At 35.7% G+C, this 109,914-nt stretch overlaps 6 protein-coding genes and 2 long non-coding RNA genes across 13 annotated transcripts; 4 read left to right on the forward strand and 4 right to left on the reverse strand.

Annotated features, from left to right (window-relative positions):
• Positions 1 to 4,635: 4,635 nt before the first annotated feature.
• LOC119073971 lies at positions 4,636 to 13,149 on the forward strand. The gene is made up of 3 exons (XM_037179878.1): positions 4,636 to 5,430; positions 12,798 to 12,843; positions 12,911 to 13,149. Exons 1-2 carry the CDS (start codon positions 4,762 to 4,764, stop codon positions 12,840 to 12,842), a joined length of 714 nt encoding a protein of 237 aa, XP_037035773.1. The 5' UTR covers positions 4,636 to 4,761; the 3' UTR covers position 12,843; positions 12,911 to 13,149.
• LOC119073968 (glutamyl-tRNA(Gln) amidotransferase subunit B, mitochondrial) lies at positions 7,001 to 9,171 on the reverse strand. Its single transcript, XM_037179874.1, has 7 exons — positions 8,967 to 9,171; positions 8,762 to 8,909; positions 8,418 to 8,704; positions 7,795 to 8,362; positions 7,595 to 7,731; positions 7,361 to 7,484; positions 7,001 to 7,291 (listed from the first exon to the last, which is right to left on the reverse strand). Exons 1-7 carry the CDS (start codon positions 9,038 to 9,040, stop codon positions 7,073 to 7,075), a joined length of 1,557 nt encoding a protein of 518 aa, XP_037035769.1. The 5' UTR covers positions 9,041 to 9,171; the 3' UTR covers positions 7,001 to 7,072.
• On the reverse strand, positions 10,040 to 20,307 carry LOC119073973. Its single transcript, XR_005087126.1, has 3 exons — positions 20,137 to 20,307; positions 10,779 to 10,784; positions 10,040 to 10,050 (listed from the first exon to the last, which is right to left on the reverse strand). It is a non-coding gene; the product is annotated as an uncharacterized LOC119073973 (long non-coding RNA).
• On the forward strand, positions 15,025 to 18,864 carry LOC119073969. 3 transcript variants are annotated; one of them, XM_037179875.1, is made up of 2 exons: positions 15,025 to 15,201; positions 17,579 to 18,864. In XM_037179875.1, the coding sequence occupies exon 2, from the start codon at positions 17,624 to 17,626 to the stop codon at positions 18,335 to 18,337; it is 714 nt and encodes a 237-aa protein (XP_037035770.1). In that variant the 5' UTR covers positions 15,025 to 15,201; positions 17,579 to 17,623; the 3' UTR covers positions 18,338 to 18,864. The 3 variants fall into 3 exon arrangements, with proteins under 3 accessions (XP_037035770.1, XP_037035772.1, XP_037035771.1); XM_037179877.1 differs by having other exon boundaries at positions 15,034 to 15,907; positions 18,285 to 18,859; XM_037179876.1 differs by lacking the exon at positions 15,025 to 15,201 and adding an exon at positions 17,153 to 17,545 and having other exon boundaries at positions 17,602 to 18,864.
• Positions 20,308 to 26,443: 6,136 nt separating the features above from the next.
• LOC119073976 (protein Wnt-1-like) lies at positions 26,444 to 51,778 on the forward strand. 2 transcript variants are annotated; one of them, XM_037179885.1, is made up of 9 exons: positions 26,444 to 26,856; positions 28,273 to 28,502; positions 47,876 to 48,020; positions 48,089 to 48,203; positions 48,275 to 48,429; positions 48,490 to 48,597; positions 48,671 to 48,817; positions 48,877 to 48,998; positions 49,388 to 51,778. In XM_037179885.1, the coding sequence occupies exons 2-9, from the start codon at positions 28,417 to 28,419 to the stop codon at positions 49,587 to 49,589; spliced, it is 1,080 nt and encodes a 359-aa protein (XP_037035780.1). In that variant the 5' UTR covers positions 26,444 to 26,856; positions 28,273 to 28,416; the 3' UTR covers positions 49,590 to 51,778. The 2 variants fall into 2 exon arrangements, with proteins under 2 accessions (XP_037035780.1, XP_037035779.1); XM_037179884.1 differs by having other exon boundaries at positions 26,444 to 26,636.
• Positions 51,779 to 52,610: 832 nt separating this feature from the next.
• LOC119073974 (mediator of RNA polymerase II transcription subunit 23) lies at positions 52,611 to 61,809 on the reverse strand. Its single transcript, XM_037179879.1, has 20 exons — positions 61,695 to 61,809; positions 61,535 to 61,628; positions 61,319 to 61,469; positions 60,698 to 61,257; positions 60,386 to 60,630; positions 60,119 to 60,323; positions 56,806 to 56,893; positions 56,648 to 56,744; positions 56,403 to 56,554; positions 56,072 to 56,211; positions 55,647 to 56,009; positions 55,366 to 55,580; positions 55,194 to 55,297; positions 54,769 to 55,092; positions 54,486 to 54,712; positions 54,176 to 54,415; positions 54,000 to 54,102; positions 53,599 to 53,940; positions 53,278 to 53,490; positions 52,611 to 53,219 (listed from the first exon to the last, which is right to left on the reverse strand). The coding sequence occupies exons 1-20, from the start codon at positions 61,752 to 61,754 to the stop codon at positions 52,661 to 52,663; spliced, it is 4,482 nt and encodes a 1,493-aa protein (XP_037035774.1). The 5' UTR covers positions 61,755 to 61,809; the 3' UTR covers positions 52,611 to 52,660.
• A 2,890-nt stretch (positions 61,810 to 64,699) lies between these two features.
• LOC119073975 (arfGAP with SH3 domain, ANK repeat and PH domain-containing protein) lies at positions 64,700 to 74,030 on the forward strand. 3 transcript variants are annotated; one of them, XM_037179881.1, is made up of 17 exons: positions 64,700 to 65,367; positions 68,439 to 68,511; positions 68,572 to 68,717; positions 68,783 to 69,037; positions 69,096 to 69,181; positions 69,245 to 69,407; positions 69,479 to 69,746; positions 69,821 to 69,856; positions 69,938 to 70,061; positions 70,115 to 70,170; positions 70,230 to 71,050; positions 71,105 to 71,392; positions 71,450 to 71,924; positions 71,990 to 72,066; positions 72,165 to 72,212; positions 73,441 to 73,629; positions 73,695 to 74,030. In XM_037179881.1, the coding sequence occupies exons 1-17, from the start codon at positions 65,242 to 65,244 to the stop codon at positions 73,896 to 73,898; spliced, it is 3,435 nt and encodes a 1,144-aa protein (XP_037035776.1). In that variant the 5' UTR covers positions 64,700 to 65,241; the 3' UTR covers positions 73,899 to 74,030. The 3 variants fall into 3 exon arrangements, with proteins under 3 accessions (XP_037035776.1, XP_037035777.1, XP_037035778.1); XM_037179882.1 differs by having other exon boundaries at positions 71,453 to 71,924; XM_037179883.1 differs by lacking the exon at positions 72,165 to 72,212 and having other exon boundaries at positions 64,701 to 65,367.
• Positions 74,031 to 92,447: 18,417 nt separating this feature from the next.
• Positions 92,448 to 93,047, reverse strand: LOC119073977. Its single transcript, XR_005087127.1, has 2 exons — positions 92,850 to 93,047; positions 92,448 to 92,701 (listed from the first exon to the last, which is right to left on the reverse strand). It is a non-coding gene; the product is annotated as an uncharacterized LOC119073977 (long non-coding RNA).
• Between the last annotated feature and the right edge of the window lie 16,867 nt (positions 93,048 to 109,914).

Raw genomic sequence — 109,914 nt, forward strand, 5'->3', positions numbered from 1 at the left:
TTCGAAAATTTGACGAAATTCGAAAATTTGACGAAAATCGAAAATTTGACGAAATTTCAAAATCTGATGAAATTCAGAAAATTTGACGAAAATCGAAAATTTGACGAAAGTAACTCTCTATCTGCCACCATTCAAGAAATACCTCTAAAAACATAATTGACCCACCCATTTCCAACTTTCGACATTTTTCACATATGCCCCTCTGTTCTACTCGTAAAACTCTGAGACTTTGCCGAAGAAAGTAATTCTCTATCTCTCATAACCCAAAAAAATATTAGTCCTTTCATCCTACGCTCGAGTAGCTCAAAATTTGGTCACTCTAATCACTCTAGCTCAAACGAATCTGCCCCGATTTTTTAAATTATTTTTTTGTTCGAATCGTGTTACGAATACCTTTCATTTGATGGGTCACACGCCTCTGTAGGTTTCAATACAGCTAAGCTACAACCGAAAACGCGTTCCCGACCCTCGAAAACCTCACTCAGAAACCACTTCGAGGCCAATAAAACAAAATTCTGGTTTTTCCTGGGGTAATGGCGTATCACATTTTCATTTTTATGCCCACCCTGAGGTTCCTGCAAAATTTCATGGAGATTGGCTGACTAGTTTCCGAGATCGACCGTCGATAGATAGACAGATAGACAGATAGACAGATAGAAACATACAGAGTAAGTTGAAAGATTTTGATTGTTTGGAAAACGTTAATTTGGTGCATTTTCTATCAAAATGACCAACTTCAAAACGATGTATCTCCGGCAATTTTAAAGTTACATAGTCGAGTGATAGCTCGTTTTGCTCGTATTTGAAGCGCGAATAAGATAGAGTAGGATTTGTGGTGATACAGGTCAAAGGAAAGAAACTTAAATTCTCGCCTATATATAGTTGCCGCGTCTCAAAAAATTTTCTTCGTTCTTTTTTTGGAAGTTAGACTGCGTCAAGTCCTCCGCTATCGCTCCGGACATGATTTATATACGTCAAGTACATATTGTATCGCTCTACTACCTACGTTGGTGATATCATCCCTCCCATCCCTCTCACCCACTCATTGTCTTCCACTGATTTCTTTTTGATGACAAACATCATAAACGTTGTAGTTTAACCTATTACTTCTATTCGCAATTCTATTTCTATCGCGATAAGGGTCGTTTTAAGAAAATCGTCTTAATTCAAAGACAAAATTTAGTGTCCAAGGTGACCAAGCATTTATAATGTCGGACGAATACGGAACACTCCAGCCCGCATTTAATGAAGGCATTCAAGTATGCACCATCTCCTTAAATATGAGCGACCGAATTCGGCTGATTGGATTGCCAGCTGATGTGATCTACGCGATAAGGACGGCAATAACTAGCAGCTGGGGTTCGATTCAAAAAGAAGAAGATTACCACGGCGCATACGAGTTCAAATTGAAAGGGAATCCTTGGTATGGCCAGGGTGATGATGCGGTTTATTGTCGAAGATTGTTGGCCGCACTATTGAAAACAATGGCACAATTCGGATGGAATTTGCTACAGGCCGCAGATGTTAGTAAAAAGCCAAATGACAAGGACACGATGTTTTTTGAAAAAGGAATTCCTGACCCCGATGCAGACTTATTTGCTATGTCGTTTAACATGACCGATAGAATTCGCATTATTGACACTCCAACGTTTGCTGATTGTGTTGAAGATGCGTTACAAAGTCAATGGCCGAAGAGGATTCAACACAAGGAAAATTACTACGGTTCGATTGAGTATAAGCTTGCGGGTACGCCATGGTGGGCTGACGGTTCTGAAACCGTTTATTGCCGTATGCTTTTGTGTCAGATAATTGCTAATGTTCGATCAAGGGGCTACAAATTGTACGGGTCCATTGATATTACATGGGGTCAAGAAGGAGCGGATCTGGAAAGCTGGATATTCCGACGGGTTGGAGAAGCTTGGCAATGAGCAAGAAAAATTACATTCCGACCAGCTTTATACCAAAATGCGTTCATGTGTTTCAACTGGAAGTGCCTACGAAAATATTTCATCGCAATGTTTTGTGCTCTTATCACGGAATTCGATCCATGACAATTTCGAATTCTATGTGTCTTTTGTGCCACTAATTTTATTACCGGCGGACAGGCTTATTGGATATAATATTTGTGAAGACGAAGGAATCTTTGCAGCGCTTTTAAACAAACATTTCGGCTCACATTTGCTAAATGTTTGTGCTTCTGTTCTATCAATGCACTTCAAGCAAAAGTGATCATAGTCGACAGCTGCCAAATAGAGTACTATTTTGTATGAAACTGTTTTTTACAGTGTTTCACAGTTGTATGACACACTGTACAGTTTCAGTACCCTATTTAGAGTACCGCTCATGCTTGAAGTGCGTTGGTTCTGTCTGTAATCGGTGTTTGTTCAACAGTTACTGTAGTTGTCGTTTTCTTTATTAAAAAATGGTTGACATCGAACTTATTGAAATCTAATTTTCATTTTGCAACTCTCCGCTCCTGAAGGCAATACAAGTGGTAATTATCAATCCTGTAATGCTCTAGTCCAAGCTATCGACAATTAAGCACCTCGATGATCTTGCTTTATCTATTCAACAATCTAATGAACTTTTGATTCTATTTTTGAAATGTTGACTGTATTGCGTTCTAGTGGCGTCGTTCCCTTATGAAGGAAGTTGATCCATTTAACGGAGAAAATTTTTACATTGAGCCGAAAGGGTTCTTTAAAACTGTTTTACAAAGACAAGCCACCAGTTGCATTTCAAGTTAAGAAGACTAGTCAAGTCATGATACCAAGATGTCCCGCAAAACATCTTGTTTCTGGTTCTGTCTACCTTGCTACCTTTCGATGTGCAGTACACGTTTCCGAGAAGTATAAAATTGACATGAGAGCCTCTGTTTAATGGCACTGCCATACCGATCATTGCCATAAAAACAAGGCAAGTATTTTCACAACTTTATTATTATACCGGTACAATCACTAACAGAAAGTATTGGTACAATTTGGCATTTTTAATTGGAGAAGACAAACACGGAATTCTCCGGTATTCTAATGCCATCTTTCACAAACTTTCGAGGATTGAACTTCGAGGCAAGTAATTAAATCTTGAGAATATTGAGGAATCAAAAGATTTTCGTTAGGTCAAGTTTGCAAAGTTCATCGAGATTCGTCAACACCAATAATTTAGATTCAGATTCAGATTAGAATTGAACTAAGTTTGTTGTAACGAATAAGTATGAGACTAGGATGAATCAGGGATGGCTCGAAAAGAAGTTTCGATACTTACCTCATTCCTTCAACCATTCTGCGGCTTGTTGACGATTATGAACTTAAACGCCTTGTGTCGATTTCTTCTTCGTCTTTAATTTAGCACCACCACTCTGAATGTCACGTAAACATCTAAGCATAAAAATGTCATTTCGCCAGCAATTCCTTTAGCCACTTCATCAATCAAGCAACCCAAAATCTTTTCCTTTCCCTGTTTGTATTTTTGCACAGATTGCACTGATTCTTGCCGATAATGTCGAGACAAATTTTTTCGATTTCTGCTGGTGGATCTGTGGCCTGTTTCTGATTTTTGGCAGTTGCAATCTTATCTAAACATAAGCACAACGAAGCGTGAACCGATTGCTCGGTAAAATTGTACTTAAGAGTCATATCGCCAAGACTTCACTTTTCACAGAAAACAATTTTTTTTAGAAAAAGTGAAAGATACGTGTTTCCTAGAATTGAAAGACGAATCCAACGAGCTATCACTCATTAAAATCGGAGTCGGCTTGTTCCCCAATCACCTGAAGTCTTGGCGATATGACTCTAAGGCAAAATAACTTACCTCGATTGACCTTTGATTCGGGTTTCCCTGCATCTCTTGCAGTATTATCCGAGAATGTGCTCCATTTATGGTTCTGTTGTGCATCATTGTTGGAAGTTCCGTTAAATTAGCGACTGAAATTTGACTGTTCAATGGAATCGATTAATTTCTTCTCTCTCAACCATAAACAATCTCAGTAAAGGGTTGTCAACACATGACGTATCAGTGAGGCTTTGTTTAAGTTAAGCAAAGTAAACTTATCAGTCGTCTACGGATTCCGTAGTACGGGACTATTTTTGCAGCGTCCGATGAAGTCAGATTGGAGCGAGGCTCTTGATTATTGTTTCATGTTTTGTAAACACATCTAGGTAACGGATGTATCGTACAAAATGTTGAATCGGTTAGGAATTCCTCTGGGCGAAATGTGTAGAAAGTATTTATAGATAGAAAGTTCGCCATTGTGCAATGTATACAATTTGCGAAAGAACGCACAATCCTTCGAGATTAATTAAATAAACTAAAATTTGATTCCACACAAAGTTAATCAAATGAATGACACACCAGAAAACGTCATCGAATCACCTGTTTACCCTGTGTACTAGAGTTCTGATTGTTAAGCTACAGTGTTGACCATCAAGACATTATTTTAAAGAAAATTCAAAAAGAAAATTTCTGATACAATTTCACTGATAAGACCATAGAGTCATGCAGCAGGTGCTAAAAATTCTTGAACTTAGAAAGTAGGATGCAATGACACAATAAGCATTATGTAGAATTAAATTGCATTTGTGTAACATCAACAGCATTTTGTATCATCTCTCTACTATACATAACGTTGGTGATCTCATCCACCCATCATCGTCAGTGTTTTTTTTTGTTGACAAACATAAACGTCGTAGTTTAACCCGCTTCTATTCATAATTCTTATTCTATCGACAAGGGTAGTTCAAGTTTTTATCTCCCAAGCGTATAATGTCGTACGAAAAACTCCAGCCCGCCTTTAATGAAGGCATTCAAGTGTGCTGCATCTCCTTAAACAGGAACGACCGAATTCGGCTGATTGGTTTGCCGGTTGATGTGATCAACGCGATAAGAACGGCAATAACTAGTAGCTGGGGTCCACTTCAAAACGAAGAGGATTATCACGGCGCATACGAATTCAAATTGAAGGGCTATCCCTGGTGCGGACAGTCTGACGATTCGGTTAATTGTCGAAGATTGTTGACCGCAGTTTTAAAGACCATGGCACAATTCGGATGGAATTTGTTACAGGCTGCAGATGTTAGTAAAAAGCCAGACGACAAGGACACGATGTTTTTTGAAAAGGGAAATCCTGACCCCGATGCAGAGTTATTTGCTGTGTCGTTTAACATGTACGATAGAATTCGCATTATTGACGCCCCAACATTTGCTGATTGTGTTGAAAATGCTTTACAAAGTCAATGGCCCAACGGAATTCAACATAAGGAGGATTATTATGGCGCGATTGAGTATAAGCTGTCGGGAAATCCATGGTTCGCTGATGGTTCTGAAACCGTGCATTGCCGTATGCTTTTGTGTCAGATAATTGCCAATATCAGAGCAAAGGGTTACAAATTGTACGGGTCCATTGATATTACTGTGGGTGTTAAGGGAGCGGATCTTGAGAGCTGGATATTCAGACGGGTCGGTGAAGCGTGGCAGTGAGCAAGGCAAATAATATTCCAACCAGCTTAATAACTGGAATATTAACTGGAAGTGCATACGAAAATATTTCATCTCAATGTTCTGTGCTCTTAACGCGGTCTTTTATCTATGATACTTTAGGAGTTAATTCGCCAATTTCTCAGCCACTTGGAAAACAAGCTCGCGCCGATATTATTGAGTTATAGCTCATTCGATTCGTCGTTATAATCTAGCGAGGGGGTGTCTGCCATTTTTTCTAAAAAAATTCCAATTTGGGTGTAATGTGTCTACATGTGATGTGATGTCAGAGGGTGATCAGAACACCTTTTTAGCAATAACTTGAGGAAGGAGTAACACAAAAACTGTGTAGGATTGTTGGCCTATCCACGGCCGACCGTTTGAGCCCACTCTGACTTCCGCACGCACCACTCGTGGCCAGCCATCAGTCAAAGTATGGTCAATTTTCAAATAGTACTGTACCTCTACAACATCATTGTTATGATGGGTGAACTACATATTATGCTAGCTGGCTTCAGTCTCTATCACATATCAAAAATCTACCACAGAAGTTTTGTGTTGCAGGATTTGCGGACCATTTGAAAAAAAAGTTGACCTTTACGGCTGGAATAAAAGAGTAAATTTGAACCAAATTTATGTCCAAAATGTTTTTTTTATTAGTAACGTGTCTGGGGGACAATTCTAGCCCATAGCCGATCGATTCCGAGTAACTTTTTTTTTTCGAAAAATATCTATTTTCATACATTGGCAGACACCCCCTCGCTAGAATTGAACGACCAATCGATTGAGCTATAACTCAATAATATCGGCGATAGCTTGTTTCAGAAATTGAAAATTTGGCTTACGAATTTGCGAATTGACTCTTAGAACCTTATTTTATTATCGGCGGACAGGCTTATTGGATACAATATTTTTGAAGAAAACGAAATCTTTGCAGCACTTTCAAACAAACATTTCGGCTTACATTTCCTAAATATTTGTGCTTTTATGTGTTTTATGTTCTACTACCTTTAATCGATGTATGTTCAACTGTTACACTAGCTGTCGCCTTGTTCATTAAAAATTCATTGCCATCGAAGTTATTGCAATCTAACTTTACTGAATGAGTTTTCATTGTGCTACTCTCCGCTCCTGAAGGTTACATTTTAAAAGGAAAATTTTAACATTAGAACCAATAGGGATTTTTCTTCGCAATGGAACCAAACATTCTTGAAAAATGGTTTTGCAAAGCCAGTTACTTAACCATTCCAATTTTAGCCGAAGAATTTCTTTTACAAACTTTCAAAGATTGAACTATGAGGCAAGTAATTATATTTTGAGATTACAGAGGGAACCATGGAATCAAAAGATTTTCGCCAGGTCAAGTTTGCAAAGTTAATCGAGATTTCTGACGAAATTCCAGATGTAACAAATAAGTACGACAACTGGGACGAATCAGAGCTGATTTGAACAGTAGTTCCGATACTTACCTAATTTCTTCAACCTTTTTGCGGCTTGTTGATGATTCAATTGGTTAAAACGCCTTGTGTCGACGTTAACAGATTTCTTCTTCGTCTTTAATGCACTACCACTCTGAATGATTACACTATCACGTAAAATGTCATTTATCCAGCAATTCCTTCATTATTTTATCAACCAACACCATATTCGCTTTCTGTTCAGTTTCTTTACCCACTTCACCAATCAAGAAACCCAAACTCCTTTTCTTTCCCTGTTTGTATTTTTGCACCTTGTCCTGATTTTTGCCAATAATGTCCAGACAAATTTTTTCGATTTCTGCTGGATCTGTGATCTGTTTCAGATTTTTGGCAGTCGCAATCTGAACGCAAACACAACGAGACGTGAAACGATTGCTCGGTAAAATTGTGCATTACGCAAAATGAATTACCTCGCTTGGTCTTTGATTCGGATTTTCCAGCATCTCTTGCAGTATAATCCTGGACAGAGCTATATTTATGGTTCCGTTATGCATCATTGCTATGAGTTCCGCTAAATTCTCATCTGAAATTTGACTGTTCAAGGGGCGCGATTAATTTCTTCTCAACCATTTCTCAACCATTTCTCAACATATAAACAAAATCGTTAATGGATGCAGACATGAGACTCGAATCGGTGAACTTACCAGTCGTCTACGGAAATCTTTTTTTTGTTGCAGTGTCCGACGAAGTCATTGATTAGAAAATTTGCAACATTTTTCGGTGGAACTGCTGGCTGAGTCTTCAGTATTTCGGTGTAGTAACGCATTAAACTGCTCTCGTTCTGAATAGAGCGAAACGCAGCGAAATAAAATATTTTGAAAAGGTGAATCAATGAAAAACTTACAATTAAAACGTCGGCAGACTCCTGTCTGAGTTCGTGATGTTCAATTAAATTGTTTCTGGTCTGCGCTGGAAGTTCAGGCAACGATTTCCGAATCCTTTCAACAGAAATTAGTTCCGATGTTTGATCGTCGGTGATATTCAAGCGAAGTGGTGGTAGATTTGGTTCAGGCATAAAACGATAGTCCTGTAAGACTTCCTTGTCCCTCATGACTACCGTTTTCTTCGACAAAGCATCCCACGATCTTGTCTCATTATGCACTCTGCCACCGCTTTCAACCAAGTCAATTTGTCGTTGAATTTCATAGTCGACTGCATGTGCAACACCACGAACTGATCCAATGTTTTTCACTTCGGTTCTGACGCCCAGCGGATCGCCATGTCGATTAATTGAAATATTAGCGTCGACACGTAGAGCTCCTTCATTCATATGACAAGAGCAGACACCAGTAGCTCGGAGAATTAGAACGAGTTCCTTTATCAACGATGCAGCCTCTTCACCGTTGTTTAAATCGGGTTCAAATACAAATTCAATGAGACCAACACCCGCCCGATTCAAGTCGATTAGAGTTCTGTAATGTTCAAATGAATTGCAATTTTCAGTGACAGTATGTAGCTCAATAGTACCTGTTTTCATATGCATCATGAAGTGATTTACCACTGTCTTGTTCGAGCTGAAGCTGATGCAGTCTTGACACTTTCTGATAAGATTTCATCGAAACCCCTGGCACTGAAACGCAAAATTTGAGCATTCCATTTTTGGCCAGTGGTGCACGTTGCTGAGTGATTTGATAGCCGGCCGGTAGATCAGCATAAAAATAATGCTTTCGATCAAACATTGAAACGGGGTTGATTGTGCAGTCGAGCGCTAGCGCTGCTTGAATTCCGGCAACCACACATCTTTCGTTGAGAACCTACGATCGATTTGAAACATCAGATGGGTGAGGTTTGTGAATGACTTTGATACGAACCGGTAGTGTTCCCGGTATGGCTGCATCAAATGCCGATACGCGTGTATTGGGCGGAGCTCCAAATTCAACTCCAGCACCAGAAAATAGTTTTGTTTTTGAAGAGATCTGAGCATGAACTTCGAGGCCAACAACTGAGTTCCATTTGGATCTGGATATTTATTTGGATTTGAATTTCTTGTCTACGTTCATTGAATAAAGGTCATACTTTTTTGGTTTGGCTATGGCAGTGGCGAAACTTCGGTAAAATCTAATGTTGATCGATTGTTGCATCAATTTCATTTTACGTTCACAGCAGTCACTTCAATTTTGAATGATTTTTTGCTTGTTTTTGTGGCTGAATCCAACTTTATCCATCAGCCAAATTGAAATTCTTCGTACACCATTTGTTTATGTCACAATTGTGTCAATTTCGAAATTCAAATGTCATTGGGTGCCGGTCTCTCACTTTCGAAAAATACTCCGATTTCGAACATGATCTAGGCGGTGGTTCTTGATTTCTTTCGTTTAAAAAAAAATTGTTTTTAATCAAATTTAACTTTTGCATTCGATCGCGAAAATCGATAGGTTCCACATTAATATTTTATCCATCAAAGATTTGTTGTTTCTTTCTATTGGATCTTTGCAAATAGGGAAAATCGACTAAGTTGACAACTATTTTGAGCATAGAGTTACACTCGAGAGGTGGCATGGAGAGGTGACATGGTGGCGCTGATGCTAATCGGCACTCAAAAACCACATACATAGGCACCCGCACATATTTAAAAGCGACAGAGCTACCATACCATCTCTCGAGTGTAACTCTATGATTTTGAGCATTAATATTATCAGGATTGTATGGCCGTATCCACTATCCAACTGTATGTATCTGAGCAACGCACTTCAAGCAAAAGTGGTACTCCAAATAGGGTACTGAAACTTGACAGTGCTCCATCCAAAATTTTCCACTGTAAAAAGGGTGGGGATAAAATTTCATACAAAATAGTACTCTATTTGACAGCTGTCATTAATAGGACTTTTGATTGAAGTGCGTTGACCTTTAAAAAAATCTGAAATGACTTGATGTTTTCATCAAAAATAAGGTAAAAGCAATATAAAATGATCGGGTCTGGTTCTTGACAATTGAAATTCAAGTGTCAAAAACCAGAATCGATCATTTTATTTTGCTTTCATTTTAAATTTTTAGATATTTAGAAATTTTCGATACAGCCATAACATGTTCACTGGCAGGAAATGCTTTAGAGCGATATTCGTTAATATTCGTTACCCTCTTGACTTTACATTTTGAAAATCTAGCAATTTTATAAACTACTATTAAATGAAGATGCCGGACAGAATTTACAGAAACAATATTTCCCATTTTTGGACGTAATAAATTAGAAAGTAATAAATTAGTTTTTCGACAAACAGAACAAAGTGTCGTCGATCAAAACACCTTAAAAAATTCGTGTCAAATTACTCACCATTAGTCCACTATACGACATTTTCATTCTACAATCTTCGAGTAGCAGAGTAAAATACACCAGGCCGGAACGCTTGATTTGACCTGGATTGTCTAGCAGCCTTATTTTTCGCAAATAAAATTAATTCAATTTATTGCTTGCCCCAAGCGAAAATTGATTCTTACATATCAATTTGGCCCCTGCGAAAATGGTCGATTACATGAGGGATATTTGTGTGACACTATCGTCAAGGAATCTCTATTTTCGCGGGGTGCACAGTCATTCACGTAAAACGAGTTTTCGCGGGGTGCAGCCAGATGAAGGAGAATACATCATCTGAAATATTTAATGCCTTCCAACAGAAAAAAAGAAAATAATTATTGATATTTTGTGTTTTTGAACACAAATTTTCCAGTGGCGTGAGTTGAATGTCACAAAAGCATTTGAATTATTTCGAAAAGAAAATCACAAAACTGAAAGTGTCAGCCATTTTTTGCTCCAGCCATAAATTCAATGTTTGTAATGAACACATGGCAAACACTTTAAGTTGTGTATTTTTCACTTATATTCGAGAACACTAAACACTTTGCTTATGTTAGACATTATTCACTTCACTTCACTGCAAAATTTTTATTCTAAATAACGAAAACAACAAAATTAATGCATTATCCTGAAACGGAAAAACAATTCAGTGACAAGCCGACTGTTGTGACCGTTGTGACGTGTATTGAGATTACTGCTGTAACAATACCAACATAACATTAGTGTTGTTTTCGGGATTTTTTTCTTCGTAGACGTGTGAGCCAATTTCGGAGGGTTCGGCGGTATACTAGATTCGTTGTTACTGCGTTAAGGAATTGATATGTAAGAATCAATTTTCGCTTGGACAAGCAATAAAATAGAATACAGTGCAAGCTGCTGCCATGATTCATTACTTGGGGAAACAATTTTGAAACTCGCAACTCACGCGTGTGTGTTTAAGCGCCTCGGTTTGAAAACTGTTATTTTGACGCGGGTAGTTACATACCTCGCCTTCGGCTCGGATATGCAAACTCTACCCTTGTCAAAATAACAGTTTTCAAACCTTGGCGCTTAAACACACACTTGTGAGTTGCTCGTATCTCAAAATTGTTCCCCCATGTAATGAATCATTTTCGCAGCATGCACTGTAACCTACTATTATTTATGTCAGGGTTTATTTGAATTCATAAGTTTATTAGGAATTTATTTGACTTTTCATAAATGTCATGTCTGGTTTATTTTACTATGTCGTGTTTGTAAAGTGAAGTTCGATATGTTTTCTAATTTGATAGTTGCTTTGGTTTGTAATTGATTCTGCAAGAATTTCGTTGAACCAATGAAAATCTGGATAGATCTGGTGCTCGCAACAAGAATCAAATATTTAAATATAAAATCTAGATTTTCATTTGTTAAACAAATCTTGTGTGGCATCATTTACAAGCCACAACAACTAGCAAAACAGAAAACATTTCACTTTTCTCGTCCTGTATATCATTAAAAATAAGTTCGATTTCAACTTAAAAACACCATCTACACTTAACGACTTAACCAAATAATCCAAGCTTATATTTCTAGATTTTTTGTTTGCTTTTGTTATATTACCCCTCACCCACCGAAAACTTTCATCGGGTAATCAGTATAGGTGACCAGCTGTTGAATAATTTCGATAACAATAAAATAATTATCAGTAGGTGCATACCTATACACTTAATGAAGTCATCAGTCTGTCCGTATATATAGAACTAACATTGGAATCGGACGATTAACCAAATATTTTCTTTTAGGAAAATCGATAAGTCTGTGTTTTAGTGTTTTACTATCATTAAAAGGGACAAAAAGTGCTATCCAAATAATTCACCTCTAAACGAAGATTTACGAATATTGCTAAAGCGATAAACCTATCTACCATGTCATATGAAAAGCTCCAAGCTGCTTTTTACGATAACATCGAAGTATGCAGCATTTCATTGAACAGAACCGATCGGATCCGATTGATTGGATTACCAGCTGACGTGATCAATGAGTTAAAAACTGCAATAACTAGTAGCTGGGGTCCAATTCAAAAAGAAAACGACTATCACGGCACATTCGAATTCAAATTGAAGGGGAATCCTTGGTATGGCCAGGGTGATGATGCGGTTCATTGTCGAAGATTGTTGGCCGCAGTATTGAAAACGATGGCACACTTCGGATGGAATTTGTTACAGGCTGCAGATGTAAGTAAAAAACCAGACGACAAGGACACGATGTTTTTTGAAAAGGGAGTTCCTGACCCCGATGCAGAGTTATTCGCTATGTCGTTTAACATGACCGATAGAATTCGCATTATTGACGCTCCAACATTTGCTGATTCTGTTGAGCATGCTTTGCAAACCCAATGGCCCAATTGGACTCGAAGTAAGGAAGATTATTATGGCGCGATTGAGTATAAACTTAGAGGGAATCCATGGTTCGCTGATGGTGATGAAACGGTTCGTAGCCGTATGCTTTTGTGTCAGATAATTGCCAATATCAGAGCAAAGGGTTACAAATTGTACGGGTCCATTGATATTACGATTGGAAATAAAGGAGTTGATCTGGAGAGCTGGATATTCAGACGTGTTGGAGACGCATGGAAATAGGTAATTTACTCTACATTCCGACTTTTAGTGAAGGCGCTAAGTAGTGGTGGGACTTGTCAGTATTCCACATTCCACACCCATAAATGAGTAAGGTTTTCGAAATGAGTGTGGCACCAGCCTTTTGTGATGTTTCTTAAAATACAATATTTTGTGCAACTAAATTAATATGGGCTGTAGGCACCAAGTTTGCTGTTTTGATAAATACAATTTATATTCACAGTTCCTTGAGATACACTATATGTAATATAATATGTAATCTACAATTTTTTGAATGAATTTTATTAAAAAGTTTTAAAAAAATCCGCAATGACAGTTTTTTGATTTCCTCTAGTATATACGAAATTTCGTTGAAAAAGGAACGATTTTTGAACTACAAGTTGAGAACCAACCGTCTATATTTCAAGGCATTCGCACTATACTAGTTAGATATGTATCTACGTGAACAACAACTCGTCTTTGTGAAATCACTTGAATATGAAAATGATCGTGAAGGCGATTCAATGTAAAGTAGGAAACGTAGAATTACTAACAATACTGATTTGAAAGCTAACAGAAATCTCACGAACTTTACAAAGTAGATTGTGGACTTAAGCACTACTTCTATCCACAGGACCCATGTGAGTGAGAAGACCAATTTATTATATCTTGCCTTGGGGTACTTGTCAACACATTTCTTTCACTTTCATCATAATACTCTAGTGACGAGAACAATTTCCACAATCTGTTAACTTGACGAAACTCAGCTAACGGAACCTTGTATTTCTTAACACACTGACGACTTACCAAACAAATTATTTTTTGTTTTTAATTCTTCTTGATCAATGAGGTGGAAAATCATGAACCTTCATCATTGACAAAACATATGACAACAAGCCCATATTTCGTACAAAGTGGCTCTAAAGTGTATAAAGTTGAATCTATTGTCGTTTCACTTCACTGTTCTATTCAAGGTTCTATTGCCGCAAGGCTGTGTAATTTGGGGAGGTCACGCAGATCGATCGCCATTTTATCAAGGCTGTATACTTTGGGGAGGTCACGCAGACCGCCATTTTATTAGATACGCGGGAACACACCACTTCTGATGATTTTACATGTAAAAAATTTCACCACATCATCAAGACGACGAGAATCATCAGAGTAGGTGAATTTTTGTATGAAATCGGCCATTTTATCATCAACTGTGGTGTGTAACCCGCGTATCTGTATCTGCGTGACCTCCCCAAAGTATACAGCCTTGCATTTTATTAGATACGCGGGAACACACCTTTTCCATACAAACAAACTCACCAAAATTGAATTTGTATGGCGTGGTGAATTTTTTGTATGAAACGTGGTGTATAACCCGCGTATCTGCATCTGCGTGACCTCCCCAAAGTATACAGCCTTGCTATTGCCGTTCTTCGGCCAATTTTTCACCACAAGAAATTTACAGCGCTGCACGCTTCGCAAAACCCCCAAATATAAATGATAGTTGTAAGTGCAGTGCTGTAAATTTCGTTCTGTTTAGAAATTGGCGGGGTGTTTATTGTTTTATGATTCGTCTGTCGAACCAAAGCACCTAGCAGGGTAATAGAGGTTTTTACACGTCAAATAGAGTAGTATTTTGATACCAATAATACCATTAGCAGCCTTAATGGTAATTTTGCAATGACATTAAGAGAAAAAAACGTATGGAAATATTCGCATACTTCGATTAAAGTACTACTCTATTTTTTTTCTATTACCCTGCTAGGTGCTTTGGTCGAACTTACATCTCTTTAAGTGAGTTTTATATGCATTAAAAACAAAAATGACGATGATAATATCATATACTTATGTTAGGGGCCACTGCAGTAAGATGACTTAAACTGTGATGTCTAACTGTGATGTGACCCCAGTCACAATGCTTCTTTCTTTTTAGTTTTTGTTAAACTTAATTAATCCTATATGACCTGTGATATCATCATCAAATGATCATCAAATATTTTGTACTTCACACTAGTGTAAAAAGAAGTGATAATAAAGAACTATTTATAAAAAAAGAGAAATTTTTAAAGAAACGAAACCAATAATAGCATTTGAACCTGTTCTATACTGCTTGGTTCAGATGCTATGAACCAATCCATTACGAAGTAACATGCATGTGGTAACACTGCGCAACAGTTTGTCCAGCTGATTCTGTTTTAATTGTTTATCAAATTCCGCGAAACAATTTCTTGACATTCTACTTGTCAATAGATATGGTAGTTAGTTATTCGCAACGATTAGTCATCAGTTTATTAGAAGTGGTTGCACCCATAACTAGAATACTTACAGGCATAAAAGTTTACGTTTTGTTGGTTTGTTGTGCTGATTTGCAACTTGAATACATTAACCGTTCCTTATTGTTTACAGTACACAATCACACTCAAAACGAAAAAACGTCATGTCCTATCCAAAACTTCCGCCAGCACAACTGGAAGGCATTCAGGTATGCAGCATTTCTTTCAACAGGACCGATCGTATTAGATTAATCGGATTGCCGGTTGATGTAATTGAGTCAATGAAAGATGCAATAACACGCAGTTGGGGTCAGATTCAAAATCAGTCCGATTATTACGGTGCATTCGAATTTAAATTGTCTGGCAATCCATGGCGTGGACAAGGCGAAGACGCGGTTCATTCTCGACGTTTGTTGGCAGCAATATTGACGACAATGGCACGGTTCGGTTGGAATTTGTTACAATCAGCTGATGTTAGCAAGAAGGAGTTTGACAAGGACACTTTATTCTTCGAAAAGGGAATGCCAGATCCCGACGTTTCATTGTTTGCTATGTCATTTAATATGAGAGACAGAATTCGGATTATTGACGCCCCTTCGTTTGCTGTATGTGTTCAAGATGCTATCCAAAGTCAATGGCGTAATGGAATCCAAGATAAAAGGGACTACTATGGATCGATTGAATTCAAGCTGTCCGGTAATCCATGGTTTCCAAATGGCTCGGACACTGTTTACGGTCGCATGCTTCTTTGTCAAATAATTGCCAACATCAGAGCAAAAAGTTACAAATTGTACGGCTCCATTGATATTAGTATGGGCCATGAAGGTAGTGATTTAGAAAGCTGGGTATTTAGACGTGTAGGTCCTGCTTGGAATTAGGGTATCAACGGAAATCTCACGATTCGTTAAACTTTACAACGTTATTTTGACGAAACTCAGCTTACGGAACACTATAAATTTCTTAAAAGTAACTAAATTACAGAAAGATAGATTTAAAAAATTCTGCAGAAACAAGATAGTTAATCAGTAATTTTTCCATATCAATTCAATTTAACACTTTTTCGTAATGAATGACGATGGTATAGGGAAATGATGTTTGGAAACTAAAGCTCAATTGTTTTAGATTTTCGTAAATTTCTGATTACATTTCTAGTACATTTCGTAAATGTTAGCGATCTATTTTTTTGTGAAGAAACTTCACGACTATAGGAGAATGGAGTTTAGAAACTAAGGGTAAAATCTAATACAATTTAGTACTTTTCTTCATAAAAAAAACTTGTCGCTGAATTATTTTTTCATGAACAAACTTCACTGCTGTGACATTTCATGGGAATGAATCAAAGTGAAGTTGTTATACAAAAAAAAAGAGTCCAGTAGGTCCAGTATGACTGAAGTACTATAAAAAAATGTGGCGCCTCTACAGGCCAACCGACAAGGCGAATGACCAAGGCAGCTCTCTAGCAACATCACACAGATTGTTTACAACGTTTGGAGGCCTAAGATCACTCAGTATGCCTTGCGAATTTAATTATGTGGAAATTATTTATTACTAATGTATTATAATCAATACATAAAGAAATCGCAAGGCACACTGAGTGTTTTTAGGCCTCTAAACGTTGTAAACAATCTGTGTGATATTGACTTGCTATGACATTTCATCCATTTCATGGATATTTTAAGAGTGAAATTATATCACCTGAAAATAGAGAGCAAGGAATGAAGTACTGAAAAAAGGTGGCGGCTTTACAGGCCAACCAAACTTTCCTTTAGTACTTCATTCTTTGCTTTCTATTTTCAGGTGATTAACTTCACTCTGGTAAAATATCCATGAAATGTCAAAGCTGGGAAGTTGGTTCAAAAAAAAAGAGCGCTGACATCAGTAATTTTATGTTGAGCTTTTCTTGGATCTAGCGGCGTTGTATTGACGACAGAAAACGAGGATTTTCGCAATATTTCGAGGTTTACTCACCTCTCATTCCTCAAATATTGCGAAAATCCTCGTTTTCTTTCGTCAATACAGAGCCGCTAGATCCAAGAAAAGCTCAACATTTACATGAACGGCGAATAAACGAAACCCACAATTAGTAATTTTATGACGAAATGTACTAGAAATGTAATAAAATTAATCTATTGCATTATTAGCTTAAAGTTTCCAAACAGCATTTCGCTGTATGTCAAGGGGCCACTGTAGTGAGATAAATTTTCAAAAAAAAACGAAACAAATCCATTGCGAAGTAATGTGCATGTGGTAACACTGCGCAACAGCTTGTACAGCTGATTGATGTTTACAGTGTTTTGAACGTTTACCGAATTCCGCAAAAAATATTTTGACATTCTTGTTGTCAATAGGCCTCATCATATAGGCAAGGATATACTTATAGCGGTTATTCGCAACGATTAATCATCAAAATTGGCCGCACCCATAACTAGAATACTCACAGGCATAAAGTTTACGATTCGTTGGTTTGTTGTGCCGATTTGCAACTTGAATACATTCCAAATTGTTTACAGTACACAATCACACTCAAAACGAAAAAACGTCATGTCCTATCCAAAACTTCCGCCAGCACAACTGGAAGGCATTCAGGTATGCAGCATTTCTTTCAACATGACCGATCGGATAAGATTAATCGGATTGCCGGCTGATGTAATCGAGTCAATGAGAGGTGCAGTAATACAAAGTTGGGGTGAAATACAAGATGAGTCAGACTATTACGGCACGTACGAATTAAAATTGCGTGGTAATCCATGGCGTGGACAAGGTGAAGATGCGGTCCATTCTCGACGATTATTGGCAGCAATATTGACGACAATGGCACGGTTCGGTTGGAATTTGTTACAATCAGCTGATGTCAGTAAGAAGAAGTTTGACAAGGACACTTTGTTTTTCGAAAAGGGAATGCCAGATCCCGACGTTTCATTGTTTGCTATGTCATTCAATATGAGAGACAGAATTCGAATTATTGACGCCCCTTCGTTTGCTGTATGTGTTCAAGATGCTATCCAAAGTCAATGGCGTAATGGAATCCAAGATAAAAGGGACTACTATGGTTCGATTGAATTCAAGCTGTCCGGTAATCCATGGTTTCCGAATGGATCGGACACTGTTTACGGTCGCATGCTGCTTTGTCAAATAATTGCTAATTTGAGAGCAAAGGGATATAAGTTGTATGGTTCCATTGATATTAGTATTGGCCATGAAGGTCAGGATTTAGAAAGCTGGGTATTTAGACGTGTGGGTTCTGCTTGGAATTAGAGGGTTAATGTTTAGGTCTCTTAAGTGAGACTTATTCGTCACTGACGAGAAACATTTGTTATTATACGTGCACATTTAGCTTTGACGAAGAGTACTCACGTCAGGAAATCAACGGTAAATCATAAGTAATTCAAAAAATCTAAATTGTGTTTGCAATACAATATGCCCTAATTTAGGCCCATCTATTTCGTAGAAAATATTTACCGAATTTGCAGATTTACTAGTGAGTACCCCCTTGAGTTTTGAGGGTCTGCTTTCAGATTCTATGTTTAAACTCTATATTACTCTGCAGTCTTTGCTTCTGGATATGATTGGACACCTACATGTGAACAGATAAATGAAAGGATAAATTTAAGATGTAAAGCTTTCACCATTCAATGGGTTATTAGATATGGAAAATTATTTTTGAAAAGATTTTTATAAAAATTCTCAACCAAGCATGATGTGATGTTTGTAAATGTGATTAGAGTGTCCACTAAAAAATATTTTCGGAAATTTTTACACAAAAAAGTTTATATTTTTACAATTCAATAAAAGAATTATATTTTAAATGTTGTGACGAACATTAAATTTGAATTTCTTTTAAACATTATGGGTGGGTCAGGTCCCTTGACCGACGAACTTACCAAAAGACGTTCAAACATTCTTTTATTTCCATTTCAAAAATTTAATAAGGTAAAAGCAAAATAAAATGGTCGAGTCTGGGTTTTGACAATTGAATTACAATTGTCAAAAACCAGACTCGATCATTTTATTTTGCTTTCATTTTAAGACGCGATAATTCAAAAGACTGAAATGAGTTAAAAACGACTATTAAAATCGAAGGCAAAGATTAGGATATAATACCATAGGAAGTGAGAAAACATCTAAAAGTAATAAGCAATTGTCATTGTAAACTCTTTTGTAAAACAGAAAATTTATGCATTTGGAAAAAGAATTCATGTTGCAGGTAATCATCAACTGGAATATTGCATTCTTCGTCGATTGGAAGAAAATTTTTGAAAATCGGTTCAGAGTTTACTGTAGTTATCTCCCATTAAATATTCAGGAAAAAACTCTTCCGGGAATAAACTGTCAGAGCATTAGACCGATTTCAACAATATTTTAACAAAAATTTTAAAAATCTGTTCAGCATTACCCAAGTTATCGTCCCATCCAGAAAATGGGAAAACTTCTTTAGGAATAACTCCGAGATCATTAGTCTGATATTGTCCAGCAAATATCGATGGGTATCCTTTGTCAAAAGAAATTCCTTTAGATTTTTCGAGAGAAAATCCTCAAATTTATAGAAAATCCTTTAAAAGGCTCAAGAAAATCAAACCGAAAGAAGTAAAACCTTGAAAATTAAGAAAAAAAAACATTTGAAAATCCCTCCAGAATCAGTAGAAAATCCTTGGAAAACTATAGGAAAATCCTCAGGTAATTTTCTTTTTGAAAATCCTTTGTCAACGAAATATCTACCCCTCGCCTCGCTAAAAATGTTATTCATCATCGATTAAAACCAAAAGTTCTAAAACTGGTTCCATATTTCTCCCCTTATCCTGCCATCAAAAAAAATTCTTCGAAGCTTGTGTGGCTAGTGATCAAAAACCGAATACATGCACTTTTCTTACACAAATTTCTCCAGCTACACGAGCCGTACAGGGTCATGTGGAATTGTTAGAAAGGTTATTGCATGTACTTCCGGGGCGACATTGTCTTATTGGGTTTAAAATTCATTCTGAGATATGTGCAGTTAAAGTTTTCAACCGAAAAAGACTGAAAACTTACAATTTTCTTACCGAAATTTTTCGAGGTACACAAAACGTACATATCGAGGGCCTATATTCAAAATGCCTTATCTAAAATCGTGGAGTGTTTTGTATTTCGAGTAGACTTTGAAATCATCGTGTTTTAATCAATCATCATTTCAGTCATTAAAATTGACATTGTCAACACAATAAACTGTTGGCGTTTTTTATTTAAATCTTTCGATTGTTCCACTTTCATAAATTAAAGAAAAGCTGAAAATATTTTGCAAAAATCTATTCCTTAAAATGTTATCTTTGCAAACAAATCCAATACTTCAAACACATACATCAAACGAAGTTTTTTTCGAGCAAGCAGTAAAAGAGAGTGAATAATAAAGCTTTGTCTAAAACAAAAGCTACAACCGGTCTGATGAGAAGAATCAGTGTATCAATTGAATATCGTGTAACTTCGTTCTATAAATACCCATGCATCGATATGTTGGAATTATTTTTGCTGCTCGGCTTGATTCAGCTTACAGTTTTCAAATTGCTAGGATATTTTTGTTAATAAATTTTGGACCAAAACTTATACAACTTAGTTCTAAGCTGTCTTAGGATATTTTTGTTAATAAATTTTACAACAATAAAACGGCTATTCATATTTCAAATTGTCGTAAAAGCTGTGATATTCACTTGGAATAACAGATTTCAATTGCTTAAGATGCTCGTACTTCGATTTCTTGATTTTCAAACGATCTGCATGCAGTCGTTGAGCATCACCATGTACTTGCATATTGAATGAATGGAATAATTTTGGTCGGCAAATCTTGGTATTCTTCATCAAAATCAATTTTATATTTAATGTTACCGGTATGAAGATAAATTTATGATCGTAGTTTTGTGACTGTAGGGTCACCTGGCTTTACCCCCGGTCTTATAGTTTTAAATCTCAATTGTTTTTCATTAGCGAAATTTGAAAAAAAAATTATGTTGAAGGAGTACATCTTCGAAAGGACATTTTCGTCGAATTTTGTTGATCTCAACTGTTTTCCTGGCTGTTTTCGTTACATCGATATAATTTTGTGGCACAAAAATAGCCTGATTTTTTAACCTCTTCTCGATTTTCTCGTGAGAGCTGTCACATTCCATCTGAGTGTGACCCTTTTCAAGCCATTTCTGCTCAACAATTTTATTATTTTTCACAGCGAAATTTGAGAGAGCATTGGAAAGGAAGTAATTGCGATTTTGTCCTCCACAACCATCAGAATACAATATGATTGGTAACGTATCCGACAAACAGTGCGTTTGTAAATGGTGAATAACACAAGAGGCGAATGAGCTTGCTGATAAGTCGCCTTATGTCTCGTCCCACCAGTAATTCGTACAATGATGGCTAGCAAGATTGTAAACTGTGAAGTTATGTACTTGCAGTCGCGTTTTGAAGTATATCGCAGATGCATTAATGTCGGGTGATAATTTAACTGCTTGTTTGTCCATGGTAAATACGTGACGTCGTCCATCCATCGCGGCTTGCTTATCAACTTCTTTTTCAATTTCTTTTTCAATCTTTCAATCTTTTTCAATGTTAGCTCTCTTCTTTCTAGCGATGTGCAGCTCGTACTTTTTAGTTGAAACCTGACCTGCTTTAAATCCGACGCAGGTGTCACACTGGTCTTTTCGCGGCGTAAATAATGCCAATTGCTTTTGATCGAAAGATTGAGAAAACGTAAAATACGAAACTCCTTGTCCATAACCGTTGTCGATTATGTACTTCTTGTAGACATGAAACAATTCAGCCTTGGAACGGAATGTAGCCGCAATATATTGCTTTTGTGTGTCTTTCCTGCAGTAGTGGCTTTCCATCTTATCCAAACCTTCGAAGTACAATAGAAGACGAAGTTTTCTCGCAAATTGTAATATATTTCGTTTGCGAGGCTTCTTCTGCATCAACTGCTGCTTTGACTGATCTATAGCTTCTGGTGTCTTCCTGATCCATGTCTTTACCATGGCTGACTTTAAACCCAGCGTTGATATAAAGAAAGCTTTGCAGACCTATCAATGACCTAAGTCTCAGTTCAATGCTTTAGGAAAAGCATGTAAAAAGTACCTGAAATGTTGTCCCGTTTAAATACAGAAAGTACTTGACGGTTTGTTCTCTTCTGGATTTCGGTTTAGGTGATCCATTCACACCCACAGATTTAACTAAGCCTTGTACAAATGTTTGTTTAGTGCTCCAAGGCGATAATTTCCAAAAGCTTTGAAATATTTTCTGTCTGGCAGACTCATCAAATTTTTCACAGTGACGAACTTTCGACTTCTTACAAAATGGTGAAGAACAGCATGGACCCATCTTTCTCTCGCTTCTCATCTTATCTTGTTTTATTTTCCCATTTTTGGTGGAAAACCCGACGTATTCCACACCGGCCATTCTTTTGGTTTTGTTTGTTTTCCGTGTGTGAGATTCAGAGATATGAAGGCGTTTACGCCGCTTAACGATATTCCGAGGACCTTTGTCATTATTTGCTTTCATTTCTTAATCTTTTTTTTTTTTTAATTTTTTCTTAATCTTATTTATGAGGATATTATTTTTCAATTAATGACCGTCTTGAGCTTGTTACTGACTGTAATGATGATTGTTTGTTTTCCCTGATATACTGATTAAAATCAAAATTATTCGTAACTCCTAGAAATTTAGTTTGGTCATTTTGAATATAGGCCCTCGATATGGTCGTGTGATGTGTCATTACGAAGGTAATTTCATGTTCTTTAGCGGCAAATATGGGGTTCGGAAGCATCTACAATGAAATATGAGCATTTAAACATTTCAGCCTCTGATATTTCATCGTAGATGCTTCCGAACCCCCATAAGACCATAATGTAGAAATTTCTGTAAGAAAAACATGTTTTCTTTTATTGATCACTAGCCACACAAGCTTCTAAAAAAAATTTGAACGTGGTTTCTAGGGTCGAATGCCTTTCTGGGCACATATAAAAAAATTGTACTGGAAAATGCGTCCGATTTTGGTCGACTGTTTTTCAGAAATCCATACAGAAATCTCAAAATATTTAGCAAGAAATTCATGTGTTTGATTCTTTCTCTTTAATTCCAACAGTTCCACTTCTCTCAATACGTTGCACACTTGCATACTGTGCATGCAGCGCTAGTGTAAGCAGTAAATCTGAATATAAATCCGAATTACATTAACATGTATTGATGTGGAACGTGGGGATCTAGGAAAAAGAAGAAGTCGCATAAAAATTGCTCACCATTTTGAGCTTCCTGTATAACATTTTTCTCAAAAAAGGCATTGCAAACTTAACTTTTCACACCGACTTGAAGAGTGAAAGTGGTAAACTGTTGTATGCAACTTGTGCTGTATGCTGGGTTTATCGAATACAATCGGATGTGCCTCGTATTGACAGTCTCACATCTTTTGCGATAAAACCTTCATACAGCTCACATTTATGGTTAAAATTTTTTGTGTACAGCTGAAAAGTCCTTCCTAATGCTCCCAATCTTCATTCTATATGTGTCATTGGCAAGGAAGTGCTATTTTCGTCCACGATTCTTTGTTTATTGGCAAGAATACGAGACATTCAGATTTTTAGGTCTTTTTTCTTCTAGAAAAAATACCCTATTATGGCCGGTTTGTCTGTCTGTCTGTCCGTCTGTCTGTTCCACAAATTTGGTAGTTTTGGTAGCTCTCAGTCGGTAGTTGGTATTTTTGGTGGTTGGTAGTTTCGAGCTGGATTAACATTCAAAATTGCAAAGCCACCATGAGCATATCGACACCAGGCAAATAATAATTATTTGTTATCTGATCACCGATAGCTCACAGTTAACATTGCAATTTGAAAATTTGGTAGTTGGTAGTTGGACTACCAAGGCTATAATTGACTTCCAAACGTAATTTTTGGGGAAGAGATGTTTACTATTCGAGAACTACGCACCGACTGACGAAGTTATTCTAACTGCTCGCCTATTTATAAATCGAAAATTTGGTAGTCGGTAGCTTTGGTAGTTGGTAGTTGCGAGATGGATTGACATTCAAAATTGCAAAGCCACCATGAGCATATCGACACCAGGCAAATAATAATTATTTGTTATCTGATCACCGATAGCTCACAGTTAACATTGCAATTCGAAAATTTGGTAGTTGGTAGTTGGACTACCAAGTCTATAATTGACTACCAAACGTAATTTTTGGGGAAGAGATGTTTACTATTCGAGAACTACGCACCGACTGACGAAATTATTCTACATGCTCGACTATTTATAAATCGGAAATTTGGTAGTCGGTAGCTTTGGTAGTTGGTAGTTGCGAGATGGATTGACATTCAAAATTGCAAAGCCACCATGAGCATATCGACACCAGGCAAATAATAATTATTTGTTATCTGATCACCGATAGCTCACAGTTAACATTGCAATTCGAAAATTTGGTAGTTGGTAGTTGGACTACCAAGGCTATAATTGACTTCCAAACGTAATTTTTGGGGAAGAGATGTTTACTATTCGAGAACTACGCACCGACTGACGAAGTTATTCTAACTGCTCGCCTATTTATAAATCGAAAATTTGGTAGTCGGTAGTTTTGGTAGTTGTGAGCTGGATTGACATTCAAAATTGCAAAGCCACCATGAGCATATCAACACCAGGCAAATAATAATTATCTGTTATCTGATAACCGATAGTTCACAGTTTACATTGCAATTCGAAAATGTGGTAGTTTTGGTAGGTCCAATAGTTGGTAGTTGGTAGTTCCAAACAGAAATTAGAAAAAAGACCTCACCAGGCTTTAGCCGGTCTATTCTTGTTATTATTTAATTCGAATTGCTGGAAATACTCAATGATTACCATAATATGGAATAAAGGAAATCCTGTAAATCGTGTAATCTGATTCAATCAGGCATTTTAAAATGAACTTCCACAAAAACACATTCAATTATAATCGATCTAACATTCCGAGATTATTGCTCTCTGGGAATGCTACTGTGTTTGTGAACGTCTCATATTTATGAAAACGTTTTTCACAACCAGTAATTAACCACTCATTTAAAAATTTAACTACACCTCTTGATGGAATGAAAAAAAAAACTGAGCTTAATACTGATGTATAATTGAAGTATTTGTACTTGTCTCTCCAATCTAAACAATTACCAAAGTAAATAAATTTATTTGGCATGTGTCTATGTCTACCTTATCCATATGTACTAGAGATGAGCGGGCCGCCCGAAATACATCGGCCCGACCCGACCCGACCCGGCCCGATCGGGTTCGGGTCCGGGTTTTGAAAATTCATTCGGGCCGGGTCGGGTCGGGCTTTGAAAACAAAAATTCGGGCCGGCCCGACTTAGAAATACAAATTTAAATTAAGCCAATAAAAGCCTATAAAGCATGAAACACTAACTTATTTTATTATTTTACTTCGCGTATAAGATTATTGCAAAGCCTTTATGCGTAGAAAATGATTTTTCATTAAATTTCTTATAGTTAAAAAAAGTCGGGTCACGTCGGGCCGATGATTTTTTCGGGTCGGGTTGGGTCGGGCAGCGAAGAGAAAAGTCTCGGGTCGGGTCGGGCTCGGGTTCAAAAAATTGGATCGGGCCGGGTCGGGTCGGGTATTGAAAAAACGCCGGCCCGCTCATCTCTAATATGTACGCTTTTATTCAATGAAGACTCTTCATATCTTACCTTCTTGTACCTAATTTCCCTAATGTTTCCACATACGTACAAGTAAATACATACCATACACATCTTCATTTCATTTATTGGATAGAAAAAAAAATATTTTTTTTCCTTTTACTTTGATCTCAACCGATATTTTATACTGTAACGTATTTCAGCATCTCGGATCTTTTATGCGTATGCAACATTCCTGGTCGCATCGCATTTACACAACACAATTTTTCTTATTTGATGCGAAACGCAATAGAGTAAACGAAACAGAACTCGGACGATGTAACTACAATAAATCTATAGTTTCATATTGGCTGAAATGAACTCCTAATTCGACTAAAATATTTCAGAAATGGTCGTAAGGTCAAACAGTGTCAAACAACACGAAATTTCATCAAAAACTGAAGATATTCCACAAAAAACGCATCGACAAATAACGAAAAATTCACATGTTTCAGCGGCACCCTATAAGCTATGCTAATACTACGATTGTGTTGCGGTATCGGAGATGCAAGAGAACACATTTTTTTTTGTACAAATATAAACACGGGACATGAAATGATGCTTATAAATAAGAGGCAGCGATAGTATGTTATATATACAGGTCCTTCTTTCGCTAGTTCGTTCAAAAATCTCAATTTCGGTTAAATTTTTGTCTAGAATCCTACTCATGTGTTTTGTTTTTATTTTGTTTTCTCTGGTTCGTCAGTTGCTTTACTACGGCTACAGTGAGTTGGACGTGTTTGAAGAGACGTTTTTTTCAGTCAGTCTTACACAACGTTCTCGGTGTCGACGGCAACATAATAAATAGTCAGAGCTAAAAAAACGTGCAGTTATTTTTCGATTTAACGTTGAAATTACCAATCGGTCAATAAATAAACAAGAAAAGGTTTTTTTTCTCTGTCGTTAATTTATAATGAAAAGTTAATTATTTTAAATTGACCAAATAACCAAATCACTTGAAAATTACTGTGCAAATTTGTGTCATACTCAACGACTTACTTTATAAAACACTGTATACCATAACAAGTAAACGAAGAATTAAAAAAAAAAAACTTCAAATCCATTCGAAAGTAATTAAAATGTTTTGTTTAAGTACGATGTTGATGGTAATAATCTTCTTTATTGAATTGCTCATCTCTGTGTGGTTGTAATTATTTTCATTAAAGAATCATTTTTTTTCTTCGTTTTTTTTCATAATTTTTTATTTTTTACTTCTTCGGTTAAATAGTTGTTTGTTGACCATTTCATTAATGGGTAATATTTAAACTAGGCAGTTATATTGAAAGAAAGATATACCTGCCAAGTCAAGTTGAGGTATATGTGATTACAATTAGGTATTTACCTACATCAGTGAGGTCCATCTGTGCATTTTATGGTTCACGTTAAATAGTTAATTGAAAAACTCCGTGGCGCTTATAGTTATATGTTTCGTTTAAAGTAAACAACCATTTGAAATAGAAAAATTTCGTTTTTCAAATTCTGTTTAAGAAAAAGATGAAAAAAAAACTGGTAAATTTGATTACAGTTGTGCGGTTGGATATTTAAACGGCTATTTACACTCACTTCTGATAATTTATCATTTATTGATGAATAAAAAATTCCAATTTATTGATAGCATACCGAACGAATGTAATTTATAAGGAACGGTTCCTCAGGCGAAATAAAAATGGTTTTCAACAGACAAATCCCTGGAAACGTTTTTCTATCTATTCACTAGTTTTAAATCTTCAATCCTACGCTCGGTATACATTGATTTAATTCCAAATTCAATAGTTTTTGTAAAAAGGAATGAATTAGTGACGGTTTGAAATACACTCGTGAGTCGGGTAGATCAAGTGATTTTCGTTGTGAAATAGATCTCCTAGTGATCATAGTGCTGCATTCGGACGTAATCCTTTTACCGTTTTCAAATCATAATACAGAGAGGCAAACGAGTTACGAAATAAAAGGAAAAAAACGAATACAAAAAAAGATAATTTGTTTGTTTGGAATTTGGTGTCGGAAGATCTTTCATGATGCATTATGTGGTATACATTTAGGTTCAGTTTACAACGTTAAACTTGGTCAACATTTAAAAAATGAATCTGTTAGGTAACGTTTGCATAGGGAAATAGAACTAGAGGAACATTTTCTTCTTTCTTAGGTAACATCTTATTGGAGCAGATCTCCTAAACAAGTCGTATTTCAAATTAAGGATCAGATTAGTAGAAAATTTAAGATTTTTTAACAAATCTGTAAGACCAGTAATGTATTTCCCCTTCGCTCCAGCAATACCGTACCGTTGACTACACCTAAGCTCTGATCTCTCAACTGCCACTGTTAAGCGCTGATCACCTAATTGCCCCTGTTAAAAATGTTAATTCATCATATCAGGAATTTTTAGTTTTTGCATCCGGACCATCACTTAAAAAAATTTCCGTTTAATTTACGTTATTTTTGACAAATTGATTTAATCTCCGATCTTTTAACTCATTCGTTCCATCAATGAATTGATTAACTTATAATTTTGTCTTGTGTGACAGAATGATGTCGATGGATTTAAATGAGACTAATCAACGTAAAGGACACAAATAATAGCATCGTTGACTACAGTGATCGTTTTGTGATTGATAATTATTGATACAAAATAATAAAATTTTCGTCGGTGCGAAGAATTGGACATCGAAATGGCAAGGAGGAAGTGTGTTAGGTACACATTTACCGTCATCTGCTTCATTTTAATGGTTTTGCATTTATCACATGCTCATTGGTGGTAAGTTTCATTTTTATCACATTCCTTTTAGTTGTGAAGTTTCGGCGTTTTCACAATTTTTTTTTAATGATTTGTCAAGTGAAATTGGTACAGATAGGCTTTATCTTGGTATTAATCATTATTAATCGTATTGCATGCTTAGCTCGCTCGATACGTTTATTGACTCACTGAAATCTAAATCTAAAATTTAAATTTATTGAAAATTTCGTAATTAATTTGATGCTAATTCATCAAATTCAATGTGTCTTTTAGTATCATATGGCGAAGTTGATCTTATTTTTTGATCTGGAGGCTTCTTTTTGCCGATTACCAATGCCGGATATAACACTTAAAAAACTGGAAATTCTCCGAATTCTTGGAAATTATATGTCATTTGTTTCCTAGGTTTGGTAGTAACAGTGCCAGGCGACCTAAAAGTAATATCACAGAGTCATCCAAAGACATACAGTCAAAGGCAGTCAATTTTCAGCATAAATTAGCTTCAGCTGTTTTTGAGCTGATCCATACAAACAATCACAGCCGTTTATACGTCTTTATACGGTTTTACCACTATCATGCGCGTGCGTGTAGCAGCTTCAACCGTATGAACAAGGAAAACCAGTTTTGATTGTATGTGTGGATCAGCTGAAAAACAGCTGAAGCAAATTTATGCTGAAAATTGACTGCCTTTGACTGTACTTGTAGTTTGTCAAGGAAGTAGTTTTGTGTTGTTCAAGTATAGACCAGAAGTGATAAGGGTCGCCAAATTTCGCCTTTTAGGTTAAAATTACTATATTTAAGCCTAATTTAGCAAAAAATCATTTTCTAACTGTTTTTTAGAATCTAGATTTAGACTGAATTTAATGTGGAAACAATTGCAAACCACAAAGCACTTTTCCGCGAGTCCATTTTTATTTAAATCCAGGAATGCGGTTTTTATGGCTTTGACTCCTACACAATAGAATTACACAAAAAGAGGAAAAAATAGCGGAAAATTTCATTAAAACGAAAATGTTTCTGCGAAATGTATTTTTTACGATAATTCGATGTCATATTTTTTACCTGCGCCCAAAGTCTAATAGGAAAATCATCAAGGAAAATGGAAAATTCAGAATTTTTTAGACACTATTTTCACAAACGTTCTTGAAAGTGACCCATGCACTATAATCTACATTTTTGTGGTTAGGTGACGATCTCATTGTTATTTGGTTTTTCCTTTAAATTGTAATTACGAATAAGTATACTGATGACCAATCTGATCTAAAAACTTTTTTTTGTGGAAATAGTTTTAAAAATTAAAGATTGTTTCACAAAAACAGGATTCACTAGATCTTTTTCCATTAAAATTATTTTCACTGTCATCATTCCTTTCCTGACTCATAGCGCCGCTTGAAAACGCTTAGCTAAACTATTTAATAAATCCTTTTAGTCACATCGTCAGACAAGGTTAGATTTAGAATTTTTCCACTTAAGCGCGTAAATGTTAAATGATAATTGTTTCTGTTACAAAAAGCGTCATAACACGTTATCAGCGCACTAGTTAGAAAAATAGCTATTCTCTTGAATAACTGATGCTTCCTGTGTGATCTTTATATCGTATGTGTTGGGACTACAATTTTATGTCCGAAATACTAGTCAAAATGTTTACATGCTTCAGTTTTCACCTTGTTCTGTTATAGCTATTTTCCTAAAACATGATGAAAGGCTTTTTTTAGCGAATGGGAGGTTTCGAGTTCGAATCGAATTCGCTGAAAACAATATTTCAGCATAAGTTAGGAACAATATAATAGGACCGGTAATGTGAAATCTTGCTTCAACATGTAATAGTAGATTACATACTTGTTAGGCCTGTTCATTTTAGAGAAATAGTCTCAAATTCATCTGGCATGGTGTCTATCTGGTCCGGAAAGCAAAAATATTGGACCCGTATTTTTTTTTTAGAATTTTAAAGAATAGTTTTGATCTGGGGAGCGAAGCATTTGTTCATATGTGCGTTGGTTAGAAGAGTAAAAAAGATATACACCATCATTCTCCTCTCTTCTAACCAACGCTTTCGTACATTTGAACAAATGCTTCGCTCCCCAGATCTAAACTATTTTTTAAAATTCTAAAAAAAATACGGGTCCAATATTTTAGCCTTCCGGACCAGATAGACACCATGCCAGATGAATTTGAGACTATTTCTCAAAAATGAACAGGCCTAATACTTGTGCAGAGTGTGGAGTTTGTATGCTGAGCCGATGGCGAAGTATACAACCACACGAGTCAAAAAAACGATTTCCGCACAATTATGTAGTTTAGTTTACCTCTTAAGTGCGGCAAAAGTGAATTTTTCTTCTGCGGCCCCCGCGAAAAATAAATTTTCGCTGCACATAGGAGGTAAAATACTTTACGTAATAATTGCTTCCAAATGTCTGTTTTGATTCGTGGAATTCCGACACTCGGCTTCGGCTCGTCGTGTAAACTCCCTCGAGCCAAAACACGACATTTGGAAGCAGGTACGGAACGTACTATTACTTAGTCATAGATTGGCTTAACTTGGATCAACAAATTTCACAGAAAAGCACCATTTCCACCGTTTTTCTTCAGATACTAGAAATACCGGGCAATAAAAACTGAACGTCTAAAAACAGAAAAAGAAAAAATCGCGCAGTTAAAGTATTTAAACGATTCAGTACCGCATCCCCGACATCATCTAGTCAATCCATTTTTAATCGTACCCCATGACGCTACATTCTTTGTTATTGTAAACTATGTTGAAGACAGGTTAATCAATTTTCCACTGCTGGGGAACGTTTTGTTATTAATACATTTCGTATTTTTATACGGTTCGCTATTGCGAACTACCGATGAAATTCACCGTTCTCCGTAAAATGTGAACAGCGATTGGCAAATTTGCCAATATAGGCTGTGTTATTTATGTGCGGTACACGTGACAAAAGAGTGTTCTTTTACCACGTCGATTTTTAAGCCGTTTGTGGTCTTAGAAATCCATTTTCTAATCATTCGATGATCTAAGGAGCCGGTATTTTCAATCTTAATGTTAGACTCGGCTGTTTTACTTCCAAAGTCACTGTATCACCAAATTGAACGTTTTCCTTCTTTTATCACTGAAATTCTAAGTTTATTTTTTAAACAATGGTCAACGAAAATCAAAACCATAACAATGCTGATGGAAACAATAATCCGCCGCTCTGGCACACTCCACAGCCAGGACCTTCAACTCCACCTCGATTAGAATTATTAGAGCCAATTCACTATCCTCCTTCTCCAGAGATACGTTCTATGGTTGAGGGTATTCTAGCGAAGCTGAAATCCGTACTGAGTATTCAAAATCCAGATCGGACTGAAACTTTAACTCAGTACGATTCAATGAGCGTCCGAGTTGGTCAGAATAATCCGCAATTAGTAGAACAAAGAGCGGCTGTGCAAGTAAATCAAGAAGGTCAAGTCAATGGACAAAATGTACAATCGGCCCAAACATTTAGAATTAGAGTTCGACGCGATTTATTTCCAGATTCATCTTGTTCGAAGGATAATCAGCGTTAATTTGTAGTAAATTTACGTAAAACAATGGACTAAACATATAAATTGAAAGTGAATTCATATAAATACGTCGATCATTTCTCGTTGTTCTGTTTGATTGTTGTCCATAGTGGTATTAGTAAGAAATGCATTTATCAAGATTTGCCATGAAGTGTTCAGACCGATTTTGTGGCCTATGCTCGCTATGGAACCTATTATGCGACTATACATTTCCGTCAAAGCAAAAGAAAGAAATTAAAAGTCTCATGATGCTTGCGAAAGTTAAGTACCTTTAATGCACAATTTTTCTCCTCTCAATGGGAGTACTTACGATAAAAAGTTGCTAAATATCTCGCTAAATATTCCCTTTGAGATATAGGTAAATTCGCTGAAGAAAAACTTGTCCTCTTGCCATGTATATATTAGGGTGGGTCGATTAAAAAAAATAATTTTTATCCAAAAAGCACATAGTGCTACACGACCGTCATAGTGAGGGAAACCACCCGATCAATTTTTACTTCAAATTATGTTCTTGAAACAAAAAAAAAATGAAAATTTTCGGTTGCAGAACGAATTGGAATTTTTCTTGCGAGTAGAATGAGATTGGGCAGCACTTACAGAGAAAAATCAGCCTCAGCTTTTAAACGATACCTCACATGCCAATGCAGTGTTACTATAATAGTGACACTGCATTGGCATGCGAGCTATCGTCTAAAAGCTGAGCTCAACGTCTTCCAGAAAATCCTATTTCAGAAACAAAACCATTATCCTCACTTAGTACGAAAAAAAAACTTTTCAAAGTTCATAAAGATTTTCCAATTTTCTTGACATTTTCCGCCCAATTTTCAAAAAATTGTGATTTAAATAACGATTACTTTGACCTAGGTCATGATGCATCTTCTGTCCGATATTTCACTTCAAAGTTGAGCAATTAGGAACAAAATTTCTACTTTCTACTGAACAGCTCCCGACATTTTGTCGCTTGAAAAATCACTCGTAAATAATGCTCTATTCAAAAAAAAAAAAAATATAGAAAATGATCTGGGGATCTGACGGTCATGGAACACTATGAGCTTTTTGAATAAAAATTAAAATGTTTTAAATCGATCCACCCTAAATATTCATAATTTCAGTCAGTCACTTACAACTAATAATTTATTAATGATTGACGTAAAATCTTGTGTTTTCTCAACTTCTTTTATCATGAGACACAAAGGTAAGGTACTTTACAGAAATAAGTAAAAGATTTCTTAAATCTCATGGGTAGCCTTTCATAATAAAATAAGACTTTTGTTCTTCAATACTCGTTTAATTTTGTGTGTAATTTTCTATAAACATCCCTCCATTCGTCTATGTATTTGTATGGAAATACAGAACCGTCCGACTGGCAGAAAAATATTCCTTGAAATGCTTAATGCTTCCGTATATTATTCATTTTTTTCCCTTTTATTAAAATAAATGTCTTATTATGACGACGAAACATCCACATAACATCTTAGGTACACATTTATGTATTTTATTATAATACAAGTATTTGGTGGATGCCTTATTACGTTTACCTATCATCAGTTTAATATTTAAGAGAAAAAATCTGTTTGCTTTATGATTATGAAATATTTTGTTCCATTCTTATGTCTTACATGTAATTCCTTGTTTTTCTATTATTTTTTCAAGAATTTAAATTGTGTTCAGCAGTATTCAGGAGATTCTTTTTAAATGGCAATATTGATGTACAAAAAATGAAGGATTGGTTGAAAGAAAACGTTGAATAAAAGCATTTCAAGAAAGATGATTTTCTCATTGAATATTGCTTTCAAGTCCAAGTTTTGTGTTAAATATCTCCGTTCAATACTTGTTTTAAAAGGAAATTTGCTTACGTTTAGCTAGACACCCTACCCATCCACTGCGCAGTTAATTTAAATTGTCACCTTACAAAAAAAGGCAACCTCATTCGGAAAAGCTTCAAGCTAAATCTAATGCAACATGACGTCATTTGCTGTTGTCCATTGTCAGTAGTACTGAAAAACTCGATTCATACACAACACATCCTCATTTTCGGTATTTATTTCATTGAAATTTCTATGTCAATAAACAGTTCTTCATAATATGAGCCTTACTCGGCAGGGCCCATCATGACTTTCATCAGCGCACTTCAAGCAAAAGTGCTTCGACTGACAGCTGCCAAATAGAGTACTATTTTGTATGAAAAAGGCTCCAGATTTTTTTACAGTGCCAAGATTTGTTTGATAGACTGTCCCGTTTCAGTACTCTATTTAGAGTACCACTCATGCTTGAAGTTCGTTGCTTTCATGTATTACTACCATTTCTATTTTTTTTTTTTTAAATTGTCTTACTCAATGCACATCCGGAAAATGAGTCACTACTTTATTGATATGAGCGGGATGACTCAAATAAATAACGGAATTGCTTGGAACTCTATATTTAACCTTATGTGATTGCAGCCATTGTCTTCGGCTCGGGTTTGAACCCTCACACTTGGATAAATTGAAAGTTCCAAACAAGGACGTAATCTACTAAACTCCATTCAATTCGTCTAATCGGTAAAATTCGGAAAAACGATATTGTATTGAAATATTTGATGGATTTAAGTGCATTGAAAAACTACAAAAATTCAGTACTACATTTTGCTGACCAAAGCATAACGTAATCCACTAAAAAATTAGACAGTTTTCTTTCACCTCTTCCATTTCGTTATCCATATTGAAGCTAGCGTGTGCAAATAATGTGTATCCGTGGTTTCCAATATACTGGCAATTTTTTTTCCGAAAAACTGGATACCGGGAAATCTAGCCGGTCCAGCGGGAAGAAAAATGAAAAGGAGAAAAGAAGCCGGAAAATGACTAGAAATGGACTGAAATTACTGATGAGGAAATTACTAGAAATTTAGAAATGACCAAAAATCGGAAATGACTAGAAATGGGAAAATGTCTAGAAATATGGGAACGGATTGAGATCGGGAAATGGCCGGAAATGGCCGGAAATCGAAAAATGACTAGAAATCGGGAAATGTCTACAAATGGGGAAATGGTCAAAATTCGGCAATGACAAAATTGGAAACGAACTGAAATCGGCAAATGACCAGAAAACGGAAAATCGGTTCTTGAAAAACAAGGAAATCGTAAAATAACGAAATGACATTGAAACGAAAAGGAATCAGGAATTAAATTATATGATAAAAGGTGAGTATACAACGGGAAGCGAATCGAGACCTTTTGAAGGAAGATAGAAAAAAAGCCTGTAATAGTGTACAAACGAAAATTTTAGCTTGCTTCGCTCGTGATTTTAGGTTTTGAAACATTAGTGATCGATTTTCTTCACTTCGGAAACGTATCAAAAATGTAGCTTTAGTGCATATACTTTTTCCTCTTTAAACGTCTGGACATTTTGTTTTTCGCTCGCTCCGCTCGCGTCATTTTTGTTATAAGTTTGTACAGTAAAAACATTGTTTGTCAGTATAATCGAGAAATTAAGATGGAATGATACAGGGAAATCCTAACATTTTTACCGGGAAAATTTGGTTGAATTTTAGTGCAAACATTATTTGCACTGAAGGTTCCTCCATTATTGAAATTCAGAATCCGGAACTCCAAGGTTTATCGATTTAAAACTAATACTTCTTGGTTAAAAATGAAAGACCCAAAGGTTTGAGGAACGTAGTCTCACGTCTCAAAAGACAAAAGAATAAATTCTAACACTCAAGAAACGTATCTGGTACAATCTCGCTACCAAAAATATAATTAGGTAAAGCGAATCCATACACTCTGTAGTAGCGAGCCTCTACCTGTCTATAAACATAAGTTCTTATCTTATACGTTCCCAACAAATAAAGTTCTATAAATAGACAACGATACCATCCACTCGTACAGCCATTAAACCAAAACTACAAATTCCGAGTATTTAATTTTATGTAATTAAGTTGGGATTGTTATTGTTATGCCATCATTCTAATGGTCGTTAAATGACAAACCGTGTTACAACCAAAATTTTGTTTTTGTGGGATTTTCTTCGCTGCAATTTTGATAAAATGAAAATGAATTCGAGAGTTTCAGACGTCGTTGCTTATACACGTGATTTTAAAAATAATTTTTTTTTTCGATATTGGTGTGTAGTTAGACACGTATATGCCTTTGCCTCATTTTCCATTCGTTAAAATGAAAATCTTAATTAAGTTTTTCGAAATTGTGTAAATGCAAAACGTAAAACTCATTTCGACTAAGCATGAAACAAAACAGTAAATGGAGTTAAAAATTAATGATAATAACATATTATTATTATTATTATGCTCTGTGTGCTTTTGCCTTGCCTTGCCTTTACGTTTTACATGCGGCATAGACTGGTAAACTTTATTTGAGAATGGAAGGAAAAAAAACGCCGAAAAAAAATGTTTATTTTAAAGATTTCTTTTTCTTACTAAAAAGATAATTGGTACATCTCGCTTCATAAATATGTCCTTCATTAATTAATTTAAAAAACAAAATATCCACTCAACGACCGCAATGTACTTTTGGCGATTTTAAAAAACAATTACAATAAAAAGAAACTCTTTAATTATAAACTTTGTTTACAATATCCTTTTAATTGGATCATATATCGAGACGTTTAATATGAAAATTTTCAAACGATTTCAACATACATACATATTGGGTCAATGCAATGAATGCAAATATTTTACTAAACAAATGAATGGAACAAGTTGTTAGTATTATATAAGTTTGTATCCATCACTATTGCATTTGGCTTACATTATTATCTTGAGCAATGTCTGACACATTTGTGTTTCGGCTGATGAGATGCTGACATCGTATGCGAGGAATGTTTAAAGTTTAATTTTAAAATATCAATTAAAATCAATATGAACTTACAGCACAATGAGTATGGATGGCTTTGCCGTTTGTTTTCAAAGAATTTTTTCGGTTTTTTTTCTACGACTTTAATTTTCGAGCGATAGAAGGGCCTAGCCGAAACATCTTGATAGAAATATTCAACTGGAAAATAGCCCAGTAACCGTGGTTTGTCCAGGAGTGCACTCGAATCAAAATCGAGAGGTCTGCCGTATTAGTGCATACAGAAATTCAATGTATTTCGATCTATGTCGTAGTTGAATATTTCTTGTCAAAAAGATAGAATTTTTTACTTGTGGACCTTCAATCAATAGTTATGTACATGACTAGCAATAAAAAGTTTAAAAGTAGAGTTTTCGTGTGAATTTTGTTGATCCGAGGCGAAGCCGAGGTCAATAAACACACTAGAACGAGACTTTTCACTTTTATTCCGGATTGAATTTTGCATGTTACATGCGTGGAAACCGTACTTTTCATGGTTAGTAATCATTGGTTATCACATAATTTGTGCAATGAAGCAACAACAGTGATATAACAGAGATGATGATGACTTGAGACTGAGAATCCTCTTGAAATAAAGCGCACTTTTGAAAAGAAAATAGTTGACAGGTATTAACGCTACCCACTCATGTTTATTGAATAACCGGCAAATAACCAAAACAGACAAATCCCTTAATCAGATTCGACACCAATTTCAATTTTTTTTGTTAGAAACATATCGTTAAATGATGTGGCCCATTACGGCAAGATTAACAAACGAAAATCTAGATTATATATTTTATTGCTTTGTTGCGGGTCGCGAGTGTGTACGTAACATAAAAAGTGAAAATTAAAATCTAGATTTACATTTGTTAAACGAACTTTTGGTGGTAACAGTTTCAAACCAAAATATTCTCAAATCAGGGTTATTTTTGCAAAAGTATCGCTATATAATCATTTAATCTGCTACTACTTTTGTTTAAGCTATAACCTATGGTTTGATACAAAATCTTTTACTTCATTTGTTTTAACATTTATTTTCTTACTAAAACAACTCATTTTCATCGTTGCCGTCGACAACAGATGATTAGGTTAAAAAATATAAAAAAAAAAACAAATTAAAATCTAAGAATCGAAGCTTTATAAAATAAGCCCTGCAATTCAAAACAATTTTTGCAAATCCGTTTTTTTTTTTGCGAAAACGACAAAATTGCAGATTTTTCATAATCATGCAGAAGGCAATTTTAGCATTGCTGTTATTACCAAATTGCAAAGTGAAAAAATCTGAAAAGAATGCCAGCGAATCGAACATTCTAAATTCTGCATTAACATAAATGTTTTGCAAAAAGAAAAAAAGCGAAACGAAAGTCGTGGTCTTTAAAAGCACAATGTTTCCTCAATCTAAATAGATTTATTGTTAAAAATGAAAATGTTTTAGGTCAAATATCGATCATGCATATAAACATTTTCAATCTATTCCACGTCAGACATCGAAATTAACTTGTCACTAACAAGTTTCATATTGAAAACAATATAAAGAAAATTGTTTGAGGCTAAATTGAAATTATATTTTTCTAAGCTCTGCATACAAACTTGTTCCGCTTGAAATAAAATGCAAATACGAGCGCGCTTTGATTTACGATTGTAATCATGATCCTTCTAGTATAAACTTTTCTTTTAAATATTGCATGGCTGAACCATAGAAGAGACGACGCATTTAGTGTAGACTATGTTGTCGACGATAAGTGTCGAAGATTCGAAAAACCCGTTTTTAATTTTAATTACACAAACAAAAATAAGGAAAATAATATCTTAAAGAGTCAATGGCTAAGACGACGGTATACCTTCTTAATACCGTACCGTCTACCAATGTGCAGGCAGCGCAGAGAGAATAATAAGAATGAAAAAACAAAAATAATATTAAAATTATTATAATTTTTGTTCTTGCTTTTGCCATTCGCCATATTCCGAATACTTTTATGCAGTTCTTCGAATAAAACAATACTCTCTCTCTGAAATGTTTATTGACTTTTTTCCATTAGCTAATGAAGCTCAACTGATACTTAGAATGTTAGAGATTGGATAATGCTGGAAAAGAATGAACCGAGAGTATACCCATCAATATAGTTTTTACGTAAACATAACGTTAGATTACATACAATTATGTTTCGTTCGGATATAATATAAACTGAAAGATGGTGGTATGTAAACATATAATAATTTCTTGGCAGTTTGATATTGTTCAAGCGTAAACTGAATACCATTTTAGTGCTCGTAAAATCTTAATAAAATTGAGTGTATTTATTTATGATTCTCTATGTGCAGACTATAAACCAAACTAGGTACACGCTACACACACAGCACAACACACATAGGTAATACAACAATAAACAGAAGTAATATTATTTCTCATATTGATAATAACTATTGAAACTAATTCATTGTGCTTAATGGCTGGAAATTGATTTTTTTTTGCTTCTCTTCTCCCGTCTGAATCAAAGACATTTTTAGTGTTGTACGACATAAAGAACATTCGAAACTATCGACTTATGAAACTATCATTGTTTCGTTTTCCAATTCCTTTTATTCTCCGTTTTTTTTTCTTCTTCTTTGACTACGAGGAACAATAAATTTATTCGCCGCATTAAGTCTAATTCATCAATACAATTTATATTTATTAACTTAATCACAATAGAGCAACGAGAGAAATGTCAATGGAACGTATGAAACATCCAATATTTCCAATAAATATAAATCCGTGGATATCTATCCATATTCATATTTTCCTACGATGAAGCCGAATAGGAATTCTCACCCCTCTTGTTCGACAAGGTCATACATTCCGTTCTGTTTATTTTAGGCTACAAATATATATATATGTTTAACTAACTTATACAAACAAATTAAATTATGTACCGCAAGCATGGCGGGAAACACTGGTACAGCATAAATGTGACTAATTGTTGTTGTATGTAAGGTCGACAAATCCATAAACATATTTAAGTATGTGATTTTGCATATCCGTCACTAACCTTCCGTTAATTACAGACCTGTTCGCTGTAAAATATTTTTTTAGAATCTTACCAAGCAAAAGCGTGTGGTTATTATATGATGCCGGCGTTTGTTTATTTAAAGTTTAGTCGTTGTCGTCAATGACAAACTTTTATATCTTTTTCTACTTGGCATTAGAAATTGCTAACGCCAACAATTTGCTGACTGTAATTATCTTATATTTCAGCATGGTTTAAGTTTACTAAAAAAATGTCTTATCATACCTTCGACAGTTTTGATATTTTTGGACGTTGTATAGTTGAGCATCTGTTATCGATAACAGTGACCAACGTATACTGCCTTCATCTGTCTTTATCTTACATTGTACATGTTAAATAAAAATGAAGTAAAAGACTTGTTAGATCAAAGGAAGTAGTAGACCAGAGAATTAAATTTTTTTTGGCGATATGCCTCCCTTGAGAGATTAATTGGTAGGGAATGGATTTGCTCAACAGGAAATCTTTGTTGGAATCTCTGTGACAGTAATTCGTAGAAAATAGTTATTTACGTATCTGTTGTGGACGGTATATTTTAGGGAATTTCGCGAGTTGTAGCTCGAACGAAGTGAGAGCAACAAGCGAAAGTACCTAAAATCAACCATCCACAACGGATGCGTACACAACTCTTAGGCTGAGGGCCTAAATTACAAGAAAAATTCCGAAATTTATGCCCAAGGCATGAAAAACTTATTTTCATGATTCGTGGCCGAAAGTGATTCAGCTTTAGAATTTTTCGTTCTTTTGCATGAAAAACTCGATACGTATTGAACGGTTGATTTCAGGCGGAGGACACACGAGCAATTTTGTATTGGTGGGATCGACAATTATGCTGCGTTTTCCATTGTAATTCGATATTCACCACAGGCTAAACAATGGAAATCGCAGCATAATTGTCGATCCCATCAACGCAAAATTGCTTGCGTGCTTTCGGCCTCAGTCACTTCGCTAGGCACTCGCAAAATTTTCCAAAATCGCTCGTCCGAGACAGATACTTAAATGAATATTACTATGATGATAAGTTAAAGGAAGCATCAACCAGTGTCTAATTACGTACAACGCGTGTGTATGTCGATTTTATTCATCATCAAGTCAAAATTCATATTATGACGAAGGTAGATGCAACCAGCCACAACCGAAAATACACCCTTAAAAGCAACCACTGTGTGAGAGAATTGTAAACAACCACAAAAACCGAGAGCATCTAACCAGTTTGCTAACAATCCGCGTAATGTGCACATCATTCGCACCCTTCCCATTTTAAATATTTAATCAGTGCCGAGATTAGCCCAAAAGTGACAACATTACCAGCCGCACCATTGCAATTTATGACACAAGAACTTATGATTAATTCAATTCAACGAAGTACAACCTCAACATCGCTGTAATAAATGTTTAATCGTTTATTATACATATTTTTGTTGAATTATTTTGAATATTTTCCATTGTAAAGTAGGTATTCATTAATATATGATACCTTACTTCTGATGTATACTCACATAATATTTTGAATGGTATTTTGAAAACCTCAAATCCGCACCCTTCATATTAACAGTAACAAACGCATTCACGCATCTCCAACCCCCGAAAAATTTATATTATACACTGCCAGGGATTTTTTTATTATTATACAAAACCAAAAGCAGGCAAGAGAAAGAGAGAATTAATATTTATGTTGGTTTAATAAAGCAAATATTACATTCAATTAAATTAATTAAATAAATTTTTACCGCGCCGCATATCGTTCATATTCGTCAAAATATGTATTTGCTGTATAGGGTGATCTCAAAGATCCTAATCATTCATGTTGTTTCTTTAACTTATGCTTTCGTTTGAATTATTTATAGTCAAAAGCGGTGAACGTTTGTGTACATTTCGGTCGTTTGCACAGATTTTTTTCCGTTTAAATATTTTTAGCAATTTTTGTTACTTACCAATGGAGCAAATGATAATAATGGTACTTCTTGTGTGAAATTTACCGACCGAGGCGTAGCCGAGAAATATCATTTGCCCCATTGGTAAGTAATGTAATGGTAAGTAATTTGATCAAATCAATAGAGATCCATGGCAAATTGCTGCAATGGGGAACTAAAGTTTTGACAATTTCGATACGCATCTTGTTTGGTACGATCCCCTGATCACGATCCGGTTAATGAAATAATTAGGGAAATTAATGTTTCCAATTTATGTGCCAATGAAAATCATTTTATTCGGGCAAAACAAAGTTCAATTCAAAATTTTACTTCGAGTCCGAAGTAGGTAAAACGATTCTCTTACAAAGGTTGAAGGTACACTGTAGCATCAATCTGACATGGCCCATCGTGCACAGCAGTGATGTTACTCTGTATGAATGTATCATTTGTTTGGTAATTCGGCGTTGCATCCGTGATGCCAATTGGGGCGGTAAATTCAACCACACTCCATTGTCGATCGCCAGTATCGATATTGAATTCCATAACAGTTTTCGCTTCTTCACTGCAATTGTCGGACTTTTGAGTAAAAGTTTGCCATAGCTCTCCCGGATTGGTGACGTTGAATCCTAACCGCTCTAGTTCCAACCGAAAAATTAGTTCAGACTGTGTAAAACCGACGGCGAACAAGAATGTGGTTACTGTTAACATTAATTTCATTGTTGGAAGATTGATACGAATTTGCTCAGATGTTTTCACTTTAAATGCGCACTCTAAACTGTCGGAAGAACTTGTGGATTTAACGGTTACGTTATACGGAAATCAGTTGTTTATCTCGACCTTTGTGCACTTTTTTAAACGATATCAGTCGCAATTAAGGAAGAGACGAAACTTTTTTTAGAATTGCATAACGCAGTTCCGATAGCTGAAGAAATTAATTTGATAACACAGACATATCGAGAACCACTTTTTTGTGTGCTCAGAATCATATTTAAGGTTGATTTGAAATTACTTGTGTTTCATTAGCCCGTACGATCGCATATCAGTGATTCACAAGTGATAGTGCGTGTGATACATGTCACGAATGGTAATTTTCTGTCATGTGAAATTCTATAACTTGTTCTTTTCAACCAGTTCCTAATTACATACAACGAGATTTGCGATAAAGCCAAAAAAATTGAAGCAAATTGAAAAGTAAAATTTTCAGCTCACTATCGCCTTCACCACTTTCAGGTCTTGATTATGAAAACCGGTGAAAATTCTCTAGAGTTACATCGGAAAGGATTTCCTCAAGTTATGCTCTTAACTGACGGAGAGACAAAATTTTTGTTTGTAGTCTTGTCGGTATCGGTACAATATTAGTGCAAGTGACTATTCATTTGTAATGTCGGCATCGAAAAGAAAACTTGTTCCCTAAACAACTTCTTCGAATAAAAAAGTTAGACTGCCATTGCCATTGGCCAGATTGTGTTTTAAAGGAAATTTGTACTTTTACTGTTATTATCCTGTATGTGTGGCTGTGGCAATAACGGAACAGATTAAATTACCAATATAGTAGATATGCTTCATATCATCCCATTAAAGAGAATCCTACTAAAATTTGTAATTAATTTTTTCTTTATTACATCTGGATGGCCAGTGTGTGTGTGTGTATGTTTCGTTTACAATGTCGTTCTTCCGTCACATAAACTTTCCCCATTACACACAGTTTTAGGATGCAATTTTACGATTGAAACGTTTTTATTCACAATCAAATAACACAATGAAACACTCTTTAGACTGCTTCGCTTTGGTGTCATTTTCCCGAAAACTACATTAGACAAACAATTTTATATGAAAATACCCACAGTCCCAGATGTTTTAATATTAACAAACGTAAGGAACATATATACATGGTACCATTCCTCCCATAATGTGTGCTGTTTTTCAAAGACCATAAAAATGTTCATTACAACCGGAGAGCATATTATAATGGAACTCGTAAAATAGACATAATAAAAAATTACCGAATATCGTAAACAATATCAAAAAAATATAATTTCTCTGTTATTTTATGGTTGTCTCGGAAGTCTTTTAAGTCTAAGCCGCGTTGCATATTACACAGCCAAAAAGGTATTATTATTGTTATTAGTTCCGTAATTTTCGTTTTTCTTTGGTTTTTGTTCTTTTCCGTCGTCGTTGTCTTTGGCTCTTTGGTAGTTTGATGCGCATACAGTGAAATAAATCAAAAAAAAAAGAAAACAGAAAACACACAAGGGTACAAATCATGGATGCGTGTAAAAGCTTGGGAGTTACAAGATTGGTTATTTATGGCACCGTGTTTATTTGTCTGCATAAACTACGTTGACTTTCATCTTATTCAAGCAATATTCAGCTTACATATTGAATTCACAGGCAGTTAATTTTACTATTAGATGCAGAAGCCGTAGATGTTATAAAGAGGGGAGTAGTTGTAAATAATGGTTGACGGTGATAATAACTTTGTCCGAAATTAAACCTGTGGTGGTTTCCCTGTAACATGGAATTTCTTTTGATAATTTTTTTTTACGAACGATTTCATTAAACAAATACCGGATTCGTGGGGACGTATGAGACGTATTATAAATGGAAAAGGATTTCAATGAGTCGCAGAGAATCTATGTAGTAAAATTGTCAGCGCAGCCTGCATAGACAAAAAGATGTGAGGGAAAAACTGTCTGACGCATTTTCCAGAGGACCTTTTTATATGTGCCGAGAAAGGCATTGGTCCCTAGAAGCAAAAATCTCAATTTAAAAAAATTTCCTCAACTAACCCAAAAGTTAGCCAATGATCAAAAACCGAAAACATGCACTTTTCTTATGGAAAGTTCTCCAGGTACATGACACGTAAAGGGTCGTGTGGGGTGTCATCAGAAAGGTAATAGTTTTATTTTGATTGTTTCCGTGGGTTGGATTATGCCGGAGTTGGTAAAATGAAACTGCATTTGTTTAAGCAATGTTTCGAGCACTATTTGGCTCTTCTTCAGGTTCGAAGTTTTATTTTAACAACGCTGCTATAATCCACAAAACCTATCAAACTATTATACTACCAACATTGGAAAGATAAGTGCACGTACTTTCGGGGTAAATAGGGAATTGAATGTCCACTCGAAAAGGGGGTCCGATTTCGGTAGACTGTATTTCAAAAGAATCCCTATGTCCTTATGAATCAATAGGCAATGTATAAATGTATAATTATTGATGGTTGAACTACACGAAAATAGTCTTTACACTCTTGAAAAAAGATTGCACATTCTTGTGTATGAATACTAAAATGTTTTCATTGCAACGAGCATCGCTTAAGTATTCAATATAATTCCGCTAATATGGCACGGCCATGTATACGAGAAACACATGCATCGAAATTCATGTGAATTTATGGAAAATATTCCCCGCGAAACCTACATTCAACAACCCTCATGCCATACTCTATTATAAAAACAAGCAACTTCTTTTCTGTCCAATTAATATTGCCTACCTCCTTCATTCATCAGTTACCATCTTTGTTTTTATGAAATGCATTTATATCATGTATGAATAGAATGTCCTATACGCTATGTATGGTATATATAAGTGCAGAGTATACATAGCGTATGTGTGTACCCGTTTTAGCATTTTATTTAAAGCGAAAGAAGAAAAAAAAACCGTATGCGAATTGTATAATGCAAGATGTTTGATGTTCAACAATAATTACCTCTATAAAAGTTTCCTCATTTTTCCATTTGTGCGTTCTGATTGGTTGGTATGGATTAGCCTATAGAAGAGGCACGTTTGTTTTACTTAATTTAAATTATGTAAAGGAAGCAGAAAAAAAAAATAACATTCCCAACAAGTACTTGTATGGCAGAGAAAAAAATCCCTTTTATGCTTAGCTTATACTCATAATTAGTATTTACTAACAAGTACACTTTTACCCGTTTTCACGTACGCTACTCCACTCCTATCCACCCTTTTTACGTGCATTGTGCATCGCAAAGTGGGTATGTGTTATGTTATTCGAACAATGCAATCCCAAACCATGATTCGGATGAAAAGCCAACTATAAAACAATATATACTATGTGGAGGTTCGTATGTGCGTTCATTGTGAACCACTTCGATAACTTGTAGAATATCATTTTGTTTGCATACATCAAATGATGTCTAAAATGCCCAAAAGGAATAACGTATACACACAGCAGCATGATTACTTTCATGAATGGATTACCGACTGGTTTAAGCTCATCTATTCGATGTTATAATATACGTACGGGTCTTTAGTAGGTTTTCCTTTGTAGAAAATAATATTTTGCACATGAGATATGGTAGTCTTCTCGGAATAGTAAAATGTTAAATGGAATTAAATTGCGGACTGAATGATTTTTGAAAACATTATGCTGGAAGGATACTCCACCCCATTTTGACAAAAAAAAAAAAACGAAAGTGGATCATATCGGTACAATTGGACCAAGTTAGAAAAGTGGAAATCTGTTGCTGATGATCGTGTTTCACTGGTTGACTGGCTGACTGATTGAAATTGGTACAGATCATGATTACAATTCAACAACGACATTTATGGATAGGAGGGCCTACTTTTCGGAAACTAATTTCTTGAATTTCTCAAAATTTCTCGAATTTTCTCGAATTTCTTAAAATTTCTCGAATTCTAGAAATTCGAGAAACTTCAAGAAACTCTAGAAATTAGTTTCTTGAAATTTCTTGCATTTCTCGAAGTTTCTCGAATTTCTTGAATTTTCTGGAATTTCTTGAAATCAAGAAACTTTGAGAAATTCAAGAAATATTTCTCGAAGTTTCTTGAATTTCTCTAAGTTTCTTGATTTTCTCGATTTTCTCTAAAAGTTTCCAAAAAGGAGGCCCTGATGGATACTGTTCCGTTGACTTTATGTTTTCAAATTTTTACAAAAGTTTGTTTTTTCGGGGCAAGGCAAATGATTCGCTCCAAAAATTTTAACTGAGGTAAGCGTACCCGACTGAGGTAGTTGCAAAATTTGCAAAGGGAAAATGTTTTTTGCAACAACTACTTCAAAGGGCTGGTAAACGTAGATTAACCTGTTTCAGACGCCAAACATATGACCAGTATTATTTTCGGGTCTATTACTTCTATGAATGAAAGTATTTTTAATCGGTTGATTTCTAATCTAGTACTTCAATTTTTTTAACATGCATTTTACTATATAAACGACCACATTACCCAAATCTTGTCATTATTTTTATCGTCGTTATCGATAACAGGTGAATAGTCGTATGTGACAGGTTAATGTGTTGAGATACTTAGATGAGAAATACCGCGATAGAGAATTATAGAGCGGTGTTCAATCTAACTTATACTATTGCCTTTACAATTTATTTCACATGAAATATCGACACGTTGCTGTCGACAATGGTTTGAATTGATATCGCATAAAATGCTTGAAATTTTAATTCCTTCCCTGTAAGCTAGACTAGGTGTAGCCACACTGTGGTATTTCAGCGATGTCGCAAGAAAATCTTGAATAATTTTGAAAACTAAGCAGAACGCACATTTGATTTTACTGTATTCGTCACGCTTCATGTACAAGTACGTAACAACAACGGTTCATTTTTTGCAAATATTTGTCTTCGGGTATAAATAGATGGACAAATGTCGGAGAAAACCAACAAAAAATTTACATTTTAAATTATTGTATTCTTTCTATGAATTCGTTTTTAAACAAAACAAAATGTGTGGCGAGGAACATCTTCCATACTATTTGTGACACGTTCTTGTGTGATGCAATTTGTAACAATTTTTTTAAATCATAAAAACCCTCTGTATAATAACCCATCCAGGCATTTTGTCATGGATAAAGATTACACTATTGCAATGGCCAGTAACTCTCCGAGAGTTTTTTTTTAAGTAATAAAATCATCTTCAAGCAATTGTAAAGTGATTGAGTTTTATTGACATACAACTAAAAATGCTACACTGAAATCCTTACCTAAAAATCTTTGAAATTGTGGATATTTTGAACCACAGCAGAAGAAAGAGAATCCATATTTTCACCTATGTTTTACGATCAAATTTTTGATTTTCAGGGAACTGGGAACATATTCATGGCATACTGTTGGCTTATTAGATCCAGCTGGAGCGGTCAAGAGCCATTCCGACATTTGCCAAAGTTTATTAGATATTACAACAGACCAACGTCGGATGTGTATGCGCAGTCACCGTGTACTAACGGTATGTTAAAGTGTTTCGCCCGAAGTTATTAGGAGAGCCATTTCATCATAAAAAAAAACCTTTTTCAGGCAATTTCCCTAGGTGCTAAAATGGGCAAAGAAGAGTGTCAGCATCACTTTCGTAACAATCGATGGAACTGTACATCAAATTCGAATGTGATCTACGGTGATGTGCTGTCAATAAGTAAGTTTTTTTTTCTTGTGGACCATTACCCTCAAGGTCTGAATTAATTCGTTCTGAAAACAATTTATTAGAAAGCAGAGAAACGGCTTACATTCATGCGATCAATTCGGCTGCATTAGCATGGTCCATTACTAGAGCCTGTTCGAAGGGTGATTTGGCTGAATGTTCTTGTGATAACAGCATAAGAAGAAAAACAAGAAAATGGCAGTGGGGTGGATGTTCTGAGGTTGGTTGTTTTATTAGCGATGAGAATTAACCCATTTAACTCACCAGATGTTCGATTTAGGATATTAACTATGGAGTGACGTTTTCGAGAAAATTCATTGACTCACAGGAAAGTAATACGAGTATTGCCGGACTGATGAATTTGCATAACAACGAAGCTGGAAGGAGGGTATGTTCAACATGTTAATGTTCATTAATAAGCTTAGTAGATGTCTAATTTGCAAATTCTGTCATTTTGTTAGGCAATACGATCCAGAATGCAAAGAGTCTGTAAATGTCACGGAATGTCTGGTTCTTGTTCAGTACGAGTATGCTGGAGACGATTACCTTCAATACGATCCGTTGGCGAAGCACTCGGACAACTCTACGACGGTGCTTCATACGTTAAGGTGAACTTAACATCAAACTTTGTTTAACGAGTTCCTAACAAGCCTTCTATTGATTACAGTTAGTGGAACGAGATGGGAAAGCTTCAAAATTGAGACGTCGTGATCCTGAGCTGAAAAAATTGATAAAATCTGATTTAGTGTACCTAGACGAGTCACCGGATTATTGTGAACGACAGGAATCGTAAGTTAAGCTTACACAAACCACAAAAAAGAGTAAAACGCGATGCAAGTCCCTATGCGCACATCCCTGACTTACAACGCATAAGAGCCTTTACATACGAATTCCTTTGTTTAAAATTGTCGCTAAGGTTTCTATGCGTTGTGAGGCAGATTCGGTATAACGGATCTTGTTACGCTTCTTAGCTTTGAGAGGTAGACCGACAATTTTTAAAAGCAGTGGCGCCGAGTATTCAATTGCTCCTCCATCCTCATGAGGAAGTTTTTGGAGTGTTGTGCAAAAAAAAAATGTTTATAATTTGAGACTTGCGTCCGTCACAGTCCATGATCCTTATGGTGATGGAGAATTATGTGATACCAACAACCTAAAAGTCTTTTGTTTTGTTTCAACAGATTTGGCATATTAGGCACAAGGGGACGTCTATGCAATCGAACATCGCACGGTATCGATGGTTGTCGTTTACTCTGCTGCGGACGTGGCTATCAAACGCGAATACGACATGTCGAAGAGAAATGTAAATGTAAATTTGTGTGGTGTTGTCAAGTTAAATGTGAAATGTGTAACTATAAACGTGAAGAACATATTTGCAATTGAGAACGAAATTGATTTCGTAAATGGTGATAAAATTGTTCGTTAACGACAAAATACTTTTAGACTTTTTTGATGGAAAAATGATGGGAGACGTATAACTGTAATGAAAATTCATTTTTTTATTTAATTTTTAGAATATTTTCGTGTGATTTATAAGTAGTTACGTAGGATTAAGATGAAATTTGGAACACTTTCTACTAATCAGATTGCTAATTTATAGTGTTTTTTGATGTAAAATTGAAATTTTCGTTTTTGAAATGCTCAGAAATTTAAGAATTTCAGAAATTAGACCAGACATGTTCGAATTTAGTTTAATTGAATAAAAGTTTGTGTTACATGTGGTCCGTATGCCATAAAATATTATCGTTCTTCCCTCCATTAAAGAGTATGCAGAAAAACACACCTCCGCGAAATAAACCCATTTTGTAAGACTAAGTTTTGTGACCACTAGGCCTAGAAGATTAACGGTGAAGACTTGTTCTATACTTGTGTTGGTTGAGAACGTTTTGTTTTATTCCATTAAATTTTGATCCCTTTTGGAAAGCAATCGTAGTCACTCCGTTTAATTTGCAACGATGGAAAGTGGGAGGAGTTTTCGTTGTTTGATCGTAAACGGATAGCTAAACAGAGCAAGTGGGTGGAGTACTTCAACGGTCGTGATTCCTATGTTCGACTTTATCGGGCATCAGTGTGCTTTTCTCTGCTCAGTACATAACAGACATAAGTTTTAGGAAAACCGTACCTGTCTTACCCTAAAGATCTCTTTCGCATAAAATCAAATTTCTTATTCTGCTCTACAGGTCTTTGGCTAATAGTTTTCCACTTTTTTTTAAATCTGTTTCTTATGGTGCAATTATTACTTCAATTTTAGAGCGAATGCGGCATAAAATTCGTGAAATAATTTCAATTTTTTACAATTTTCATCATTATCTCTATCTCCTCAATCGACCTGCACAACTGAAGTGAGCAAAATTTACATTTTAATGGACCCAAGACAAAGTAAGTCTCTTCCGTCCTGCTCCATCATCACACATGTGTTTATTTTGCCGACCTCTAATAAATTTTAATATTTTTTTTGTGATAAATGACATTCATTTTAAATACTCAAGCACATAAATGAAGTGTTTTTCACCATTGACTCCTTGACTTGAAATACCGGATAACAATCAGAGCTTTTGCAGTGTTTGTCATCTGTTAGCCTATAACATGACCATGAGTACTTAAATTTAAAGAAGAAGCACGAAGAATAGGGTCCTACGATACTCTCATTGCGTATAAGTGCTTCTACTTCCTTATACTCAATTTACATTTCATCGATGTAATACGATAGACTCTAGATCTATTCACCAGTGGCGCCAAGTTTACAGGAGCCGATGGATGATTGTCCCCAATGGAGAAGTGACTGTGACCGAGAAGATGGAACTTCTAACTTTTTCCCGAGATAAACACAACGTTTTTCACAAAAATGATTTCCGGTTTATAAGCGAAGGGGAGCGTCTGCGTTGTGAAAATGGATTTTTCTCCAAGTCCAAGGCTTAGGGAGTGTCCATAAATGATACCCGCTTTTTCAGTGGTGTCAGCAGTTTTAAGTTTTAGTGCGAATAGCACTTTCCCTTGTATAACTTTACCCAATATGAACAGAATCTAAAGCCAACACCTCTGCTACTCACATAACACCTACCCGTTTGTGGAAAGCCTCTCATAGGCGTGAGACTCCGGTCTAAAGTGTACTCACTCGTTCACCTATGTTTAAGTACATTTTAGTATGCGATACGTGTTTGGATTTTGGATAGTGGGTTCGATGAAAGTAATTTATTAAAAAAAGATATGCCAAAAAAACGCTTTTCAGTGGGTAATATTAAATATGTAAGATGTAGAGTAAATTTCTATTGTAAAGTAAGATGACATTTTGGATGATAACAATTTTCCACAAACAAAATATTTATTTGAAAAATTAGGGGGAAAAAATCCAGAAAAGTGAGAAGAATTTTTGTTAACATTAAATTGGAAGTTGAATAAATAAATGAGCATTTTCTTAGCTTATAGCCTAGCGATAAGATATTTTTATTATTGTTTGTAGGGTTGATGTTCTTAGTAATTTTTAATTTATTAAAACGTAGAATTACACACTCAATTCATCCCTAATCTTAATGCTTGTAGTATTTATTCGAATAAAAAAATGTAAAAATTTTTGTGTTGACAATTTCAATCAGACAGCCGATCCTCATTTTCACCTCTAAAAATTGCGGAGAAATAAAACAAAATCCTTAACGTGTCACAAACGACTATTAAAAAGTTTACATCTCGGGTAGAGACGATCTGATACATTTGTAAAAAAATTGAAGTACAAGATTTGAAATCAATCGAATTAAAATGCTTTGGTCGATGGAAGTAATAGACCCGATAATAATAGTTATATGCTCGCCGTATGTAACAGGTTAAAGTTGGTCTTCATACGGAGAAAAACAGAGACTTTTTTCGAAAATCTTCTTAAGTTTCCTCACATTTTACGTTTATTTACCCAAAACAACTGAAAATGTGGAAAAGTTTGAGAAAATGTTTTTTTTTTCGAAAAGAAGTTGCAGTGCGGATGGTACGCTTGTTGTTTTTAAAAGGGTAACTTAATGTTGGTTTGCAAACAAAAATGGCTAATTTTTGGAAGGGTCAATCGGCTGTACCACTGAGAAATGTCTTCGAAAGTAAAGTTTGCCTAGCATGAAAGTATTAGGGATGAGGGAAGCAAATCTGGCCATCCATCGTCCACTTTTTCTCCTATAAAAAGTTAAAGATCTCGCTTACCTTGACTGAATACTGATACAAATGGACACGTACTAGTGTAACCATCGGTCACGTACTTGTGGAACCTTCGGTCTTTGGCGACAATTTCAGCGGAAACGTTTTTTTTTCGTATACGCTCTATTCATTTGTCAAGATCGGTGACTCGGTTTGGATGGGAATATACATGTCCTGTTTGGTACGACATCATGACAATCGGCAACAGAAGATCAATCAAAAATCGAGACGTTAAGTTCAATACATTTAATTGTTCCAATAATATTACAGCACTGTCACCCTTAATTCATTCGATTCGGATGTTGCATCGACTGCATCTGATGTTGCATTTGCTGATTTTGATATTGCTGCTGCATCATCTGCTGCATTTGCTGTTGTTGCATCGGACCTTGTTGCCCTTGATGTAAATGTTGGTTTGTCGGTTGAATATGCTGTAGAGTTGGGTTCGATTGGATTGGCACTTGATTGGCAACTGCTTGTTGCTGTGCTGTTGTTTGCTGATGTGTTGGAGCTTGCTGCTGCTGCTGCTGTTGTTGTTGTTGCTGTTGTTGTAATGACGCTTGGTTTGTTTGAGGTGTTACTTGTTGCTGCTGTTGCTGTTGTTGTTGTGGCTGTGATTGTTGTTGTTGTTGCTGCTGCTGTTGTTGTTGTACCGACGAATTATTTGTTGGTACAGCTGTGGTTTGGTCGCTATTGGCATTATTCTCGGATACAATTTCGTCAACATTTAAGTGAGTTATGAAGCGCAATCGCATCTGAAGTGCTGGTCGCAATTTTCTTATGATCGTTTCCGATTCCACCTTCAACATGTCACCAACAAACATATATTTGATGTGATACCTGAAATCCAAGCTGTCAGTGACCGCAAATTGGCAAAGTATTTTCAGTAAAGACTTACAATAAGTCACATATTGGATCCATGTACTTTAGCGTTGTCGCGCTCTGTTTTTTATCGACTTGTTCCAGTAATTCGTAGAGCAGAGTCGTTAGTTCGTAACCGATTCTCGGACGCTCTTGGTCCAGTCTCAGCATAAATGGAGCAAACAAATGACAAAGATAGATCAGCTGGTACTCATTTTGGACAAAATGTTTCAGCTTGTCCTTGATGTAGCTGCAAAAAAAACGAGAACGAAGTCATTAGAGAAGAACTCACCATGTCGACCAAAGTTCACGTGTCACTCTCATTGAACTTTAGCCGCTGATTGAATGTTGTTCTTACTCAGCAATCGTTGAAATCTGACCGATACTCGAATGATGCAAAACAGATTGACAAATCGCCAGCAACAGAACATAGCTCTTTTCCAGCATTGATTCTTTGACCACTTTGAAGTTGAACATGTCGAACGGCGAATGACGGTACGACCACTCGACCATTTTACTGGATGTTATCAATTCATGTAGTCGATCGTACATTACGCTCCAATAGGCTTCGGGCAACGAAGACATTATCACGCCGATTGCATTGATCCAACTATGGATCTGATCTTGTGGTATAACTGTGTAACCTTTCAGCACAACGTCAATGATATTGTTGGCAACACCTTGCGGTCCCACTGGAAGACTAGACATTTTTGTTTGCATTGTTGTCACATCCGATTATAAAATGTTTAGTTTTGTTACCTCATCAATTCCACACACGTAACATAGAGAGCATGAGCAGCAGCATTCGGAAATTCATTGAAACGCCAGTCAGTGAGGTAGAAAATATTTTTTCCGCTGATTGCTGTAACAGAATTCGTTTATTCTTCTTAATCAGCCGTTGGCCCTCACATGATAAACTGACACGAGCTACTTACTGTCAATGAATCGTCTCATGATTGAAATGTAATAGGACAACTCCGGATTCCACAGCGTCGCATCAGCATCGTTCATCTGAATGTACAATTGATACTGTTCCGTTAAGGCCCAGTTTGGTGGTCTCATGTCAGACAGAGCTCCACAAACTGCTGCAACCAATCGTTTCTTCGACGGCGGACGATTTCTCAATTTTCGTTCGTAGAAGTGCAGCGTGTTGTACAAATAAGTAATTGGTCGGTCTGAAAGGCGTTCCGATTAGTGCATTCGCTTCCATCGCGGTTTCTCAGAGTCAATAATTAGCTCGCTTACCGTGGAATTTGTACAAGCATCCCAGATGTTCCAATATGATTTCCAGTGTTTTGCTGACACTTGGAACACTGACTTCCAAAAATCGATGAATGACAATATCAAGAACGGGAATGAATCGCAAGCAAACGTTGCCGAAATACACGGGCAGTGCTGTTGGATGACTAACTGATTCGTCGGGTGTGAATTTTTCTCGATATTTTTGATGGAATGCCAGATGCTTTTCATGCCTGCGAATGTGAGAATTAGAATCACGAAGTCAATCCCGACGGGCGAAACGTTTTACCAATTCGTCTGTTTCCAATAATCGGGCGAATTTTCCTTGACAAATTCCAGTACACGATTACGGAATTCGTGTGTCTTCAACAGCAACAGTTGAATAATGAAGAAGCAAACCTGTGCTTCATTGCCTTCGTGTGTTCGTAGGGCCAAACACAACACCAGTCTATCAATCGTAACCACATTGTATTTCCAGATCATGTCGTTGATTGTGTCCACACACTTGTTGATGTGCGTGTTCATTCCAGAGTCGGTCACTTCGAACACCAAATAGTCACACAGTTTACGCAAATGGGCCGAAAGTGCTCTAGCTCCCAGGCGTTCCAAAATTCTGGAAATTTGAATTTTTCAATGTTAGGGCTGAAGGTCCACCGCAGAAATTCGTCGATCACTTTGTTAAAAGATTCACGCACCACATCGATTCATACTTACTTGTACGCTACTGCGCTAATGCCGTCTGTTTCCAAAATCATTTTGAACAGCAAACACAGGAACAACGGAGGTGTTCCGGCCACACTAAAGTGAGCAATGATGTCCTGCAGATTAGATTAACAATAGAGCCCACGTTAACAATCGGAAAACCCAAAATCACAGCCGCACTCACGTTTTCGTTGGACATTGATACCCAATTCCGATACTCCTCTTCAACCGACTTTTTCAGCTGCTGTTTGTTTTCCTTCGGCGTGGTGTTCTGCGAGAAAAATGTGTTCAAAATTGTTGGAAAACAGGCCAACGTGTGCGAAGCCCATGAATGCGGAGTATTTTGCATTATTGTGATTAGCAGATCTTTGCACCAAGCTGTAGATTGATCGTCGTTACCTGCTCGACAAATTTTTATTTTTTTAGCAAATAGCACCAAACCGGAACAAATTCTATCGAAATTACCAGATCCGGTTATATGCATCGATCGGGCAATCGTCAGTATTAACGTTCGATTGAACTCTTCGCTCTCCAAACTAACAGCACTGCCAGGTAGTTTTGGCTCCGTAAAGTACCGAGTGAGTTGTAGCGGTACTTCAGCACTTCCCAGTCCGGTTATCAAACGTAATGCCGTTGATTCAACGCATAAATGTAATTGAGTCAGATTTGTGTGTGGCACGGACGCCAACGAATGTAGATGCGAAAGTAATTGCACTCGGTAGAACGGCTGAATGTGATGCATTCGATACGAAAGCATTTCGAGTAGTGTGTGTAATATACCCCATGCTTGAGATTTAAAAACAGCCGGCAACAATTGACTCAAGAATCCTGAAAAAAATCCGGGATGTTTGAATCGTGAACAGTGTTCGTATACCTGAATGTATCCGCACCCTTGATTCCGAGCGATTCAATTTCTGTGTACACCAAAAGTCTCGAATATGTTTCCACCAGTGCTGGATCCATATTGATAACGTTCGGCATCGATCCCTTCGTTTGGGTCTGGGCCTGTTTAATGATGTGGGACACTATGCTGTTAGAATGAAAAGTTTTGTTACAAAATTCCGTTCTCAGTTGGAAGCGACTCGTCAGCTTGTAGCCTTTTAGTGTAGCCTCTCACAGACTAAATGAATTAGATCCATGATCTCGCAACAAATCGAAACCAAACATGATTCCATATCCGTCCTATACAAGACCACTGATGGCATTTGAGATCTCACTTACCTGTGTATCAGCGACATCTTTGCATGTACGGTTAAACTATCGAGCGTGATCATCGGTAATGGAAATGTAGCTGCATTCGTGTTTGCCGTCGACGATTGAACGTTTTTATTTATTGATTCAACTAGGGCAGCCATTGGACGGGTAAAATATTCCTGAAAGGGGAAAAGTTATTTTTTGCTCGAAGACGTGACACAAAGTGTCAGAATCGGGACATTCACGTCAAAGGGACAAATATGCTAACTCACCGGATGAGTGGAATAAGCGTTGCACATCAAAACGATGACGAAATCTGATCCCATGGTCAAAGGTGCGTTGTTTGACATCATCAAATGTTGCAAAAATCTGCGGAAAAAATGCAAAATTATTTCTCGATCTTCCGAAAATGTCGTTGCATTCGCCATACTCGTGATGCTTTTTCAGCGATAGTGGTATGGGCCGATTGATGTTAATGTGTTCGGATTGCGCTTTCTTTTGCAAGTGGAACCAAATGCCTGTGATCAGAAAATGGTTAATGTGGGAATCAGACAGCCAGGGCTCGTACTGAAATTCGATTCGTCCTTATAAGGAAATAAGGACAATTTAAATGCAAAAATGAGGACATTCTAAGGACAATTTTGAACTGAAAATAAGAGCAATTTCGCTTGAAAGAAGTATTTTATTTGCGAAAGAAAGTTGTAAGGTAAGCGAGGTAGTAGCTGACCGTCTAAGCAATTTTTCAACTTTGGTCATCAGTATCTCAGGATGATTTCGATGAAGCTAAGTTTTTCCTTCGTCAGAATTTAATTTGATCTGTTCCCATTCCGTAGAATATCAGAAATATTGACAATTAATTAATTTTTATTGTAAAAAACTGATTTTACTGAAGCACTGTTTTTGATGCAGTAGCTGACCACTAAAAAACGGATCTTTTTATACCTGACCAGTCTTGTTGCAGTAGTTGACCGCTACAAAATTAAGATATTTTTCACATTTATCGCAATAATTTCGCATTATTCGACACACCCCCCCTGAACAAAAATAAAGTTTTACCGAAAATGCACCCAAAAATTGATCGCTGTTCTGAATAGAGGGACCCTAGGGGAGTTCAAAACGATGGTCCGTTAAACTGGACCAGATGCTTCCCCACACCCATACAACTAAGGAAAAAATTGTATGGGCTGGGGAAGCATCTGGTCCAGCTTAACGGACCATCGTTTTGAACTCCCCTAGGGTCCCTCTATTCAGAACAGCGATCAATTTTTGGGTGCATTTTCGGTAAAACTTTATTTTTGTTCAGGGCGGGTGTGTCGACACTTTTTCACTCTTAATTCACTGATATTAACCAATTTCAATGATAAAAACTCATAAAAACACAAAATATCAACGAATTTTAATCACATCATTTTGTACACAACAATGCACATGGAAGGTGAATTTGTCACATGAAAAAAATGTACGGAATTTGGTGCGGTCAACTACACAAACATGGCATATTTTTGATGCAATGTTTTGACCACCATGTAATTAATCAAATATTAACTTTTACCCGCTATTTATGTTAATAATATTAATTGTCGAACTATTTACTACCTAAAAACACCAAAACTTTGTCCATTAATAATTCTTTTGTCAATAAAAACCTTAAATTAGACCACACCGATCTTACGATTTTCTTAAGAAATGTGCAACTTTGTACTGAGATGGTGCACTGGTTTCATTTTATGGTTGTATCAAATAAGTAAACATAATAATCGCATTATTTTCATGAAAAAATTAATCTTTAGGCTCTAAAGATTAATTATAACGTTCATTTGTAATTATTTTCCAAAACTGATAAATAATACCCCCGCTTACCTTATCCGGTTGAAGTTTTCGATGCAGATGTAACTTTGATGAATTTCTGTGTAGCGGGAATCGAAGCTACGCAGGTGATATTGGTCTCAAACGAAAGCTAAGGGCTCAAAGTTTTTTTAGTGCAAAAAAATTTCACGAATTTTCCGATTTTCCCGTAGTTTTTCCGAATTTTCTTAAAAATGATATTTTAAAACTGAGGTGAAACTTAAGTAATTTTTAAAATTGATTCAGAAAAGTTTTTTTTCTTCGCTATTATCGTTGCACATTCAGTTTCCAAACTTTTAACGATGAAAAAGTTTTTGGATGTTCCGCAGCAGTGGTAACTAGTTTCAGTTTTCATCGAAAATTTGATCCCTTTTGCATGGCGAATTTTTTTCGGCGAAATTTTTTTTCGTAAATTTAATGAGAATTAATGAGACAGTTTTTCGATTTTTAAAAAAATATTAAGTTTCCGAAATCTGCTAAAATCTGTAAATTTTCCTCCTTCGGCGAACTTTGACAGACCCTAAAAAATCCAAAAACGTTTCAAACAGCACAAGATTACTTATAATGCTATGCTGGGACCCTCAGCTTTCAAACGATACCAAACCCTCCACAACCGGATCAAAGGTAAGTGGAAAAGGCAAAACAAAAACGATTTTAATTATTTTGGGTGAGTCAGCTTTTGACAACTTCCGTTTTCTAATCAATATCCCTTTAAAAATGATTTTTGCAGCTTTTCCACTTACCTCTCATATATTTCGAAATTTGCTTGAAATTGGGTCCAACCACATATCTCACATCACAAGGCATACATCCTTTGATCCGGAGGTAGAGTGTTTGGTATCGTTTGAAAGCTGAGGGTACCAGCATAGCATTATAAGTAATCTTGTGCTGTGTGAAACGTTTATGGATTTTTTAGGGTCTGTCAAAGTTCGCCGAAGGAGGAAAATTTGCAGATTTCGGAAACTTAATATTTTTTTAAAAATCGAAAAACTGGTTTTATTTTGTTTTTAGATCATGCTTAGCATTCCTAGTACTAGTCTCATTAAATGTACGAATCAAAATTTCGCCGAAAAAAAATCGCGATGCAAAAGGGATCAAATTTTCGATGAAAACTGAAACTAGTTACCACTGCTGCGGAACATCCAAAAACTTTTTCATCGTTAAAAGTTGGAAACTGAATGTGCAACGATAATAGCGAAGAAAAAAAACTTTTCTGAATCAATTTTAAAAATTACTTAAGTTTCACCTCAGTTTTAAAATATCATTTTTAAGAAAATTCGGAAAAACTACGGGAAAATCGGAAAATTCGTGAAATTTTTTTGCACTAAAAAAAACTTTGGACCCTTAGCTTTGAGACCAATATCACCTGCGTAGCTTCGATTCCCGCTACACAGAAATTCATCAAAGTTACCTCTGCATCGAAAACTTCAACCGGGTGTAGATGGCGCTAGAGGTCACTTTTTCAAAGTCTCCTAATCGTTTTGGAATCCCCAAATGCATATTTATCAATGGTAAAAAATTCACGCTTTTATACCAAAATGCACCAAAATGCAGCTAGTGAGCCCTACTATTATGGTGTTTGCGTTTAGCTTGATTTTTTCTTTACAATTTTTTGTTTCAGTTATAGGGTGCCTAAATTTTTTTTTAAATCACATTTTGATTTTTCCATACAGATGTTGCGTTGGAAAATTAAAGAAAATAAAATTATTTAGAGCTACTCATACTTTTATCTATTTTTTGATTCTGTTCTGTGAACAAAAAAAATCATAAAAATTCAAACAGAAAATAAGGACAATTAGTACAGTAAGGACAAAATAAGGACAATTCTCGAAAAGTAGGAAAAATAAGGAAATAAGGACAAGAACGACCCCTGGACAGCGAAAGGCATTTCTACTCACATGTAGGAGCCATTTGTCTGGTGCAGTAAGACGTTTTCGTGCAATCGGGCACCGCTAGTGGTTCTCTTTCCGGATACAGAATATCGTACAGACTTATAACCGACAGGAAATTCGACAACGGATTTCGTTGTATGCTGCCCGATATGAATTGCAGCAGCGCCCACATAAGATAATCTCTGCCTTTGCGCAGATCGCGAACAGCCAACTGAAATTCAACAGTCAGATTTCGAGTCCATTCGTCAGTAACGAGACAACGATCAAATTTACCTTGTCATGCAGTGAAATGACAATGTTCGGGAAGCTGGCGAATTGGAAGAGGACAAAATAAATGAGCTGCGATGAGATGTGTACCCATAACCAATGCGTCGGACTTTGAGCCTCATCGGCATCCGTCGTTTGAACGGGATCCGCTTCGGAACGTTCCATTGCCGACATAATTAGCCAAACGAGTTGTTCTTCGATCGAAACGCAGCGTGTTTTCGATTGCTTCTGTAGATTCAACATCGAGCAGACTGCGAAATTAAACAGTGACATTGAGAGACGTTGCTCGAATGAATAGCAAATTGGTGTCACACATACCCATGTCCTTTGAGTAAGGCTGTTCCAAAACATATCGCAACAAATGTGTCTGCGGTTGGAACAATTCAGCGTCATACGGTAAAATACCTCGGAACGTAAATTTCAATGTGTTCGGATCCAAACGCCACGGATTCAATGTTTCCGTGTAACCAAAATGTTCGACAATCGGTAACATTCTCGAGTGGCCAATGACGGAAACCATTTGCGCAATATTTCGAAAATCTTCAACGAAATTGACCGCCAGCTTGTTGATTTTCAGTGGATGCAACGGTGTTGACTTCTGTATCTCATTTGCTATAAAATAGGCCGGAAGCAAACTGGCATTTCGGTCGAAAATGTGTTCCAAAACCGCTTGAACGGCTTCCATTTGCGGTAAAATACTCAAATCGATGTTATGGGGAAATGTCTGCGTTTTGTCACGACATCCCTTCATTATCTCACGAACACCTTTATAGTCAACACCGCCGATAATCTTTCGAATCAATTGGAACGAGCCGATCCAAAAGTCTTTGTTCTGATAAACTAATTTGTCGCACAGGAGTATTTGCTCACAGACATGTCTGAAATGAGGCACAGAACTGTCATTGTCTAATGTCACCGAGAAACCCAACGGACAATTACCTTGGGGTCAGAACATTCGCATTGACCATCTTCTGGAGTACTTGCATCAAACAATTCAGCTTCCCAGAATTGCCTTGCGATGCGGCAAGCAGCAAGAACTTTCGAACGGCGCTCTCTTTGAACTCGGGTGTGAGTGGTGTGAAGATCGCAACTTTAAACGAAACAGAAAACGTCGAAGAATTTTACATTTTGTAGCGTAAAGTGGAAAGTCATTACCAAAGTCTTGATAGAACTTTTGAAATTTTTCTGCTTCTTCTTCATGATGATGAATGATAGTGAAGTTAAATGCTTCTTCCAAGAACGAAACTTTCTAAAATGATAAAATCAGAATTCAGTCGATTTCAGTTCGCAAATCCAGCGACGAAAGCTTATTTACCAAAACATCATGAGTTAAATTCGATATTTGAGTGTCAGAAGATACTGTTGACGACGCCATCCTAAATGCATCTACTACTGGTATGACATTAATGACATTTCTTTTGCGACAGCTCAACACACACATACAATGCAAACGATGCAAACAAACTGTCAAAACAACGCAGTGCGTTGGTGAAAATCATTCGGAGCGTTCGGAGGGTTCGGAGCGCCGAGACGTATTTTATTATGCGGTAGCAGAGTTTGTGACGCAGTAGGTCTCTTCCATCGTAACTGCCGAAATGTTCTTTGACAAGCGAAAAAAAAACAATGCCAGCCACAGAGCCACAACCTAACCTTCTTTCTCATATTAAAGGAAACCTTCGTACGACCATTATGACATTGACATTGACATTGATGGAAATGGTTGACTAGCCGAGATAAATAAATTAGTAAAACTTCAGTCCAATAACAAAACATTCATCATCTTCATTATCACCATCTTCGTATCATCTTCATCGTCCTCATCTTCGTCATCATCAACTTTGCTCAATCGGCACTGTCGGTACCAAAACTTGAATTGAAGTCTGTTGCAGCCACTGAGTCAAGTCGCTTAACATTTGTGAACAAGTATGAACGTTCGTCTGCTTGAACAGGTTCCAATTATTGTAGCTCAAAGCAGATACTGGTTTCATTAATCCTCTGCAAGGTTCAGGCCGTTTATTTGTTCGGTGTTGCAGTGTGCATTTATAGGATGAGTTTGAAATTTAATGAGGCTGAGGGCCACCTTCAACAAGCACATAAACCATGTGTTGTGCCTCATTTCCCGTCAAGTAAACGTATATGTGACTAGTTGCCGGTGCGACTGCTGGAAAGGGGTGATGAATTGTGATAAGTTGTCGTTTTCTTGGTGATGTTGAGGGCACCACAAATATTGGTACATTTAGACGATGGCCATCTGGTGACGTCTGAACATCTATACTCCTTGACACGGTTGCTTCATCATCGATTGTTTCGTCCAACAAGTCCCTCACGATCTGTGGTCGGCCATCTTTTCATTGTTTTGACAATGCCTGTCTGATGGCACGGATTCGATCAACCACATATAATTAAAGACCTAGTCGTCTGGTGGTTGATAATTCAACAAATGTAGATACATTGCACTCCGTATCTATAGAAGAATCAAAACCCAAGTCGCATAATATGAAGGTTTGAAAAAACTTTCATTTGTCTACGTATACGTATGTGTAAAATCCTACTGTGTTTTGTTCGCATTGTGGTAGCTTTACCATATGACTGGCCACGAGTTAGGAAGTTTAGTGTTGAGTTGAAATTGCATTTCAACTATGATTCGCTAGATTTTCTTGAGAGCAAATCGGTATAGTGTTCGATAGAGCCCTGTATGGAGTACCACTGTCGCCATTACATGGCCTGATGAGAAATAGTTATTTGGATCACAAGGGACGAAAGTAAAGAAATTCAACCGTGTGCGAGAGTTGCTGCCCGCGCCGAAGGCAAGGGCCGCAATCGCACAGGTTGAATTTCTTTACGTCGTCCCGTGTGATCCACATAACTTTTTATCACGAGAACTACGAAAATTGTAATTGAGGCACATAAACTCGAAGAAATGCGTTTGAGAGGGGTCCAGGGGGCGGCAGCCCTCTGGTTTAAGAAAATATTAATATTATCAACCATCACAACAATCAGACGTAAAAACAACAACAATATCCTTTGAATTATTCGTCATCAACTTTGTATGTTAACATTAATCAGAGCACTGGCGCACGGTTTGTTCAATATTGATCAAAGTAAACATCTTGACAAGATTTGAGTTTCGCATTATGTACATCGACTTTCGCATTATGTACATCGACTTTCGCATTATGTACATAGACTTTCGTATTATGTATTAACCGATTTCGATACATAACTTGCATTTTTTTACTTTCGCTTCCCGTTTGGGAACCGAAAATTACAATTTTCGTAGTTCATGTGATGAAACGGTATTTGTATGCTTGCTAAGAGGACCGAAAGTAAAGCTGTCAATTCGCGGGGCGAAAGCTTTCTGCATATTAATGGAAAACGTCGAAAGACGTATCAAATTTTCTCACAGATCGAAACAGTGCTCGTACGTTTTTTCGTTGTATCTACCCAAGATAAACCCAAACTCGCTCTCCAAGCCGATTCATAATGTTAGTCTTACCAATGAACGTCAACACAAGGTATGGTCGAATGTCAAACTATGTATGGAGCGGAGGACATAGCGATTTCATATAAACAAACTCACCTCTCATGGGAAAATCGCCATGTCCTCCGGTTTGTATGAACAGACCATACCTGGTTTATACTTTCATTGAGTCTAACCACACAGAGACATATCTTACTGACATTTAAGGGGAAATCGTTTGACGTATGACTCAGAGATACTAAATATGACAAATATAGAGTTGACTACAGGCTACAAGGGTAGGGTCGATGATAAAACGACAAATCTTGCCACCTCTCGAGTATAGTTATAAGAGAGTCCTTTGTAAATAACTAACCGTAATTGAAAACATGAAGAGCAAAAGTGTTTTTTACTATTATGTTTGCTTGTATCATTTATGTAACCTTTAAAGCAGGTTTGTTAGTAAAGTACAGTCGTCTCCCAACAATGATTTTGTTGTTAAATCACATAGCGAGTTCTGTCAAACGGTTGAAAAGTGCCATTTTGTTTGATGATCTACTTTCCACAAATTTTTCGAGAATTTTGTAACTTTAATTTCAAGTCCAATGTTGTTTTTTACAAATCTCTTCTTACTACTGGACTAACGTGAATTTTTACCTAAAAATTTACTTCGAAACTTCCGATTTTCTTTCTTAAATTTGATCCAAAATTTCTGCGAAAATTCTTAATTTCCAAACATCATTCCCTACAATTAGTAAGAGAAATGATAACAGGTGGCGCGTTACTGTACATTTAAAAAAATCAAACAAAAACATCATTTCAGCGGCGGATCCACATCTCATTTTCAGCGCAACTAAACGCATGTCGTTCATATCACCGTCGATATAAAAATAAAAATTCTTTGTGTCTTCGATTTTAGGCTATCTTTCTCAAATAATTAAAAGGTTTTTGTGCCCTAGGTTCCGTAAATTAATATTAAAATGTGCAACAGTTTTGCAAAACATTGAATTTACATTCAAATAGTACAATGAATTCGAGTTTTCAAGGAACAACAACATCCGTTGATATCTAAAATTGATCCTGCATCTCCTGTGTGTCATTTTTTTTTCTTGTACAAAAATAAACCAAGTGAAAATTTCAACCAAAATCCGAAATTTTGTAAAATAAATTTTATTTCCGTGTACATCGGGTCGGAGTGTGTAAAAGTGTGATGTAAAATGAAATACTTTACGAATAGGTAAACACCAACTGGGCCAATCCATTGAACGAAAATAAATATTTTGTCCAAACGAAAATTCTGTGTTGTGCGAAATCCAATATATAAATAAAGCAAAGTGGTTGTGTGGTGTGCGTTGTGAGCTGCATTAAATATAATCGAAAAAGAAAATTGTGTTAAAGGAAAATGCCTGGGCTAATTGGTGTTATTGAATTCGTGGACGAGACCAGGGAAGATTACTCCAGTCCGACTACATCAAATTTCGTCTATCGAATGCCACAATGTCGTCAAACGATAAGCTCACTGGAGGAGGTACGTAATATATCACAATATAAAAACTTAGAATAATTCGCAGATAATAATGTACTGTGGTGATGGTGTGTATATATAATGAATGGCATTCTCAATCCCATTTTTGGGAAGTCACACATTCAACATTATTGATGTGCATTACCTTATCGCTTCAATTATGCGTAGACACATTGATATATTGACCTTACTATGATTTTAAAATTCAATTTCATATATCGACGCTGATTCGTGTCGTTTGTCTATATTACAATCGATTTGTTTCATTTTTATTGGTGCTGCGACGTCTGATTGAACCTAATTACTGTTTCCAATTTGAAACGTGACCCTTGACTTTTCAACCAAATATGATGTAACCAAAAGGTACCAGATAATAAACATTTAAATTTAATTCAAACACGAGCTTCGAGAGTATAATATATTGTGCATATGAATGTACTGAATATACGTTATACATCATTATATCAAAATATATGATGCACGCTCTCTCATAAATCCATATGCCTTACACCATCCAAACTTCTATGATCTCGTTTAGTGTAAAATTTAATTAAGCCAATTATTCTAATTCGAAAATATTAATTCGTGACTTCGAGTTACTCGGGTTATGACAGCACTGAGATGATATGGCCACATGGTTAACTGGTTATCTTTAATTGGAAGGAAAAATCCGGATTTCCGTAACAAATGAGTGTTTCATAGTTGAGATATAATAATTATTTGATCAGCGATGGAAAGTTTAATTTACTTTACTTCTCTGAAACTCGACCTCACTTATCTTAGTGAAATATCTTATCTTTCTTATGGGACATGAAATTGATATACTGATCTCGCCTTCGGCTCCGATTAACTTTCCGGAAAGCATCATTTGTCTCATAGATACGTAACATACTATTATTTCCGACTTAATCAATGTTAAATAAGGATTTGTCCCCGTTGGTGTTCAAGGTTGTTTGCTCTGTTCATCCTATCGATTCAATTGAGTTATTACAGCATACGTAATGATGTGTGATGTAATTACGAAAATAAAGTTAACGGAAAATGTTTGATTGTTCTGTGTGTCTGAGTGACGAAGTAAAAGCGTCAATTTGTGTCACACAGATTTCCGTGCAGATCTCTTCCGATTGTAACTTTTTGATATTTTGAATATCACATGATGTCACATCTAACTTTCTCTAGAATAAAGAGCGATTCTTTTGAAAAACAGCCTACCGAAATCGGACGCATTTTCCAGTGGACTTTTTTATACGTGCCTAGAAAGGTATTCGACCTTAGAAGCCGAAATCACTTTCAAAAAAATTCTTCGAAGTTTGTGTGGCTGGTGAAAGGTGATCAAAAACCGAAAACTTCACTTTTCTTACAAAAATTTCTCCAGTTACGCGAGGCGTACAGGGTCGTGTGGGGTGTCATTAGAAAGGTAATCACGTGTACTATTGAGCCGAGTAGGGACTTATTGGGTTTAAAATTCATTGACACTGAAATATGTGCAGTTAAAGTTTTCAATCGAAGACTTACACTGTTCTTACTGAAATTTCTCGAGGTACGCAAAACGTACATGGTCGTGTAGGGTGTCATTTGACAGGTAATTTAATGTGCTTTCGTGCCAAATAGGGTCTTATGTGGTTTGGATGCATATGTGATGAAATAGAAGTTGAAATGTTTAAGTGCTCATATTTCATCGCATATGCATTCAAACTCGATAAGTCCCTATTTGGCCGAAAAGCACATAAAATTACCTTTCAAATGATACCCCACACGACCATGTACGTTTTGTGAACCTCGAGAAATTTCAGTAAGAACAGTGTAAGTCTTCGGTTGAAAACTTCAACTGCACATATTTCAGTGTCGATGAATTTTAAACCCAATAAGTCCCTACTCGGCTAAATAGTACACGTGATTACCTTTCTAATGACACCCCACACGACCCTGTACGGCTCGCGTAACTGGAGATATTTTTGTAAGAAAAGTGCAAGTTTTCGGTTTTTGATCACCTTTCACCAGCCACACAAACTTCGAAGAATTTTTTTGAAAGTGGTTTTGGCTTCTAGGGTCGAATACCTTTCTAGGCACGTATAAAAAAGTCCGATTTCGGTAGGCTGTTTTTCAAAAGAATCCCTCAAACGAAAATTGGCTCTATAATAAGTGCCTATCATTGCTAAATTCATTGATCGATTTTACTGAGATTTATCGAAAGTAAATTTTCTCGGTAAATTTCAGAAAATTCGGTTATAGTAGATTATTGAGCTGGTCTACTAAATGTGTTATTAAACGAATGTTTTTTATGTGTTCGCGAATACAAGTCAAACAAAAATTATATTCAGAGGGGAAACCGAGGATTTACAATTATTTGTTTGTATTGTGTTCGCCTATACATAAAAACATGGGTTGTTGCAATTTCCTGCCGTAACTTGTAGGTGGAAGCTTCTTATATATTGATATCTTGTTCGTTAGAAATTATTACAGAACAAGCTAGTACATTTAGAGGCAGTGAAATTTCAGCATGAATTTGCTTCAGCTGTTTTTTCTATGATCCGATCAGAGAACTGATAAGTTGGTACGCCTGTGGATTCTCTGGATCCGATCCACACGAACGATCAAAGCCGTTTATACGTCTTTATACGGTTTTACCATTACCACGCGTGTGTAGCAGTTTTAATCATGTAAACAAGTCTTAACAGTTCTCACTATATGAGTGGATCAGCTGAAAACAGCTGAAGCAAATTCATGCTGAAACCTCACTGCCTCTAACTGTAAGTATTTAATGACCACTCTAGTGTCCTACTATCTTGTTCTGTAATGTCACCATAGCGGCCACCAACGAATTAAATTAATATACTAATAATGGGCCCTGACTGTAACATAGAGAAAGACGACTCACAGCTAGTTGACACAACGAAAATTAAGAACATTAATAGCAATACATATAGACAAGAAAGTGAAAGAGGGTCAAGCGTGATTGCAAGAGGGTCCAAAACGAGGTCCAATGTATAATATTAACTACTCACAAACAATGTCTGCTCTCTGATTGCGTACTTTTCTTTGATATTGTTTTACAACCCGGAATATTTTTACAGACTTTGGAATTCGATCGCGAAGGATTGACAAAATTGAAGAAAGCAGTCAAAGCTATTCACAATTCTGGAAATAGTGAGTTTCAGTACTAGCATACGACCGAACTTGTCTCTACATTTTTTCCATTCTCTCCAGCTCATGTTGATAATGAGATGTGTCTAGTAAGAGCATTGGAGCGGCTCGGAAGTGTGGCTCTTTCCAAAGAAGAGCCAGACATTGGAGCGGCATTTCTCAAATTTTCAGTGGTTACAAAGGAGTTAAGTGCTCTGATGAAAACTTTGGTAAATAAGATATTTTGCTAAATTCATTTCGTTCAGTTGTGTATGTACAACAAATGCGTTCGCAGATGCAAAACATCAGTAACATCGTAATGTTTCCCGTTGATACTTTATTGAAATCGGAATTGCGGGGCGTTAAAGGTGAGATCAAGCGACCATTTGATAAGGCAGCCAAGGACTACGACTCCAAATATTTGAAAATCGAAAAGGAGAAAAAAGCGCAAGCTAAGGAAGTTGGTATGATTCGAACGGAAGTGAATCCAGCTGAAATTGCCGATGAAATGGAAAAGGAGCGTCGGGTATTTCAGCTGCAAATGTGCGAGGTAATAGATTGACCAGATTGTGCTTGACGAGTTGGCTAATCCAAGTTGTCTTTTCCAGTATTTAATTAAATTTAACGAGATCAAAACCAAAAAAGGCATTGAGCTGTTACAACATTTAGTAGAGTATTATCATGCACAAAATAAGTAAGAAACGTTGTTGGAACACGTTCCCATGGATGCATATGACTAACGACTTTTTCTCTTCAGTTATTTTAAGGATGGTCTGAAAACTATCGCCCATTTCGGAACGTATATTGAAGACCTGAGCACTAAATTACAAAACATCAAGCAAAAACAAGATGAGGAGAGGCGGCGCTTGTTAGAATTGAAAACTTTACTTCGAAGTACCCCGGACTTTGATAGGGTTGAGGTATGTGAACCAGCGAAACTGAAATTCGATAAAATGTAGTGATGTCCCCTCTCTTGCCGTCTACGTAACAGAACATCACAACAGAAAAGGGAACTGGATATTCATTGCATCAACTGCAAGGTGATAAAAACCATGGTATTACAAGGACTGGCCATTTGCTGAAAAAGAGCGAGGGCAAAGTGCGACGGGTGTGGCAAAAACGTCGGTGCCGTGTAACCGCCAATGGATTTTTAGACATATGCCATGCCGATGAATCGAAACCACCGACACGGGTAAACCTTCTTACGTGCCAAATAAAACCGGTGCCTGACGATAAACGTGGATTCGATCTAATCAGCTGTTAGTATTACACAAAACAAATTTTTTATCGAAATTTCTTTCCTTTATCTCGATTCTGTTTGCTTTTCTCACAGATAACAGGCCATATCATTTTCAAGCGGAAGACGAAGGTAACTTTTGCTGTTGAATCGAGCAATTCATTTAACGATACTTTACCCATTCTCCTTATGCATTTAATGTGCCATTTTCAGCTGATCAAAAAATATGGTTGTCTGTGCTGATCAACTGCAAGGAAAAAGCTTTGGCCAAAGCTTTCCAGCATGCCAATCCGCAGATGAGTCCCAGTTTGATAGAGCTACAGAAAACTGTTATTAAGTAAGATCATCGTCCTATTTCATGTAAATTCACTCATCTACCTCATTTCTCAGATACGTTCAAAATCTACCTGGAAACGATCAATGCTGCGATTGTGGTTCCAAGAATGGTAAAACATTTTCGAACAAAAATTCGTTCCAACAGATTTCACACTTGAATCTATTGCAGATGTTACCTGGATAAGTCTCAATTTTGGTGTTCTAGTTTGTATCCAATGCTCAGGTGTTCATCGAGATTTAGGCGTCCATCACTCACGTATACAAAGTTTAACATTAGATAATCTAACGACGGCTCAACTACTGATTGGTCGTGCCATGGGAAATACTCAACTGAACGAAGTTATGGAGGCTACACTCGGCAAATTGAAACTGGGACCGGACAGTGGCATGGAAGAGCGATACAATTTCATTCGTGCCAAATACATCGGGAAGCGTTATGTGATGCGAACTTGTGCTGATGATCGAGATCTACGCATCGACCTGGAACAAGCCATTATAAATGCAGACCTGAGCCAATTGCTGCAAGTGTGGGCAGAAGGAGCTGATTTAACCTGTGTACTGCCATCGTCGGAATTCGGCGAGACCGCTCTGCATTTGGCTGTACTGCGGGAAATGGGTTCCAGCTTACATATAGTCGACTTTTTGATACAAAATATGCCAGCCAATGGACTGAATAAACCAACAAATCCACCAGGGCCGATGGATGTGTCCGGGAAAAATACATCGTTACATCTATGTTCGTTGCACGATCGACGAGAATGTATGAAATTGCTGCTTCGATCTGGCGCCGATTATGAACTAAAAAATTCGCAAGGAAAAACGTCGCTTGATATTGCCAAGGAAATGGGTCACGAAGCATGCAAAGAACTTATTGAGTGTGCCGTACGTAGAGAAAAAAGCGCTTTCGATCACATTAACATGGACTGGAATTTCCCGCATGACGATGGATCAACCGATTTTTCGGACGACGATACCGTGATGGAGGAAAGGGTAAGTGCTGCAAAGTTAAATTTTGGCCACATTGTAACATTTAACACATTGTAGCGCCCTCGTTCACGACCATCAAGTTTCGCTGGCGATTCGCCCGGTCCGTTAAGATCCAGATCGTCAACATGTGATTCGATTCAAAGCGGTTCCAGTCCTAGTTCCAGTTGCATGCCATCTAGTCGACCGGGTACTTTTCCTTCATCACATGCGGGCACAAGTCCGAAGCAAATATCACTTTCTCAACAAGGTGGCTCAAGTCCAGGCTCTGCTTCAAGCGTCATGAAAAATCTAGCACAGACGCCAACCAATTCAGGCAGCCGAAAATCTTTGGTTTCGGGGAAAGAGGTCCGTTACACGCAATTTGTAATCAATTTAATTTAATAAATTTTAAATATCTTCCAGAAGCGCAACGCTCCTGCTCCACCACCAACATCACAGTCTATATATGGCACATTACCACATGCACAAAGAAATAGTCAAAATATCGACTCTCTTGAGTTCCGTAGCTCCAGCAAGAACCAAGCCGAAATGTACAGCACATTGCCCCATCTTCGGAATCCGGAGGGGAAAGGTTTCGGCTTTCACATTGACAACAAAGCGTATGAAAGATTCGAACCATTGATAACAGCGTCACAACAAGCCAAATACGATAAGCACAAATACAAGTACGAACAAACCGACCAACAACCAATTCTAACGACATTCGGACATAAACGATCGCCGAGTGGAGATTCGCTGGGTCGAAATATAAATTTGGCTGGAATTGGAGCAAAACTGGTGCTGCCAGCCGGTGAAATTCCAATGCTGAAACCAGTCGACAAAAACTTAATCAGACCAAAGCTACCTCCACCTGGTCCTCCATCAAATAACGGATCAGGTTGGTGTTTGATTTGTCCTTTTGTCTCTTCGCATCGGAACTAACGCCAATCCTCTTTATTCCAGAACGGGGAATATCAAACGGACAATCCAATGAAAGTATTAATTCGATAGATGATGGCCCGGTGGCACCGCCAAGAAAGGTAATTTTGTAATTAATAGTTAACAACTTTGGCCGAATTCCAAGCCCTTTTGTCTGATTCCATCTTTTTATCTCCGTTAATCGAAAACTTTTATTTAGCGTAAAGTTGCAAGAGTCGGAGTGGTCGTCAAATCTTTTGACCAAACGGTATTTATATTCGAAAGCGCGGTGTGGTTTTTTATTGTGGCAAACAAAGAACTAACTGCTTTGGAGCTTATTTTTGTTCGCTGAGTCTGATTAGTGCATAGCAAAGTTGTGTTTTGTTGCAAATGTTTTAGACGTACAAATGTCGATGTATCGGTGTTGAGAGTCAAAATCCCACCATCTTCGTTCATACTAGTTTTTGTTCAGGGAATACGTGAAAAGCGGCTCGCATGCACAAAGTTTTCTATAAAGAATGATGCTTGTTCAGTCTTTAAAGGAAGTTTCTTCGACCATACTCAGATATCAGTTTTCACATATTGTCACAACGAACTGTTCAATCGAGTTCCTGTCTAACCTGCCTGTGTAAGTGAGCAAATTTTACTTCTAATAACCAAAATCGACTTTGTGATTTTGGGAAGATGTTTTCGATTCAATTCAATCCACTCATTCAATCTAGGATATTCATATGCTTCAAGTGGCTGGATTTTTCTCTCGTTAAATGAGCACGTCGTTAACGGTCAACGGTTGCGCGTATCATTCAAAATTTCGAGTATTTCTTTACGAATGAAGTATTGTGAGAGAAATGAAGAAGACTTCAAGCCGGCCAAGATACACTAAACCCAGTTGATGGTTCAGTGCGAGGTGCGGATATTTGTACTTTTCGTTGACAGGATTTTCAAAAAAGAAATTCATCTTTACGATTTTCAGTGATTTTCTATGATCTTAGGAGGATTTTCAAGAATTGTCTCTTTATTTTCTCTTTAAGTCTTGAAGGAAAGGATGCTTTTTTTCGGTTGACAGAGATTTTTTGAGTTTATCCGCCCCTCGGTTTTGTGCTCAATTTATCTAAGTTCAGAATTTGCTTTATGCTAGAAAGTGCAACTTATATCAAACTAACATTTGCAATGATGACCGGAGTTTTTCTTTAACATTTCTGGTAGTGAACAGCCTCCAAAAACAAGTGCCAAACCATATCATCTGGATATCATTACCTTTTCCTGTTTTACCTTTTTTTGTGATTGTTCATTCATTCATTTAATCGACCGAATTACTCTCATTCTCATTGTTCCAAAGACATATTTCCAGCATCGGAACTTGCGTTTATTTTAACATTTCATTTCATTTCATTTCCCAGCCCGTTCACTGTTCCAATCCATCGCTGGATTGGAATTTTTCACACCCCAACCGCAATAGCAAATTCAAAATTTTCCTTTAATTGTCCGATTTGTAGTTACCCGACGACACTCAATACGGCGACTATGGTGATCTGGAGTATACGAGAAGTGATCTGGAAATTTTAGACAGTTCATGTGATTCCATTCAAAATATTGCCCCACCGAAATCCACAAACCGTCGAACGGACGTCACTTCCGATGGAGTCTACGATAAAGTGCGCAGTCCAACCAATTATGCCACCTACGTAAGATTGATTTGATTTTTACCAGAATCGAACCGAATATGAAAATGTTGATCCGTACATTACAGGGTGGTGGTGGAGTACGGCGATGCCGTGCCTTATACGACTGTAATGCAGATAACGACGATGAGCTGGAGTTTAAGGAAGGTGAAATTCTGGTCGTACTAAATGAACGCACTGACGATGAAAATTGGATGGAAGGCGAAATTGAAGGAGACAGTTCGCGGCGTGGAATGTTTCCCGTTAGTTTCGTGCATATGTTACCCGATTAGGTTGTGTGTGATGCGTTCCCTCTTTAGCACGGTTCCTTTATCAAACAAACAGAAAGAGAAAACCTTTTTCGATATAGAGATTAGGCATTTATTTTGAGTAAAAATTGTTTTTTTAATTTAAACAAAAAAAAAGATTAAATTTTAAGTCAAAAAAGAAATCAAAGCGAATGTGTCTATAAATATATTTTGAATTTTGTAATATATTCTGATAAATATGATAAATGAAGATGTATTTGTATAATCCAAAATCACGTACCGGGTAAAAAAAAATATAAAATATTTATTTTAAAGACTAAAACATTAAGTGAATGATCAGACCATGTAAGATGTAGGACATGCGCTATGTGTAAAAAAAAGAGGATTTATTTTAAGTTAATGAATTTGAAAGCCCTACGGGTTGAAAGCCATTTTTTATCGATTTTCATCGATTGAATCCGGTGAACCGTTCACAGACCACGATAAGCAACATGACTCCATGATGATAATACCGGCGAAAATGCGTGTCGTCTGTGAAAGGATTCGGGGAAATTTTTATTCTGTGAACAAGTCAATCAATCAAAACGTATAATTACACATGCACAATGTATGATTTACAAATCGATTCAGTATTAAAGCAAAAAATTGCAAAAACCATTTTTTTTGTTGCATCTCTTTTTTGGTCGTATTATTGTTGCACCCTTTGTGGCATTGTTTTATAATTTTTGGTGTCACATCAAAATTAATTCCTTTTGTAAACAGATTGAAGGAAACTCTTAAAAAAAAGCAACAGATAACTGAGCGGTCGTTCATAAATTATGCAATACCAGAGGGTGGAGGAGGTGTAACGGTTGCTAGGAATCTCGCGCCGCTTCATTCACAATAATTCACATTTTGACATATTTTGTATAAGGAAGATGTCACTTTGTGAATTATTGTGAATGACGCGGCGCGAGATTCCTTAACACCGGTGTAAGGCTTACAGTCCTTACATTTTTTTATTGAAAAGTCATACATTTTGCGTGACAGGTTCTTGAAAATGAAATTTTTAGCGTTACGTAAATTATGAACAGCCCCTGAAGCGAAATTAATTTGTAAACATTTTTCTGTGATTTACTCATATGATTGTCATTATTATTGGCATCATAATTCCAGGCTGAAATATGTAAAAATTATTTTTTAGGTAATATGAACGTTGCGATGGCAGGTATTGGCAGCAAACGCTTTTCCCCATTAACATAAACTGCCACCCCAGAAATAATGCGGTTTTGACTAATTTGATGAAAAAAGTCTTAAAACGGGATACATTTTATGTTACCGTTACTGATGTCTTTTTCATTTTAAACTAAATTCTCTAAATAAAAACGAAGACTTTTGAAATATGAAGACTTTAGCAGTATTATACGACAATACTTTCGAATGAAAGATCTCTATCCTATTGATCAGGAAACTCATCAACATTTCATCAGAGAGGAACAAAATTTAGCCAATCGTCATGACTATAACAATCATCTTCGACGGTGATAATACATGCACCTTTTCTTGTTGACAACCTGACCGAATTTTTGCCTTATACAAAGAAAACTTCGCAAAATAGACAAATTGTTAGAATAACTAAACCCAAGTTTGAGCTCTTATCAGAGACTATTTTTGGGATAATATTTTCCCATATTTACTTGAATTTTCCCAACTTTTCCTTAATTTAAATAAAAAATATTTTTGAGAAAATTTGGAAAAATGTTGAGAACTGTTTTCCCAAAAATAGTCCCTAGTTCTTATGGTTGACTGGGAGCGGCAGACAAATTATTCCAACGCATTACTGTTATCCAGAGTCTGTCTAAAGTAGTTTTCTAGAAATTTTCACTGGTCATAAATTGGTTCACTGGTTATACGAGACGATCACTGTTCATTAGAGCAATGCCGAAACTCAATCTGAACAATTTTGTGCGATGTTTTCGATGTGACAAAAAAAATGAATTGCAAAGGATCCTCTCAACCATTTTATATATTTAGGATTAGATTTTGAGTTGTCATTTTGGAAATTAAGCCAAAAATAAAAATTTAGAACATGACAAACACACTAGTGACACATGACAAAGAACTCTAGCTAGTGTTGTCTTACTGTAGACACTCATAGTAACGCCACGGAGACCTAATTCAATCAATTTTCTATTCTGTTGTGCTGTAATTTGACAGGAGAACAGACTAAAAATTTGAATTGGGTCTCTTTCGTAGATGTTATGATCAAATCAATGAAGCAAAATATTTGGTTACGAAAAACTTGAGAGAAAGTGACCTAATTCGATTTTTCTTTTGTTCTCCTGTCAACTGAAAGCGAAACAAAATACAAATTTGAATTAGGTCTCTTTCGCGTTGCTATGTGTGCCTACAGTAAGACAGATTACGTAGTTATGCAGTAATAGTGACACATCTGTCGTTGTTTATAGCAATTTAACAAAACGAATTAATTTGATTCAACTCTAGCATCGTTCGAAAGCACACGAGCAATTTTGATGGGATCGACAATTATGCTGCGTTTTCCATTGTTACTATTCACGACAGACTATACGATATCAAACGCAGCATAATTGTCAATCTCATCAACGCAAAATTGATCGTGCGCTTTCGGCCTAATCGATGATGTGGAAAACATCTGCGTTTCCGTTAATGAAATAATTCTTTATCGCGCGATTATCTGTTGCTTTAAAAATTGTAAAAGTTGAAGAGAGAACAAAAAAAAAGTATTAAAAAAACGTCGCCACACAAAGTAAGATATTTTCCGTATTGCTGCCATAAAACAAGGAGAGAAAAATTTAAATTAAAACAAAGATTATAGTAGCGTGTATAACAAAAATAAAAAAACAAAAACAAAAAATCAAAGAAAGAAAAAGTGTATTTAAAGTATAAAAAAACAAATAAATTATTATATGAATTGTTGTGTGAATTGTTACAACTGAAACACATGTTATGCCAAAATAGTTAAGAATATTAAATGAAAAATGGAAAAAAAAATAGAAATAAAAAAGAAAAGAAAATAAATTTTACTAAAACAACAAGCAAATCAAACCAATATGAGAATATGTATAATGTGTGTAGTTAAAACAATAATCGAAAAGTATTTAATATAAAATAGATACGACAGGAATGTCAAACCTACTTATTGCTGATAAAATAAGTAAACAAAAAAAAATGTTTCGTACTAACGATTGTCTTATTATCCAGTACAAGAGATGTGAATATTTAGTACCAACCGGAAAGACAAAAAAAAACAAACAATCTATACCACCACCACTCTATCTATTGATCCACCTAAATTTATGACACATTTATTGAACAAACCGTCAAAAGTCCCGATGGATGGGAGATATTAATATTAAATTAGTAGAACACCAACACACTGTCTGATTTCCATTTTTCCGTTCTCACCTTAAAGTTTTTCTCATATCATCTTTATTGGAAGTTTGCAATTATTTAATTTCCCATAAAACCAACGGTACCTGTTATGGATGACTATCTCTTTGTAGTAGGTACTTAATGTTCTGCAAGAAATTTCTATTTTGAACTTGATTTCATTGTCATTTTCCTTTTAGTCGTCAAAAATAGACCTTCCAAATGAAAATTGCAAAATCCATTTCCCTATTTTGCAGTTGTCAGTTCTCTTGCTGTACATTGTGTTCATACCAACCTTCCAAATGTGTATACCGAATCGCCTTCACAATTAAATCACAAAGGAAATTATATAGTCAAAAAGTCATGTATACCATTGCCAGGACATCTATTTTCCCTTTTTAATATTAAAACGCATCGATTACGGACAATCGTCAATCCACTTCAAACATCAATTCAATTATTTTGCTTCTTGAGCTCACATTAGCAATTTTACTGTGAAAATCCAATGTCCACTCCACGCAATTAAGTTCAGAAGTGTACAGTCTCGATATTTTTAACTTATGGTCCATTGTTGTCGCAAAAATCTGAATACCGACAGATTCCTATTTTGTTTTCCTCAATTTTCCTACACGTACTCAACCAGAATCTTGTGCCGAATCAGCAACAGCTGAACATCTCCAGCTGGTCGACAAATAGAATACCTTTGCATTGAAAACAATTCAAAGCCAAGCTACATACATAAGTTGGGGCCATCTATGAGCGCACATAACACGTATGACTGTATAAACTCTTGTTTAGAATGTTTATTATACAAGCCGAATGTATTTGTTGATCAGCTGTTGCTGATTCGGCACAAGTTTCTGGTTTAGTGAGTGTACCAACAATTCCTAATTTTCTTTACCGATCTATCGCCCCTACGTAACCTTGCTCACATTCCTTGTTTTAATTTAAAACTTAGAAAATTGAAAGAGAGATAGAGAGACTAATATGCCTAGCATGTGTAAATGTCAATCTCTTGCAAATACTTAGACCAAAAGAAGCAACCGCCTCGTTAATTGTATGGCAAAAACTGGAACACAAACCTCCCGCTCCCCTCAAAACAACAATACGTAATTATTTTTGGCTCCCTAAACGAATTATTGCTCATCATCTAACGTTTACTCAATATGGCTTTTTAATCCGTCCGTGAAGCCCCCTTTACATAAAAATCATTGACAGCTTTTATTGTGGAAAGTTACTAGATAGGTCGTTGACACGATAATAGAGACGCTTTTTGAATGTCTTTTGATAAAGCACACCACTTCTTTTTTAAGAAAATGAAAATTTAGCTCGCAAAATTAACAACAATGTTAGAAATTGAACTCAGAACAACAAAACTAATAACAACAAAAAATGCTAGAATTTAAACTCTTTAAAAATGTGTGTTTAGTATGTAGTGAAGAGAAGATAAAAATATATTTAACAAAAATCAATTGTGCGTGTTAATTTCACATGAACAAATTTATTTGCAAAAACAAAAAATAATAATTTAGAAACACTTGCGACCATTTATATGCCCAATATGCTCGGATATTGTTCGACATAATTTTTCTTTTATGTTTCCAAACATTTTGTTTTACTTTCTGACATTTTTTTTTATATTCTCTTAGAAATATAAATATTGTAAATAAAATATTGTGTTACCAGAACGAAATGTGGTTTCGATTTGATAAGACTGGGGAGCCTGATTAACATCATCGATATCGATAGCGACGACTCTACTACTCTGGCCAAGTTCTGCTTTGCCCACGTAAGAAATCCGACTTTCATATCTAAGTCTCTGATAGGCATGGGCGATGATAATTACTTTTTTTTATCGAAAATTATCAAAAATATATCGATAATCGATAATTATTGATATTTTGATAATTATAAAGATATCGATAATTCGATATATCGATATTTCGGTTCGAAAATCCGATATTTATCGATATATTCCGATATATCGGTACATTATCATGAATTTTGATTGATTGATATTTTGATAATTATCGATAATTATTAAATTGATATTATCGATAATTTTGAACGTCTTCCATCCCTACTCTCTAATTTCTCCAATTTCAAATGAATTATAGACATGCTGGAGCTACGCGGATCATTTGTTAAAGATTAAATTTTATGAAAATAAATGAAATTCTATTCTCTATTCTATTTCAAATGGCGAATGAGAGAATCATCGGGAAACCAAGAAGAAATGCTTAGATATAAATGTGGGCTTTCTACGTGCACAAAACAGTAGGAAGATAGCGAATGGTTTTTGCTACTGTTTCGATCTGTGAGAAGAATTAAATACGCCCTTCGACGTTTTTCATTAAAATGCGGTTCAAAAATACCACTTCTCATCAGGCCTGGCGAAGGAAATGACAAACCTCTAGGAAGTAGGTCATACCTTTGTACATGTACATCTCCAGCGAATTATAAATGGAAATGTAAGTTCATTTTCGTATGAAAATAAACTTCCAAATCATTTCATCACCAAACATGCTATCACATGCGGGAATGTGGTGGGCTACCACTAAAGCTGGATTTTAACGAACGTAATACAAGTACAAGTAGGAAGATGTTGTACTCTCATGAAAATATTAAGATCAAGTGAAGTAAAAGATTCGACGAATCAAAAATATGGCAACGTTGAGTTGCGCGGCCCTCATTTCCCTTATTCCCTTATTTCAGTTGTAATCTATATTGTTACAATCGTGTTGAATAACGATATTGATTTTATCTGTTTTCAAATTTTAAAGGACGCACTTTGAGCAGATCGAAAAACGCAATCGACAAGATTGATTCTTTAAAAAAAAAACATTCTACCAAAAATGGACCTATGAACCTATGGACCTACACTCTTAGGTAAAACCATTAAATCCTAGAATTGAAAACCTCTTTCCACAATGTTTTTTGGACTATGTGCAGCTAGTGTGGGAGGTGATTGAAACCTGAAAAAGTTCGCTTTTCTTTCAAAAATTTCTCCCATTGACGTGAGACATGGTTTCATTAGAAAGCTGAGGTTATGAGGATACGGGGAAAGCATGGTATTATTGGGTTTGGAACTCATCTACTCTGAGATATAACTAGTTGAAATAATCTTAAAATTTGACTACATCGGTGAACTTCTAAGACAGCGGCAAATGTCAAAATACAGTGTCTCGTCAATACTAGCCTCATTGTAATGATCTATTATATTCCATTCTATTCTTACAGCGATTACAGCTCCTGATTTATTTAATTGCAATCAGCGTTTCATGACCGATCTAAAATCGCTCTTCAAATTTAAGCCTAAAATTGAATTTTCCTTAACTTCTTTTCGGTATTATTATTTCGGACTACTTATGAGAACAGTACTGTTGCTATATATAGAAAGCAACAAAAAAAATCTAAATATTTAATCCCTATAAATCATTGCCGTTCCGAATGTAGAAGTATATGTTCTATGACTTAGATGACTCCATTAATCAATATTTTAATATTTTGTGATCTCTAGCATCTAAGAAGACTGTTGATATTGGAAAGAAATTTGGATTAAATTTTCTCTTCTGCCTACAATTACGATTTCACTTTTTTTGTGCCTTTATCCTTCCTGGGATAAAAAAGAAAATTTTCTTCTGTTTATTGACCACGGCTTCGGCTCAGTTTCACAGTTATCGTCCACATTTTTTTTACTATGGTCATCCTTGTTACTCAAATTTTAACTGTCTTCAGTAATTGGATCATTGATTTATCATCTTTTACCCATTTGACCATTTTCGTTTCCAATAACTGTAAGTACTCCTTGGTGTCTAGAGCCTAAAATATGTGCATAACACATTCGTTCAAGTCGAATGTTTATTTTAGAGAGTGGTAGTTCACAAATGACTAACAAGCCTCTCGTATAAGGATTGTATAACATAGTGTAAATCAATTATTCCTAAATCCTACGTCTGTTTATGGAAGTGTTTTCGAAAAAATAAACACTAAACATCAAACCTAATTTAAACATGCATATAACCATTAATGTCATCATTAACTACCATTTAATATTCGTACCCCATTAACGATAATCATCATTAAATAAACACATGGATGAGATGCTGTACACTTTAAAGTCAATACAACACTCATTCCGTCTGAAGATGTTTATGCTGTTCAGCTCAATCCTTAACAAAATGCACGTCGCTTTTACAACATGGTTCAATCTTTTGATAATTATTTTTGATTACTGCGGGCAGGGTGGTGTTACTAGTCTATATCTTAAAAGTGACTATTTTATAGACAACGCAAACAGTTATAAGTGATGAGATCTTAATTGAAAACGTATATGGTTTGAAAACGTATATGGTAAGGCTAGAGAAGTAAATTAAACACCCAAATAAGCTCATCTTGAAACAAAAGAAGTAACAGGAGTTAATGAAGGAATGAAAAAAGACCATTGGTATGTTAAAATGAGTAAAATCAAAAATTTTATTAAATTAAATTTAAGTCAGGCATCCAGACATAAACCGTTGAGGACTATCTAAATTTTGATTTCGTTTTTTGATATAGAAGCGAAAATGTCCTCACTTAATCAATAATTGTAAAAAATACTTTACTCAGTGAAGTTCAATGTAACAATATGGATGGTAGACTTAACTCAAATAAACTTTTTATGTCTTATACATGGTGTCTTATACTTTTATCAGTAAACGCGTAAAGAGAGACGTTTTATTCACTGTATGGAACGGAAGGAACGTAACGAGAGAAGGTACTTTTATGAACAAATGAAAGAAATCCACAAAAAAATAAAAAACTTATTTGAAAAAAAGGAAATTTTCTTATTTGGAAATCGTTTTAGTTTGTACACCTAGCACAAAAACAGGAAACAAAAAATGTGTATCTTCATGTGCAACCACAACAACTCGAAATCGCGAGTGTAACTAAATTGAAGGCAAATTGACTTAGCCACGAGATAATTTATTGGGTCTTTTCCAACAGCAAATCAATTTTCGTTATTTTTAGAGTCATGATAAACGTTTTATAACTTTCCGTGCAGAGAGCAGTCATTTATATACCTGTTTTAATGGAGTGAAAGAAATGTATTAAAGGCTGTAGTTTATTGGATGACAAGGTGGACAAGGTTGACATTTGAAATGACTTTGATTTTGCTTGAAGTTTACTTTGTACTTGTAAGTAATTAGAACTTGTTGAGGAAATAATAATGGTCGTAAATTATGATGAATATTGATCAATCTTATTTCTAACTGGCGCGGCGCGGCGTTAATAATAAATGTAAATATGTTCCAGAATTATTGAAAATGCCGCCTGAAATTTTGTTTTTCTTGAGTGTCGTCTACATTTACATGCGTGGGCTAAGACAAAATACATTTGTTTTCCTTTACGCCTTAAAATCAATCTTTGTGGACAGTACCTCAGATTTCCGTCAGCTTATAAAGCAAACAAGGAAATTGAAAATAATCTAAAACTTTTCATTGGCGAAACGATAAAAGCTTTTTACGATCATTGTTTTCCTTTCACAATAAATTCTATTAATGTAATTTCAGCCCACACATCGCAAGATAACACCCTCGAAAAAGCACAACGAAAAACATGAAATAAGTCAAAACAGAAATCTGGATAGTTTTATAGGGAGAGTGAAATGTATTTGATATTACGTTTCATATGCCAAAAATATAAATTCAACCCCCGCAAATACATTTGTCAAAGACGATTTTTCCATGAGTTAAAGCCCATTGGATTTATCCAATATAAGAATGAATCGCTTCTCGCAATATATGTATAGTTTGTATATAAGAGAACTATATGTGTATAAATATTGTCGCGCTGCGTGTATACATTGTAAGTAATATCGTACATACTATATACTCAAATCAACGACAAAAAAAAACAGTTTTGTTGTACATCGAACTAATAAATCAAATTTTCGATAACAAATTTATGCTTACACTTATATGATGCGTGTATAAAATCATTGCTTTCTCGTTTCGCATATTTTTTTTATTGCTAGTTAATGTACGTGATTAAACAACATGCACATTAACACTACATATCTATGTAAATATTAAATATTTTCTCTTGTCCAAATGTCAACAGTTTCAAGTATTTAACCCTCTTAAGTAGAGATGAGCGGGCCGCCCGAAATACATCGGCCCGACCCGACCCGACCCGGCCCGATCGGGTTCGGGTCCGGGTTTTGAAAATTCATTCGGGCCGGGTCGGGTCGGGCTTTGAAAACAAAAATTCGGGCCGGCCCGACTTAGAAATACAAATTTAAATTAAGCCAATAAAAGCCTATAAAGCATGAAACACTAACTTATTTTATTATTTTACTTCGCGTATAAGATTATTGCAAAGCCTTTATGCGTAGAAAATGATTTTTCATTAAATTTCTTATAGTTAAAAAAAGTCGGGTCACGTCGGGCCGATGATTTTTTCGGGTCGGGTTGGGTCGGGCAGCGAAGAGAAAAGTCTCGGGTCGGGTCGGGCTCGGGTTCAAAAAATTGGATCGGGCCGGGTCGGGTCGGGTATTGAAAAAACGCCGGCCCGCTCATCTCTACTCTTAAGCACTACATTTTTATGGTCTTGTATTGGAATATTTTTCAGACATGTTTTAGTAGGTACTCAAATCGTGTGTGTATATACACACAGAGAACATGTGACGATGTAATTATTGCTTTCAAGATAATGTCGAGTGTACAGGAGGATTATTCCATTTCTTTACTCTTTTTTTTTTCTTTCGACATGACAATGCAGACCTGCACCGATTTTTTTGGGTAGATTTTTTGAAATTTTCGAATAATTTTTTGTGAGATTTAACAATTAAAGTTGTCATATCAATGTATTTTATCTCCTAACACTTGAGTGTGTGGCAGTACAAATGGAATAAAAAATTGCCACCCTTACGAAAAAAAAGGCCGCAAAGTAGGTTCTTTCCTTCACGGCAAAATTCATTTTCAATTTTAATTCTTCATACTGATGTTTGCAGATCTTCCTCTTACATGTCAGTGCAAACAGTTGTAGCCACAGTAAAATCATTTCATTTATTTCAAAAATATTAATTCCTATAACGATAAACCGTGTAGCTCCAGCATGTAAACAATTCTAAGCAGCTACACTCTTGGACAACGCATGTGTGTTCTCTAGTTTTAATTTCTTCCCCAACTTTCTATTTTGGTTTTGAACCATTTGACTATCCTTAAAATTGGATCCAATTTTTCTATTCCATCGTCAATGACGATATCAAATGCATTGAATCCAAATTCTCCCTCAAACACACTGTTGTGCGAAAACACAAATCTTTCTACTTACTCTACTCTACTCTACTTACGGAATAATTTCCGAGATTAATTTGCTAGCTGCATGAAATAACTTTTACTTCACATGGGGTCAGTCTAGCTAATATTCTTTCAACAAACATCCACCAGATCAGCAATATCTAAAATGTGGGGTTGATTAAATAAACTTTTCTTTGAGTTCATTGCATCGAGACAGTTATGCAATCTGATGGATGGTTACGATTCTCTTTGTATATTCATTCAGAGACGAAATATGTATCTTTAATGGCGGAATTTAGAGTTAAGATGTTGGAAATTGGCAAACAACTGCATATTATGTGTCATTGAAATGTTGTTGCAAATTAAGGACATATTTTATTTCGGAATAATTTATTTGCCATAAATTAATTGCCGCTTGAAAAAGACTAAAATTAATGCAAAAATGTTTCAAATCCGAAAAGTGTTGGAAAAATTGTAAAGTCCAATTTACGAGGAAATAAATCATAGTGACTTGACGTACAATTATGGATCTAATAGTCTGGTCTCATCGATTATGATTTGTATTTTATTGATTATCGCATTCTAAATTTTAGAACCAAAATTAAATCAAAAACAATTGTTGAAACCAATAAAAAACGATCATAAAAAGGAAGAGATGATCTAATTCCTCGTGAGAAACGATTTTTGATGTGAGATTCGACCTTTTGAATTATCGTACATTATGCAGTGTAAGATCCAGACCACATCAGGCAAAGATTAATCATATTTTTCAGCGATATAAGTAACTGATATATATTTGCAGTCTTTTTTACTATCCATTTCTGAATGTAGGCCTCCCGTTAAGGGGAATGTAGCCAAGAAACACCACGCGGGCAAGTGCGGATTGGTGAGTGTGGACCATATGCTTTACGTGAATTCCGAGCTACGCCTACAAGTTAGCAAGTCTTATAGGATTTTTATCTGGTGTTAATTGTATCTCCGCCTTAAGTTAGACTCAGATACTTGTATACAAAATTCATCGTGTATGGGTGACGTCATACATGTCATTCTTCTGTGTACAGTTCGTTGAGGTCACCAAACACCTCAACTACCCAAATTTTGAAGCTAGTGTACCCCTAGGAACGTTACTTTCATGACAAACTTTGAAAAAAAATCGTTTACAGAATTTGCCCTCTTAGGAAATGAACCTGGGTTTTCTCGGTGGAAGGCTTAGTACGTTACCACTAAGCCCAACCGTTACTTAAGCAACTGTAACTGTTTAAAAATAAAAAAACTCGGCGATTTTTGTCAAAATCATCAGAAAGACAATCCTTTCCTAAAAAAGTACTAAAATTCGTTGTAAATTCTCAAAAAATTCCTAAAATTTTAAGAAAATATTTGAAAATCAGAAAATACTAAGTAAATTAAGAAAAAAAATCGGGTAAAATCCTTCAGAACCCCGTTGATATTAACAAAAAATCATCAAAACAATTTGAGGATTTTTTTAAATCACCCTCGGGCGTAAATGGTCTTTTTTGCAACAAGTGACGAAAAGTAGGGCTTTCCATTGCCTTTATTGTGAAAAACGTTGTGTACAACCGAGTCATAAATGTTTTTTTTAGGCCCACGATGTGTATTGTCACACTCGGCCCTCGAATGATCACATCTAGTGCCTAAAAAAGCATTTATCACTCGGTTGTATAAATAACTATTTCATGCTAGAGATGCGAAAATCCTTATTTTGTCCACTATGTGAAGTGTTGTGAAAATGGCGTTTTGCTGTCATTCTGAAAGGGAAGAGGCGCCATTTTAAGTGAGAAAATAATCATTTTGCGGGTTCAGCCTTATTTAGTGAGAAAATGATCATTTTCTCATCTAAAATGGCTGAATACCAAAACACGTTATTTATTTTATTTTCTTCAAAGAAAAGTGGACAAAAATGTGGATTTTCGCAAAACGCAAGCATGAAAAACTGGGAGTAAGTAGGAAGTTTTACCTTGATCGAACTGCGGTCAGATGGAAGCGAAATGTACGATTTTCCACCCTTGGTTAACAAATAACTATTATACAATATACATTGTTTGAGACACATTTGGATAAATTTGAAACGACTTTTTGCACTCATATGCAAATAGTGCATAATTGACTGGGTACAAGTAGTATATTCTTGACGATTTGCACTCTGGTGACTTGAAAAATAAACTTATATCAAATATTACAGACGCGCTCATGACTACTGCTATCAAAATTCACATCTTTCAGATTCTTTTAACATCAGCCTAATCATTGTAAATGTAATAAATAAACTTGAGCTATGCCACACATTTTTTCTCGATATTTGAACCTTCTCCATTTACTTGAATCTTCATGCAATACACGTCGATAATTTTTTACCTTCCGTGTTTTATTCCGCTTTGCATTTATGCTGTCGATTACAGCATAGATCGATAAGCTCGTGCTCGTAAATTATTATATTTAATAAAATGAAAACGAGTAATGCTGGAAATGATCATAATTTTCGTTAGCACTATCAATTACTGAGTACCCGGTTGAAAATTGATCACCGGTATATAACTTTCTCCGTAGATCTTGCAATATAATGTTATCACAAAATGGTACGACGCATTCGAAAATATTTTATATTCAAATTTGTTTATCTTGACGAAATAGTTGAAATTACCTGTGCAATGCCTGTGCATCATGGTTCGTTATTTCCATTATTAATATTATAACAATCGTTGTACTGCGATCAGTACGAACCCATTTCGTCATTCATGCCGTTATATAAAAACTTGTAGATCGTACAATTATTATATCGGATTCTCTTTAATTGTGGCGTGCTGCTTGATGGTAGCAAAACAATGAATGAAATGTCCAAATTAGGAACATCAGATGCATCGGATGAGCTTGGAATATTAAAAAATCAGTGATTTAGATGCCGTTTTTTTGTTTGAAAAACTCAATGATTGATAACCAGTTCTGATTTCTGATACGTGTATTAATCTGTCGGTTTTTTTTTTGTGTTCTTGTACATATCAAATTTGATTGGAGAATATAACGTGTTCTCAGTGAAATATAAACGGCGATTAAAATAACAATAAACACGACCTGATAAAACAAACAAGTCTCGTGCATGTGGCGCATGCCACAGAGTAGAATATGAGATGGACTGAAAAGTGTAATAAACTCATGCATTCATCGGGTGTACTGTATAAGATTCCTGATCCCTGATAATTCGTTGACGACATCGCATATTTTGTGGTAACCGTTTCGATATTCTACTAAAAACTGATCTTCAGAAAGGTAAGAGCGAATATCTCTGACGTCTATATTTACTAAAATTGAAGTTATTGAGAAGGAGAATTGTGCTGGGCATTATGGCATTTAAAGTTGCGCAGGTGTAAAAGAATAGTTTACTGAGGGGAGTGGTGTGTTCCCACAATAAAACATAAACGAATTCGATTTTCATATTTCATTTATTAAATCGAACTTATCTCATTCGCTTTTACGATTTAATTCATTTGACCGCTCGATAACGACTAATTGATATAACGACAGGAAGAAAATAGAAAATTCCTAGAAGACCGAAGTTTTGCGTCCAGAGCGGAGCGAGAGCCGCGAGTCATATGAAGTGGAATTTCCTATTTTCTTGCAGAGGTGAATACAATGTTTTCATATGAGGTGTGATTAACCTGTACATACAAAAGGAAAAAAAAACATATATTTTCTTGCCCAAACTGTCATCAGGCGTTGCGTCAACAATAGTAGAATACTTCCTTGTTTGGAACATTTTATTTCCCCAAACGTAACGGATTCAACAGAACAGAACAAATCTTATATTAATCCGAAAATTATGCTACGTAAAGTTTGTCAGATCCTCTGAACATAATATGCATGACCTTTAGTGTTTATATACTTTGATTGAAAAGAGCCATATCATAGCAGTTATTTTATTACCTGAGATGTACGTACATTTTTAGCGATTTTCGGAATATATTTAAAGAGAAAGTTTACAAAAATCCTTAATCAATTTTTAGATTACACAGGTAGCAACCGTGCTTTTTTGAGTAGATTTAATCGACAAAATGGGATGGTTAATGCCGAAAAGACTTGATTGTACAATCGAAATCGACTAAACCATATAGAGGAACTGGTCAAAGAACTTAAAAAATAATTATCGGTCGATCTAAAACTTGAGATTTACTAACAAATGGTTAGTAACCATTCCTTCAATATTCGACGAAACATTAATTTAAATGCTTAAAACCGGCTTATAGAATAAAGAATAGAGATCAGGAACGGCGCTGAGTGTAAGCGATCCCGCTGAGGCTAATTCTGATCTTTATTATTTTTGGTTCTACTTTAAACAGAATTATCCCTATCGCACTGAGATTAAGGTACATAACACTTAAATAATGCCGTATATGGTTTTCAAGGTTTTCAGCTGACGAGGATAGTCAATGAACTCTGGACAATGTTATGTTATATTGTTGATTATGACAAAATGTTGACGTGACAGATTTTCTATCAAACACTAGAAGATATTTTGCATTTTATTGATTTTGTTGCGACACGCTTGCCATTTCTTAAACATTTAAAAAAACAAGGCATCAGAACAGTCGGAGCGTTTGCTGCGACTTAGCCCCGTACGACCCGTAATCCTATTTCGTCCGTAACCATAATACGTCCGTAGCCGTAATACGCCCGGAACCCTAATACGTCTACAACCCTCTAATGCGTCTGTTACCAAAATGCAAGTCAAGTTGGGCATGATCAAATTTACTGAAACTGTTCATTTTTAAAATTGCGCATAGCGCAATTACGAAAGCCCGTACGAAGTACCTCTCAAATACAACCAACAATTTACGACATTATTTTAGAAACCCAAAATTTTTTGCCAACTTTCCATTGGGTATTCAATTATCTCTCAAATGAAACAAAAACTAGCAAAATCGGATGAGATTTACTCGATTTATGTGCAAAAAACACTTAGGGCCAAGTAACGACCTTTGAGCCCTCCCAACAAGCCCGCGTTGCATCTTACCTAAAAACAATGTTCAGCAACTTTGTTGTACTCGTCAATACCTTTCATTTGATATATCACAAGCAGCTATTGCGTGCGTATTTCGGTAGATATCGTCGAAAGACTGAAAAACACCTATAGGGCCCTAGCTCTGGAAGGGCCGACCCTACCATGCCCATTTTCGAACTTGACCTTACTTTTGTCGATACCAATCGGGGAAAAAAAGAATTTTGAAAAAAGGTTGTGATTTGCTCAAGCTAGAGGGGTCACAGACGGACGGACGGACGGACGGACATTTTTTTTATTGCGGATTCGTCATCTATTAACATAACCAAATGCTTTGCCCTTACTGTCTGCTTCCAATTCGACGTGTTACAAACGGCATATTAATCTTATAAGCCCCCAGTACTTCGTACGGGGCTAAAAATGTTAAACATCCACGAGCGAGTCCATGAGTCGGTAATAAAACGACGCTTTTTCTCAATCATACGTCGTAGCGTTTAAGACCGGTCGTTAAAATGCACAGTTAAAAGCGTTTTAACTTCGACTCGTGGATGTCTCACTTTCAATTTAAAATTCAAAGCTGTAACTGGGTAATTAGAGTTTTACTCAGCAGGTTAAAGTTAACGATTTACAACTAATTGAACAGGGTAATTCTATTCTCGTGGAAGGGTTTCGGTCGGCTCTCGCAAGAGCTTTAGTTTTGATTGTAAAAAATTCTTTTGAAAAATCACCTTCAAAAGGGATTTCACTAATTGGTGTAAAGGAAATTTTTTTAAAAAAAATCATTAAATTGCAAAAAAGTGAAACTGTTTACGAAAGAGAAATGAATGACTATTTATTCGACACAAAGTGTATGTCGATTAATAATAGATTCAGCTCGAGAAAAAAATGATTTCGTTTGTTATACCACTTAATCAAGGTCGAATTCAAAGTGCCTTTACATTTGGAGTGTTAGTTTATACATATTAGAAAACACCAAAAAAAGACGTGTTACATAACACCACATCATGTGGTCCACATGTAAGTCAACAAAAATTAGTTGCGAAAACATCTTCCTATTCAAAAATTAATTGTACTACTTCATAAAAATCGCATAACCAAAGAATAATAATAATAATATTATAAAACAATTTCCATAATTCGAAAATAAATCTATCAAAATAATTGGTAATTTAAATTCAATATTACAATAAATTATCGGAATAAATTGAATCGTGTGTACCTATACTATTAAATTCATTTAATTTTGTGTTTATATATATATCGGATGAAGCCACTAGATATAGAAGAATTTTGACTTTTTCTGAGTTTAAAAAAAGAAACATTTTTTTATCATCGCATAAAAATAAAATAGATGCCATTAGACACATAACGATAATTGAATGGAATGCTATCAGAAAACTGGTTATTATGGGTGATATTAATTTTTCGTTGCATGAATTTTAATCGCGTGCTTTTCCAATTACATATATCTATACACACATTATAGGGCGAATAATTGAAGAGAAATTGCCAAAAGACGCAGAAGTAGAGGTGAAAGTATTGGACAATGTTTCAAATTTTCCAAAATGTTATGCCGTACTTCAAGGCCCCACCTGGTCCTATTCAAGTCAGGAAAAAAATTCTTGAAAATTTTGGTTGGTTACCTTTTTTTTGAAAATTAGCAACTTTTCCGAAAGATCGGTACTCTAAGAGTTCGCTGGACTTTCCAAAATTATCTAAAGGAGACAATATTGTTATAGTGGAATATTGAGAGTACTCATAACAATATTCCAGTGGAAAATCTTTCTTATTCGAAAAATAGTTTATCCGGGTCAAGAAGGTTCATGGGGTATCTAGACACAAAAACGTTTTGGAAAAAATGTAATATGCTTGAGTTGCGGACAATGAAGTATGAATAAAATTGTGAGTTCTGAGCAGGACCTATTTTAAGGGAATTAAATTCTCACAAATGTCCTACTTTTTCTCCTCTTTTGTGAAAAGACGATACATCAAAGTACCCCCGTTATCTTTACGGCATTTTTAATTGTTTTTCATAACTTTTCAAATCACCTTTCTACATAACCAAAATTCGGGAATGAATTCGCAGATTATGACAGACTTCTGTAGACTTGGCGACGTTCACCAAAGACGATATCTCTCGTTTATATTTATCATATTAATTGACGATGAGAAATAAATTTTAAAATCCGGAACAAATTTGATTATCTCTCTCCGAAGTAAAATTAGCATGACATGTATTTACAAACAATATAAACCAAGAACAAAAACTAGAGAATGTTTATGAAAAATTAATTATGATCGTGGAATTCGTTTCTGGATGTGAATATTTTTACATCAAGCGAGTCGTAACAGTATAGTCAATAATATTACGAAAATAGAATGTTGGATCGACTCGAGTTGTATTTCGTATTTAAACTTTTTCTTTTTTTTTAATAAACGTGATGCATTAATGTACACTTCTGTACTTTACAATACTGACGTCAACAAACTCTTAATTTTGAATTTGTTGGAGCTTTTATAATAAAATCATAGAAAAGGTATAAATAACGTCAGTCGGTACAAAAATGCTACACTCATATGTGTTTAGATCCACCTGAACCTTCCAGTCAATCAATTTTTAAGACATTCTTAAAATCGACTTTTCATCGGTTTCAAAATGGAACCACATCTTTGGCCAAATGATTAAAAATGTTTCACGGTTTTGAAGTCAATTTAAAGAATGTCTTAACCAAATCACTAAGTTTTATGATTCAAAATATGAAAATTGAGTTGAGACATAGGCACGGTGGGGCTGAACCACATTATTTTGAGACTTCCGTGAACATGGGGATATTGGCTTGGAAATGATTGGAGAATGGTTTTCGAGTGATTTGACAGCAAAATCAAAATAGTTTGGGGGGTAAGGGCCCTAACGAGGGTAGACCTAGCGTGTATATCTCGGCCACCACAAGTCGCAGAAAATCGAAGTTGGTGCTAAAATGTAGATATTAGTGCCCAATGACGAATGATATTTTCAAATTACACTTTTATTGAAAAGCCTGTCGTGCCAGACAAGTCGAATTTTCGATTTTTCGAGTTGTCTGGCACGACAGACCTTTTTATAAAAATTTTATTTCAAAATTTCATACGTCATTGGGCACTAATAGCTACATTTTGGCGGTGTCGGGGAATCTCGCACACGCGATCATAGTATGCGTCCTTTTACGACATGTAACGAAAAGTCATGACTGTGCGAGGTTCACCACTTAGAGGTAAATCTCGCACACCATGAATTTGTGTGGTGTGCGAGACTACCCTACCCCATTTTGGCACCAATTTCGATTTTCTACGACTTGTGGTAGCCGAGATACACGCTAGATCTACCCTCGTTAGGGCCCTTCCCACCCAAACGATTTTGATTTTGCGGTCAAATCACTCGAAAAACACTCTCCAATCATTTATAAGCCAATATCCTCATGTTCACGGAAGTCTCAAAATAATGTGGTTCAGCCCCACCGTGTAGGGTTTCTTGAAATTGACATTCAAGGAATATATTCTGCAAAAGCAAGACCATTTTTGGTCGTCTTGTTTTCCATAGAACGTGAGAATATACACCTTCTATTAGAAGAAGTTTTCGCAAAATTCCTCTTCTCGCTAAAGTGAGAAGTGAGCTGTAACAGAAGCACACTCAAAAGTATTGAAGATTCACTGATGACGTTGCTCAACGTAATACAGTTACGTAATGAATTACCTTACTGTTGTATGGTAGGAATTACTTATCGAACTCATCGTCAGTTTGGATCATACGTGTAAGTGATGTACTATGATTCATCTTCTGTATGTTATCAATGGCAGTACTGTCTTTTCCGTAGTGTTTACTATATCTACAATTCACTTCAGAACCGTAGCTTGAATGTATATTTATAAATTACTCAGTGAAAGTTAAGGCTAATTAATTAACTCATTTAGTTTAGTTGTACTGCTAACACGAAATTCGCACAAATTCGCAATTTCCATTAATTACAATTTGCCTCCGTGTAATACGCAAGAATTTTTTTTAAACCAAGAAAAAACTTGATAATAGTCACGTAGTGTACCGAATGAGCGAATTTTCCTACAACCTTTAGCTTTGCACAAGGTCGTTCGTACTTTCATACAAACTATACATATCCAAAACTGCGACCAGAAGTTAAATAGAAAATAATTCACCGGAAGGTTATTAAGAGCAAAGCCAAAAAAAACAAGTAGTGAGGAGCAAGTTGTTAGCGAAGAAACCGTCTGTGCAATATTCAGGTAAAATGAGATTTATGTGACGAATTATGCCAAATTTCGACAAGCCACATTTAAAGCGCTTGTAAATTGTTCTAGTTACAGTTTAAAATAAAATGCTAATTGCAAACATCTGGGTTTTATATTATTACAAGTGCAAAATGTACACACTTAGTCGTAGATCACCTGTCGTATGCAGTATATATATATACAAAGATATAATAGTTAGTCCATGCTGCGATGCGATCAAATATATAACATTGTAACAAATTGAAAATAAATTTTAACAAAATAAAAAGGAAGAAGAAGATGAAACACTCATCGGTTGTGTGACCTTTAAAATGGATGATGTTATATAAAAACACATTATTTTCTGATCTGTACGTTATAATTCACACTGTTTTGTTTATATAATTAAACATGTGCATCAAAGAGATGAAAATTTACGAAGCTTCAAGTGAATCCATGTATAATTTTTCCGTGAAAAACTAAATTTTATTTGAATTTAATGAAATATATCTTAATTGCCGACATTTTATTTATACTATAGCCAACCAGAAAATCTCTTTGCTTTCTCGTTATATAATAAAGAACACGGTAGCTGTTCCTTTGCTTCTCGTTTCTTGTTTGATCTCAATTCACAGGACATCATTATTGTAATCAAAACGTTTGTGTTTCGTTTATTTCGTTTCAGTCATTTGTTCGAAAAGCGTGTTTTAAATTAATGGAAATGGATTAGTCAATGTGAAAATACTGGAAAATTTAGAGTGGAAATTTATTTATTCTTTTCGTCTTTTATTGTAATAGTAAGTGAAATGTGGTACGTTGTGTCGGCTGGTCTGGATTCAATTTATTTTTGTTACTAAGCCAATGTTTGAAAGCTCGTAACAAAAAGTATCATTTTACTAACTCAACAAACATGTAAATCTTGTTAGCAATAACTGGGCCCCAGTGGGTCAGATCCCTCGACTAACAAATTTTACAGTTACTGTAGATTCCATTTATTTCAATTTTCATTAGGTCAGTTTATACGACTTTATCTCTTAATATAAGAGCCAAGACGCGGAGTACTGCTGCTGTGAGGTGAAGACGTATAAAAAAGAAGCGATAAAATTGTAGTAAGTTGAACTATTGGAAGTTGAAGGGAATGCAGGAAATCGACCATTGTCAATAAAAATAAATCCCAAGTTATCAGTACAATATTTCCCACATTTGACAGGATTGTTCACTTTTGTTTCTCTAGGGTCAAAAGTGGCTTATTCCCTTGACTGAAAGTCATGGGTCTTATGGATGATAAACACCCTAAAATGTTTGTCACACAATGTTTACTACTATGATTGAAAATGCATGAATGTATGACCAAAAACCTTAAATATAGAAAATGTTTGTCACACTTTGATGATTCCTTGATAACACGATAACTTGACTAATTCTCAACGGATTTCCAAAAACTTTTTTTTAATCGACGGGGAATTGAATTCCTGAGGTTAATTTCAAAGATGGGCTATGACGGTCGGGTGATCTTAGAGATATTCCCAAAAGAATTCTTGTCTCGTCCCTTGATAACACGATAACTCGAGTAGTGTTCGATGGATTTCCAGAAACTTTTTATTAATCGACAGCGAATTAAATTGATGAGGTTAAGTTCGAAGATGGGTCGTAACGGATGGGTGATCTTAGAGATATTCCCAAAAGAATTTTTGTCTTGTCGCTTGTTTCCACTATAACTCGAGTAGTTTTCGATGGATTTCCAAAAACTTTGTTTTAATCGACGGGGAATTGAATTCCTGAGGTTCAGTTCGAAGATGGACTATAACAGACGGGTGATCTTAGAGATATTCTCAAAAGAATTTTTGTCTTGTCGCTTGTTTCCACTATAACTCGAGTAGTTTTCGATGGATTTCCAAAATGTTTTTTTTTTAATCGATTGCGAATTAAATTGCTGAGGTTAAGTTCGAAGATAGGTCATAACGGACGGGTGATCTTAGAGATATTCACAAAAGAATTTTTGTCTCGCTCCTAGATAACACGATAACTTCACGTAATCCTCAACGGATTTCAAAAACTTTTTTTATTAGACGGGTAATTCCATTCCCGAGGATAAGTTCAAAGATGGGCTATAACATAACGGTCGGGGGATCTGAGAGATATTCCCAAAAGAATTTTTGTATCGTCCCGTGATATATCGTGTTTAAGTTGAATAATTCTTAATGGTTTTCCACAAAAGAAAATTATAAATACTAAAAAAGAAATTTTTGGGTTAAGTTCGTTAATGGAATATACTGGAATAATATTCTAGGATTTATTCCAAAAATTTTTTTTTGTAATATCTTGGTATCGATGATAAGAAAAAAATTAAAGTTTGGACGAGTGTGAACTTTGCGGCCAGAGCGAAGCGAGGGCCGTAATCGCACGAGTTCCATTTTTATTTAAGAGGTAAGCGAGAAATTCGCTCCTTTCCAGGGTCTGTTAGCAGACAATAAAACTTAAGAGGCATCGGTGGTTAGCTAAAATTGTAGTATTAATCAATATAATGGAAAAACTCGCACACGTTCGGCTGGGTGTCTCTCACAGAGAGACAGGTGGAAAAATTGTCATCAATAGTAATAAATTAACATATAAGTTACCATTGTACTATAGCATACCAATAAAAGGTGTCAAAATATGGTCTCATTCTTCCATGTTATTTATAAAAAAAAACTTTACCAGCTCTAAAAAAAGTGAGCAATGTAACAAAATTTTCATAAACTGCTTAGTTTTCTCATGGTTGGTCAAACTGCTACAACCAATACCCTCTCTAGCAAACAAACTACTTTTATTAAGGTGGTAAAAGAATCAAGTAGCCTTTACATGTAAATAACAGCGTAGTTACTCAAAATGCAGAATAGTGTTTGTAAAATACAAAGAAATAATATGTGAATTTGACGTAGAGAATTGAGAGTTTGGTTGCTAGAGAGGGTATTGCTACAACCTAATCTGTTTTATGTGGAAAGCTAACAATTTGTGGTCGTTATTGCAGTCGTACATACTTGAAAAATGATTCTGGTGGAAAGATATCATCAAAAGACAGTATTTAAAAATCACCCAAATGTATACTTTTCAGCAAAGCATCGATGCCTCTTAAGTACTGAAAATACGTATGAGCCATTTTGAAGTACGTGATATGAACGAAGTTTTTTATGTGGATTGAGAATCTGTGGTATTTAAGTAAAGGGAATAAGAATCTCTAAGCTAAACTTTGGTACTTTTATATAACTTTTAGAGTGATTTTTTTTGCTCGGATTACAAAAATCTTCTTGAGAAAATTAGTCAGTCAGTCAAGGGATCTGACCCATCCAAAAGATGGGGCCTAGTTACAGCTTTAAGAATGAAAAGAAATTGACTTTAAGCGCAAAAACATTTAAAAACCATTTCCTAACCCGTATTATTATCGGATCTATTACTTCCAACGATCAACATATTTTTCATCGGTTGTTTTCAAATCTTGTACTTCAATTTTTTGACATGAATTTTACTGTATAAAAGGACGATATTACCCAGAGCTTGTCATTATTTTTGTCGTCGTTATCGATAACAGATGAATACTGAATAGCCGTATGTGAGCATCCTACCAACAATTACGTGCTGCTGTTGTCGTCGCCGGTGTTGGATTCGTGGAACCGGAAATAAAGGACAATTAATGGCGATCGAAACGTTTGAAGCCAGATTAGTCAATTACAAATACAATTCGACGAACTTTACCAAACTTGTCGACGATGACAAAAATGCTGCAAGGAAGTAGTAGATTTTCTCATAAAAACCACAGGGTAACTTTTAACAAAGGACGGTGCGCTTGCCGTTCCTATGTGTTTAAATGTTGAGGTGAGAGACAAATGTTTTCATTCAATTTTTCAATTTCAATAAACTCATGCCGATCAAAAACTCCTCGTTATTTATGAATTCAATGACGTGGCCCCAGTATATCAAACTTTGCACTTAAACCAGCTTCTACCAGAAACAAACTAACTTTCAAAAAGTCATATAACTCATTATGTTTGTCATTGGTTTTCTCATAAAAAGTGTTGAAACAAAAGAAATAATAACAGAAACGATGAACTCCCGTCTGCAACTGAAAAAACTTGTTTACTCCGACTATAAGTTTCACTTGAATGTTCTACAGCAATCATGTAAACAAACAATTTTTTTTTCTTTTTCTTTTTCTTTAATTGTCTTAACAATAATAAATAATTCAATGAATGAAATTGCAGATTTATTTTTTGCATTTCTGCACAACACTCTGGCTGATAAAAGAGAATAGAAATTTAATTCAAAAACCACCACATTATTATAAAACTTTACATTTTAGTGCCTTTAACATGCATAATAAATAAATGTCCATTGATATCAAAATGATTGCTGACCCACGCGACCTATTCCCACTTGTTTCCAAAACAATATTGTGTTTTAATCAGCATGTCAAATGAAAAATAAATTATAAAATGTGTCATATGGTTTGTGGCGTTTTTTTGTCTTGCGGAGAAGAAACAGTAATTTTATTCAGTTGTCGCAAAACGATACGTCTCCTCCAATCAATATCTTAATTAAGGATTGGTTTATTAAACAGAGCATCATTATATGATCACTACATAGGAGATGATCCTGCTATTAAACTCTTTTTTTTTTGTATAAGATTCACCCCAAACATATAACGTAAGAAAATTGTCTTAAATGATTGCGGTAATTTATCAAGCTGAATATCGGATGTGGGATGATTCATTATTAACTGGATTAGTACATAACAATTGCATTCACTTATTTTGCTGATTAAATGTAATTTTAATTGTTCGTTGTACTGAACTCAGAAATGTAAAGATAATAGAAATATTGAGATAGAAACAAACCCTGATAATCTCAAAAGCGGACACAGAATTCCTTTTTATTAATAAAACACAAAAATGTTCCATGCTGAAGACACATGGTCTGTGTTATTCGAGTTGAGATGATAAGAAATTAATTAATTAATGGCGAATAGCGAAACAATTGATCAAATTCTAATGAGACATAATATTCATTTGTGAACACAGCGACGACAAAAAGTAGCCATGCAGGTCTGGGTAAAAGATGAAACACCTATAGTGAATTTCAACAAAAGAAGTAGCAGATTCAATGACCATGAATTTATTTTAAAAGATACTGATTGTAAGTTAAAGACACACCATCGAAACTCCATTCACAGAGATATTAGAGAAAGTAAACAGTATTGGACGGTTTCTCGGTAATTTATAATTTGCAATACGGCTCAATTTCCAGCGCCCTCGACTCAGCCCATTTAACCCGATAGGTAATTCGACTCTGTTAATAACACTGAAAAATCTTTCCATTATGTCTCATTCACTTTAGGTATATACCACAAACAGCGGCGATAACGCTAAAATACATAACAACCATTTAAATACAGTCACAGCTAAAGTATTTTACGACAACGATTTTGACTTAATTATCAATATCTTGAGGAAATTAGAATTTGTGTTTTCTGTTTATAATAATTGTAAACTGTGGAAGCCGTAAACATTATGAAACGTATTGTTTATCAGTCTGTTTGTCGCAGATTCGCAGATGTTCTGGTGTTGAAATTATTCATTTTTGAAAAGAGTACAGAGACATGGATCCATTTGATACATTTTTTTCCACCGCATCCTAGCGACAAAAAATTGGAGATTTTCAACTGTTGTTTTTAAACAAGCAGCACGCGTATCAAGATATAAGCATTGAATCTGTTACTTCTGTGATTGAAACTGTTTTTTTTTTTGGAGGGGGGATTTGCGTTTGATACAAAATCTTGTACTTCATCATATTTAATGTATGATTTGCTGAAGAATAGAACCTGAGCTGGAGCTTGAGTTCATTGCCTATTTTTGTCATACTTCTCGATTATAAATGAGTATCAGATTCAACAAGATGACAGACGAAGCACAACACTCCGTGCCCCCTTTTACCTATTTACATAAATGTTTCTCTTTTCAATTAAAACGCTCGTTCAAACAGAAACATCTGAAAGAAATTGTTACACAAATTTTGTTACCATTTAACTGGAACGACAAACTATGTAACTTAAAGATGATGGTCAATGCCAACAAGACTTCTACGTACAAATTCTTGTCGTCACTTACCACACAAGATCACACATACCATACTATCCGGCGTCATATCTGACAAAAACATTTTGTTCTGGGATCAGTAAAATGTGCTAATTGAATGAGTTATGTGTTTAGTTAGGTAAATATAATTCGAAAAAGAAAAAAAAATGTTTTCCTATCTTTGTTCGGATTTAACTTTAAACAAACAGCGTTTGAAGTGATTTTATGATTTTAAATAATTACGTACGACTTCAGGCATGTGTGTAGTATTCAAATATGGCATGTTGTATTAATTGGGAGAGCCCTACATGTACTAACAACCTGTAAATCGATTACCGCGTGCATGGCTATTTACAAGAAAATTAATTATCAATTAAGTAAGACGTGCGACTCAATTCTGAGGTAAACACACGAAACGAAATTGGTTTTCATCCGATCTTGAGGGGACATTGACACATCGAAGTCAATATCATTCAATTTGTGTTGTTAAACAGTTTTAAAATGCAGCTTAATGCGTTTTGAGTGAAGAGTGTACTCTCAACCACTCGACACAAGAAGAACAAGATATGTCGAATGCTATGGTGACATCCTGTTGAAACAGAAAGCTTTTTCTTCTGCCATTTATTCTGTACACTTATACCAATTTTGTGAGAGAAGCTAAACGGATTTTAAAAGAGTCTACTCACAGTAATAAACAAGCGAAACAATTTGCACCACTTGATCGTTTGCATTGATTCCGGAGTCGTTCGAATACCAATAACGTAACACGCGTCGACAGCCATATATTTCGGAAATAATTCAGACTGCATAGAGAACGGCCGTGCCCCAAGCACTCCAGTTTTTGCCGAATACAACTTTTCAGTGCTTGCGTCGCTTTATGATTCCTCTAGAGAGTGTCAGGAAAAATTGGTCGACTATGGAAAATACAAAATCTTAACAAGTATTAACGACGTGCATCCCAAACTTCCGTGGAATAATTTGGTCAACGTGCTAGTTCGTTCCGTTTCATTTGATTTTGAAAAGCTTTTTCGATAGTGTCCACGCTTGATGTGCCAATCCAAAACGCCTTTGGTAGTGTTGCGTGTTCCAATACTAGTCCAAACGTTATGTATTGGTATGGACCAACTTTTTAAATTGTTTTATTTTCCGGGCGTAATATAGACCAGTTCGGCAGGTGCGACAATCAAAATTGCATTTTGTTGAATATAATCAATGTTGCAGAACGAACATTTGAAGCCACCGTGGTGTGTGTATTGTAGGCGTGGGGTAATTTGGCACACGATGATAAAACAACGCATTTTTCAACTACGTAAAAGGTGAACTCGCACACAAATTTTCGACACCAAAATTTTGTAAAAGGAGTCATTAAGTCCATGACATGGCTAAAAAGCATTTGCAGCAATAAACTTGCGTGTGCGAGTTCACCTTCAACGTAGTTTAAAAGTGCATTCTTTTTGCACCGTGAGCCAGATTTCCCGATACCGTATTTTATATGAAAATCCATTTCCGTAACGAGGACCAGACGAGCAGGCAACAACGACGTCGTCGTCCACTTAATGTAATATTGGCACCGTTGTTTTGATTCATAAATTTTTTGTTGGGATGTTCGTCGAATATACAGCCACGATTTCTCTTACGATTCAGCAAATCGGTATCTTCTTCGGATAGGTAGTCTTCCTCGTCGTCCGAATTGGATATTTCGTCATTCGAATTGGAATTTTCGTGATTCGAATTGGAATTTTCGTCGTCCGAATTGTCGATACCCATCTTATCGTTTCCGTACAAACTCATCTAATACCATAGCACTGAAAGGAAGGGAGAGTGCTATGCTAATTCATAAATGTGAAGATTTAGTCATATTTTTGGTGTGAGGTTCTCTAATGACATTTACACACCATCGGCGACGAATCGACTATCTTTGAATGCAGCAATTTGCCTATTTGCCATTTGTTGATATTGGACCATTTCCTTTGAGTTTTTCTACGGCAGAGTAAAATATACCAGGCGGTTAACTTTACTCTGTCGTGGTTTTTCTGGTCATTCATTAAAGCACGAAAGAACTTCCTTCGGAAAATGGATGATGACAAATTTGGAAATAGAAAATTTGGTTTGGTGAGGTAGGTTATAGTGGCAATCGTGGTCTTAATTGATCACATGGCCGAATGATACACAGGATGCCGTACCGTGATGTGATAAACGGTGAAATACGGCAGTGTTATTGTGACGATTTCGGTTCGTTCGTTTTTTTCTTCTCTTCTTTCCTTCTTCTATTCGCCGGCTACAATATTGCTTCGTAAATATTTAGATAAAGCAAAACAGGAAAAATAAATTTATAAATCGTTTTTTGATTCTTTGAATAACACTTCAACATCAACACTATAAATTTTGATGTCACCATCACTAAACTAATCCATTGCTAATTAACTGGAGTTACTTATTTTTTTCCTATATTTTATTTATAAAATAAATATACAATGGTGTGTTCTCTTTTATTTGATCATCGAGCAATTTCACAAGTTAATTTTTTATTCTTTGACATATAAATGGTGTGTGTTTTGTTGATTCTTAAATATACGTTGAATATATGTAAAAGAAAAAAAAACGTTAAGAGTATGAATATTATAGTAAAAATAAACATGTTAGCTGTTTCAAGAGTTTTAAAATGTCGTGATGTATTCGTTTTCAATGGTTGAGAAAAAAAAACGTTTTTCTTCTTCTTCTTTTTCTCATTTTATTTTTATTTGTTCGTAATGTGAGTTCTTCGATATAATATAGCGAAAAACGAATCAATGTGTTATAAGAGAAAGAGAGACATCGTGACGGATAATTGCAAGTTTCACTACTTTATGCGATTGAAGGAAAATAAAAAGACGAAGAAAAGAAGAGGAAAAAAAAGGCCAAGATAAAAATGCAGATTTGATGTTACAGGAGGACATACCACAAACGATTATACATATATATACAGTGTACGTATAATGTACGCTTATGTTGTGCAATAGAGCCTAAGATAACGATATGTACACAGTATAACATATATACTGTCCCCTCATGTACATCTGCTTTTGTTTGAAGATAATGTTATTTTCCAATTTAACGATTAAGAAGGTATGTATATTTGCTTTATCTTTGCGATCTGTACGATTATATTCTCTCGCACAGGTGTAACGATTTATATTTGCAATTTTGTGTATATTGTCTCTTCCTACCATTTTCCATGGGAACAGTTGTTGGATGAAATTTTATAATTTGAAAAAAAAAGAGTTTTTCAGATTTTCTGAATAGTTTACTAATGTATTCTGGAAATAAATGCGATTTTTGCGGGTGCACAGATTTGGTTGCACAAAATTCAATCGAAACATTGGAGACGACATTGACTTAGCTGATATGGAAAGCTTACAATAAATGAGTCATTATTCAGTAAGCTTAATCATTGTGTGGTAAACAAAATGTATTATGAACTCAATTAGGTTGAGAATAGGCAACGTTTCGTGTGTATTAAAATAGAGTAACTGATTGTAGACCAATCGACGTAATCTAACAGCCAGCAATGCTTTGTGAGTAAACTAAACTCTAAAAATTTTTTTAATGAAAAATGAAAAATTTTCCATGACCGAAATTTACTAATGGAAAATTATAATGGAATTGCCATGCAATGCGTCTGTGATCAAATATTATTTTATTTCGTGTAAATATTTTCTAAACCAATCCTTAATCAAATATTGTATGTACCAAAATTAGAATCTGCTGTTCTATATTTAGTCGTAATATTTACTTTAATCATAGACAGAAATAACACACAGCGCAAGGTAAAGTTTTATCAGTTTTAATAAAATTATAATGTATCATTGCTAATCGTTGAATCGGTTTTACTAGATTCGCTCTGTTACGATCTACTTAACTCGCAAATATTTTTGTAAATATAGATCGTCTCGGTAGTAACTATAATTGATTTGCAAAATATTTTCTATTGGAATCGATAGATGAACATGGTAATGAAAGGATATACTCGCTTTTGTAGAAATCAAATTGAATGTAAATGTAAAAATCCGGAATAAACTCTGCTAGGGGTGCCTGTCTGTCTGCCATGGCTATGCTAACATTTTCCGAATAGTGACAATCTAGACCCCGAAAGTACCAGCAATTACCTGCCTAAAAACATCCCACAGGACCTTCTACGTTTCGTGTACCTGGTGAAATCTCAGTCAGAATAGGGTGTGTTTTCGGTTTTTGATCACATTACATTATCACGTCGAGGAATTTTTTGAAATTGGTTTTGGATTGTAGAGTCGAATACCTTTCTAGGTACATATAAAAAATCCAATGGGAAATGCGTTCGATTTCGGCAGACGGTTTTTGAAAAAATCCCTCGTAACAATAGGGTGCGGGGACAGAAGAAACTTGAATCTTTCTTATGTAAACTGACCTAACAATTGGGTTTTTCGTCAGAAATGACCTAAATCTTTCTTGTACAAAGTAACCTTACAATTTATTGCCGTGAAGTATCGCCAAAGTCGAATCGCCAAAAAAAAAATGTTGGCGTTTCTTCACATTTCGTCGTTTCTTCACACTTTGGCGATTTTTCTTGGCGGTTCTTCACACTTTGGCAATTTTTTTTTGGCGATTCGTCAGTTTCTGAGAATTTTTTAAATCGCCAAAAATAATCGACAAAGTGTGAAGAAACGACAAAAAAAATCGTCAAAGTGTGAAGAACTGCCAAGAAAATTCGCCAAAGTGGGAAGAAACGACAAAAAGAAAAAAATCAAATAATTGCCGTTTCTTCACACTTTGGCGATTTTTCTTGGCAGTTCTTCACACTTTGACGATTTTTTTTGGCGACTAGAAAAATTCTCAAAAATTGACAAATCGCAAAAAAAAATCACTAAAGTGTGAAAAAACGACAAAATGAAAAAAACCTTTAAAATTTAAATTCATTTTTCAGGAAAATATTAGAGTTTGCAGTATATATCTATCTTTGGATTTTTTTTGTTATCATCACATCATGATTTCAAAGTCTTGAAAGACATCGAGTGCAAAGTGATTTATCGGGGCTTAGATGAGTAATTGTGACTCTAGGCCGTAGGCCTAGTGCTCAATACACATAGTAAGCCTTACAAAGCACTTTGCATCGAGATTCGTAAAACTTTTATGCAACAGAGGCATCTAAAGTCCGCAGATTTCGAAAATTATGATGCTGAGCTGAGTTGTATAAAACTAGCGCCAGGATCCTGAGATCGCGCGCTACACACCGGCAGTTTGTTTTAGTAAGATCAGACTAGTTGAAATTTAGTTATTTATTACATTGAGTGCGAAGTACTTTAAATGTGTCTAGACGAGGGCGATGCACCTGTTCATTCGGAAGCGATCTCAATAAACGGTAGGTAAAAAATTGAAAAACGGAGATAAAAAAGGATGTTAATAAACGACCGATAATTTAATTCAATACTACCGATAAAAAATAATAAACTACCAATAGAAATGAGATACATGTCCACCATTTAAGGCGGAGTATTTCTCTGTCTGAAATTTTATTAGCGTGTTATTTTGTAAAAGGACCAATTATTAGACGGTGCGAGAGAAAAAAAAATTCCTAAGTTACCGACACCGTTCCGGCGACCGGCTCGCATTGCGGCCCTCCGCTTCGCTCCGGGGCAATGGGCCGGATCGCTCGGCGTGTTAAAACACTTTTTATGTACAATGAAAATTGATATTCATTTCGCAAAATGAATTCTGTAGGGACGAACTAAACTCCTGCACGTTACATTTCGTAAAAGGATGAATTCCCTAGGAACCAACAACACGCTTTTATGGCGAGAAGGAAGTTAGGAATTGAGTTAAGTTTTCGCAGTTTGAATGATCGTCATAACTACTTGACTATAATGTAGAATTCGCAGGTTCAAGTTCGCCTGTACTTCACATACATACCTTGGCAATGGTACAACAGAATCGCCAAGAAAAATCGACAAAGTGTGAAGAAACGCCAATTAGCTGATTTTTTTCGTTTTGTCGTTTCTTCACACTTTGGCGATTTTTCTTGGCGGTTCTTCACACTTTGGCGACTTATTTGGTCACTTTTTTAGAATTTTTGAAATCGCCAAAAAAAATCGACAAAGTGTGAAGAAACGCCAAAAAAAAATCGCCAAAGTGTGAAGAAACGACAAAAAGAAAAAAATCAAATACTTGCCGTTTCTTCACACTTTGGCGATTTTTCTTGGTGGTTCTTCACTCTTTGGCGATTTTTTTTGGCCATTTACTTTTTTCTTGGCGATTTGACTTTGGCGATACTTCACGGGAATTACAATTTGGTTTGTTAAAATTGGTGGCAAATAGCGTATTTAGGACTATTTACACCCGGGTGCTAATAAAATAGCTGTGAAGTTGACAGTCTGAACTTTGTGGAATTTTCTGTGTTTCTATCTAGATTTCATAAACGCAAGACGAACTACATTTTCTAGCTCAAGTCGGTTGGCATAAACCGAAATGGGAATTCTCGAAAATGAACTGTTACAGAGTGTTTGAAGTTAAGTCTCTCACATCATTACATTTGGTTATTCTCAAGCGGGGCTGTAAATATCACGGGAATATAAAAAAACACGAAAATGTCTGTAGTGAAGAAGATATTCTGAAAGTGTCAAAGTGAGCAACTACACTCCTTAAAATACAATAGAATTGGAAAAGTGAGGTTGCCCATTTCGACACTTTGAGGGTTCTATTTTCACCTGGGAAGTTGACATCTGACAAATACATGCCGTCAGAATACGGTTCCCAAGTGAATCAGCCTTGTGTCAAAAGTTTTTTATCCAAAAACCTCGTCCATATTAAACTGAAGGACTCATGAACTGTGTTTGCTCATGTTTGATCGTATGAAGATGTAAGACTTAATTATTACAAACATACATGTCTAATATATTTCTAGTCTATCTAGTATTTCATCGCGTCGAGCTTTTTTTATTATTATTTTTGTTGTTTATTAAATGTTACTGTTTCATTTTTGCGAATCAAACTTATTTATATTACTGTTCACACTATTTGTTATTCGACTAGCCTTTTATCAACTTGTTTTATATATTGTATAACATGCAGCATAATGGGTGGTTTGTTGTTTATGTTTTGTATATGTTTATGTTATGGTTTACATTGTGTTATTGAATTAGTTAAACTGCTGACAAAATAAGCATACGCAATAGTAACACCTACCAGTGAGAATATTTATTTCACACTTGACATGAACTGCAAGATTTGTTGTAGTCCTGTGCATAATCAGTGGGTAAATAAGCATTTAACGTTGCAGCATTGGAAAAATATGAGATGGTTTTTCAAACAGTCGTAGAAGTAATTATTGTCGCGACGGCGTTTCGCGGTGTAGCAAGTTTTTGAGGTGTGTCAGATAGTAGATAAAGCATTTGATCCTTAAGCCACTCGACTGTATTGACTATGAAGAAGTAAAAGCAAGTTATTTTCTTTAGAAATGACTTACTTATACCTTGTCGCAACGAACAACAAAATAAGTAATGAGCTTCGGAAGCTCTTCTGTTATACAGAAGTACTTATGTTAAAATTAATGAAGTTATCAAAGAAAAACTGAAAATGGTAGTGCACACAGCACGAGCACCTGCTTTTACAAACATTTTATTCTCTACACCGCGACGTACTTTCTTTATAAAAAGTTAGCGCTGACACCATGTAAAACTATACACCATATTGTCTTAGAAATGGTGTGTCTTCTACAGCCTCTGATTGTTCTTTCGATTTCAAATTTACACTAAAATTCAAAATATTTCTCAATTTTCCAACATTTCTTTACTTGACTTTAAGACGAATCGACACAACGCTAAATTGTAGCCTGTAAAAATCAATGAAAGTGTAAAACAGGTATGGTCTATTGTCCGCCCGGAGGACATAAAAATTTGATTTCCGTACTTAAACGCACTCATTTTCATATTATTTTGACATAAAATATGAGTTCGTTTAAGACGAATTCGCCGATCGACCATACCTGTTCTCCACTTTCATTGGTAAAAATGATATATTTTCGGTGATAACTTCGTATTCGCGTACATTCTGGAAAAAGTGTGACCATCATTTTGTGTGAAGAAGTGTTGGCTTTGAGTGAAAATAATAAATGTTTGTGGTAGTGTAAACTCTAAGAGAAAACGCAATAGTTCACTAAAATTGACACAAATTATGAGTTTTCTCGCGGTACATCACCACAAACTTTTATCATTTTTTCTCAAAGCCACAAAACTTTGATCCCACTTTTTCCAGAAAGGACGCTGATAAAAGGTATCAACGAAAATATAACATTTTTCCTCACAAATTAAGGCTGCGCTTAAATTAAGCTTTGTGTCGATTGATTAAAATTACCGAATCAAATGTTTGTGTGTTCACTGTTTCTGTAAAATGATTCGGGAACTTCATGGTATTGTTAAATCCGATATGGTCAAAGAAGAATCCTGATTATTGAATATAGGCTCGGGTAATGAATATTGAACTTACTGTTAAACCTGGAGACTCAAAATACAAAATGTTATAATTAAACGAAGGAGTACTCTCGAGGCACCGAGATGTCTATTTCATAATTGCGTTTTAAAAGTTTATATAAATTAGATCATGGCTCTTAAATCCGTTCTTACTAATGACACCTAAATAAAAGTAAGCAAATAATCTTGCGCGATGAATGCACAGGATATGTCGAATGTAAGGCACTTACTGTTCTCAGTAATAAAACCTTTCTTCAAGGATGAATATTGGCAATTCTATAACTAAAACAATCCCCTCCGTCTATCAGTGTAATAATTCGTATTCTCGGCATATCATTATGAATATATAACAAACCGCAGGCTTATAAAAAAAAACCTTACAATGTTTGCGTTTGTCTGGGCATTATCTAAGGAACTATCTAATCACATCCGCGGTCAAATATCACGAAAGAAAATCGTAATTTGGCAATACGGTAGATTGGTATTTAAGTAAATATACGTTTTGGTGAGCACGAAGTAATTGAATAAATATATGTGATTTTCCTTGAACATTGTAAAATTTCAAAAAGATGGGAAAAAACAGATGATTTATGGACTGATGGCGAGACCCATACGATACAGTAGCTTTAAATGTACCTAGCTTATACGTACTTATCATGAAACAGTAATTGCAAATATTCACAAAAAATTGGAATTTACTTTGAATGACTCAACGTTAATTCATATCGTGCAATGAGTTACCTAAAAGCTTATTAATGACGGCGCATGATGATTAACTGTGTCTATGTCATAATGTTATCGAGAGCAATTACAAAAATAAATAGTGAACAATAGATAATATCGTTGAATAAAGTAAAATGTTTGTTTAAACAAATGAAGTAAAAGATTTTGCGTTAAATTTTTTTTTTAATCCTTACATCAAAACCAGTAGCAGATTCAATCATTGAACTGGGCATATGCTCACTGTCTGCTAAAGCTGAACTCAAACATATTTTAACACACCACCAAAAGCCTCATACAATCTTCAATAGTAAGTACACTAGATTTTGGCTCGTCAATTTTTTTCTTAAATCCGAAAACACTCGAACAATTTTGCGTTGATGGGATCGACAATTACGCTGCGTTTTTCCTTGCAACCAGATTAACACCACATGTTAAACAATGGAAAACGCAGAATAATTGGCGATACCATCACCGCAAAATTGCTCTCTTGTATTTTTGTCCTAAACACAGAGAAATGATAACTGGTAACGCCTTGTCCGACCTACTCGATATCGTATTTTTTTACTTTCTCTTTCAGTTGATGTTCTTGTATTTTCATATTTGGAAGGGTGTTGTTTAAAATTCTGAATTAAGGCCCATATTTCTGAAATCACCTGAGAGATTTCGTACATTTTCGAAGCCTTCTGACCCTCCTTCAATCCTTTATTAAAAATCTGAGTTATTCCAGTCATTAACTAAGAGATATGACATTCCGAAACATATTCAAACTTCATGTCTACCATAACTTTTCCTAGG

This window comes from Bradysia coprophila, unplaced genomic scaffold (genome assembly GCF_014529535.1).
Source record: "Bradysia coprophila strain Holo2 unplaced genomic scaffold, BU_Bcop_v1 contig_138, whole genome shotgun sequence".
NCBI lineage: Eukaryota > Metazoa > Arthropoda > Insecta > Diptera > Sciaridae > Bradysia > Bradysia coprophila.

What these genes read in the sequence shown, in the direction of transcription:
- LOC119073971 (XM_037179878.1), top strand. Translation starts at nt 4,762, where the DNA reads ATGTCGTACGAAAAACTCCAGCCCGCCTTTAATGAAGGCATTCAAGTG. An exon ending in TGGGTGTTAAGGGAGCGGAT is followed by an intron (nt 5,431 to 12,797) that starts CTTGAGAGCTGG and finishes AAAGGAGTTGAT; the next exon opens with CTGGAGAGCTGGATATTCAG.
- LOC119073968 (XM_037179874.1), bottom strand. Translation starts at nt 9,040, where the DNA reads ATGAAATTGATGCAACAATCGATCAACATTAGATTTTACCGAAGTTTC. An exon ending in GCCATAGCCAAACCAAAAAA is followed by an intron (nt 8,910 to 8,966) that starts GTATGACCTTTA and finishes ATAAATATCCAG; the next exon opens with ATCCAAATGGAACTCAGTTG. An exon ending in CATGATGCATATGAAAACAG is followed by an intron (nt 8,363 to 8,417) that starts GTACTATTGAGC and finishes TGAACATTACAG; the next exon opens with AACTCTAATCGACTTGAATC.
- LOC119073969 (XM_037179875.1), top strand. Translation starts at nt 17,624, where the DNA reads ATGTCCTATCCAAAACTTCCGCCAGCACAACTGGAAGGCATTCAGGTA.
- LOC119073976 (XM_037179885.1), top strand. Translation starts at nt 28,417, where the DNA reads ATGGCAAGGAGGAAGTGTGTTAGGTACACATTTACCGTCATCTGCTTC. An exon ending in AGTGGGGTGGATGTTCTGAG is followed by an intron (nt 48,430 to 48,489) that starts GTTGGTTGTTTT and finishes TGTTCGATTTAG; the next exon opens with GATATTAACTATGGAGTGAC. An exon ending in ACGGTGCTTCATACGTTAAG is followed by an intron (nt 48,818 to 48,876) that starts GTGAACTTAACA and finishes TATTGATTACAG; the next exon opens with TTAGTGGAACGAGATGGGAA.
- LOC119073974 (XM_037179879.1), bottom strand. Translation starts at nt 61,754, where the DNA reads ATGGCGTCGTCAACAGTATCTTCTGACACTCAAATATCGAATTTAACT. An exon ending in TATCAATGTCCAACGAAAAC is followed by an intron (nt 55,298 to 55,365) that starts GTGAGTGCGGCT and finishes TCTAATCTGCAG; the next exon opens with GACATCATTGCTCACTTTAG. An exon ending in GATCCAATATGTGACTTATT is followed by an intron (nt 53,220 to 53,277) that starts GTAAGTCTTTAC and finishes CTTGGATTTCAG; the next exon opens with GTATCACATCAAATATATGT.
- LOC119073975 (XM_037179881.1), top strand. Translation starts at nt 65,242, where the DNA reads ATGCCTGGGCTAATTGGTGTTATTGAATTCGTGGACGAGACCAGGGAA. An exon ending in TATTATCATGCACAAAATAA is followed by an intron (nt 69,182 to 69,244) that starts GTAAGAAACGTT and finishes TTTTCTCTTCAG; the next exon opens with TTATTTTAAGGATGGTCTGA. An exon ending in CAACCAATTATGCCACCTAC is followed by an intron (nt 73,630 to 73,694) that starts GTAAGATTGATT and finishes CGTACATTACAG; the next exon opens with GGTGGTGGTGGAGTACGGCG.